The sequence below is a fragment of the Vanessa atalanta genome, chromosome 6, assembly GCF_905147765.1.
Source record: "Vanessa atalanta chromosome 6, ilVanAtal1.2, whole genome shotgun sequence".
Classification (NCBI taxonomy): domain Eukaryota; kingdom Metazoa; phylum Arthropoda; class Insecta; order Lepidoptera; family Nymphalidae; genus Vanessa; species Vanessa atalanta.
Window position 1 is genome coordinate 6,835,843 of NC_061876.1, and position 104,734 is coordinate 6,940,576.

The window sequence follows — 104,734 nt, forward strand, 5'->3', positions numbered from 1 at the left end:
AATTGGTGATGAGAAAAAACGAACAACGCTTATTGAAGCTCACATCAATGTGCCTTTCTGAGGACTAATGGTCACACAGAAGCTAAATAAAATGTTTTATTTTAAATTCATTCAATGACCTGTAATTGTGTAGGTTTTATCTCATTGGGAATCTTATTAATATGTACTAGGATATTCTAAAAATAAGTTAGATAAGTATTCATTATTTGTTCAGGAACCATAAGTGGTTGAATATATAATATTCAAAGCTTAGACTTTGCTTGTGTTTGAAGGCTTTTCATATATAGCATTAAAATCAAAGGATATGCTAATAACATTTTTTGGTTTTAGATGAAAATATTGTCTATATCGATGGTAATTTAGCTGACTCGGTTTTTTCATTTATCATCCTTGCAGTTTTATTATAATGGTTTAGAGTCCAGGCGAGCAAAAGCTCTGTCAGTAAAGAGCGTCGGCAAGTGAAGAAGTATAGAGGGGGAGGGGGTGGAACGACTGCGCGCGCGCCGCAGCCTGCCGCGCCACGATCAGTCTTGCTCCGACCAACAGGTTGGTTGCACGTACGAGTTATCTGCGTCGCTACCACGTATCGTTTTTCGAGTGTCCGTTTGCTCCACCTTTGGAGTGTTGTAGGTGCAGTGTTGTGACAGTGTGTTTTTAGGCATACAATCGGATAGTGTATCTCTATAAAGTAACATTGTCGTTAGTGTGCGGCTTGTTCCACGGAGTTCTTAACGGCTGTTCGCCTAGCGAGGGAAGGTGGATTGCTTGCACCGGGAGGAATGAGCCCCATACATTACTGCTCCCGCACTCACCGATGATCTCAAGGTTGGCATCTAGCACACTCACCCAGCCGTGTCGCAACTTTACCGCCGCGACCCCACGAACGCTTGCATTCTCCTCTACTCTAGTACTCTCCATTCTGCTCTCATTACAATAACATTCGTTCCAAAGTTACACACTAAGGAACATTCACTTCATAAATATTAATAACTTCGTCGGTAAACTACAGCTAACTTAAATTTCTATTCTTATTAGAAAAAAAGTATTGCATTTGCATTTTACATTTAAAGTACCTAATAGCTTTTATTTTAAGGCTATTATAACTGATAAAAAAGGTCACTTACTTTCATTGCGCGTTTAAATTTATCGAAGTAAGTGTTCGAAGTTTGTAAACGTAATAGTATTACAAAACGTCGGTCACTAGATGGCGTTCGAGGACTACTTATGTAAGCTGGACCTGCACCTTCATCTCCATATAAAGTAACGTCGATTTCCTTAGCGGCATCTGTATATCCATACCTAATTAATATGATGTAACGACTTTAACAATAGTCAGATCAAAATCCTACTAATTTAAAAAGCTAGTCTTTGTTCAGTTAATAGAGTTTAATAATTAAAATATGATTACTTTTAAATGTTATAATTAACGCGAACTAGATTTCCAATGCTAGATGTATAAAATAGTTATCTTTCTTACTTTTTACGATCTCCTTCACGAATATTTTATACGTAAAAGTAAAGATAAATAAACGGATATTGGAATGTAAAATGAAAATTATGGCACGTATGAAACTTTTTACGAAATATTATCAATTAAAAAAAATACATCCGTGTAGAGATTAAAATGAATAAAGGCCCTGTATTGAAAAAAAAAATCTTTAAAATATAAATGTATAAATTAAATTAATTAAAAATTAAAATAACTTGTGAACTATTAAATTTCAAGGTAGGCAAGGATCCATTGGAAAAGGTATTTAAACAATATTTAAAATTCTACATCCAATACAAGCGTTGACATTATAAAAGTCAGTGAATATGAGGAATAGTGATTTATACACAACAAGATACAAGTTATACAAGTATACAATTTATCAATACACAATGTCGATAGTTATTAATGAACTCAGAACTGTGAAAGGACTTGTATAACAAAACATTTTGTTTTATTGTATGGAGATAATGCTATATGAGTTAGATAGAGATTCAAATAGAAAACAAATCTTATTAAATTACTTTCAGCCAAATGAATAGCATATTTTGTTTGATGTTTAAATGTTTAATTTAAATTTTGTCATAATATATAATCAAGAACTTGATAATAACATAATATATATTTAAATAACTCTAGTATTGATCACGTGTAAAGTTTTACTACTTAGGCGCTTCTGCATTTCTAGGCTAGGTATATTTTTTCTCTTCTAGAAGGCTCCTTTCACACTTCTGAGCCTTTTCTTATCCTCGCCCACGTTATTTATCATGTTGAACATACACATGTGGTTTGGACTTTGGATTTTATGTCAATATCTTAGTCTGTTTCTCGTTTTACGTATAATGTGTTTTTTAAGTAGTTGTTTTGAAGAAGAAATATTCGTCATATTGATGAGATGTAATGTGGTATATTTCGTGATTGCAATTGACGTCCCCAGTGGTCTGGATTTTCTTCTGTTTGTAGAAGCTATTTTTTTAAAGAAGAAATATATATATGTCGGAGAAGCAGGATGCCGAACAGTTGGGTTCGGGGATTGATCCGACATTTGTAAGACTATGTGGGCGTGCAATGGAGATATTCATAAAATAAAACGTATTTAATATCGTCTGATTACTGTATTAATTGATTCAATAATCGTACACTACAATAATATCAAAGGATTACAATAATTCATCTCGATTAAGAGCAAATGGGTTTGCAAGCAACCATCGCATTCGAGAAGCTTGTCAAAACATAACGACTCGCGTTGCCATGACGCTTACAACTCCATTCGGGGGGACCCGCTCTTATAAGTAAATCAGCCATCAAACATTATTGCCAACTACTCGATTCATTAATTATCCAAATCAACAACCAAAGTAACCACGCTCCGATACGGCCATCCTGCACTATCACACGTCCTCGTGTGTCTCGTTGCTGTAAACCTCCTCGTCTGTAAACAATAAAACAACAAATGTACACATCATAACCCGCTTGGCCATTCTGACCACCACACGATGAATATTATAACCGTCCATGCTATCTCAATAGCATAATATTCTCTAGCAGCATAACTTTACAAGGTAAGCGACCAGCAAGACCACCAAGGTCTATTTACGCCACTAAGTCAATCTCTTGCCACCAAGGCTGTCATTTGCCACCAAGGCTGTCATTTGCCACCAAGGCCAATTTTGCCACCAAGTCAATCACTTGCCACCAAGGCCATCATTTGCCACCAAGGCCAACTTTGTCACCAAGTCAATCTCTAGTAGGGTCACTATGCTACGCTTTCTCTTACCAAGTAATTTGTTAACACCGAAATCAAAACAAAATGAAAACTGCCCACCGTTTTTAATAGAAAATAGACCTAGAGCTGGCTTCATGGTGCAGATATCCACTCGACATTTCATAACCGGCTCGCTTGTTTTGTTTTCCCTTCTTCGCACAACGCGTCGATATGTGGCTTCGCTCGCCGCAGGAAAAACACGTCAGCGGGGATGTTTTCTTCGAGACGTCCATTGTATTTCTTGCTTGCTTGAGCTTTGGCGTTGTTAACTTGCTGAGTGAGCCTGCGTGGTCTGATATGTGTTCTGATCCCACTTCTGATGTCGGAGAAGCAGGATGCCGAACAGTTGGGTTCGGGGATTGATCCGACATTTGTAAGACTATGTGGGCGTGCAATGGAGATATTCATAAAATAAAACGTATTTAATATCGTCTGATTACTGTATTAATTGATTCAATAATCGTACACTACAATAATATCAAAGGATTACAATAATTCATCTCGATTAAGAGCAAATGGGTTTGCAAGCAACCATCGCATTCGAGAAGCTTGTCAAAACATAACGACTCGCGTTGCCATGACGCTTACAACTCCATTCGGGGGGACCCGCTCTTATAAGTAAATCAGCCATCAAACATTATTGCCAACTACTCGATTCATTAATTATCCAAATCAACAACCAAAGTAACCACGCTCCGATATATATATTATTGTAATTGTCATACAATATTTTGAATGTTTTTTTTTTTTTTACAAAATAGGTTCAAGATACAAGTATTTAAGAAATGGCAAATATAAAAACTTTGTAAACTTTGTTTGCTATGATAATTTTTAATAAAGGACTCAAATTATCTTTCTTGAAATTTAAATATAAAACCGTATACATATGTAATCCATTAATATAGCAAGATTAGGCAGTACCAATATTTGTAAGGGTTGATAGGAAAATAAGTTAAAATATAATAGAAAATCATGCTCAAGTTACAAACGGAAGTGTTCAAAATGGATTAACGAAAAACAACGAATATGTCTTAAATAGAACTTTCACATCATAACTTTGGTTTTTTGAGTGATTTGTTACAGTGTTGGAATGTTGGCTAGACATTCGCTTAGCTGCGATATAATAGTTAATTTAACGTTGTGAAATTACAAATTTAGATCCCGGCCTTTTGTGGTGAATGCATGCAAAGTCATTACAAAAACGAGCATTTTTGTATAACACAACTTTTAGATTTGAATGCCATTCCAAAGAAATGAAATAATTCCAGAGGTAAACTATGAGCGACGATTATTCTAAAAATCGTCGACGACCGCTCTAAGAGGACTAAAGCCCAAATTCAACAACCGCAGAGTGGTTCCCTATCGTCATTGCTTCAAAAAAAAATGTTAACGCAACATCGTGTTTTACAGTTCTATTAATAAGTAAATACAAAGCATTGCAAAGCCAAACGTTTAATCGGTTGTGTCTTTTTTAATTGCTCCCGGTTCAAGTAGAAAGAACTTATGCGATTGATATGAAACTTTTATTCTATTTTTGTTTATAGTTTCAGGATAAACGAAAGCTTTATAATATACATATAAAAGGTTAAAGAAAATAAAAATTGCCTCTACCACTTTGTAAATCCAACTTTATTAGACTTTTTTAGAATAGTTCGGGCGAACAGATGAATCGAACTAGCGAAGGATGATATATCATTGGCTAAAAAACAACAAAGGAAAAACCATTATTACTCTACCCGGGTCAAATCGGGATGGGTAGCGTTACTATTTTTTTTTGGATATAAAGTCGGCAAAGGAAAAAATTAAATGACCTTTACAAGGATTCCTCTAATTTATTGAAAATAGGTCTAGTAGTAGTAAGTAGCAATATTTTATATGGTAAATCTTATAAGCAACAGCGAAAAATGCTCGAAATGTTGATTTCCATGAAGTTTAGTTATTACTTTGAAAAGCTCTTCGCCCTTTGATAGTTTTAAAAATGATGTAAATATCGATGACATTATTCATTTCCTATTATTATTTTCTTTCTAGATATCTAAAAATGCAAATTTTGCTAAAAATAGAATAAAAAAAATATGTTATTGATCTTGAATATTATTATTATAATTTTTTAATTAATTCATAGAAATTGATTCAATATAAAATACTGTTATGAGCAATAACTTTTGTCATCAATGAATGTCACTATCTCTTTATACTTATTAGAAGATCTAAATCTAATTGAAAAAACATAAACTATATTGATCTCAAACTTAAAAATATATAGTTTTAACGGTAAACTTAATATTAGACATCAAAATAATCTTTTATAATCCAGTTATGTATGAAAAATGTGACTTAGTACATATAGATACGAACATACAATTAATTATTTTTACTATTCACAATACATTCAATTAAGCGTCTTCAAATACATGTAGAGCTGATTTTGACATAGACATCTCCCAAGCGCCAAAATTCCTGGTTCCGAAAGGCGGTGATTGATTTTATTAAATAGATATATAAAATATTTAATATTAACGATTATTACTGATGTTGTGTAGGTGTATTAACCTCTACTGTTCGTACAAACTAATCGGTAGGTAGCGGTCTATTACATGGAAAGCGTGTTTACCTTCAATTAATGAGTCATACCGGAGCTCAGAGTTTGATGTCACAGAACAGATATTTATAGTTCGAAATACCCAGCGTGTCAAAATGTCAAGAAATATAATAATCATACTTACTTGCAGGTAGACTTTATTTTGTCTGTGACATTATGTATTTATGCAGCTGCGTCTATACAAAAACAAAATTTTCATTTTTTGTGTTGTCGATATACGTCGTTGACAAAAGTTTGGGTAATTATTAAAATCCTGTTAAGATTGTGCTATCTTGAAATAATTTTACTATATCTTTCTCCTGAAAGGGGTGCACTGACCCCTCCCCTGGGATAGTCACTACTCCGTAACACAGTTGCAGTGAAAACTAAAAGTAACAGATTATACTACAACATAGAGTGAGTAACACAAGTTTAAAATGTTTTTTTTTTTTTTAATTGTTTTAGCAACAAAGCAAAAAGAGAATAATTTAAAAAATTATAATCTTGTAATGCTTGTGATAAAAGCACATGTCTTTGTCTCTCCTAAAAAAAATTCGAGCACGACTGTTTAATGCAAACAAATAGTTTTAGTTATTTTGCTCTGAATACAAAATAAATTAAAATAATGGAGAAACAAATAAATTAGATATTATTCCTAACGTAACAGAAACAGACGTCAGTTGACGTCATACCTCGCTTGAATTAAAAATGTATTTAAATTGATATCCTCATAAAAAAATACATCAATAGTTTTTACTTTTAAAGGACCTGCAAACTGTTACAACAAACTTAGAAATTCTCATTTTATTAGAAATGTCCTATCATTATTATATTCTTTACATTTTCGATAGATTATAATTATGGATTTTTATTTTTAAGATTATTATTATTATTATTAGCAAAATTAGATTTATATCTATTAGATTTATATCGATAAAATTAGATAGAAATAAGGTTTTTTGGATTTGATGTAAATTAGTAAATACTTGTGGTTTAGTTTGTAGATAAAACAACTGAGAACAATAAAAATTGACTGCGTAGGTTTAGGCTGTTAAATCACAACACGATACGTTGACGCTACTAGAATAGCCTTGGCTTCAATAGTTTACCATAAATGAATATTTAGATAAAATATTTTACTCTGTTGGCGTTTTCATTGTATTTATCTGTCGTTCAAATGTGACTCACAATAAAATATGCTAAAAAATATAAGTTGAGTTTCATATTTAATATATAATGTATGGTTACTAGATTATTTTATATTAGTTACGCTTACCGACTACCGACCTACCGACTAAAGTAGAGAATGAGTATTTGGCCCCATATTTGTTTAAGTAATAAGATATCAGCAAATATTACCAATACCAAATCGCCGCAGCAAATACAACAAATAACACTGTGAGATGTAAATTATGAGTCGTGGCTAATTTTATATTTACAAAATATAAAATAAGACACCCACGTAGATCCAAAATTAGTAAAAGTATCTATATAATGTGTTCTTATTTTGTCTAACCTATTATTACGAACAACGAATGATTTAATTGTTGTGATGATGTCGTTATTTGGTCATAGTTTACCAAAAATCTTAAATCATTACCTAATAAAGTATTAAGCTGAAGTACCTACATTATATTTGTTCCGTCGAAGCGTGGTGCCGTTAAACAAATGCTTGCTCCAAGGCCCCTTTGTTCTTATTGCAAACTATTCCCACAAACGAGTTAATTGTAATCAACTGCAGATCAAAAAGGTTTTCTTTAGCATTTCGACATGCCTACTATTCTTAAGTCGTTGAGAAAAGATATATTAAGTACTCAGTATCGTAATCAAATCTTTTGTTATTGTAACATGTTTTTTACATCAGTATTTGTTTTCATATGATTTCTCTGATTTTAGATTTATTTTTTTGCATAAGCGCAGTATTATTGTGAATCCACAGAAATATAAGTACCTACTAAACATATAAAAATATATATTAACTTAATTTATTAATTTATGTTACTATTTTAGAAAAGTTACCGTTTCAAATTTTTATCGCATGTATATAAGCAAGAAAGATGCAGGAATAACGAAATAAGCGGCAACTAACGATAGTAGGGATCGGGGAATTATAACACAGATGTCGTAGTGGCTCCGGCGTTGAATGAGTGAGCACCTGTTGCGCCGGTGGCCACTCGACCGACGACAACGCCCCGTTATGTCATTCCATTCCAATGGACGCCCGTCCCATACTCTCACGCTTTGCCATCAATCTCCCATGTCTGTGAGAAATTTTATATAAACGATGCTTTTTCTTGATGAGTGTCCATTTGTATAATAGTAGACCTTTGATTATTTTCTAATATAATTTCCTTATTAATTTTTTTACAAGAATAATTTTGCGTTCTCATGTTCCCTTTAACCACAGGAATGACGTATCACTTTTTTACAGTAAAGAATGTAGTAAATACTTTTCTATATCGAATAGTTTTTACCCTATTATTTATAGTAATCAATACATTTGTTGCCAACAGTTGTATTGGTATTTACTTAGTCCCTATTTTCGTGTATGGCAACAATTGACATATTGATAAGTATTTTGTATCGCGGATAAAAGATCTTTACCCGTTTTTTTTCCGCACCATTAGAGTTACTAAATAAAGAATAGATTCCGATTTTAAACTATTGCGCTAATCATACTTTGATACGCTTAAGACAAGAGTTTATTACTTTACGTATATTTTTTGTCGATTTTTTTATTATTCATTAAAATATGTTTTTTAGAGTAAAACGTAATTAACTTTAGTTAAACCATTTTTAAGTTTTTTTAGGCTCTTATAGATAATTGATTCTTGATTTGGTTGAAATTTCATATAAAGTGCTAATAAAATGTTATAAATATGTATTATATTAAATAATTTATAATATTCTTAGCAATAACATTAGCACAAATGACATTTTTAAAATTAAAGTGTGTAAGACAAATATAAGAATTTTTTAATGTCGTAACTTTACAAAAATCTTATATTTGTCTTGTATGTTAATAAATATATTTGAAAGGTATCATTATAATATTATAAAGAGGTAAGTTTTTTTCGTTCGTAGTGTCTCGTCGTTCGTTAGTGAGTAGATTTATTATGACATTGCTATGTTTAAAATAAATGGGGTAAATTGACGATAACTTCAGTTACGGGCGAATGCTTTTATCTCCTTAGTTAAAGCCTCTAGGTAAAATCTTAATTTACGCGTGTAAAGTCAGGATGGAAAGTTAGTAATATACAAGTATAATATAATCAATAAACTTTTAATGATTCCTGTCGCGAACGTCGATCGACGACGTCGTCGTCCGCCGTCACCGGAACTCAGTTACACATGAACGACTCCTTCTCCTTTAATAGATGCTATCGGCATAGGAACACGCACGATGTGCCGCCAAATGCCAGTACTCGATACAGCAAAACGATTTATTTATGAAATATTATCATTGCGCCTATTTCCGAAGCTATAAAAATAAAACTTGACTGTTTAGGAATAATTGATTAATCGGAAATTAATATGTTACATATATATACCGTCAGTTAATAAATAAATTATTATTTTCGATATCTAGCATACAGCGAGAATAATAAGATCAATTTTTAAAAATTATCTTATTATGAAATTATACAGTGTACACCCCTATCTTTTTTTACCTGTTTCTTTTCTCTACAAATCGCTGTTTTAGCGATAAGTCCGTCTCTTGTGAATCTTTCTTGAATGTGACTATGTATGTGTTTATTTGTGTACATTAAAAAGTATTTTGATTTGGTTTGATTTGTAAATAAAAAATAATAAAAAACTATTATGGAATACCTTTGAAGTAATATTTTCTCTTATTAAATGTCAGATACTAAATTAAATGTCGACCAAGCGGTAGTGGTATTACTCTATAAGTTTAACCCATCTACATAATATGAATCATTGTAGCAAGTCTTAAATAGTGACGCACATCCGTTTTTTTTCTGTACTTTTTTAACCATACAATATTTGAGTAACTACAGTTTAACATTGTGAATTATAAAGACAATCTTCGCTTTTGTTTTCAGTTTATTATTATATTATAATACTTCTGTTTCTGTAGTTTTCCATAATAATAAATTATACTCTTAATTTTTGTCTGCCACTTGTCTTTACCAAGATATTTTAATTGATATTTCATTCATACACGTATTTATATACATACAACAATACATATTACAATTTACATCGTGTACGTTCACTTAAAATACTCCAGAGCTATAATATGATACGTAATCTTAAACACTTACTAAAACCCACGAACTTCTCTCGTTATGACTAAAAGAAAAAGATAATGATATAAAGATCGATCCACTTTAAATTCACTTAAAATGACACACATCATATTTGAATCATCATGTTACAGTTTTGAATTAAATGTAAAGCTACTACCGGGAAGTAGATTATACAGAGAAGTATCGTAAAGAAACTTAATAGTTACTGTTTTTACTTTGCATTCATATGATTGGTGTATTAGGTGTTGTGCAAGCCCCTGTGGGTAGTAACTATATATTATTATATATATTCTACCACCAAGCAGCATTAGGATTTTGTGTTCCAAGTTGATAGATCAATGAGTCAGTGTAACTACAGGCACCAGGGTCATTACATCTGTATTTAAGGAATGGTTAAATTTTATTTACGGTGCCAATGCCAAGTGGTGAACACTTGCGATCAGGTGGTCCTTTTGCCAGTCCGCCTATAGTATGCTATAAAATATAGAGAATTATCTGGGATCCGTTCTATGAAATTTATATAAGTACAAACTGTAACCTTAAGCAATTGTCGCTTACTAAGTAATTTGAAAACGCTTTTTATTATATGGGATATATATATTAAAAAGCGTTTTCAAATTACAATAGAATACAAAAGCGTTTTCAAATTTCAAGTGAATACAATTGTCCATAATTGTGCATTTCCGATCTTCTCTATTAATCAAAGTTCCGCGATCACATACCAAAAAATGTGTTACGGCTACAATAAGCATTTCCCTTTTGTAGACTTTTTTTTACCTTGATCTATGCCTCGTTTACGATTCTGATTTTCATTAAAACATATTTCTGTATGAGCTTATGTAACGAATAATTTAGTTTTTATTTTTATTTTAGTTTTGGCTTTTAATTGTGCCAAGAGGGCACAGATTATTTCGACAATGTGACGTGCGAATAATTTAGTTTTCCTTGCACTTTCACGAATCTACATGCTTATTATTGTCTGCGCCTTTCAAATGTTTTTTTAATACTTTATTGAATTCATAATTTACTTTACTATATTAGTAAAGAATGTTTAAGTACTCAGGTCTTGTATATCTTTAAAAAGTATTGTATGTTTTTTCTACAATAAAATAAAATAAAAAAAATATGTTTACGTTTAGGTTTTCCTGTAAATGTATTTAGGTTTAATTTATCATGTCATTGCTTTGTATATATGTGACAGGTCCTAATTTATATTTCAACCTTTAATTTAACATTATTTGTTTTTACTTTTCAAAACCTTCTCTTTATACTTCCCAGTTAATTGTATTTTGTTTAATAACTATGATGTTTTAAATATAAATATATTGAATGAAAAATACACAAGAGTACATAGGTAGTACAGACAAAGTTACAATTATATATATATATATCGAGCCAAGAAGTTCCGCTATTGCTCTTGAAATAGTTTGTAGTTGTTTGTAGATTTGTCCCGTTAACATTAGGTGAGTACTATATGTACCGTAACTTTATTTAATCGATTAATATCGAAAATATTGAAACATTTTAAAAGTCGGTAATCGTATAAATCTGCGTTCACTCTACAAGGTTTAAATAACCGGATCGATCTTGATTACTTTATTTTGTATGACAGTAATATAAGTTCTTTATATACAAAGTTTGAGGCCATATACATTAATTTTAAATATAACTATCGCATTAAAAATTAAGATATAAGGAGTAATCTCGAATTTTCGGAAAAAAAGGAGTAAAAAGTTTGCATTTAAATACTTGGTTCGCCGTCCTTTGCTGTTGGTTAATAAAAGTTTACGGATAAACACAATCGGCTATGTAGTATCATTTCTCAAGAGAGAAACTGGCGTATAGGCATTGTTAGCAGCCTACTTTCCGTACAAACCAGCGAACGACACGAGACGTGAAAGTGAATGGCGCAAGCAAGTTCATACGAACGCACGGACGCGCTTTACGCCCGATTTGTTCTGCACACGCGAACTTGTATATTTGATCACAATTTCGAGCATGACGTAATTATGATTACTTCACACGAATTTTCTAATGTATTTTAATGTCTACTCGAAATTATAATTTGCAACCCTAACGAAATTGTATTACGGCAAAAGTATATGAAACGGCAAATAGATTTCTACTTATGTATTTAGAAATATTTACTTATATTATCGCTATTCGTTGAACTTACATACTCTTCTTTAGTTAATTAAAAACGTTGTGTTGTATTCTAATTATTTTATAAATATGAGATATTGATATTAAATAACTTATACACTAAGTATGGTTCTAGTTTTGATTGGAAAACTAGGAGAGTCGTCACTTCACGTCTTTCTACACGGCATTGTCTCATTTGAACTTTTAATAAAGTCTATTAATGTAATAAACTTATAATTCTTCAATAACATTAAAAGATTTAAGAGATGTTGATTGGACGCGACTTGGGCAAGCGTGAGAGAGGACGTCCATAGGCTAGGTGGCGTAACGACGTAGGCAAAATGGCTAGTGCCGGTTGAAAAATAAAAGCCGATTATCTGGCTCACCGGCGCGCCCATATTCAGCAGATGACAAACAACGGACTGATGACAATATTGATGAATTTAGTATCAGTTATTTTTGAGGAGGCTCGTCAAAGCAAATTTAGTTACATATGATAGAATCCAAGAAGTAACCAACTAAATGTATATTGTAAATATTTAAATAACAATTATCATATTTTTTCCTTATAAAGTTATTATTATTTAAAGTAATTTAAAAAACAACATTTATTATAAGTTAAGACTCTTTGGCCGAGAGCCGAGATGGCCCAGTGGTTAGAACGCGTGCATCTTTACCGATGATTTCGGGTTCAAACCCAGGCAGGCACCACTGAATTTTCATGTGCTTAATTTGTGTTTATAATTCATCTCGTGCTCGGCGGAGAAGGAAAACATCGTGAGGAAACCTGCATGTGTCTAATTTCAACGAGATTCTGCCACATGTGTATTCCGCCAACCCGCATTGGAGCAGCATGCCACCAATATGCTCCAAACCTTCTCCTCAAAGGGAGAGGAGGCCTTTAGCCCAGCAGTGGAAAAATTTACAGGCTGCTAATTAAAAAAAAAGACTCCTTGGACGACTTGGTTTAATATGGAAATTGAACGAATTAAAATAGTCTTAATTCAAATTTTAAGTGACAAAAACATATATAAATATTTTATAAAGATAAAAAATGCATTTTTTTGCGTTTTATGCATATTTCATGTTAATTATGTTTTTTCACTTAAAATTTAAATTACGACTATCTTAATTCGTTCAATTTCCATATTAAACCAACTCGTCCAAAGAGCTGCGTATTTAGATATATTTTTTCTATTATTTGGAAGCGGACAGTAAAATGGGCCACCTGATGGTAAGTGGTCACCACTGCCTATAGACATTGGCTTTACCTGTTATTAAGCTTATTGTCATGATAATTTTATTCGTCCTTAATATTCTCAAAACGGCTTTTGTAAATTCTTAGAATATTCGGTACATATTAATAACTTTAGTATTGAAAATGTTTGCAACAGAAACAATCATTCCAAAGATTACCATTCTTTTTTTTATTTTTACAGTATTAACAATATTATTTTTTATAATGTTGTTGATTTTTAATCCAGGAAAAACGACGATAAAAAAATGATTTCATAATTTAAGTTTAATTATTATATATATATGTCAAAGTTATATTTAAAAGTTTTTGAACAAAAAAAAACACAAAATCTGTTCTCACTATTTTTGTGAAGATGTCAAGGTTTTACTTATTGTTGGAGACAATGTAAATAGGATTCTGTGTATCCAACTGAGGTGGCCTTTACAGTATTATGTCATACTCAATACTTTACACACAATTAGAGACATCAATTCATAAAACCTTGTGCTTCATAATGTACTAAATACCTACCGTTTTGCACTATGGTAACGATGATTCGATGGGTCCTACGTAGTAAATTTTACAGGAGAACAGAATTAAGTTTGTAAAAAAGCTATCTAAGAAGATTCACGATTGATTTTGGCTGAGTACATATAATTCTTATCGAAATGATGATCTTTACTATGCTCGTGCAATAATGGTGGGTTATAATACATATTTTGAGAAGGATAATACCTTCTCAAAATATGTATTATTTAATTAAATTTGTATTGACATAATACTTTTAAGTATGTTTTGTGATAAAACACTTTCGACTTTATAATTATAAAAAATTAAGCAAAACAAATATGAATAATAAGCTTAGTAAAAGGCGAATGTTTTGTTACACCTTTTTAACTATTTTATATGTAAATATATCAAACAGATATATTTTAATCATTTTCATTGTTTCATTGTATATTGATAACATGTGTCTATTTTCTTATGGTACATAATAACTATTTTCATATATTAGTTAAATACTATAAGGTATTATATATTTCAACCAATTTAGAAATGAATTATGATCCTTATTTAAATACATATTGTCTTTTAAACTAAAACATTCGAATGAATACTTCGGAATGATATACATATGTATTTACTTTATACCGTTTCCATATTATGTATAACAGAACTATCCAAATTTGAGTTTATTTATTTAACACATTTTGATTTATGTTTTACGACAAAATTAGACTTAGACAAATTTATTCATATTTCCCATTTATGATATATTGAATGATGAATGAAGCTATTAATAAATAGACCTTATAAAATGAATACAACTACCTATTTAATATTTTCTTGCTAAGCGCAAATTATTTATCAAAAACTTTTATAGAGCTATTTACTTACGAAGGTTATTCCCTCCACGTTAAATTATTATTAACGGTGCACATTAGTATGGGTGAGTGACACTCGTGCTTACAATATGGCTTAGTGTGCGTGAGAAGACTAAGATTAAAGACGACAAAGAAATACAAATGACATTATATTTTTATTATATTATGCATGCCAATAATTTAACGTGCCTCTCCACGTTAAATAGCACCTTTGTGATTGAATAGATCTGTACAACAGTACGTATACTATAACCGCACCGCGAAAATAAAGAGGACACGTGCGCTCGCGATTCAACCTCTGCCTCATCGATTGGTACGACCGAAAAATATGAATGGTGGAGTGTTTTTTGTCCCAAAATATGGATAAAGTAACAAAATAAATTAAAGAGAAATATTCTATACTCTCAATTGCCCATAAGGTATCGTGTAAAGATGAGAAACCTAATTCACGAATCTAACGGACGTTCGCATGAGACTTTCTTTCGTAAATGATCAATTACTTTACAGGAGAAAACTCCCTTAATTTTATAAGTGTATGTTGTAAGACTATATGCAGTAATTAATTATTAAAGACATGAAGTGAAGTAAATTGCTTTAACCACGAATACTATCTGTGAGCACAAAGCGCGTGACATCATTTCTAACGTGTAAATGTGCAGTTAGAACGTTGACTTTAAGCACAGCTATTTTTTACAAATAGGGATATCACATAACTACGATACTACTTACAAACAAATTTATATTAAACAAAATATGATCGTGAACATGGGAATTCAGGAATAAATATTGTAGTCGTATGTTATACAACAATTCATTACACGACAAAATTTAGCTCACAGTTACTTGACCTCGTACTTGTAACCTTCGCCTTTGTCGCTGGGTAAAATTTAACGGAAATTGCAGCAGTTGCGTGAAAGGCATTTTCAGTTTTAACATTGTTTTTATTATATTGATAGAATTATTAGAAAGATATAAATAAGTTTTCATTGAAATTATATTTACATAGCAATATATTTTTTTAATTTTTAATAAAAAAATGTAAACAGGTAATCGTCTTTAAAATGAATAGTTTGCTCAACTTGCTCTTTTATACGTATAAGTATGTTAGTTATATTATATTTATCATCCAATTTAGTACTTTTGTTTTATACAATATAATAATAATAAACATACATACATTCTTATGTACACACATTTTGTGTGTTAGATAATTAATAGTTAAAGTGACAGCAATTTCTATGTAAATTTACAAAAGGACGCGTCGTTTGGCACTACCGTGAATTTCCATTCGTGTTTAATTTCACTATAATTTTCTGCTCGCTTTTTATAATCATAGAACAAAAATTATATTATATATATATATTATAATTAGAATATATAATAACGAAGGTGCTATCCCTCACTATTAGATTCGTGATTAGTTTATGAGACATCGTGACATACTCGAGATGATACTTTTATGCTTTTAAGCTAATTTATTCTTCTTTCTTAAGTCTTTTTATAATTTATTTATTTTTCAATGAATTCTGTTAAAATAACCGATGCTAATCTAGCCGCTACTGCTATCTACTTTATCCAAGCACACTAAAGATCGTAAAATTATTTTAACTGACTGATAAGGGAAGAGATAGCATCTGAAATAAACATAAGTTAATTTTATTTACAAGGTATTAAGTTCTCTAATGTATTATTTTTTGGTTACAGGGACAATGTATATAGAAACCCTACCGCTCGTGGTTTGGACGCTCCTACTAACAACGACACATGTAAGTACTTTAGATATAAACAACCCATTATATATATTTTTTAATATTTATTGATGATGTGCTGTGCTTTATCTGATGATTAAACCTGGAAACTTTTTATATATTTGCACATTTATGTTAGAGGCCCTTGACCGGTGTCATTGACTTGCAGAAGTGTGAATACATTAAGGTTCATGTGAATTTTTAATAACATCAACTAGTTTTAATTATTTTATTTAACTTATTTTACAGGTAGCGACGCAAAACCAGTATGGAATAGGCTTAGGAATAAAACGAGAAGTATTTTTCTTAAATTTAGAAGACGGCTACTTTGGTTGCCAAGTAAACGAATCGACACAAATATTACAATTATATGAATTATCAAAATTATGCGACGGTGTGCCAGATTGTTATAAGGCATCCGACGAACTTAGAACAGAATTAAAATGCTCAGGTTAGTGCGCTTCTTTCAACTATTTAATAAACCTTGACAGTACATACAAATATTTCGAAGAATAGTTTTTAGACTGACAATAACAGCAAGAGTTCATAACTGCTGGTCAGAGGATTGTATTTATTATCATATTCCACCTAATAACCACAAAAACCATAACCATATCAACAAATTAAGATAATAATAAAGTAATGACAATATTTATTTATAGATGATTGTACCAAAGACGACGGAGCGCGCTGTATAAACGGTGCCTGCCTAAATGGTGTTTGCCACTGTAACGATGGGTTCGGCGGATGTAACTGCCAAGAACTTGGTATAAATTTATAGTTTACTTTTGCTTTAAATATATCAATTATTTAAATTATACTTAATTGTGTCTTCATTTTATAATGTTTTAGACGTAAACGAATGCAAAGACAGGCCGTGTGATGTTTTCGCTCACTGTACAAACACCGTTGGTAGTTTTCAATGTTCCTGCTTCCCGGGTTATATTGGCGATGGTTTCACATGTAAAGGTACAAACTAAATGTATTTTTGAATAATAAACCTTAATAAATAGTTTTTGTTTGTTATGTATGATGTTTTATTAAAAATAAATAATATCATTTTTTTTTATTGTTAGATATTAATGAATGTGAAGATCCCGCAATCTCTGCGCGATGTGTAAAAAATGCTGAATGCTGTAACCTACCTGCTCATTTTATTTGCAAGTGTAATCGAGGTTTTGAAGGGGACGGAGAGGAAGAATGTCGAGGTATAGTTAACTCACCTGTTTTATTAATGATGTAGGTAATGTGTATTATTATCACTCTTATATATTTTATAGATATCGACGAGTGTCAGCGACCCGGAGCTTGCGGTGTTAATGCGATTTGTCAAAACTATCCAGGAAACTATACCTGCGCATGTAAAGCAGGGTATACAGGAAATCCTTTCGATGGAGTAAGTTTTCGGAATCCTACGCTATAATAAATATAATATAAAAACACCGTAAAATTTATCGTATTTTAAAATGAATGAAAGTAAACATAACTTTTCACGAAACGAAAATAATTCTATAATGTATAATAGTGCGTGGACGTGGATGAATGTGGCAACATCGGCGCATGCGGCGATGGTGCAATATGCCGCAATGTGGATGGCGGCTACGAGTGCAGCTGTCCACCTGGTCGTGAGGGTGATCCACGAATTTCCTGTCTCGATCATGATCAATGTGCACGAAATCCTTGCGGTCGAGACGCGCTCTGCGAGAACTTGCCTGGCGCTCATCGCTGCTCCTGCCCACCAGGTTTTGAAGGAAACCCTGACGTACAGTGTACCGGTAAGGTTCTTAGCCGACACGCCAGTAGGTCTGACCGATCTAATTTCTTGACTATATGTACTAATGCTTATTGTACTTCTAATCTATTCTCGGAGCGAACCGAGTACTACCGTAATAGACGCGCGGTAGCCTCACGCTTATACTAATCTAACCGATCACACCATTGATACAACAATATCTATGAAAACTAATAATTTTCAGCTTGACAAAAAGGAGTGTCATTGAGTTCTGGTGGCTTGATAATTTCCCGACGTACGACAGAGGAAATGTGTTACTCGTTTTAGGATTTCATAGTATCGAAAATTTTACATACGGATCTGGATCTTTGATTCTTTTGAGAACTTCCTTCTTTTCTATCGTTACATACTTCCTGTGTGCTTGTATTTTCTCCTTCGAAGTAGCTGATGTACCTACTGCGTGCGTATAAAATCTACAATAATTGTTAGATGGGCTATATAATAAGAAATGAGTTATTTGTTATACCAGACGTAGACGAATGTAAGAGTAGCAAGCCCGTATGCGGCGAACACGCCGTGTGCACCAATACTGTCGGCAGCTTCGTGTGCACATGCAAACACGAGTACACAGGAGATGCACGTGTAGCCGGTGGTTGCCATGACGTTAATGAGTGTGAAACTTTGGAACATCCTTGTGGCTTGCACGCGATATGTGAGAACACCAATCCAGGATATAATTGTCTCTGCCCCCAAGGATTTAGAGCAAAACCGGATCCTCAAATTGCATGCGAACAGGTATATAGAAAAAAATGTTATTGTGTGTTTTTATTTATAATTAAAACCATTTAATTGCTATATCATTTACAGGTGGACGTGAATACCTTGTGTAAATCAAATTTTGACTGCACCAATAATGCAGAATGTATAGAAAATCAATGTTTTTGTAAAGATGGTTTTGATGCCAAAGGATCAGTTTGTGTCGACATCAACGAATGCAATAATAATACTAAATGTGGAGGAAATGCAATATGCATTAATACATTGGGAAGTTATAAATGTGAATGTAATGTTGGTTTCATCGGTTCTCCACCTACAGTCACTTGTCGGGCACCCTGCGATGATGTCCAATGTGGAGAACATTCTTATTGCAAGCCAGATGGTTCTGAAGCCTTTTGTGTATGCGAAGAAGGCTGGACATTTGACCCTAACGATATAGCTGCTGGTTGTATAGATATTAATGAATGCGATACTTCTCTTGGATTGGCAGGACGATGTGGAGTTAATGCCCAATGTTCCAATACCTTAGGAAATTTCATTTGCACCTGCCCAGAAGGTTATACTGGTGATGCATATAAAGAATGTTTAGATGTAAACGAGTGTTTATCAGAAAATATATGTGGTGTAGGAGCAAATTGTATTAATCATGAAGGCTCTTTCTCGTGTGACTGCCCTGAAGGCACCATAGCAGATCCCGAACCCACTGTAAGATGTTCGGAAATTCTCACCTGTATGTCAGATAAAGATTGTCCTGGGAATGCTATTTGTGACTCAAAAAAGAAATGCTTATGTCCAGAACCAAATATCGGAAATGAATGTAGACGTAAGTGATCAATAATGTTTTCTTTTATGCGTTATATTTGTTACTTATTTTCACTAATGTTAACTATTTTTCATAGATCCATGTGAAACTGTCCAGTGCGGAAGTAATTCAGAATGTCTCCTGAGCAATTATGAAGCTCAATGTTCATGTCAGACTGGATTTACAGGAAATCCTTTATCACCTATTGGTTGTCAAGATATTAATGAATGTGAAGTTAGCCCCTGTGCAATAGGAGCAGTGTGCATAAATTTTCCGGGTCATTTTCAATGCGAGTGTCCAGGTAATTTTAGTGGAGACCCTTATTTGAACGGATGTATTGTTAACAAGATACCTAGCAAATGTAGTCATGTAAATCCATGTCCACCCGGCGAACAATGCATTATGCATGAGGGAGAAAACGTTTGCATATGTACTCAAGGATTTTCTCGTAATACAGAAACAGGAGAATGTGAAGATATTAACGAGTGCACGCAACTTGGAAGAACGCCATGTGGCTTAAATGCTATGTGTAAAAATTTGCCAGGTAGCTACGAATGTAAATGTCCTTCTGAATATAGTGGAAATCCATACAAACTTTGTGAAATTTGTGATGACATCAGTTGTCAATGTCAACCCCCTTACCAAATTGTGGATGGAAAATGTGTATTATCTGGTTGTTCAAGTGATAAAAAATGCGGCAAAGGAGCTGAATGTATCATCATTGCTGACGGAGTTAGTTACTGTGCTTGTCCCGCTGGATATTCTCAAAGTGTTGATGGTACATGCGAAGATATTAATGAATGCACTTTTGGCCAACCGGTGTGTGGGTTTGGGGCAGAATGTATTAACACAGTTGGATCTTATTTATGTAAATGCCCACCAGGTTATGGTAAAGATTCAATATCAGGCCACTGCAGTCTAAACCAGAAACGATGTATTAGCGACACAGATTGTTTTGCTAATGAAAAATGTATTCAACCAGGAAACTGTATTTGTCCACCTCCATTTTATTTGGATGTAACAGATGGGCAAAAATGTAAAAGCCCGTGTGAAAGATTCGTTTGTGGGATTAATGCCAAATGTACTCCTAGCGATCCCCCAAAATGCATGTGTATGTCTGGGTTCGAAGGTGATCCCTATACTGGTTGCACGAATAGAAATGAGTGTGACAGTGCCCCTTGTGCATACGGTGCTATTTGTCACGATGAAAAAGGTGGATACAAATGTAGTTGTCCACAAAATATGGCAGGAGATCCGTATAAATTGGGATGTAAGTATTAATTAAATTTTTAATATCTACATATACATAAAATATCAAAGGACATTTGATTCTTACTTATGTCATTTTTTTGTTACGTATATGTGTGCTCTAGGTTAAATGTATATGAAACTATGTATTTCTAATGATCTGAAGTTATGTTAATATTTTTTTGTGGTAGTAATTATTGGCAAATATTTTAGGTAATGAAGAACAAGGTACTTTACCGAGACAATTGTGTAGTAAAAATAGTCAGTGTGCTAACAATCTGGCGTGTTTGAATCGCACTTGTGTATCTCCTTGCAAAACTGTGTCTTGTGGTCCCAATGCTTTTTGCGAAGTTGAAAATCATGCAGCTTGGTGTCGTTGCAATCCTGGATACACAAAGCCCGAAGGTGGTAAATGTATATCCGGTGAGTAATAGAACCGTTTAATTTTAAATCTGTTTTTAATGATCGAATGATTTAGCATGATTAGATATAGCACATGATTTAGAATGTAATTCATGTGTTTTTAAAGGTTGTGATCACTATTCCTGCGCTCCTGCTGCACAATGTATTATATCGAAGTCAGGACCGACTTGCGTTTGTCCTGAAGGCATGGTGGGAAACCCCTTTCCTGGTGGAACTTGTAGAAGAGACATTTGCGGACCGGGAGTTCCTTGCGAAGAACCGTTGACTTGTGTAGCCGGACGATGTAGACAGCGTTGCGAAACCATTGTATGTGGAATAGGTGCATCATGTGACGAGAATAGTGGTCGATGTGTCTGTAACACATTTTTTGTAGGAAATCCAGAATTATTATGTATGCCACGTGAGTAAAATTGAACCTTAAATAATTATAGGTTATGTCTAATTTATGATATATATTTTATTATTAACAATTTTGTATTTTAGCTGTCGCTCCACCTAATTGTGAACCACATTGCGGGGAAAATGCACATTGTGTTTATGGTCAAACAAATATATGTAAATGTGACAAAGGTTACACAGGAAATCCTTATCATAAATGCATTTCACGTAAACATATAACTTGTGCTACTACCTCTTGTGGAACAAATGCAGTTTGTCAGCAAACTAAATCACACGTCGAATGCTTATGTCCTCCTGGTTATGTCGGTAATCCAAATTTACAGTGTATTGATATTGACGAGTGCAGGTCAAGACCTTGCGCTGAAAATGCTATTTGCATTAATACTCCGGGAAGCTATAGCTGCATTTGTAAAAGTAAATATGTTGGTAATCCATATGAATTATGCACGCTGCTTTCAATTTCTAAATGTGTAGATGGGTCTGCTTGTTTGTGTTCTAAAAATACAACATGCCCCGAAGGTTATATTTGTGAAAATTCTAAGTGCATTGATGCATGTCATTCCATAATATGTGGACCTAAGTCAATTTGTGAAGAAGGAAGATGCGTTTGTGTAACAGGTTACATTGGTAATCCAAATGATCTCATGGAAGGATGTAGGCCTGATAACAAATGTATAATTGATAATGATTGTAAAGATTCTGAAATTTGTTTTCAAATGGGAAAGAACATTCGTAAATGCGTAGATTCATGTAGTAAAATTCAATGTGGACCAAATTCTTTATGTGTCAGTGCTAACCATCAAGCTCATTGTATTTGTGCAGAAGGATATATTGGAAAACCGAGTGACATAAAATCAGGTTGTCATTTAGAACAGAGAGAACCTGATGAAGGAGAATGTAATACTAATAGTGATTGTACAAGTCCGCTAATTTGTGTTTCTGTGGATGGAACTACTAACAAATGCGTCGACTTATGTTCTACAATAGCTTGCAGTGCAAATGAAATTTGTAAAATAATAAATTTTACAGCACGGTGTGAATGTAAGGAAGGATTTCTTTGGGATCCTGTTAATTCTATGTGTGAACAACCAACAACACCTAATTGTAAATCAGACTTTGATTGTGATGACAATAAGTCATGCCAAAAAGACGTACTGGGTGTCAATAAATGCATAGATAACTGCTTAGTATTTACTTGCCCACAAAATTCTAAGTGTGTAACAATGAAACATAAAAGTCAATGCCAATGTTTAACAGGTTTTGTAGGCAATCCCAATGATCGTGACGGTTGTTTACCATTTGATAAAAATGAATGCTTAAATGATGCTCAGTGCAAAGAAAACGAAATATGTAAGAGTGTAGGAAATCTAAAGAAATGTATACCTGCTTGCCAACAAAAGTTGTGTGGACCAAATGCTGTATGCATTACCAATAATCATGTTGCAAAATGTCAATGTCCTTTAGGACCATTTACAGGTGATCCTGATAATTTAGACGTGGGATGTCAATCAGTCCCTTGTGTGTACAATATTGATTGTTTAGATCATGAGCTATGTAACCGTATGACGCACCAATGCATAAATGTATGTAACGAAGATAGTTGTGGAGAAAATGCAGTATGTATAGCAAGTGGCCATAAATTAAAATGTCAATGTTTAGCTGGATATCTACCAGATCCCCTACCAGAAATTAGTTGCAGAAAACTGGAATTGTGTAACCCAAATCCTTGTCATCCCTCTGCTCTATGTGAACCACTGTTTTCAACGTATGTTTGCAATTGTCCTGTCGGTTATGAAGGTGATCCAATAAAAGAAGGATGTAGAAAACAGGGTGATTGTCCAAGAGGTGATGATGATTGCTCAAGAGAATCTACTTGCGTTGAAGGGCGATGCATCAATCCATGTGAAGGAGCTTGTGGTATCAATTCTCTTTGTAAAATTGTTGAAAGAAAAGCCATTTGCTTGTGTCCAGATGGTTATGAAAATTCACAAGACGGAAAATCGTGCAAAAAAAAAGTAGTGGCATGTATTAATGAATTGGATTGTGACGGTGATGTTTGCCATAATGGTCAATGCTTTTCAGCTTGTAAAAATTCTAGTCATTGTGATCCAGGAGACATATGTGATAAAAATTATTGTATAACCAAATGCAGTGCACATTCGCAATGTGGAATAGGGCAGGTATGCGCTGATGGTAAATGTTTAATTGGTTGTAGAAATAACAAAGATTGTTCGAATGAAGAGTCGTGTATAAATAATAAGTGTATAAATCCATGTCAAGCTGCACGAGCCTGTGGACCGAATGCTATTTGTACGAGAATAAATCATAGTACAAGATGTGAATGCCCTGTAGGATTTGAAGGATCACCAACGCCTCAACAAGGATGCGTACGTAAACCATCACCATGTGTACGAACGTCACAATGTCCTCCTGATCATATGTGTATAGGTTTCCTCTGTCAGGTTCCCTGTCAGAGTAATTCAAACTGTGCCATTGGAGAAAAATGTCACGATAACAAATGTCATAAAGTATGCCATAGTAGCAGCAACTGCTTACACGGAGAACATTGTAGTGCTGGAATATGCATTCCTGGATGCAAAAGTAATTCGGACTGTCTGGATAAACAAGTTTGTATATCTGAAGAGTGTAAATGTGACAAAGGATTTGAACTTGTAAATGGTGAATGCATAAACGTGGATGAATGTGTTAACAATCCATGTCATCCATCAGCTCAGTGTATAGATTCTGCAGGCTCCTATAAATGCGTTTGTCCTACCGGAGCAATTGGTGATCCCTATAAAACAGGATGCTTGTTACCTAATCAATGTAGACAAGACAGTCAATGTGAGGATTCTCTTGCTTGCATTAAAGGAAAATGTTCAAATCCTTGTCAAGATAACGTATGTGGTTATAAAGCTATTTGTAAAGTCAATAAACATAGAACAACTTGTGCTTGTGAAAAGGGACACCTTGGAAATCCATTCGATAAAAATATTGGATGTTTTAAAGTTGAATGCTTGGAAGATTCAGACTGTTCTCAAGAAAAATACTGCAATTTAAAGAGCAATAAGTGTTCTGGTAAGCTAAAATTTAATTATGTTGTTAAATGTACGTAGTGTAAAATATTGTTAAAAATATATTATTTTCAGATAAATGCGAGGATGCTATGTGCCAGGGCGGGAACTGTAAAATTGAAAACCATAAAGTTAACTGTGTTTGTGGGACAGGATTTGTACTAGTAGGAAATACTTGTGAAGACATAAATGAGTGCCTTAAAAATCCGTGTCCTCTGAATGCAGTTTGTGAAAACACGAAGGGAACGTTTATCTGTAGTTGTGTCAACGGTACTATACTGGAGATAGAAAGTGGCAATTGTAGAATCCCAGGTGAATGTTCTAATGATAACGATTGCTCTTATGAAACAAAATGTTATGACAATAATTGCATCAATCCATGTGATAAGTTAACCTGCGGTGTAAATGCTGTTTGCAATGTATTGAAACATGATCCAGTATGTGAATGTAAACCAGATAGTCAAGGCGACCCCTATAAAGAATGTTTCAAGCCCGAGTGTCTTAAAGATTCCGATTGTTCGTACGAAGAAGCATGTACTAATAATATTTGTCAAAACTCATGTAGCATACCACGTGCTTGCGGTAAAAACACCAATTGCTTGTCAAGAAACCACATAGGTCACTGTTCTTGTATGTCAGGTTATACTGGTGATCCTGTTCTTGGTTGCGTACCTATTCAATATTGTTCGGACGATAGTCGATGCTCTTCGGGCACTAAATGCCTTGACAATTTATGTGTTGGTAAGTTTTTTGGTGAGATTTTAATTTTATATAGTAAAAGAATTACAATTAAAAAATAAAATTTTAATTTGCAGGTGTATGTCAAAACTCAAGGGATTGTTTCGATGATCATACTTGTATTCATGGAGCATGTAGACTGACGTGTATTTCAAATAATTCATGTCCTGATTCTTATTTTTGTGTTAATCGAATCTGCACTAAAGATATTAAATGTAATTCTGATAGTGATTGCTCTGATGACGAACAATGCGAACAATCTAATAATGGCATTCCAAAATGCGTCAAATTATGTGAAAGCCAGCCTTGTGGTAGAAATGCTTTATGTACAGGTATAACTCATAGACCTGTATGTACATGTCAAGAGGGCTTTTTGGGAGATCCAGTAAAAGGATGTGATAAAAAAGAATGTGACAGTGATAAAGACTGCAGTGAAGATAAATATTGTGAAAATAATATGTGTAAAGTAGCATGTTTAGCTTTTAACGATTGCGGTGAAAATTCAATTTGTGCTTCCGAAAATCATAAACATATATGCTATTGTCAATCTGGATTTACTGGTGATCCGGTTAAGGGATGTACTGAAATTAATTGGTGCGAAACAAAACCGTGTGGTAATGGAGCTGAATGTATTAGTACACGAAATAGTGCAAAATGTGTCTGTCCAGAAGGAACTGTTGGAAATCCACACGAAGAAGGCTGCCGTAAAGCTTCAGAATGCCGATTCAATAGAGATTGTCCTGCGGCTGCACGTTGCACCGTTATCGATGGTGTTAGAAAATGCACCGGTTAGTAATTATAAGATGTTTAAAAAATACTTTAATTTCCATAATATTTCCGAATAGTGTTTATTCATGTATTTCGGGGAATATGCTTTCAGTGCTGCAATAAAATTGATATTATATTCAAACAGCATCACTCTTTATTTAGTCGCTTTTCAACTACAGAATGAATAATATATAATTGCAAAATATTTAAAACGCCGAATCGTTCTGATATTATTAGTAAAACTAGGACGATCCTTGTAAATATTAAGACAAATATCGTTTTTTTATCACCGTTTAGTAAGCAATGTTCTATTTAAATAAAAAAAAAAACGCACTGATGGCCGACCTGTCTAATATGTTTATTATTGGTTTTATTAATATTTAGATATATCCATATTAAAGCATATACACATTAGATTTGTAATTGGTTTAACAGTTTTACAAAAGTAAAAACACACATCGTGTCTTTATTTAATTAATATATATTTATAGATGCTTGCGATAATATTAAATGTGGAAACAATGCTGAATGTATTGCCGCTAGACATTCAGGTCAATGCAAATGCAAAGAGGGATACATAGGAAATAGCGCCATTGGAAAAGGCTGTCATCTTCGTGAAATAACGTGTAAAAATAAAACTGACTGCTCTGATGAACAATATTGTCACAAAGGAATATGCCAAGGTAAATCATAAAATATTTAAAAAAAAGTTTAAAGTTTTATCGGGTTGCAGGGAAAAGTAATTTATTTTAATGCTTTTGTTTCAGGTCTATGTATAATTGATGAAGAATGTGATTCAAGTGAAAAATGTTATAACGGCCAATGTTTAAATCCTTGTCAAATGGAAAAGACTTGCGGTATGAATGCTATTTGTCGTACCGAAAATCATGTCGTACAGTGCAATTGCCCTAACAGTTTTACTGGGAACCAAGACGTCGAATGTGTGAGGAGTAAGTATTTTATTTTTATCTTTATAATTTTGTGGTGTTTCATATTTTGGTTATGTAAACATTACCAAATCACTGCCTAAGATTTATTACTTATCAGGCTATAGTTATAGCAAACAAATTGTACTTAGAATTCGTTTAAAACGAATTATTAGTTAAATCAACGCAGTATGTCGCTGTATTTTTTTTTATAATTTTAATATAGTATTATAAAAATATCACTTCAGCCACATAATCTTATCCTCTGATACTATTAAATGTTGTTACCGGTTTTAACGGATATATGCCAAAATCCTTACGAAATGGTTGGTTGGTCTTGAACAATGTTACTACGATAAGATTCAGCCAGATGATTGAAATTATTATCAAGCTTAATTTTTTTAGTTCCAAGGCTATGTGGTCTGGCAGGAGAATGTGAAGACGGCTACGTTTGCAAAGATTCTGCTTGCGTTCCTCGGTGTAATCAAAACGAAGAATGTGCACTTAACGAAAGATGCTCTCAAGGAAATTGTTTGTGTAAGTATAGTATATACTAATATTTTTGTATGTTGTACTTGCATTTAACACATAAACTAAAATAAAATATATATATTGTTTTAGTAACATGTCGTGTCGATAACGATTGCTTTCTCGGCCATATATGTTTATCGAACAGCTGTCGATATGGATGTAGACAGGATGATGACTGTAGGCAAGATGAAGTGTGCAAAAATAATTATTGTAAAAACCCTTGCGCTAATGATATTGATCCTTGTGGCCCGAATGCATATTGTTCAGTCATTGATCGAAAAGCTATATGCTCATGCTCAGAAGGCCTAATACCAAATCCAACGCCCAATATTGGCTGTGTTCGTACTCCATCTCTTTTATGTGAAATACATACTGACTGTGAAGAAGGTTGGAGGTGTGAAGATCATAGATGTCGACCAGCCTGTACATTAGATGGATCAGAATGCTTAGAAGGAGAAAGGTGCAACTCAGGCGTGTGTCGATACGCTTGCACTTCAGATGCACACTGTTCTGATGATGAGATTTGTGATGGACGAGTTTGCGTAACTGGCTGTAGATCTAACTTACACTGTCCCAGTAATCTTGCTTGCATATCAGGACAGTGCTTAGATCCATGCACAGAGCCAGGCAGTTGTGGAGCCAATGCTCTTTGCATAACTAAAGATCATCTCCCCATATGCACTTGTCCGCAATACTTAGACGGTGATCCGAAAATGGTTTGTAAACGAGTAACAACTGCTTGTGATATTAATAAAAACTGCCCTGATGGATTTAATTGTTATGGTGATGCATGTTATCCATCGTGTAGAAGGTACGAATTTTACTATTTTTATCTTTCCTTTATAAAAATATCAGTTTTATTTTTGTACTATTATATATTTCAATATACCCCTAGGACCATAACCCTTGGACTAATGTTGGTCCCATTCTAAAGATTCACTCTTATTTGGAGTTAAAAATAAGAATATTATTATTTCCTTAAAACTATCTGTGATTTTTAAAGTAAAATTAGTGTCTCAAAACTTATATAACATGTAAAAATTACAATTATTTAAGCCATGAAGTACGTTATTTTATCTACAACTCTGTTCATTCTCACCAGACACCAAAACGATATTTTTTATCAATTACAAATTTTTACAGAGACAATATCTGCTTGTCGAATGAAAAATGTATTCGAGGAATATGTCGACTAATTTGCAACAGTGATGATGGGTGCAGCGCAGGACACATTTGTGAAAACAGAATTTGTAAGCAAGGCTGCCGCGATGATAATGCATGTGATAATAACGAAGCATGTCTAAAAGGACAATGTAAAGGTAGAAAAAATATATTATTTTGGAACGATTTCATTGTTTATAGATTAAATTGTGTTGTTACTGATAAAAAATTGTGTATTTTTGTAGATCCTTGCGTTAACAACGCAGCTTGTGGTATTTGTTCAGAGTGTAAAGTAGTAAATCATCGAACAATATGCAGTTGTTCAAATAACTATACAGGTAACCCACTCGTGGAGTGTAAGAGAAAACCAGTGCAATGTGATGGCTTTTGCCCATGTGATGAGAGCGGTTATTGTATATCACTGTGTGAAGATAACTCAGATTGTAGCTGCGGGGAAAAATGTTACAACGGCGGTTGCAGGTCTCTATGCTCAAGCAGAAATAAATGTCCTGAAAGACAAATATGCATGCAAGGACTTTGTGTACCTGGTTGTAATAATAATCGAGATTGTGGTGACGACATGGTCTGTTCTTCAAAACAATGTGTTGCAGTTTGTCAAGACAGTTCATGTGGCAAAAATGCTATTTGCTTGGCTAATAGACACCGAGCTGTTTGTAGTTGCCCTAGTGGCTTTTCCGGCGACCCGGAACAAGCATGTAAAGCTTACGAATGTATGAAGAATGAAGAGTGTGGGTCGGATGAGGAATGTAGTGATGAAGGGAAATGTAAGAACGTTTGTTTAAGTGCTTGTGGATCAAATGCGATATGTCGTTCAGTCCATAGAGTACCTCAATGTTCCTGTCCACCAAATTATGTAGGCAATCCGAGAATAGAATGTTCTAAACCTGCAGCTGGAAGTTGTCTACGTAACCCTTGTGGTATAAATGCCCGTTGCCGTGATCTGGACGATGGAGATTATGAGTGCACGTGTCCTCCAGGATGCGCCGGTAGCCCACAAAAACAATGTTTCTGTGGTGCTATGACGCCTTGCGCGCGTAAATCATGTGGTACAAATGCTCAATGTCGTATAGGAGAACAAGGGGAACCAGTATGTTTCTGTCCTCGTATTTACCCCAATGGAGACCCAAATATTGAGTGTAAGTTTTTTTTAAACAATTTTAAATATCGTATTAAGATTTTAATTACAAAAAAGTTGTTATATTACAATTAAAAATATTATACAAGTAAAGTAAAATAACAGCCAGTAGGTATCCCACCGCTGGACAAAGGCCTCATCTCCCTTTTTAGGACAAGGATTTGTGCTATCAATCATAAATATCATATAATTACTTCTCATTAAAACATATAAATGACAGGTATAGTTGCATACCTTGGTCAATTAATGTCACGAATAAATTTACCATCGAAATTTAGTAAGCTACTTTTCTCAACATTGACTAAAGAATATTCAGTGAAACCCGTTAATATTTTGTATTCATTTATAGGTGCTAAAGAACCTAGCGTTGTCGATTGTCGAACGACGTTTTGTGGAATTAACGGGGAATGCTTAAGAGAAGGCGCTGAATTTGTATGTCGTTGCATTCCCGGCACAGAAGGACAGGCAGATGTCGAATGTCACACCAGTAAGTAAACCACATAGTTCGTACTTCATAAATCTCGACACTTGTATAAATGCACGATAAGGGTATTTCTTCATAACAAATAGGAATTTTTGATACAAGATATCTTTATATGTATCTGAAAAATAATAATGATTAATTTTTTTGTAAATATGAAATAGATTTTAAAAAGATGACTTAGGCTTTTTGTGACATATTTGAAATTGTTACCAATATTTCAAAACTTCTTTAAATATAGTGTTTTTTAAACAATTCAATTAAGTTTTCTTTGTGATAATAGTCCATTGTTGTAAAAGTTAATTTTCAAAAGCACAAGTTTTTTAATTAAATTGTACAGATATGTATTTTATAATTATAATTGTAACTACATATGTGTACAAATAAAAATAGGTCATATTTTATTTTTACATTAGTGGAAGCATTCTCACCGTTCGTGCTTTATTACAGTCAGTAACATTTTGTTCGGCTTCATGTACATATGGCTTGTATTATAATATAACGTTATATACTTCTGATCATAAACCCTCAATTATAAAAAGCATGCACTGTCTCGTGAGAAAGTTTCCTCTTCGTGGCTGAAGGTACAGCTCTTTCGACTCTGCTTTCTTCTTTCACATCTTCCTAGGTATCGAATGCACGAGTGATAAAGATTGTCCAGTAGACAAAGCGTGTTTGAGCTTACGTTGCGTCGACCCTTGCACGATACGCGGTGTTTGTGGAGAGGATGCCCTCTGCGTGTCCGTGATGCATCGTGCCCAGTGTTCGTGCCCACAATGTTACGTGGGCCAGCCACGCCTATCCTGTCGGCTAGATCCTAGTTGCAAACCTACAGCCGACACAAACATTACTTTCACTTGTTCCGATACAAAACCATGTCCGTCAAAGTTGGCATGTGATATGGCGACCAATGAATGTCGAAACCCGTGCATAGACTACCAAAATTGTCGGAGAAATCAAAAATGTGAAGTCAGGAATCACAAACCTGTTTGTGTTTGTCGAAATGGATTCGCTCTTAATGAAAGGGGAGAACTAACTTGCGCACCGGAACACGCTGAATGTACAAGAGATGAACAATGTCCGTCTAATGCTGCATGCCGAGATTCTAAATGTGTGAATCCTTGCTTAGCATCTAAAGAGTCTATTTGTCCGAAAGGAAAACAGTGTGATGTGGTAGAGCATCGGGCAGTATGTATATGTGTTGAAGATTGTCACCCTACAGTGTCCATATGCCTTAGAGATAATGGATGCCCTCAAAATTTAGCGTGCATAAACTTCCAATGTAAAGATCCATGTAAAGATGCTTGTGGTGACGCCCCTTGTTCAGTTGAAGATCATCACCCCGTATGCAAGTTTTGTCCTAGTGGATTCATACACGATGAAAAGCATGGCTGCATTAAAGGTAATTCTGCGTTAACAGAAAGTTAAAGTATTACAGTATTATTAGTATATTATCTTCTCAAAGAATCTTATTAATTTTGTTCTTCACATTCCAGGAAAAACGAAATAGTATACTTTATGACTTCATCCGGCTCTCTCTATTTTCTTTATTTCTTTTTTCTAGCATGACCATTTTTCTTTTTCAACAGTTGAATTCTTCTAGATCAGGTAGATTAAAGCATGTTATTTCTTATCTGTGTACATACTACATATTCATGAGAGTGTAAGTCTCTCTTGAACATATCGGTGATGGTTGCGCTTGGGTAACTATAACGCTTTCAGTGCTTTGGTATAAACTAAAAATGCAAAAAACTGCCACGAGACAGAGTTTGCAAAGTTCAAAATGCCTTTATTTTATACTTTTATAATTAGATTATATTTTTTATTATGTATATGATATATTATATTAAAGGAATGAAATTTATTTATATACATATAAGCAACACAATAATACTATCGATAGAAACTTTGTTGCTTTACCTCTTTTGCCTACTATGCACAAAACGATTATATTTTGTGTAATATAAATTTGTTATCGTATTTTAAAACATACCGCCACTGGATATAATAAAATGTGAACCTAAGCACGTGTATTACACGTATGTTCTAGATTTTAGGAGTTGAGGTATATGTGATTTCTCTTGGTGACACTCAGTTGGATTTCGCAGCGTTAGAGTGCGGTGCGCACGAGCAGTGTGCTGCGGGTCTGGCGTGCATAGGCGGGCGGTGCGCAGACCCTTGCGCGAGTGGCGGTCCGTGCACGCGCGGACAACACTGCGCTGTCGTTGACCATCAACCTGTTTGCTCAAAGGGTATTTTTTTTCGGATAGCAATGACAAGTATTAAAATTAGATTTATTGTGAAAAAAGAGTGCTAATGTATTCTCTTATCTTAATTTGTAGTATAAGTCAAACATGACTTTGTAACTAAATAATGAGAAAATTTAATTTATTTTAACAAAATTTAACGTCATTTAGATTTACAATTTTGTATTACAGTCTGTCAATGTCAAACCACTTCGGACTGCGCCAGGTATCCAAATACAAAGTGTGATGGATGCGTTTGTGTGCGAGGTAAAATTAGCGTTTATAGTTATTTTAATTGCATTAACGTTAAAGCGATTAATAATGTATTATGACTAAGTATTTAGACAAAGATTTAATAATATTTTACTATTATCTTCCTTAAATTCCAATTAATATTGAGTTTAAAATTAATACTGAATATAAAATCATTTATTTTAACAGATCAAAAACCAATCACAAATTGCGCACATTGTCGACCGGGAGTTCCTTGTGACCCTTTTTCCGGAGCGTGCATGGAGAGTGAGTAATAATTTAAAAAATATATAATGCTAATATTTATTTAATATGCTAATGTATGCCTGATATGACATAGCTAACCTTTATTTTTAATTTAATAAAGTCCACGTACAGGATCTTATATAAACCTTTTACTTACATTATATTTCCACGCGATGTGTGTCACAGACTACTACTATAAAGCTGGGAAGTCTGTAAATACATTATACATTGTGAATAGCAAGACTAACTCCAAATAAACTGGTTGTTGCTATGAACAGCGTACCATTTGTCCGATAAAACGCCACAAAATACTGGTTATGTTCTCTCGGCAGACCCGAAAAACAATATTATATTTTCTGTCTTTTATATTTTCAGAGTAGAATTAGTATCACGGAATCTTTGACATGATCTGTTGTAGAGCCAGATGTTCAATAAGAATCATATTATTTTAGGCTTAAGAAGCAGCCTTTTTATAAATACTTTATCTTTTATATATCTATTTAGTTTCATCATCAACATCAAAACGTCTCTTAAGCCTAATTTTTTCTTCCTTTATTAGTCTTTCCTTTACTTTGTCTCACTTTGTGTGCTTGAAATATTTATTTACTTTAAATAATCATAACGTATATATATTAGTTATTTGATGTTATTTTAAAATTAAAAAAATTGAAGTGCTTATTGTATTAGTGTATAAAATACAAAAAATTAACAAGATATTCCTTTCCAATTAACAGATGATCGACCTCTAAATGTCCCACTAACAGAAACAAACTCCAATATAATTACTTCAACTACTATCAAAGACTATACTGACCATGACAGTGTAACGAACATTGATAACTTTATTGATACCACTTCCAGTGCTAATACGATCAATATTGTAGGAGACAACTTTTCAACTGAAAACTCTTTAAAAGATTTTATGATCCCTACCCATTCTACAGAAAACTTAAGTACAACATCTAAATATGTTGATTCCGAGATCTTTATTTCAACTTCTGATTCGACTATTGAAACTTCGTCGTATTATCAAACAGAGAAAACACTATCCGATCAAGGCTTACATTATATTGGTTTCGAAGATCAACAAATCAAAGACATTACTACTCTGGGACCTTCATCTAATTCTGATTCTTATGATTCATATACAACTGATTCTGTAAAAAATGAAAACACTTTTATACATTTAATGTCAAATCAAGATAAAGAATTTAAGACAACGTTAGATTATGAGGAACTCATACAAAGCAGCAGTACAATACACACAGAAAGTACTGTTAAACCTCAATTAAAAAGAACAGAAACAAGTGGTTCACAGAAACAAGTGCATGAAAATAAAAATACTAAGACACCAGAAAATCAAAGAAATTTACATAAAAATTACACAGATAATTTAATAACTGTAGCTAAAAGTAGTACCCCCAAATTACAAACAACAGTAAATATATATAATAATAACACGGAAAAAACTATCATTTTTTCCCAAAATGTATCAAGTCAGACTGAAATAACTACTACTCAAGGTAAGACAGAATCCACAACAGTTGCCAACTTTATAGAAAATACTCAATCAGCGTTAAATAAATTAAATTTGACAAAATCAACCATCTCGATAGATTTATTTAAAGATAGTACAGATTTTGAATTTGCTGAATCAACGACGAAAACATCTGAACCACAAAATACAAATAAACATGTAATTCAAAATGAATCTACTCCTGACATAGTACAAGTATTCCAAACTGAGTTTGATACATCAACACAAAAATTTGAAACAACAACATTTTCTGATACGATTGAAATGAATAAATCAACGGTTACTACATTTGAAAAGAACATATCATTTAATAAGGACCATGAAGAAACAACAGTGACTAATGAAATGTCTGTAATTGGTGATTCTCAAGCAACGAAGTCTGATAGAGTTACTACAGTAACCAAAATGACTAGTATTGGCAGTACCTATGATCTTTATGGCCATACAATTATTGATTCTACTAGAACAACTACACAAAAAATGGAAAACGATTTAACACAAGCCACTGATAGAGCAACAGAATATATAACAAGTAATGATTTGTCAGATCGTAAAACTTTTTTGACAGAAGAATATTCAAAAGGAGGATCAACTCCGAGTTATCTGGATTCTACTATAACCGCTAACCAAGAAATAATCACAGAGGAACAATCAAAATTAAATGATTTAAGGATAACAACTACAGATATATTAAATTCACAGGCAGAATCTACGATTGAACAGAATGAAACTACAGATGTAAATAATGATTACACAAAAATATTCGATCAGAATGAAACAGCAACAAAAGCTTCTTCAAGTTCTAAAATACACACAAATACTGAAAATTATGAATACTCTACGATATTTTTAAAAGAAAACACAGAGAAAAATAAATCAACAAAAATCCCACATTTTGATCATACAAAATATAAAAGCGAGGAAACAGTTACCCAATATGATAATTTAGATTATAAATCGGTAACTGAATTTTATTCTAGTACAACAAATAAAAGTAACAACGAGGATTCTCTTACTCGATCGTATACCACATCTATTATGGATAATAATTTAAGTATAACTGTAAGTACTGTAAGAGACACTAATAAATCTCATTTAGAGGAATTTACAACCGAGGATAAAGATTCGGTTACAGAAAATGTTAACATATTTAACTATACCACAGCTTCGCTGTCATTTGATTTAGGCGCTGATCAAAATACTGTGTCAACGCAGTATTCTTCACACAATTTTGAAACTAGTACAATATCTCCAAAAGATGAATTGACCACAACTTCACAATCTGAATATAGTGAAAATACTTCCATGTATCAAACATTGAATGATCTAAACAGAAACCCTCTGATAACAACTATATCAACCCCTCGAGAAATGACTCAGGTCTCAACTCGAGATAATATCCAAACTCAAACAACAACAAATACTGATGTTAAAATAACAGATAATATATCTTTTGACTATTTCGATTCTAGTAATCCTGTCCAAAAAGAATATTTAGAAAAAAATTATAAAACTTATCCTACAACAGAGACTGTTTCTGACATTTTACATTTTAACCATTATACTATAGCTCAAACTACAGAAAGTCAAACTTCATCTTATCAAGATAAAACACCTTACACAGAATCATCAAATATACCCATTGTGTCTACAAAAAGTCAAAATAATGATTATATTTTAAAAGTTAATTCAAAGACATCGGCATTTCAGCCTACTGAAATTATAACAACGACAAACACATTTGACACTACATATTACGAAGAAAATGAATTCCAAACAACTCAACAGAATAAAAACTCTATGGTATCAACAGAAGAAAGTCTTATAAAAGATTCATCAACGCAAAAAAATTACGATTTGTTTACTTCATCAACTATCGACACATTAATAGAAACTAAAGATTTTTTTAGTAACGAAGATTCAATTCAAGTTAAGCCGGTTATTACAGAAACACCGATGGTAGATATATCAGGAACAACGACTGAACATTATATAGAAGAAATAACTAAAACAACACTAGTAGAAAATGAAAGTACCGAATCCACGTTAGCCAATGAAATCAACGATACTAAAATAATTAACAAACAATATGAAAGTATAGATATGTCGTCAACAATTTTACCATTAGAAGCAGGTAGCACAACAAATAGTAAAGAAGGTACGTTTACGACACTCTCTAAAACTATTGAAATTGATGAAAATTTAGTAAATGAATTCAAAGAAACTGTAACAGAAAAATCTTTAACTACATTATCTTTATCAGAAAAAAATAGACCTCTTAATCTAAATATAGATTCTATAAGTACATATGAAAAAAAATATACTACAGTGGCATATAATGCTGATACTGATATAAAACTAACTACTGATTTTGAAAGCCCCAATTATAATGATTTGACTGTAGCAGCAAGTACAGAAAATGTCATAAACTTGAGTAAAGATAACAAAAATTTAAAAAAAAATACATTTATAACACAAACTAAAGTATATGATTCGACTTCGCCGTCCTCGACCATATTAGAAAACGAGCCATCGAATAATATGAAGAACGATATAGACACTACGTTGACAAATACACTGTTTATTACAGAATCTGTAGAAATAAAAAATTTTGGTGAGTCAAGTGAAAGTAACGTGTTGTTAACATCAACAGCAAAACCTACTTTGAATAAGTGGTTTTGGAGTACGATAAAAACAAACGAGGACAAAGAAGTTGCAGATACATCATCATTACAATCGACTACCAACGATTACGTCGCGACTAGTACGGAAAATACATCCGAGGACGTATTAAGGACACAAACAGAATCTACTAATAATGATCAAAATGGAAAACAGTATCCATCAACAGTGTCCGCTATGTCGAGCACGTCCTTAGACAATTTGTCTTCGCGAAGAAAAGATATAGATATTCCTGCTTGGACTGATTCTACTCCTTACTTTGATTTGACTGTGACTGAGACTGTAACTGACATTCAAATTAACAATCAATGTAAATCAAACATTCACTGTCCCACCGACAAGTTCTGCTTTGTTGGAGTTTGCCAGAACCCATGTGAAGTGCGAAACCCGTGTTCAAAGAGTGCTTCCTGTAAAGTTGTGAACCATGACGCTGTTTGTGCTTGCAATGATGCAGCCGAACACTACTGTGGGAAAGGTATGGTAGAAATGACATCAATAATCTTCATTATAATTTTGTTAGGTATCTGTAAGGGTCATTTTAAGAAATATATTTTTTTAATATGACAACAGTATTACGGTTGTTTTATCGGACAAATGTAAAGTTCTATTTTAATTGACATACCTTGTACATAAACTAATTTATAACAATCGAATATAACATACTAATTTCATATTTAACGTATAATATAATAGAATCACCCGGGACACTCAAAACACCAGAACCTTGTCATTCTGATCGAGACTGTATAGAAACAGAAGCCTGCTTTATGGGACTATGTCAAAATCCTTGCGAATTTGACAATGTTTGTGGTATTGAAGCCAAATGTCATCCGGTTAAACAAAGGCCAATGTGCTCCTGTCCGGCAGGATATGATGGTGATCCAGCTGTTAAATGCTCACCCACCACATGTAAGTGTTAGGGCTAATATAACGTTGTTTTTTTTTGTAATATACTAAACCTACCCAAAACAAAGGTACATGAAATTAATTACCTATTGTATATAACAAATAATAATATGTAAAATATATTAATATTAAATATTGCACGAATTTGTATTATACATTATACTTTTCACTTTTACTCAGCTGGTTGCACTCGAAATGAAGATTGTCATTTGACTGAAGCTTGTATAAATAGTGCATGTCAATATCCATGTTCCATACACAACCCATGTGCACAAAATGCAGTCTGTATAAATACAAACCATGGCTCAGATTGTAGTTGTGCAGAAGGATATCAAGGAAACGGATATATTGGATGCGTACCGGGTAAGTCAATGTATAAATTAAATCTTGATTAAATTATATGGCACTGTGGAATTTCATTATTCATTAAATATTTTGTTCTAGTTGTTGACTCTCATGCAGTATGTCAATATAACGAAGATTGTCCACCAGAATTGCTATGTGATAGGTTAAACAGAGTTTGTATTAATCCGTGTGCCGTAAATAAGTGTGGAGATAATGCTGAATGCTTCCCTGCAAATCATGGAATACAATGTGAATGTTTTGCAGGCTTTACTGGTAATCCATTCCTAGAATGCTATCAAGGTGAGCATAGTTCTTTGAAATACTTTCATATTTTAATCGCACAAACTGAAGTTTTGGTGATCTAAGCAACGGTGAATATTGCTTATATCTACCGGGCCCATTTGCCTATTCTATAAAAAAACTGTAATTTAATAACCATGCAAGTTTTTCATTAATTCGTAGTTTTTGGAGGCGCTATTATTATTACCATTTTACGTTTTACTTCCATTTCAAGTAATTTAAAAAAACTTTGAAATAATAATATACTCATTAATATTTATAATATATTGATATATGAAGTAGTTAATGTGCATATAAATACTAGTTTGATCTTTCAGTTCAAGGTTGTCGATCTGATAATGAATGTTCAAATTCAGAGGCGTGTATTAATGGAAAATGCGAGTCGCCTTGTAGATGTGGAACAAATGCAATTTGTGACGTTCTAAATCATCGTGCTTCTTGTAAATGCTTAGGTGGTTATACTGGAAACCCAATGTTAAGTTGTGAACCTCCGTCGAACCCTTGTTCTCCAAACCCATGTGGTATAAATGCACTTTGCGAAAATGATAATGGCAATCCAATCTGCTTTTGTCCTAAGGGTCTTACCGGCAACCCTTTCAAGAATTGTAGTAAGTATTTTACAAATAATTAGTTACGACCCCTTTAAATATGTTTTTCTTTCTCTTAATTATTGAGGGACTTCATTTCGCTAAATTAAACATAATCATTTTTGACACGTTTTTCTGGGAACCTGTAAATTTTAAGTAATTTATGAATGTAACTTTACTATTACCATTGTTTTGTTTTAGTTCCGGAAGGTAATGAGTGTGAACCTAACCCATGTGGACCATTTACTGGTTGCAGAATTGTAGATAATAAACCAGCATGTTTCTGTCTTCCAAATTATGAAGGAAACCCTCCTCGACAACCTTGTCGTCTACCAAATAATCCTTGTAATCCTTCTCCTTGTGGTCCTAATACACAATGTACAGTTTTATCGAATGGTTTTTCAAAATGCACTTGCTTACAAGGCTACGTAGAGAGTCCAAATACAGTACGTGGCTGTGTCGAGACACGCAATCCTTGTGAACCTAATACCTGTGGCCTTGGAGCGCGTTGTGATCCAAACAGGACACCCGCATGTTACTGTCCAGAAAACACAAGAGGAAATGCCTACAAATCTTGTAATCATGAATCTGGGTTGCCCGTGTCTTTTCTCTGCCAACCTGGAAATTGTGGTGAAAATGCCGATTGTTACGTCAGTAACAACAGAGAAATGTGTTTCTGTAGAGCTGGATTTATTGGAGATCCTTATATTGGCTGCCAACCTCAAAAAACCCCTTGTAGTCCAAACCCTTGTGGACCTCAATCTCTGTGCAATATTCAATATGATGGGCAAGCACTATGTACTTGTATGGAAGGAAGCACTGGTGACCCTTACAGTTTGGAGGGCTGCCATTCCAGGGAATGTGAAATTGATGACGAATGTTCACTGGACAAAGCTTGCATTGGTTACGCATGTCGTGACCCATGTCCAGGAGTATGTGGTCTTAACGCTGAGTGTCATGTGGAATCACATCATCCTGTTTGTGTATGCGAAGACGGATTGATAGGAAATCCTTTAGTTTGTTGCTTAGAACCTGAAGAGCAAAAAAGTAATAGCCCTTGTAGTAAAATACAATGCGGTATCAATGCGATTTGTCAAGATGTTGGCAATAAGGCTTTATGTTCATGTCTTCCGGACTTTTCTGGAGATCCAACCAAGGAATGTAAACCAGAATGCCTTATGAATTCAGACTGCTCACCTAACGAGGCTTGTATTAATCGAAAATGTACAGATCCTTGTCTGCAAAGTAATATCTGTGGAATAAATGCAGTTTGTTTATGTTCAGATCATACAGTTTCGTGCTTGTGTCCTGACGGATATATAGGAGATCCATTAGTTCAATGTTTATACAGGCGTATGTATTTTTTAAATTTTCATCATCAAATCTCTTCAGTAAATAATCTTCTTTTTTTATATTTATTTAAATCATAATATTATACTTTCAGCCATAATTATTGCACAAGACAATACGACAGCTCAACCATGTGCACCAAATCCTTGTGATCCCAATTCTCTTTGTGATACATACGGAGATAAATTTGCTGTATGTAATATGTGCGTTGGTCCTAACGCCATCAATAACCCAGGATGTAGACCCGAGTGTGTCTTAAATTCAGACTGTGCATTTAATAAATTCTGTTTAAAAAACAAATGTGTGGATCCATGTCCTGGCTCATGCGGTGTTAATGCTGAATGTACAATAGTATATAATCATGATCCGATTTGTAAATGCAAAAACGGTTTTGAAGGAAATCCATATGAGCATTGTAAATTTACAACACAGCGTAAGTTGATAGAAAACTAAGCGTATTTGTATTTAATTTCATATTTAATTATTTACTTTATTCACAACTATTCTTCTTTCTTGTTTCAGCCGTGCTGACAGAATCTTGTGACAATATTCGCTGTGGAGCCAATGCTATTTGCCTAAATATGAATGAAGCTCTGACTTGTAAATGTTTACCTGGTTTCTTTGGAAATCCTTATCTTTCGTGTAGACCTGAATGTGTCGTTAATAGTGATTGTACCTCAAAACTAGCTTGTATAAACAATAAGTGTGAAAATCCTTGTGAAAATGTTTGCGGAGTCGGTGCACTTTGTGAAACTGTAAATCATCATGCTGTTTGCTATTGTGCATCAGGTCAGACTGGTGACCCTTATATTCGATGTCAAAATAATCCTTTAACTACACCTACGTTATCTATATGCGACCCATCACCTTGTGGACCATGTAGTCGTTGTCTGGTATCACCATCTGGTTTTGCAGTCTGCTCCTGTTTACCAGGCTTCCGTGGTGTTCCTCCAATGTGTCAACCAGAATGTGTTAGTAATTCTGACTGCCCACAAAAAGAAACTTGTGTTAATCAAAGATGTATCGATCCATGTCATGGAAGTTGTGGCATAGGTGCTCATTGCGTTGTAGTTAACCACAATCCGATATGTAGTTGTGGACCGGGAGAAACAGGAGATCCTTTCACAGTTTGTACAGCATTTAACGAAAACGGACCTAATGAAAAAAATCCGTGCTTACCATCACCATGCGGACCCAATTCAGTTTGTGAAATAAAATCTAATCATCCTGTATGTTCTTGTCAACCAAATTATTCTGGATCACCACCTTATTGTAGGCCAGAATGCATTATAAGCCAGGAGTGCCCACCAAATCGAGCTTGCATAAATGAAAAATGCGCTGATCCATGTATAGGATCCTGTGGTAACAACGCTGTATGCAACGTGGTAAACCACACTCCATTATGTAGCTGCTTAGAAGGATACAAAGGTGACGCCTTTATTGGATGTATAGCAGTATCAAAAGATGATACTGCTTCCCCCTGCAATCCATCGCCTTGTGGTGAAAACACAGTTTGTACTGTAACAAATAATGCCGCCAGATGTTCATGTATACCACCTAATATTGGTAATCCTTATGCTGGCGGTTGTCGACCAGAATGTACTCTTAATTCAGATTGTCCAAATCATCTAGCTTGTTTATCTAACCACTGCCGGGATCCTTGTAAAGATTTATGCGGCGTTAATGCAGAGTGTATTGTTACAAACCATGTTCCTGTTTGCACATGTTTCAAAGGATATGAAGGTGACCCATTCTCTTCCTGTCGTCGAATTTATGCAGTCCGTAAGTGATTCAATAAATATTTTCTTATAAAATCTTACAAAATATACTTCATACAGCCTTTATAGTCATGAGTAACAACGTAATAAACCCTATTAATTTTTGGTACAGTTAAGAAAAAATAAACCTTTCTTTTTTGCTACAGCTACACCTATCAATCCGTGCGAACCTTCACCTTGTGGCCCCAACAGCGATTGTCACGTGGTCAGCAATCGAGCGGCGTGCTCATGTCGCGCCGGTTATCTCGGCGTTCCTCCTGCTTGTCGTCCTGAGTGTGCTGTAAACTCAGACTGCCCTACGACGAAGGCTTGCATAAATCAAAAATGCAGAGATCCTTGCATTCACAGTTGCGGTGTAGATGCTCGTTGCCACGTTGTCAGTCATAATCCGATTTGCATGTGTCCAGAAAATATTCCCGAAGGCGATCCCTTTATACGCTGCTACAAAAAAAGTAAGTAATTTTTTCAAGAATATATTTTTGTCCATTTAAAAAAGAAACCCATTGAGATTTCAGGGTTAAAAGAAATATCTTACTATTTTTTTTACTTATCTTTAAATTAAATGAAAAATAAACAATCATATATTAATATATAATTTTTCTTAGGTATCATGCATCCAGCTCCAGACCCTTGCTTGCCATCGCCATGCGGACCGCATTCAACTTGTCGAAGCGAGACAGGCAGGGCAGTATGTGCGTGTGAGCCAGGTACTCTAGGCGCTCCTCCTGCCTGCCGACCTCAGTGTCTTATAAACCAGGATTGCCCACTTTCTCTTGCTTGCTTGAGTGGCACCTGTGTTAATCCATGCGTCGGTTCCTGTGGATTTAACACCCGTTGTGTGGTACAAAATCATCAGCCAATATGCTCGTGTGACAATGGCTTTTCAGGAGACCCGTTCTCCGGCTGCAGTCTCCTCAAAAGTAAGTTTATTTGATATAACCTGATTTAAAATTATATGCACGTTAGCTTTAATTTTCCTGCATGAGACTGTAGAAAAACATCATCAAATGTATCTGTTAAACGGAATTTCAGCTCCTAAAGAGGTTTCCCGACATCCTTGCAACCCATCACCTTGTGGATCTAATGCTATTTGTAAAGAACGAAATGGTGCTGGTGCGTGTACTTGCATTAATGACTTTTACGGAGATCCTTATCTAGGCTGTAGACCTGAGTGTGTTATGAATTCAGACTGTTCTATTGACAGAACATGTTTTAATAATAAATGTGTAGATCCTTGCCCGGGTACATGTGGACAAAACGCAGAATGTACAGTCACAAATCATGCACCTTCATGTTATTGTTTATCTGGATATAATGGAAATCCTCTTCATGCATGCACTCCTGTTATAAGTAAGACTCTTTCTCTTTCTTGGTTATCTTATACTATATTTTCATTCTATGTACAACCTTTTATATCTTTTCTTATATACAGCTCTTCCGGAACCGATAGATCCATGCCACCCTTCGCCCTGTGGCCCTTACAGTAAATGTCGTACGTTTAATGATCACGCGGTTTGTACGTGTCTTGATATTTGTGTTGGTTCTCCACCGAATTGTCGACCTGAATGTATTGTCAGTTCCGACTGTCGCCCAAGTAAAGCGTGTATAAATAATAAATGTCAAGATCCTTGTCCTGGTACTTGTGGGATTAACGCTGAATGTCAAGTTGTGAACCACAATCCTATATGCAGTTGTGGAAGTGATTATACTGGCGATCCGTTTGTAAGGTGTTTCTTAGAAGACAGTAAGTTTATCAGTTTTTAATTAGAAAAACGTTTTAACACAATAATCCTCATTATATATAAATTAATTAAATTTCAGAAAAAATGACTCCAATCGATAACTGTTTACCTAATCCTTGTGGTCCACATTCGCAATGCCGTGATTTAAATGGAATCCCCGTATGTTCGTGTTTAAATAATTATATAGGACAACCACCAAATTGTCGACCAGAATGCGTAATGAGTGTTGAATGCCCAGGTAACTTGGCATGTATTTCTGGAAAATGCAATGATCCTTGTCCAGGTTCTTGTGGTTTTCATGCAATATGTAATGTTGTAAAACATATACCTATATGTACTTGTGACCGAGGCTATACGGGTGACCCATTCTCTGGATGTTCAATTGCTCCTAGTAAGTTGAAATTTAAATAGTTTGAGTACAGAAAATATAGTCTAAAATTATATTTACAAATAATAATAACTCTGTACTATTTTAGCTATCGAACCACATCTTGAAAGTCCATGCTCTCTATCTCCTTGTGGGGTAAACGCTGTTTGCAAAGAAAGACATGGTATTGGTTCTTGTTCATGTCTACCTGAATATTACGGCGATCCTTATATTGAGTGCCGACCAGAATGTGTTTTAAACTCTGACTGTTCAAAAGATAGAGCTTGTATAAATAATAAATGCAAAGATCCATGTCCTGGAGTTTGTGGTATGAACGCAGAATGTCGTGTGAATAATCACGCTCCGGCTTGTGCATGTCTGTTGGGTTACGAAGGAAACCCATTCACATCCTGTTACATAAGTGAGAATATATTTTTTAATATATTTTATGAAGGTATTTTCTTAATTATATCTGTAAATTAAGATATGATCTCCTTTTTTTTTCTTTTAGGCCCTATTGAAAAACCTACTGATCCATGCTTACCGTCACCTTGTGGACCTTACAGTCATTGTCACGCTAACTCTGTGCACGCTATTTGTTCATGCCAGGAAGAATATTTTGGTTCCCCTCCCAATTGCCGCCCCGAGTGTATGGTCAGTAGTGATTGTATGCCAAACAAAGCATGCATAAATAAAAAGTGCAGTGATCCGTGTATTGGAGTGTGCGGTACAAACGCAAAATGTACAGTCGTCAATCATAATGCTTTATGTAGTTGCCCTCAGAACTATATCGGTGATCCATTTGTCAATTGTGCCTATGAAAAAAGTAAGATAAATTCATTTCCAAGCAATAAAATAATAAACATACATAAATTAAAATTTTTCTTTTTGAGTCCGTTTTTAAACAATCTTCACTATTTTAGGACCAGAATCAAAGCCGTCTGGTAATCCCTGTATACCCACACCATGTGGACCAAATTCGCAATGTCGAGTGGTAGGAGAGACTCCAGCTTGTTCTTGTAAATCAGGTTATATTGGAAGGGCCCCTAACTGTCGCCCAGAATGTATTCATGATGAAGAATGTCCCAGCAATCTTGCTTGCATTAGTGAAAAATGTTTAAGTCCATGCGATGGCTCATGTGGATCCAATGCTAATTGTATTGTAATTGCACATAAAGCAGTTTGTCACTGTCGAGAAAGTTATACTGGAGATCCTTTTAGAGGATGTTATTTTATAGGTAAGTTACGGTTGTCGACCATAAAATCGATTGTAATTTATTATTTAATATTAAATGATATTTAAATATACAGTGACAATACCAAGTGAAGATGAAACAAATCCCTGTAATCCATCTCCGTGTGGACCCAATGCGAAATGTACTGAAAAAAATAATGCCGGTGCTTGTACTTGTTTACCGGGATACTTAGGAGATCCGTATCTTGGATGTCGTCCAGAATGCGTCACAAACAACGATTGTCCGTTAGAACAAGCTTGCTCAAACAATAAATGTGTAAATCCTTGTCAAGGGGCATGTGGAGTAAACGCAATATGCAATGTTGCACATCACAATCCTATTTGCTTGTGCATTGATGGTTACGACGGCAATCCTCTGGTATCCTGTCATCCTCAAAGACAACGTAAGCAACATCAATTAAAACTATGGGTTTTATAAAATAACGATGAATATTGACCTAATATTATATTGTAGCCTCACAGCAAGACCTCAATCCTTGCGTGCCGTCTCCCTGTGGACCCTATAGTAATTGTAAGGAATTTAATGGACACGGAGTTTGTTCTTGTCAAGAGGGCTATGTGGGATCACCGCCAACTTGCCGGCCTGAATGCGTTACTAGTACAGACTGTCCGCAGCACCAAGCATGTATAAAACAAAAGTGCAAAGATCCATGCCCGGGTACCTGTGGAGTTAATGCTCGATGTCAAGCTATAAACCATAATCCGATTTGTACTTGTAAAGCAGGATTTACTGGTGACCCATTCGTAGTTTGTCAATTAGAGCCAAGTAAGAATATTACGATCACCATACTAAAAAACAAAAAAATAAATATAATTGATATAAAAAAAAAAATGTGTTTGATATATAATTGAATATTTTATTTTTAATAACCTCAAGTTTGCATGATTTTATTATTGTACTTTCTATGTTTCTTTTATTTCTGAACTTTTTTCTTTTTCTATATTTTCTTAATTTATTATACTTTCTTTCTTAGAGCCTATCTTTTTGGGACCTAAAGGAAATCCATGTATACCATCACCATGCGGTCCATATTCTCAATGTAAAGTAGTCGGAGAAGCGCCTGCATGTTCTTGCTTACCAAATTTCATTGGTATTGCACCCAACTGTAGACCTGAATGTTCTATCAATGCTGAATGCTCTGGTAATCTTGCATGCCAAAATGAAAAATGTGTAGATCCTTGTCCTGGTTCTTGCGGCTTTAACGCCGAATGTACTGTAGCGAATCATGTAGCATTATGTAATTGTTTGCCGGGACACACAGGTGATCCATTCAGTGGATGTTCATATATTGAATGTAAGTTATAGGAATTGTGTTTTTCATTTTGACCTGTACCTTTCATGCACACATTACAAATTATACTAACTAATTTATATATACCAGATACATCAGAGCCGCCACCGAATCCATGCAATCCATCACCATGTGGTGCTAACGCGCTATGTAAGGAACGAAATGGAGTTGGATCTTGCTCCTGCTTGCCAGAATATTTTGGAGACCCATATACAGGCTGTCGCCCAGAATGTGTTTCTAATTCCGATTGTGATCGCAATAAAGCCTGTTCTAATAATAGATGTAAAGATCCGTGTCCGGGATCTTGTGGAATGAATGCTGAATGTAGAACTGTAAACCACTCACCGACGTGTACCTGTCTTTACGGATATTCAGGAAATCCATTAACAAAGTGTGAATTAGAACGTGAGTATTTTTAGTTATACATATAATAAAAGTATATAATAAGTAGCGTATATATAATTCATCTTTAACCCGAGTACGCTAACTGTTAAAACTATCCCGGTACTAAATCATAGGTAAAGGTACGTCTTAGTAAAAAATATTCTTTGAATATCAGACATCAGACATTGAAGGGATTTCTTTGTATTTATACTAAATAAACCTTTTAATTTTAGCTATCTCAGGTATAGACGAAAAACAGCTAGATCCTTGTCAACCTTCACCATGCGGACCCAACAGTCTATGTCGTGCAGTGAATGGTCATAGCGTCTGCACGTGTGACATTGGTTATATAGGAACTCCGCCCTCATGCAGGCCCGAATGCATAGTCAGCTCTGAGTGTCCACAAGATAAAGCGTGTGTTAATAAGAAATGCATAGATCCTTGTCCAAACACATGTGGGCTAAATGCTCGCTGTCAAGTTGTTACGCATAATCCTATTTGCAGTTGTACATCAGGATTTACGGGAGATCCGTTTACTAAATGTAGCCCCGAAGAAAGTAAGTTATTTTAAATAAACCATTTTAATAATGTCTTAAAAAGACAGCAACATGAATTTTATTCTATGTTATATTATAATGCCGTTGAAATTACAAGGTAAAAATATTTTAGGAACAGTGCCAACAAATCCATGTGTTCCTTCACCTTGTGGACCAAATTCTGAGTGCCGCGTTATTGGAGACCAAGCTGCCTGTTCTTGTCTACCTAACTATATAGGCCGAGTTCCCAACTGCAGACCCGAATGTACAATTGATGCAGAATGTCCAAGTAATGCTGCTTGTCAAAATGAACGTTGTAAAGATCCTTGTCAAGGGACGTGTGGATCAAATACACTTTGTTTAACAGTAAATCATAAACCAATGTGCACATGTCAACAAGGATTCACCGGAGATGCCTTTATATCTTGCACGCAACTAATCATATCATGTATGTATGATTTTAATTATTTTTTTTTGTATTTATTCTTGTAATTTAAAAATAAGCCGATTTAGAAATTATTATCACCCTAAACAAGAGTTTTTTTGTGATACTAGGTTCATTGGGATTATAATAAAACGAATAAAAGTTTACAATAGTAATATAAAAAATAGTGTCTAAATTATAAATCAAAAGAGTGCCGCCATCATGGATAAGACCATACGCAACGAGACAGAGACAGTACCTCAAATCGCGTTTCAATGATTAGATCAGGGTAAAAATCGCTCTCACGATTACATACATCATCAGTTATCAGTGTGGGCTCAAATCCCACTCCGACCTTAAATTTTGTGACATGGTTTCTCGTTTTGAATTTATCGACTTAGTTATTTTTCATTACACATTTATATATATTTTTACTGCATTATAATTTTACTAAAAAATTATTATGCACTAGAAAACTTGTCTTATCATGAATCTGTAAATTATGTTCAAATAAAAAAATGGTTAGTAGATATAAACTTTTAGCTGTTTCGAATAAGTATGCGGATTGTGGAATTCACTAGATACTTTATTTATTTATATATAATAATTAAAATTTAACATAATCGAATGTTCTAGTAACAATTTTGTTTGGTATAGAGTTCTTTCCATTCCGAACAGTCTTATTGAGTGCTCTTTGGGTATTTTGTTTGTCTTTTGATCGAGAGTATTCTGTGAGACATAAGTACATGTATGTTTAATCTTAATCTAAACTTTTTTTTAAACCATGGATGTCTTAGAATTAGTATTTTTTTTTCTTTATTTATTATTTTGGAAAAGATTACGAAGTCACCCTGTAAATATATATTTATAATTTTAGAGTATTTTTTGTTAGAATATATGTTTGTTACAATTATTTTTAGCTACCGAGATGACACCAACGTCCAGTCCCTGTACCCCCTCCCCTTGCGGACCTAACGCAGAATGTCGTGAGTATAACGGTGCAGGTGCCTGTTTTTGCTCTGAAGGTTACGAAGGTGATCCATACGGCTCAAATGGTTGTCGAAGAGAATGTGAAAATAATGATGATTGTGCTTATAACTTAGCCTGCACACGATTTAAATGTATAGACCCATGTCCTAGAACGTGTGGTCAATTAGCTCAATGTACCGTCGAAAATCATGTTCCTATTTGCTCTTGCCCACTTGGATTCACTGGAGATCCATTCTTCCAATGTAGAGAAATAGTCCTAGAACGTAAGTGTTTCCCAATATTTTAATTAATAATGTTTAGCATAGAATCAAAAGAAGAAACTAATAATTTTTCATTTTTAGCTACACCAGTACAGAATCCCTGTGAACCTACACCCTGTGGTCCTAATAGTCAATGTAGACAGGTCAACATGCAAGCTGTTTGTTCTTGTTTACCAAACTATATTGGATCGCCACCAGCATGCCGACCTCAATGTGTTGTAAATAGTGAATGTGACACATCGAAAGCTTGTATCAATCAAAAATGTGACGACCCCTGTCCAAATACTTGTGGCCTCCGAGCTCATTGCCTTGTAAAAAATCATAATCCTATATGCACATGTCCAGCAGGCATGACAGGAGATCCATTTACACAATGTTACAGTAGGTTTTCCTTACTTGTTTAATAATGATTTTATTACGCGGATGATATTTTGAAATTAATAATAAAAACATTTACAGCAATTCCACCGAAACCCGAGCAACAACCATCATGTACACCATCACCTTGTGGTCCACACTCACGTTGTCAACTATTAGCTAGTGGGCCGGCGTGTTCTTGCTTACCAGGATACATAGGGTCCCCACCATCTTGTAGACCAGAATGTGCAATAAATTCTGAGTGTCCTGCATCTTTAGCTTGTGTAAGACAAAAGTGTGAAGACCCTTGTCCTGGTTCATGTGGAGTTGAAGCGAATTGTCACGTTCTAAATCATGTAGCCGTATGTGTTTGTAATGAAGGATATACTGGAGATCCATTCTCTAGGTGTACACAAATAACTGAAGGTTTGGTATATTTTATTAAAATTTGTTTAGTTGGCTTCTGATCATCGATTAATAATAAAAACAATTACAGCTCCTACGACACCAGTTCCATCGGATCCTTGCAACCCTTCTCCTTGTGGGCCAAATGCACAGTGTGATAATGGTTTTTGCACATGTTTACCTAATTATAGTGGAAATCCATATGAATCATGTAGACCAGAATGTACCGGTAGTCAAGAATGTCCAAGAGACAAAGCTTGTTTCAGAAATAAATGCCTAGATCCGTGCCCTGGAGTCTGCGGTCAAAATGCTAAATGTGATGTAATAAACCATATACCGAGTTGTTCTTGCATGACTGATTATACTGGTAATCCATTTATACATTGTCAACCTATGGAAAAAGAAAAAGCTTTGCCGAAAGATCCATGTCACCCATCTCCATGCGGACCAAATAGCATATGTAGAACAAAGGAAAACACGGCAGTTTGTGCTTGCATAGAGGGTTTTACAGGCTCGCCTCCAGCATGTAGACCAGAATGTGTCGTCAGTTCTGAATGTCCTTCAACCAAAGCATGCGTTAATCAAAAGTGCATTAACCCTTGTATCAATGCTTGTGGAATATCAGCACGTTGCGAAGTTATAAATCATAGTCCTATTTGTAGTTGTAATTCAGGTCAAACAGGTGATCCATTCAAAAGTTGTTATGATATTGTTGCTATGCTACCCGACCCAGTAGATGCTTGTAATCCTTCACCATGTGGACCGAATGCTCTATGTATGGAACGAAATGGCAAAGCTAATTGTCGATGCGCAGATGATTATGTTGGGCAACCACCAAATTGTAGACCAGAATGTGTCATTAATCCTGACTGTCCTTCTAATCAAGCGTGTATAAGAAATAAATGTATAGATCCTTGCCCTGGCTCTTGTGGCGTCAATGCAGATTGTATTATTGTAAGCCATACTGTTTCTTGTCTCTGCAAAGACAAATATACTGGAAATCCTTTCTTGCAGTGTGTGCCTTTAGAAGGTAAATATATTAATCAAAAGTAACAATCGTATTAAAAGTAATTACTAGTTCTATAAATAGTAGCATTTTTTTATTTAATTTTACTTTTATTGCAGAAAATATTATCACACCATGTGACCCATCTCCCTGTGGAGCTAATGCAGTATGTAGTCAAAGAGATGGCGCTGGGGCATGCTCTTGTCTGGAAGGATACCAAGGAAATCCATATGAAGGTTGTCGACCTGAATGCGTTCTAAGTTCAGATTGTTCGGCTGATAAAGCCTGCATAAGAAATAAATGCTCAGATCCATGTCCAGGAATATGTGGAACATTTGCAGAATGTACAGTCGTGAATCATGTTCCAACATGTGCTTGTGTGAAGGACTATACAGGAAATCCATTTGTACAATGCGTCAAAAAAGAAATTATACATGACATAAGACCGTGTCAACCTTCACCTTGTGGTCCAAATAGTATATGTAGAGAGAACGGCGAATTAGCATCATGTGAATGCCTTCCGGAATATAGAGGCGCTCCTCCCGACTGTCGACCCGAATGTACTGTTAGTAGTGAATGTCCATCAGATCGAGCTTGTCATAAATTAAAATGTGCCGACCCTTGTAGAGGAACTTGTGGACTAAGTGCACATTGTCAAGTTGTCAATCACAGTCCTTTATGTAGTTGTCCCGCCGGAACAACTGGTGATCCATTTACTATGTGTCGCGAGGTACAATATTCAATAGTTGAAAAAGAAACGCCTATACAACCATGTCAACCAAGTCCTTGCGGACCGTACAGCGAATGCCGATCGTTAAATGGTAATCCATCGTGTTCTTGTGTGATTGGTTATATCGGAGCTCCTCCAAACTGTCGTCCAGAGTGCCTCGTAAATACTGATTGTCCATCACAGCAAGCATGTATTGCAGAAAAATGTAGAAATCCTTGTGAAGGCTCTTGTGGTTTTAAAGCAGATTGCCGAGTTCAAGATCACATACCAATCTGCAGTTGTCCATTGGGTTTCTCTGGTGATCCATTTATTCAGTGCTCAGAAATATTAGGTAAGCTTATTAAAAAATGCTGTTAATTTGTTTATGATACTTTCAAAGGTATACATTCATTTATATATTATCGATTAGGCTTAGATTAAGATAGATTGAAAAATATGATAAAATTTAATGATTTATCTTTTACAGTAACACCTACTCCGGCATCAGATCCATGTAATCCATCACCATGCGGTAGCAATGCTGTATGCGAGGCAGGAGCATGTACGTGTGCCATCGGCTATTTCGGTGATCCTTACACGGGATGTCGACTAGAATGCTCTACGAATGGCGAATGTTCCCCAACTCGTGCTTGTCAAGGTGGAAAATGTGTGGATCCGTGTCCAGGTGCTTGTGGTACTGGAGCAACTTGTTCTGTTTACAACCACATACCATCATGCACCTGCCCACCAAATACATCAGGAGATCCATTCACATTTTGTACAGAAATAGTTAAACACGGTAAGGTTTACTAATAATTCAGGCACTTAAAAAATAGGGATTGAAAAATTTTTTTAGTACGATACTTGTGTGACTATTGGCGCGATACTGATTTCATTACAACATTTTTCGTATTTATTCTTAAACTTTATTTAAACAAACTATCTTTCATTGTACCCATTGTCGTGATCGACAAAGACGCTTGTAAATTATTAATAATACCAAAAGAATTACCAGTTATTCACCTATAGTATTAAGATTAAATCTTAAGACTATAACGACGGAAACATGATAAAAAAGCTTTGATATACCTAATTATAGCTTTATTATTATTTTTTGCTTGCCAAAAAGCGGATTTGGTTATTATCATACATACCAAATTACAAATTAATTATTATTTAATAAATAATTACATTAACTGAAATAAAATCAATCTTAAATTTATTTAACTATTAATAAAAATAAAATTTATACTTAAATTACAGAAAACCCAAAATCACCATGCAGTCCATCACCATGCGGACCTTACAGCGAATGTACAGTGAGTGTGAACGGTGCAGCAGCATGTTCTTGCAGAGCTGGACATATTGGTTCTCCACCATCATGTCGACCCGAATGCTTAGTAAGCTCTGAATGTAAGCTCCAAATGGCCTGCGTGGACCGCCGATGCCGCGATCCGTGTGAAGGTGCATGTGGCCGCGGTGCTCGTTGCCAAGTTATCGCACACAGTCCTATCTGTACATGTAATGATGGATTCACAGGCGATCCATTTACTTATTGCTACCCCTCTCCAGGTAAAGATAACTACAATATATAATAAACGAAAACGAATAAAATAATATTCATAATTATAACTTTTTGTAATGTTTCAGCACCACCATTGGCTCCGATTGACCCTTGTGAGCCTTCTCCTTGTGGACCAAACTCCATATGCATTAAAACTGGAGACATGCCTGCCTGTAGTTGCCAACCAAACTATATTGGGTCTCCACCAAATTGCCGTCCCGAATGCACAATAAGTGCTGAATGTCCTGCTGTCCTTGCGTGCGTTGGTCAGAAGTGCAAAAATCCCTGCGTAGATGCTTGCGGTCCCGGTGCAACATGCACCGTGGTAGATCACCGTGCAACTTGTGCTTGTGAATTGGGTTTCGAAGGTGATCCTTTCCAAGGTTGTTCGCGAACAAAAGGTAAGACTTTGAAAACAAATGTTTTTTTAAATGTTTTGATAACCATAAATTGTTGTAAAAGATGTAAAGCGAAATGAACAGATATAATTATAAGAAATATATTATTTAGAAGGTAATTTGTGTTAAAGTTAAAAATCATTAACATTACGAAACCATGGTAAAGATAAAAATGCTGTTAACCATCCAGCTTTGCAAAGCGTGATTACACGCTATAAATTGTGTGCTTAAAAATATTGTTTTCGGTCACGCCTTACACGGTTTACTAATTTGAAATGGAATTGTATGGATGTTTAGCCTCGGTAGCTGGTTGGCGACCATGCCCGCTGATCAGTTTATGGGCAAAATCATCAATGCAATGCTCATTTATATGCTTGGAAATAAAACATAAACATTCGGAAATGGAGGGTTAGGATATTTTTCTAATCGTTTAGATTTCTTAAGTGCTTTCAGAACATAAGGGACGTAACAAATTATATAATAACTTATTTTGTGAAATTAATGCCTTGCTTATTTGATTGGAGCACGCGGAGATAACAAAGCACTTACAGTAAGCTTAGGCCGTTCACTGAGACGGCCGCTTTTTGATGGGCGGCTAAATAGAAACGCTGTCATCGGATTAGAGAGGTCACTAAATGTCGCCGAGCCCAACAAGCTTCGACTAACGCTTAGGAAGAAGTAAGTGCTTCTACGGTGACTGAATAAATCTGGGTAAGTGTATTCATGTAATTAAATTAATATTTCAGTTCCATCAAAATTTGAATATCTTAATCCATGTGATCCATCGCCTTGCGGTGCAAATGCTGATTGTAAAGTACAAGGAAATGCAGGATCATGCACATGTCTACCGGATTATTTTGGTGACCCATACCAAGGTTGCAGGCCTGAATGCTTAGTCGATTCTGATTGTCCTTTGGCCTTAGCATGTAATAGAAACAAATGTGTTGATCCTTGCCCTGGAGTTTGTGGTTATAATGCCGATTGTTACGTTGCCAATCATAAACCTACCTGTAACTGTAAATATGGTTACACTGGAAATCCCTTATCGATGTGTACTATTTCGCGTGGTAAGTAATCCAAACTATAAATATTGTTAAAATATAACTTATATAACTAACAAAACTGACGTATTACTTAATTCTCTCTTAATAATTTATTATTTTTTTTAGATAACGATGTATCAGTGATTAATGTTTGCAATCCATCGCCTTGTGGACCGAATGCTGTTTGCAAAGTATTAAATAATCAACCAGTTTGTTCATGTTTGAACAACTATATCGGTGTACCACCAAATTGTAAACCTGAATGTATAGTTAATTCTGAATGTAAGTCAAACAGAGCATGCGTCAACAATAGATGTATTAATCCTTGCCCTAAACCATGCGGTAAAAACGCTGACTGTAAAGTTATAAATCACAGCCCCGTGTGTTCATGTCGTCCAGGATACTCCGGAAATCCTTTCACAATGTGTGCACAAATAATGCGTAAGTCATATATTATTAAAGATATGAGATTTGATATATATACAAATGTATATTAAATAATAAAATATTTTTAGAAGTATTTGATACTACCACATCAACGGATCCTTGTATTCCATCGCCCTGTGGTCTATACGCCGAATGTCGAAATAATAATGGATTAGCATCGTGTTCATGTCTGCCGTCTTACATGGGTTCACCACCCTTTTGTAAACCTGAATGTGTCATACACTCTGATTGTCAAAGCAACCAAGCATGCGTAGCAGAAAAATGTCGAAATCCTTGTGAAGGTGCATGTGGAATTTATGCAAATTGCTTTGTTCATAATCATATACCAGTATGTTTATGTTCAGAAGGATTTACTGGTGACCCATTCCATGAATGTAAACAAACACCACTAGAAGGTAATTATTCTATACATATATTGGATATTTGATTTTAAGTTTATATATTATTAAAATACTAATTATTAAAAATCATATTGTTCAGATCTAGCACAAACGAAACCGATTGATCTTTGCAATCCAAGCCCGTGTGGGCCTAATACAAGATGTCAAGATGCTGTCTGTTCCTGCTTAATAGGTTATCATGGCGATCCATACCTTGGTTGTCGCCCAGAATGTGTATATAATTCAGATTGCCCTCAAGAGAAAGGCTGCCAAAATAACAAATGTGTGAATCCATGTATTGGAACTTGCGGGGTAAATGCCATTTGCGATGTGAATAATCATATTCCTATGTGCACTTGCCCAAAGGGTATGAGTGGCAATGCCTTTGTTGAATGTCGACCAGTTTCAGGTATACTACCTATCGTATTACAGTTAAACTAATTTAATGGTATTCAAAAGCAAAAACATTATTGATATATTATTGTTTCATTCTAGTAATTAACGTTAATCCATGTAATCCATCACCATGTGGCCCCAATAGTCAGTGCCATCAGTCACACGGTCAAGCGGCTTGTTCGTGCCTACCTGGATATCGTAGTAGTCCACCAACATGTAGACCCGAATGTGTGGTTAGTCTTGAATGTTCCTTAAAAGAGGCTTGCCAAAATCAAAAATGTGTAGATCCTTGTATTGGAGCTTGTGGGGTTGCAGCGGTGTGTGACGTTATAAACCATAATCCAATCTGCTCATGTCCATCGTCGTTCACGGGTGATCCATTTATAAAGTGCTCAATAATTGGTAAGTAGAGCTACAACTTATAAAAATATAACCGTGTCTTTTAATTTTTAAATTGTATTTTTTATATTTTAGTGCAAGCAATAGTGCAAGTTGACCCTTGTGACCCTTCTCCCTGCGGTTCACATTCAACGTGTAGAATAAGTGGAGCAGGTCCTGTATGTGCTTGTTTAACTGGATATCGGGGAACTCCACCAAATTGTAGACCAGAATGTATCAGTAACAGTGAATGTGACTACAATTTAGCTTGTTTAAATAATAAGTGCGCCGATCCTTGCGTAAATAGTTGTGGAACAAATACGGAATGTAGAGTAGTAAGTCATTCACCAATGTGCATATGTCAAATTGGCTACACTGGTGACCCTTTTTCACAATGTAACCCTATAGCTCTTGTGCCGAATGAAATTTTGAATCCGTGCAGCCCAAGTCCATGTGGCTCGAATGCTGTATGTAAAGAGCAAAGAGGTGTAGGTGCTTGCCAATGCCTAGAGGGATATCTTGGAAATCCATACGAAGGATGCCGACCGGAATGTGTTGTAAACTCTGATTGTCCTCTAAATAAGGCTTGTTCCCGTTTGAAATGTATCGATCCATGCCCTGGTACTTGTGGAACTAATGCTTTTTGTCAAGTCAATAACCATATGCCAAATTGTATATGTCAAACAAGTTATACTGGAAATCCATTTAATCATTGTAACGTAATACAAGAACGTAAGTATAATTTTTCATACCCTTATGAAGTATCCATAATACAATAAGAATCAATATGTAAATATTTTCAAAGCTACGGTATAAATCAATGTAATTTATTTTGCTATATTTATCTTAACGTAATATGAACTTTGTCCAAATTTGGATTAAAATTAGCTTTGTCAAATCTCCTTGCAACACTAATATTAATATTTTTCTGAACAGCATTTCCAAAAAGCAATATGAATGTTTTTTTTTTAACTTTCAGCGCAAATTGTAGAGAGTAACCCGTGCAATCCATCACCATGTGGAGCAAATAGTCAATGTAAAGAAATAAAAAGACAAGCTGTTTGTTCTTGCTTACCTTCTTTTGTTGGTTCACCACCAAATTGTCGCCCAGAATGTATTGTAAGTTCCGAATGTCCACCGAATTTAGCTTGTATAGACCAAAAATGCTCAGATCCTTGCATAGGAAGTTGCGGAGATAATGCGAATTGTAATGTTATTAATCATAGTCCAATTTGTGTATGCAAACCTGGATTGACTGGAAACCCCTTCACTAGATGTTTCCCGATTAAAGGTACGATTCAATATACTTAATGCACATTTGTTATTTAAGGAACTTTTGTAATTTTAAATATATTGCTTAATGTATTTATATATTTTGCAGTGTCACAACCACCAGACTTACCAAATGCAGACCCTTGCTTGCCTTCACCATGTGGTCTTTACGCAGAATGTCGAAATGTAGGGTCAGTTTCGTGCGCGTGTCAAGCTGGCTATATGGGTAATCCTCCTAATTGTCGGCCTGAATGCACAATTAATTCAGAGTGTCCCAGTAATCAAGCCTGTATCAACGAGAAATGTCTGGATCCATGTTCCGGAGCTTGTGGTCTCAATGCTAAATGTTCTGTATTTAATCACATTGCTCAATGTAGTTGTGTTGATCAATATAATGGTGATCCCTTCGTACAGTGTCTTCCAATTCCATTAAACGAAGGTAATATGTTTGAACATCCTAATTAATAATATTACAATATAAAACTACCGTTAGTATATATTTAGTATTAATCATTATTCCATTTAATAAAACTATTAAATGAATAGGTACATTAAAAATTAAAATTTTTGTATAAATTTTGGAACCTTATTAAATTGGTATAATTAATAAAATTAATATTAATCTTAAAATAAAATTTCCAGAAGAAGTTGAATACGATCTTTGTAATCCTTCGCCGTGTGGATCTAACACTAAATGCAATGATGGAGAGTGTACCTGTCTACCTGAATACATGGGTGATCCCTATTTTGGTTGTAGACCAGAATGTCTATTAAACACTGATTGTTCGCAAAATAAAGCTTGCGTCAAGAACAAATGCGTGGATCCTTGCCTTAACACCTGTGGACTAGGAGCAGACTGCAAAATATATAATCATATACCGATGTGTACTTGTCCACTAGGCTTTTCAGGAAATGCCTTTCTTGAGTGCAGGAAAATCAAAAATACTGAAGTAATAAATCCCTGTAATCCATCTCCTTGTGGACCGAATAGTCAGTGTAGAGAGATAAACGGACAAGCCATTTGCACTTGTTTGCCAAATTATAAAGGTGCTCCGCCTACTTGTAGACCTGAATGCGTTACTAGTTCAGAATGTGATCTCGATAGAGCATGTTCTGGACAACGTTGTATTGACCCTTGTAAAGGAAACTGTGGACTTAGAGCCAATTGTCAAGTTATAAATCATAATCCGATTTGCTCTTGTCCGCCTGGGCTTACTGGTGATCCATTTAATAGATGCATACAGAAAGGTTGGTAATGCTTATTTATGTATAGAATTATTCCATAATCTCTAAAAAAAATTGAAACAGTCTTTTTTCCTTCCGTGATAACCGGATAACTCGGTGACATCGCCAACTTTATTTAAACATTATTAGCATTAGCAGCCCGTAAATGTCCCACTGCTGGGATAAAGGCCTCCTCTCCCTTTGAGGAGAAGGTTTGGAGCATATTCCACCACGCTGCTCCAATGCGGGTTGGCGGAATACACATGTGGCAGAATTTCGTTGAAATTAGACACATGCAGGTTTCCTTACGATGTTTTCCTTCACCGCCGAGCCAAAATATTTTATAGTAATGTAATATTAATAGTTACAATTACCATTCACAATTGTAATAGTGATTTAATAAAGCAAGTTACATTTACCTTTCAGATATAGAACAACAGGTTTATGTAAACCCTTGTGAGCCGTCGCCGTGTGGACCAAATTCCATTTGCAAAGAAGTATCAGGTTCACCATCGTGTGCATGTCTTGACTCATATACAGGAAGTCCACCAAGTTGTCGGCCTGAATGTATTGCCAACAGCGAATGTCCAAATGAACAAGCTTGTATTAATCAAAGATGCAAAGATCCTTGCCCGGGATCCTGTGGAATTGGTGCGGAGTGTAGGGTACTAAGTCATGCACCTCAATGCATTTGTCCTGCGGGTTACACTGGAGATGGATTTATCGAATGTAAAGTAATAGAAGTGTCTCTAACTCCTTGTTTCCCCTCTCCCTGTGGTCCGAATGCAATTTGTAAAGAACAAAGAGGAGCGGGAGCTTGTATATGTCAGCCAGAATATATTGGTAATCCATATGAAGGTTGTCGCCCCGAATGTGTTGTTAACTCTGAATGTCCTCTTAACATGGCTTGTATGCAAAATAAATGTATAAACCCTTGTGGAAATATTTGTGGGCGTAATGCCGTATGTAATGTAATTAATCATGCTCCTGCGTGCACCTGTTTGGAAGGACTTATAGGCAACCCTTATCAAGAGTGTGTCCAAAAGTCGTTAGGTATGTAATCATAGAAATATTTTCCTGTACTTTTATAAAATCTTTCTTTATGACAGTGGAAAATTTACAATATGCTACTCATGTACATTTTTAGATGCCCCGAAAAATCTTTGCGAACCTTCGCCATGTGGCCCAAATAGTATGTGCAAGATACTTAATAATCAAGCAATCTGCACTTGTCAACCAGAGTATATAGGATCTCCACCCAACTGCCGCCCCGAATGCCTTGTTAGTTCGGAATGTTCGCAACAACACGCATGCATTAATCAGAAATGTAAAAACGCTTGTGATGGCGTCTGTGGAGTTAACACAGATTGTAAAGTTATCAACCATAGTCCAATCTGTACTTGTAAGCCCTTACATACAGGAGATCCATTTAGTCGATGTTACAGAGGTATTATAATCGCCGTATTACATTTTTAATCATTTAATTAATTTAAAATATTTTATTGTATATTTTATTTAATAAATTATTCTTTTTTCAGTACCCGAGGTCTCTACTGTTATACTAAATCCTTGCCTTCCATCACCCTGTGGACCATTCTCTCAATGTCAAAATGTAAATGATTTACCCGCTTGTTCTTGTTTACCTCAATATAGTGGAAGTCCACCAAATTGTCGTCCAGAGTGTGTAATCAATACTGATTGCTCTAATGACAAAGCGTGTATAAATGAGAAATGCATTGACCCATGTCCGGGTTCATGCGGTGTAAACGCTGAATGTAGAGTTCAGAGTCATGTATCTATTTGTACTTGCATCAAAGGCTACATAGGGGATCCGTTTACAAGTTGTTCCATCAAAAGAGAAATAGGTAAGATGAGATATAATAACATCAACATTCATCATAATTTTAATTTTTAACGTTATCTAAGTTACCTTCTTTTTTAATTTTCAGAACCAGTGTCTATCAATCCATGCAATCCGTCACCCTGTGGACCAAATTCAATTTGCGACAATGGCGTTTGTACCTGTATACCCGAGTATCACGGTGATCCATATTTTGGTTGCCGTCCCGAGTGCACGATTAGTTCTGAATGTCCATTAAACAAAGCTTGCGTAAGACAACGTTGCATAAATCCTTGTGAGAATACCTGTGGTACCAATGCGCTTTGTGAAGTTGTCAATCATATGGCTATGTGTACATGTCCTGCCTTTTCTACGGGTAACGCTTTTGTTCAATGTAACCCAATAAAAGGTACGTTTATTATACTATTATATTTCCTTATTGTTCTTCAATAATTCGATTATTTTATAGATAAATATTGATCCAATTAATAGCGTTCATATCGTAAATATATATATATATATATATATACTTAAGTGTTATTTTGATTACAATTATTGGTTACCAACGTTAATTTATTATTTTTTTGCAGATACTGTTAAACAAAACCCATGCCAGTCTAGCCCATGTGGACCATTCAGTCAGTGTCGAGAATTCAACAATCAAGCAGTATGCTCTTGTATGACAGGCTACCGCGGCGCACCTCCTTCCTGTCGTCCAGAATGCGTTGCAAGCTCCGACTGTCCTTCCGACAAAGCTTGTAGCAACCAAAAATGTATAAATCCATGTGTAGGCGCCTGTGGCGTTGCATCGAAATGTCAAGTAATTAACCACAACCCAATATGTACCTGTTCTGAGGGAATGACAGGAGATCCTTTCACAAGATGCATATTTATACGTTAGTATTTAATTTTTAATGACTCAAGTTCTTTTGTAATAATAATATATTATAATAATTAACCTTTATTCCATTGCAGCTATTTCCGAGCCTTCTGTACCTGTAAATCCATGCCAACCCTCACCTTGTGGTCCAAATTCTATTTGTCAACCTTCAGAATCAGAGATACCATCTTGTCAATGTATGCCCGACTTTCTTGGGTCTCCACCAAATTGTCGCCCCGAATGTATATCAAATAATGAATGCGCTCCTCAATTGGCATGTATAAACAAAAAATGCAAAGACCCTTGTATTCAAGCATGTGGAACAAATGCAGAATGTAGAGTTATTAGTCATACTGCAGCGTGTCATTGCCCCGATGGCTGGAGTGGAGATGCTGCTATACAATGTACGATAAATGCCTTAGTACCTACCGAGTCTTTGTCACCCTGTACACCCTCTCCTTGCGGACCGAATGCTGAATGTAAAGAGAGGTCAGGAGCCGGCGCATGTGTGTGTTTGACGGGTTATTTTGGTAATCCTTATGAAAGTTGCCAACCAGAATGCGTTGTTAACACGGATTGTCCCAGCAACAAAGCCTGTACAAGAAATAAATGCATTGATCCGTGTCCAGGTACTTGCGCTATCAATGCTGATTGCCAAGTAGTAAATCACTCACCTTTGTGTACGTGTCGTAGTCCATATACGGGCGATCCATTTAGGCAATGTATTTTAAAAGGTAAGAGTTAATTTTTTACAATTAATAAACTTTTGATTATAAGCTTAACTGCAACTAAATTGTACCTTTTGCACACCATAAGCAAACATTGAAAAATTGCGACAATATTTATTTTATTTATTTTTTATTTTAGAACGTGATGAAGAATCAACTAATCCATGCTTACCATCTCCTTGTGGACCTAATAGTCAGTGTCGAATTTCAAACGGCATAAGCATATGTTCTTGTTTACCTGAATACCGCGGATCACCTCCCAATTGTAGACCAGAATGTGTGGTTAGCACAGAATGCCCGCCAGACAAATCTTGTAAAAACCAAAAATGTGTATCACCTTGCCCTGGACCATGCGGTCAGAATACAGATTGTCGTGTTATAAACCATAGTCCAATCTGTACGTGCCAAAATAGATACACGGGAGATCCTTTCTCAAACTGTTATAAAATAGCAGGTAAAGTTTCTTAATGTTATATAATATTTATTTTCAGCTTTTCTATCATCCACGTGTAACTTTGAGATTTCCTTTTAACTACTCGTAATATATCTGTTTTCCTCTCTCTACATATCCATCTCAACATGCTGAATGTAATTTACTATCTACTATATTATTTCTGATGAGTGCCGTCAGCCATCGTCCTTTCTGCAACTATCTTACATTTTAACCATAACCATTTTTTCATTCTATAAAAAGTAATTCTTCATATCACCTATATTCTTTACTTCTTTAATTATACCAATAGGAATACAATTATATTGTAGGAATTAATGCGTTACCTCAAAATAGAATTATTCTTGTTTGATGATTATATCATTTTTATGTTTAAATCACAAATATATTTCTAATTTAAAACTGCCGTAAGACAATCGTATTATATCTTAGTTAATAAATGAGTTAATGCTAAGTTAGGTAGTGCTATTTAAAAAAATATAAAACAGTATTAGCGTGAAAAACTGTGACATAAACAGTAATAATAATTAATTGATTCTTGTTAATGTTTTTTTATGTATATTTATTGTTTACATGCATATGTATTACTCCTATTTTTAGTCCCAATTCGAGCACCAATTGAAATTGATCCCTGTCAGCCGTCGCCATGTGGACCAAACTCTCTATGTCAAAACCGAAATGGCATTCCATCCTGCTCTTGTCAAGATAACTTTGAAGGAAGTCCACCAAATTGCCGCCCCGAATGTACTATTAACGAAGATTGTGCTAGCAATCTTGCCTGTATAAATCAAAAGTGTAGAGATCCTTGTCCCGGTTCCTGTGGACTTAATGCCAATTGTCAACTTATGAATCATATTGCAATATGCATTTGTAATGAAGGGTATACAGGAAATGCATTTATTCAATGTAACCCTATCCAGAAAGGTAATATAAGATTTAAATTTCTTCAGATAATTACTATCTACCTATTTGCTACATAATATGTCTTTTTTTGTTTGTAGTTCAAGACGATTTATGTAACCCTTCACCCTGTGGAGCTAACGCAGAATGTCATAATGGCAAGTGCAGTTGCATTCCAGAATTCCAAGGAGATCCGTACGATAATTGTCGACCTGAATGTGTGCAAAGCTCTGACTGCGAACGTGATAAATCTTGTATAAAAAATAAATGCTTAGACCCTTGTCCGGGCACATGCGCAGTTACTGCAATATGTAACGTAATTAATCATATTCCAATGTGTAGCTGTCCAGAACGTTCAACAGGCAACGCTTTCTTAGAGTGTCGTCCATTTACAGGCAAGTTACGTAAGAATTAGGAAAATTAAAAAGCATCGATTAGTACTACAAAACATACTTATTATCCATTTTCTTTCAGAATCTGCTATTGTTAATCCTTGTCAACCTTCTCCTTGTGGCCCGAATAGTCAGTGCAGAGAAGTAAACGGACAGGCCGTCTGTTCGTGCGCACCAAATAATATCGGCACGCCACCTAGTTGCCGACCTGAATGCACGATAAGCGCAGAATGTCGTCTTGATCAGGCTTGCAGCAACCAACGTTGTGTTAATCCTTGTGTTGGTTCATGTGGTGTTAATGCTGAATGCAAAGTTGTAAATCATAATCCGATTTGTACATGCCCATCTAGATTTACTGGTGATCCATTTTCACGCTGTTTCAATTTACGTAAGTATACTCGTATCGACACGATAATTACTTTTCCATAACCATAAATATTTAAGAAATTGTAATATACTAACTTTTTAAATGTTTACAGCTGAAAAATTACCAGAACATATAAACGTATGCACACCTTCGCCTTGTGGTCCTAATTCGATATGTAAAGAAATAAATGAAGTTCCTTCATGTACTTGTCAAGAAGGCTATCACGGTCAACCGCCTTACTGCAAACCAGAATGTACTTCTAATGAAGAATGTCTACCACATTTATCCTGTGTACGCATGAAATGTATAAACCCATGCGAAGGTGTATGTGGCACAAATGCAGAATGTAAAGTAGTTAGTCATTCACCAATATGTCTCTGTGCCATTGGTTACACAGGTGATCCATTCTTTAGTTGCACACGAGAAATTTTACAAATTGAAGCCATTACAAATCCATGCTCACCTTCACCATGCGGAGCAAATGCTGTATGTAAAGAGAATAGAAATGCTGGTTCATGCAGTTGTATAGAAGGCTATATCGGCAATCCATATGACGGTTGTCGACCAGAGTGTGTTATTAATACTGACTGTCCATCTAATAAAGCGTGCATTAAAAATAAATGCGCAGACCCCTGTCCTGGTAGCTGTAGCATGAATGCTGTGTGCCAAGTAGTTAACCACGTTCCTCTGTGTACATGTTTAAGTGGTTATACAGGAGATCCATTTAAATATTGCGTTTATCAAGGTTTGTCAATGTTTTTAACAATCTTTTTTGCCTCTTCCACTTGTCTACTTGACGAGCTATTGTTTATCTCTTAAATATATGCTTATAAGTTTCATACTATTTCAGAGCCTGTTCAAGCGACCACCCCAACGGATCTATGTTATCCTTCACCATGTGGCCCCAACAGTCAATGTAAAGAGAGCAATGGTCAAGTAGTATGCTCTTGTTTGTTAGGATATATGGGATATCCACCGAACTGTCGACCTGAATGTATAGTGAGCTCCGAATGTCCACATGATAAAGCTTGTGTTAACAACAAGTGTATCAATCCCTGCCCAAGGCCTTGTGGTGTTAATTCTAATTGCAAAATGATAAACCATAGCCCAATATGTTCTTGTAAAACTTCTTACACTGGTGATCCTTTCACTTTGTGTACACCAATTGCTTGTAAGTATTACAAAAGAGTTATGGTTTTAAACATTTATTTTTGTTTATAGTGTATATTTTATGTATTGTATATTTATTTATTTATATTTCAGTCGAACCTGTTATTGATACAAGGAACCCATGCATACCGTCGCCATGTGGTCCAAATGCGGAGTGTAGAAATATTGGAAATAATCCTTCTTGTTCTTGTCTTTTGAACTTTATTGGAAGTCCACCAAACTGTCGCCCAGAATGCAGTATACATGCAGATTGCTCTAGTGATCGTGCTTGTATAAACTCCAAGTGTCAGGATCCTTGTCCTGGCTCATGCGGAATGTCAGCTTCGTGCAGTGTCCTTAATCACATACCTATTTGTACTTGTATAGAAGGCTATATCGGAGACCCATTTACTAGCTGTAGGCCTCAACCTTTGGAAGGTAATTGTACTAATCGAAAATTATATTATATTATCGTGTAAATCATTTTATAATAAAAACAATTTTTGTGTTTAGTGGAACTTGTTACTACGGATGCTTGTACGAATATACGATGTGGATCCAACGCTGAATGTATCAATGGGCAGTGCCAATGTTTATCAGAATATCATGGTGATCCATACTTTAATTGTAGACCAGAATGTGTCTTTAGTTCTGACTGTGACGTCCAAAAAGCTTGTTTCCAACAAAAGTGTATTGACCCGTGTATTGGCACTTGCGGAGTTAATGCTTTATGTCAAGTAGTAAACCATATCCCTATGTGTACATGTAGTAATGGATTTACTGGAAATGCCTTTGTTATCTGTAATCCAATTAGAGGTAATTATTTTTTAATATTTTTTAAAGGTAATATTTTGGTTTGATATTGTATTAATGTATGTGACATTTTTAGCTCCAGTGTCCGAACATCCTTGTAGTTCAGCAATTTGCGGACAGAATAGCCAGTGTCGCGAAATAAATAATCAAGCTGTATGTTCTTGTTTACCAACCTACTTGGGTGTGCCACCTGCTTGTCGACCAGAATGTGTAGGAAATGCCGAATGTTCACAAAACAAAGCCTGCATCCAACAAAAGTGTGTTAATCCATGCATTGGTTCTTGTGGTATAAGAGCAACATGTGAAGTTATTAATCACAATCCTGTTTGCGCTTGTCCTAGTGGATTCTCGGGTGATCCTTTCGTAGAATGCTCCTATATATCAAGTAAGACCATTTTAAAACTCTATCTAACTGGTTAAATAAAAACAACATACCGTAACTTAATATATACTATGATGCTTTGAGTTTGAATTACCTTTTTGTTGTCTTCAGATGTAGTACCGGTTACATTAAACCCTTGCTTGCCTTCACCTTGCGGCCCAAATTCAATTTGCCAAGAAGTAAACGAAAACCCCTCATGCAGCTGTATGCCAGAATTTAAGGGCCAACCGCCGTATTGCAAACCTGAATGTGTTAGCAATAGTGAATGCTCACCGCATTTGGCATGTTTAAATCAAAAATGTAAAGACCCCTGCCTAAATGCTTGCGGTACAAACGCTGAATGTCGCGTAGTCAGCCATTCTGCTATGTGCGTTTGTTCACAAGGATTCGAAGGCGATCCATTTACACAGTGCTCTATAAAAACAGCCATTGAAATACTCACGCCATGTTCTCCATCGCCCTGTGGATCTAATGCAATTTGCAAGGAGCAAAATAATGTAGGCTCGTGTATGTGTAACGAAGGCTATTTTGGGAATCCATACGAGAGCTGTCGCCCAGAATGTGTCTCAAACTCCGACTGTCCAGGAAATAGAGCATGTATCAATAACAAATGTCAAGATCCTTGCCCTGGAACTTGTGGAGTGAACGCTGAATGTACGACAGTAAACCATTCACCTACTTGTCTTTGCATTTCTGGTTACACAGGCGATGCTTTCCGAAGGTGTACATTTATACCATGTAAGCTTATTATGTATTTTACTAAATCTCATATGTATTTATATAATAAAAACATAATATTATTTAATATGTATTTATTTCAATTACAGTGCAAGATACAACTCCAGTAAGTGTTTGCTATCCAAGTCCCTGTGGTCCCAATAGCCAATGTAAACTTATTAACAATCAAGCGGTATGCAGTTGCTTACCGAACTTTATCGGTGAACCACCAACTTGCAAACCTGAGTGCCTACTCAATTCCGATTGTGCTTTAGATAAAGCATGTATAAACCAGAAATGTATAAACCCCTGCCCGGGTCCTTGCGGTCTGAAGGCTGATTGTCGAGTGATTCACCATAATCCAATTTGCAGTTGTCTACCTGGATACACAGGAGATCCATTTTCAAGATGCTATATTCAACCGGGTATATTTTTGTTTATTTCTCAATAAAATTGTTAATATATGTTTAATAATTCAGTATTAATTATATTTTATTTATAAATATTACAGTACGGCAACCTCAGTTGGATGACGTAAGAGATCCATGTGTACCTTCGCCCTGTGGCCTTAACGCTATTTGTCGCAATGTAGGAGGGCAAGCAAGTTGCTCTTGCTCGTTAGGTTACTTTGGTAGCCCGCCTAATTGTAAGCCAGAATGTACTACTAACCAAGATTGTGTCAGTTCCTTGGTATGCACTAATGAGAAGTGCATTGACCCCTGTCTTGGTTCATGTGGTAAAAATGCAAGATGTTTCGTAATAAATCATGTAGCAATCTGTACATGCCTTGAGGGCTATAACGGTGACCCATTTTCTGCTTGCGAATTTGAGCCATTCCAAGGTACAGTAAAACTTATATTATAAATGCATTACAATCGTAAAATTTAACATGGCACTAATTATGGTTTTTATTTTTCATAGATGAAAAGATTGATCCCTGTAATCCATCTCCATGTGGATCTAATGCGGAATGTAATAATGGAGAATGTTCATGTCTACCAGAATATCACGGTGACCCTTACATTGGATGTCGACCAGAGTGTACAATCAGTACAGATTGTGCGAAAAATCTAATTTGTAACTCTAAAAAATGTTATAACCCATGTCCAGATATATGCGGTACCAATGCTTTATGTGAAGTAGTAAATCATGTTCCTATGTGCAGCTGCCCTGCTGGATTTACTGGCAATTCTTTTGTTTCTTGCAATGTAGTCCAAGGTAACTACAATATTTTTTGGATAAAAATAATAGCTTACAATTTTCATTCTTTTTATATTATTTAATTTACTTACAGTTACTATGCCTTCAAATCCATGCAATCCCAGTCCATGCGGGCCAAATAGCCAATGTCGTGAAGTAAATAATGTCCCAGTTTGTTCTTGTATACGGGGATATATCGGAAATCCACCAACTTGCAGACCTGAGTGCACAACTAGCTCGGAATGTCCATTAAACAAGGCTTGTACCAATCACAAATGCTTGAACCCATGTAATGGAGCATGTGGAATTAAAGCGCTATGTGAAGTTGTTAATCATAATCCTATTTGTTCGTGTCCTACTGGATTCACCGGAGATCCCTTTAGTAGATGTATAATAAAATGTGAGTTCTTTTTATTTTGTTTTTTATCTAACATAAGAAAAGTAACAGTGTCAATAAACATACTTTTTGTAATGTTTTAGCCGTTGAAGCACCACCGCAAATAAACCCGTGCGTTCCTTCACCTTGTGGGCCTAATTCCGTTTGTCGAACAATAAATGATACACCGTCTTGCTCTTGTATGTCAGAGTTTGTGGGAACTCCACCAAATTGTCGCCCAGAATGCACAAGTAATAGCGAATGCTCCAATCATCTGGCTTGTATTAACAACAAATGTAATGATCCTTGTGCTGGCGCGTGTGGCTCATTAGCGCAATGTAAAGTTGTCAGCCATACTCCAAATTGCTTATGCCCACAAGGATATACAGGAGATCCATTTGTTGTCTGTCAAATACAAAGTATCCAGGTTCTTGAAAAACCGTCTCCGTGTACCCCATCGCCTTGTGGTAGCAATGCTATATGCAAAGAACGCAATAATATCGGCTCTTGTGTTTGTTCTCCCGGTTACTTTGGAAATCCGTATGAAGGATGTCGACCTGAGTGTACTGTCAATACGGATTGTCCGTCTAACAAAGTATGTCAACAAAATAAATGCCAAGATCCTTGCCCAGGAACGTGTGCCGTGAATGCAGATTGTCAAACAGTTAACCATGCACCTTTATGTACTTGTTATCCTGGCTATACCGGAAACCCGTTTCAAAATTGTTTCTTGAGACAAGGTAAACAATATTTGCTTTCATATGAATTTTGTTATTATTTAAGTTATCACTACTTATTATTTACGTTCTTTCAGAAATTGAAATCGATTCTGATCCTTGCAAACCATCTCCATGTGGACCAAACAGCATTTGTAAAATACGTAACCAACAAGCTATATGCAGCTGTATGCCAGAGTACAGAGGCACTCCACCAAATTGCAGACCCGAATGTATAATCAGCAGCGAGTGTCCCTCTGATAAAGCATGTGTAGCTCAAAAGTGTATTAATCCTTGTTCTGGTCAATGTGGGCAAAACGCAAATTGCTTAGTAATTAATCATAGCCCTATTTGTACATGTATGGAACACTTCACAGGCGACCCTTTTAGTCGATGTTATCCTATTAAAGCTTATATTCCTGAAGTGCAACGTAATCCTTGCTTACCTTCACCATGTGGTCCATTTAGCGAATGTAAAGAACACAATGGCATTCCATCTTGTACATGTTTGGAAAATTATTTCGGAGCACCGCCGAACTGTAGGCCAGAATGTGTCATTAACGCGGACTGTTCGAGTAGTTTAGCCTGCATAAATCATAAATGTAAAGATCCTTGTCCAGGATCTTGTGGTATTAATGCTCAATGCTTTGTGAAAAACCACACACCTATTTGTAAATGCCTAGAAAGTTATGTGGGAGATGCATTTACTGAATGTAAGCTACAAGGTAAGAACATGTTTTAAAAAAATATTATATTTTTGTTTCAATTAACTTACATATACCTGTTTTTTAACTTATTTATATTTTAATAGTTGCAGATGTAACAAACGATGTTGATAATGATCCTTGCATACCATCTCCCTGTGGGTCAAATGCAGTATGTAATAACGGCGTTTGTTCCTGTCTGCCTGAGTTTCAAGGAGATCCGTACTTTGAATGCCGTCCTGAATGCATACTTAGTTCAGATTGCACGCAAGACAAAGCTTGCTATAAAAATAAATGTGTAAACCCTTGCAACAGCGGTGTATGTGCAAGTAATGGAATTTGTGAAGTGATAAGTCACGTACCAATGTGTAGATGCCCCGAAAATATGTCTGGCAACGCTTTCACCCACTGTACTATCCTACAAGGTAAGAATGAAATATTTTACCAGCTACGTTTATATTTCTTAAATTAAATTCTACATAAATTGTTAACTTTTAAGTGTCTAGTGTTATAAAAATAGCTTAAAAAATTATACGATAATAATTTTCTAACGTGTCATTGTTTTAGTTGAAATACCGCAGCCATGTCATCCAAGCCCTTGTGGACCAAACAGTCAATGTCGTGATATAAACGGACAAGCAGTTTGTACATGTTTGGTTGGATATATTGGAAGCCCACCATCCTGCAGACCAGAATGTATTGTTAGCACAGACTGTTTGCCAGATGAGGCTTGCTCTAATAGAAAATGTATCAAACCCTGTCAAGGAGCTTGCGGTATTAATGCTAAATGTCAAGTTATAAATCACAATCCTATTTGTTCTTGTCCGTCATCATATACAGGTGATCCGTTCATGAGATGTATTTATCAAGAAGTAATACCTGAAATAATCAACGCTTGTATTCCTTCACCATGTGGACCAAATTCTATTTGTAAAGAAGCTTTAGGCACACCAACTTGCTCGTGTAAGCCAGGATACTTTGGTGCGCCGCCATACTGTAAACCAGAATGTATCAGTAATTCTGAGTGCTCAACACACCGAGCTTGTATTAACGAAAAATGTGTTAACCCATGTGAAAATTCTTGTGGAGCTAACGCAGAATGTCATGTTATAAGTCACTCGCCTTCATGTTCATGCCCAGCTGATTATACCGGTAATCCATTTGTAGAATGTCACAGAACAGAAACTGTACAAGAGATAACATCGCCCTGCCTACCATCTCCTTGTGGAGCTAATGCTTTATGTAAAGAATTTAATGGTGCCGGATCTTGTACTTGTTTACCAGACTTTTTGGGTAATCCGTATGATGGTTGCAGACCCGAATGTTTGATAAATTCCGATTGTCCTACACACAAAGCATGTATAGTGAATAAGTGCCAAGATCCTTGTCCAGGAGCTTGTGCACCAAATGCTATTTGTCAAGTGATAAACCATGTTCCTTCATGTTCTTGTAACACAGGTTTTACAGGAGATCCATTCCGATACTGTGTACAAAAACGTAAGTATATAACGATATTCATACTTTTGACATTTGTTTGATAATAAAAATTTAATATTAAAATGACTTCTTTTCCACCAGAAACTATTGAAGATGCTGTCGACGTATGCCAACCATCTCCATGTGGACCTAATAGTCGTTGCCAAGAAGTAAATAAGCAAGCCGTTTGTTCATGTATGCCAAATTATATAGGATCACCACCTGGCTGTCGTCCCGAGTGTACCATAAGTACAGAGTGTTCCACAGATAAAGCTTGTTTGAACCAAAAATGTAGCGATCCATGTGTTGATGTTTGTGGCATAAATACAGAATGCAGAGTTATTAATCATAGTCCCATCTGTAACTGCAAAGCTCTTTACACTGGCGATCCATTTACAAGATGTAATCCTCTACCGCGTAAGTTATTGGTTGATAAAAGTTAACAGCTTGTAAGTAAACTTTTTAGTGTAATCATATAAAGAATATCCTTGTTGTTGTTTTAGCTCCAATAGCAAATGCCGTTTTGGAACCCTACAAAAACCCTTGTGTTCCTTCACCTTGTGGACCTAATTCGGTTTGCCAAGAAAACAGAAATATACCCTCGTGTACATGTATGCCTAATTTTGTTGGAAGTCCGCCTAATTGCAGACCAGAATGTGTCGTTAATTCAGAATGTTTGCCGTCACAAGCTTGCATTCAACAAAAATGTCAAAATCCTTGTGAAGGTTCTTGTGGAATAGGAGCACTTTGCACAGTTTCAAGACATGTACCAATTTGTACATGCCCTGAAGGTTACACAGGGGATGCTTTCAACGTGTGTACTCCCAGACCTCAGCCAGGTACGTTCATAATTATATAAATATTACATTAACCTCGATGACAGCTAAAGCAAGTGATATTTTCTATTATTATATCTGACCGACACAAATAATTTATTATGTGCAGATTTTGATATAATCGACAAATGTAATCCATCACCCTGTGGAACAAATGCTGTATGTAATGATGGTGACTGTTACTGCATAGAGGAAAATCAGGGAGATCCATACATCGGATGCCGACCAGAATGTGTTCTTAGTAGTGATTGCCCACGAGACAAAGCTTGTGTGAAAAATAAATGTACAGATCCATGCCCTGGGGCATGTTCCGCTTCAGCTGTATGCACTGTCGTGAACCATATTCCCATGTGTAGCTGTTCGCAGGGAATGACAGGCAATGCTTTCTACGGTTGCGAACTAATCAGAGGTTAGTAACTTTAGGTTTTATTACATAATATATATTATCTATTTGCTTTGGTTTTGATTAATTCAACTAAAACTATAATATGTTTTGGCTGGTCATTTTTATTTAACTCTCTATATTTTCCCAAAGGCACAAGAGACATAATATTTTAGCTACCAAAGTTGTTGAGGCGTTGGTGATAGGAAGAATGATGAATGATTATCATTTCTTACAGTCCGAACTTCTCTGGGCAGTGGCGACCACTTATTTTCGGATGGTCCATTTTAAGTTATAAAATTATAAGCAATGTAGAAATTGTTATTAAGACATATAAAAGTCAAGTCATATAAGAAATAAATACATCGTCAATGCGCCACTAATTTTTGGAATTATAATGATATGTCTCATGTTTTTGTAGTTACCACTGACACACTCACTTCAAACCAACACACAAAAATACTAAGTATTTTTTAGGCGGTAGAATATACATTATGATGTGTGGGTGGTACCTATCCAGATTGACATGCACAAAGTCTTATCATAGTTTCTAACTTTTGTGTTCGTATAATTTAACATTCTTGATATTTTGTCTTTATTTGATAATAGTAATTATGTATTCAGTTTTTGTAAAATTATATTTAATTATAAACATGTATACTCTTATTAGATCGTTTTTAAATATTTTAGCTCCAATAACCACCAACCCATGTACGCCAACACCATGCGGACCAAACAGTCAATGTCGTGAAATTAATGGACAAGCTGTTTGCACGTGCATTTCCAGCTACATAGGTAGTCCACCGTTGTGTCGACCAGAATGTGTCGTAAGCTCAGATTGTACACCAAATAGGGCGTGTAGTAATCAGAAATGTATCGATCCATGTAAGGGTTCTTGCGGAGTGGAAGCAAAATGTGTTGTAGTAAAACATAATCCTATCTGTACTTGTCCGCCCAAATATACCGGGGATCCTTTTGTTAGATGTGTACGATTTAGTAAGTACTGTTTATCATATTTCTTATTTGAACTTTTTATTAATTATATTTTCTCATTGTAATTTCTTATTCCTTAACAGATCCTGTAATTGCTGATACATTACCATGTACACCATCGCCGTGTGGTGCTAATTCTATATGCAAAGAAGTATCTGGTGCGCCCTCATGTGCTTGTATGCCAAATTTCTTTGGCTCACCACCATATTGTAGACCCGAGTGTTCTAGTAACAGTGAATGCCCAACTAATCAAGCGTGTATCAATCAGAAATGCAAAGATCCCTGTATCAATACCTGTGGTCAAAATGCTAATTGCAAGGTTGTCAGTCATACACCGATGTGCTTCTGTGATGACGGATATGAAGGAGATCCATTTTCAAATTGCCAACCTCAAAAACACCAAAACCCTGAGAGAACATCTCCTTGTGACCCTTCTCCGTGCGGTGCAAACGCCATTTGTAAGGAACATAACTCAGCAGGTTCTTGTACATGTTTGGCTGATTATATTGGAAACCCCTATGAAGGTTGTCGTCCTGAATGTTCAGTTAATACAGATTGCACGCCAAACAAAAGCTGTATTCGAAATAAATGTCAAGATCCTTGCCCAGGTACATGTGGCCCAATGGCTATCTGTACAACTGTAAATCACTTACCAGTCTGTACTTGTCCCCCTGGTTACACAGGCGAACCATACCAAAGATGCGTTATTATGAAAGGTAATTACAATTACAAAAAATCTACGTATATGTCGATTTTTTTTATATAGTATCTGCTTACTTGTAATTATATATTTTTTTTTCAGAATTAAGTTCAGAACCTCTCACACCATGCCTTCCCAATCCATGTGGACCAAATAGTGTATGTCAATCAATTAATGGTCAAAGTGCATGTTCATGTATGCCTAATTATTTTGGCACCCCACCTGGATGTCGGCCAGAATGCACAGTCAGTTCGGAATGTCCAAGTAATAAAGCTTGTATTAATTTAAAGTGCACAAACCCATGTCCTAGTCATTGTGGAATAAACTCAGACTGCAAAGTCTTTACCCATAGCCCTGTATGCTCATGTAAACCTGGTTATACAGGGGATCCGTTCACTCGATGCTATCAACAACGTAAGTAAATTCAATGAAAAATCATTTAAACGTTTTCCTATTTTTATATTTTTTACTATTGTAATTCAATTTTATTTCAGCTCAAGTATTCTTTGACACACCTAAAGACCCTTGTTTGCCTAATCCGTGCGGAGATAACGCCATCTGCAGAGATATAAATGGCATACCATCATGTTCTTGTATGTCGAACTTCAAAGGACTACCTCCTAATTGCCGCCCCGAATGTGCTATTAATCAAGATTGTCCATCAAACATGGCATGTATGAACATGAAATGTCGCGATCCATGTCCTGGCAGTTGTGGTCAAAATGCAGTATGTACTGTATTTAACCATTTCCCAGCATGCACGTGCGCACAAAGCTTTTCTGGAGATCCTTTCACAAGATGCACTTTAATTCCGCCAGTACAAGGTAAATTTTTTACATTTTTATTTATATAATTGTTACTATTTCTCTTTTGTCTAAAATAATATATTTTTGAAAATGTTTTTAGATATTATTATTCAAGATCCTTGTAACCCATCTCCATGTGGATTTAATGCTGAATGTAACAATGGAATATGCACTTGTTTAATTGATTATTATGGAGACCCTTACATAGGTTGCAAGCCTGAATGTGTAACAAATATGGACTGTTCACCAGACAAAGTATGCTCTAGTAATAAATGTATGAATCCTTGCCCTCAAGCTTGTGCTCCAACTGCAGAATGTAATGTTTACAATCATATTCCGATTTGCACATGTCCACGAGGAATGACTGGTAATGCTTTTAGAGAGTGTTATAAAGTTGAAAGTAAGTAGTATTAAAAACATATACACATAACGACAATTATTCAAGAAAAATTGATCTGTAATGCAATTTCTTGTTACAGTTACTCAAGTGAATCCTTGTAATCCTAGTCCATGCGGACCAAATAGTCAGTGTCGAACAGTTAATAACCAAGCTATTTGCTCATGTTTACCAAACTTCATCGGTAGTCCACCATCTTGTCGACCAGAATGCACAATTAGTGCCGAATGTCCTCGCGATGAAGCCTGCAATAATCAAAAATGTATAAATCCTTGCAAAGGTAGCTGCGGTTATGGAGCAAGATGTGAAGTCATTAATCATAATCCTATTTGCTCATGCCCTGCTCAATATACGGGCGACCCATTCACGAACTGCATCCCGATAGGTATGTATATATTTAATAACAACTTTTTAATAACATTAATTTATAGCAAAAGTTTACTCATTTTGTATTTATAATGGGCTCCAAAAAATAGACTTTATTATATTATTAATATGTACATAATCTTTACAGTATCAGCTCCATTGGGTCCGACAGATCCTTGTACCCCATCTCCTTGTGGACCTTACTCAGTTTGCAAAGTAATCGGAGAGTCTCCATCGTGCTCTTGTCAAGTCAATTATATAGGAGCTCCACCAGCCTGTCGTCCAGAGTGTATAAGTAATTCTGAGTGTCCAACCAATCAGGCTTGCATAAACCAGAAATGTAAAGACCCTTGCCCTGAAACATGCGGATACAATGCTGATTGTAAAGTTGTCAGTCACGCATTAATCTGTTCGTGTCCTTATGGTCAGACTGGTGACCCGCTAAGCTCTTGTTATCCTGTCAAAGGTAAAATAAAAAAAATATTCAAGGTTTTTTTTTTGTAAAATAATGTACAAATCTATGTTGGTTTTGTTTTGTAGATTCTGTTATTGAATATAATTCTCCGTGTGAACCCTCTCCTTGCGGTCTTAATGCGGAATGCTCAGAAAGAAACGGCGCTGGTGCGTGTACATGTCTCGAAGATTTTATTGGTAACCCATATGAAGGTTGTCGACCAGAGTGTGTTATAAACACTGACTGTAGCCCCACATTGGCCTGTATTCAAAATAAATGTAAAGATCCTTGTCCTGGTATCTGTGCACCAAATGGAATATGTCAGGTTGTAAATCATTTGCCGTCATGTCATTGTCCAACGGGTCTAACAGGAGATGCTTATTCATACTGTATAGACAAAGTCGAAGGTAATTAGCACATATTTTAAACTCAATACAACCAATACTGCATATTAATAGGTAATTGATTATATATTGTGTTATTTTACAGATTTTGTCAAAGTTACGCCTTGTATTCCGTCACCCTGCGGTCCCAATAGTAAGTGCCGTGAGGTTAACTCTCAGGCAGTTTGCAGTTGTAGCGACACATATATGGGAATTCCACCAAATTGTCGACCTGAATGCACAATCAACAGCGAATGTAGAAGTGATAAAGCATGTGTTAATCGAAAATGCGTTGATCCCTGTGTAGGCCAATGCGGTCGAAACGCTAATTGCAGAGTTATCGCACATAACCCTATGTGTTCTTGTCAAGAACATTTTACTGGAGATCCTTTCTCATATTGCATGCCTTGTAAGTTTTTTTTGTAATTTATTGTATTGAATTTTTTTACTTGTTGTTGCATATTTGTTAACGGCGGCCATATTTTGTGTTAGATCCTACGTCGAATTTACCACCTCAAGATAATATCAACCCCTGCTTGCCATCGCCGTGTGGTGCAAATGCACTGTGTGAGGATCGTAACGGTATACCTCGCTGCAGCTGCCTTCCGAACTACATGGGCACGCCACCACGTTGCAGACCCGAGTGCACAGTCAATTCAGAGTGCAATGCCAATAAAGCATGCATAAACAATCGCTGTGTCGACCCTTGTCCGGGTGCATGTGGAATGAATGCTCAGTGCATTGTTAACAATCATCTACCCATTTGTTCTTGCTTACCAAGTTACACCGGCAATCCATTTACAAGTTGCAATGTTGAAGTGAATGGTACGTAAACCATATTTTATTATTATTTTAAGGCTTATATTAAGTTGCTAATGTTAAATAATATTTTTTTAACATATAGATTAGAAATTGTACAATGATGTATAAATATTGCTTCGACTTTCGATTATTCGAATTTAAAAGGTTAAAATAATGAGTAAAAGGCTACTTCAAAGCAATCCTAAGCATATACCTTTTTATAATAACTGATGTATATAATTAGTACAATTACCTACAATTTCAGACGTCCAAACGAGTAATCCATGTTCTCCTTCACCTTGCGGAACTAATGCCGTCTGCAATGAAGGTGTTTGCTCTTGTTTGCCGGAGTTCTTTGGAGATCCTTACTTTGGATGTAAACCTGAATGTGTTTTGAATTCTGATTGTCAACGTAACAAAGCTTGCATAAGAAATAAATGTAAAGACCCGTGCATTGGAACATGCGGAAGTGGTGCTTTTTGTGAAGTTATTAATCATATACCGATTTGCTCTTGTCCTTCTGGAACATCAGGCGATCCTTTCAACTACTGTAATGAAATGATAGGTGCGTATTATAAAGATACCATATGTTAAGTATAAATGATAAATAAGTAGCATTATAATTTATTTATTTTCAGAACCTGTGTCTACAAATTTGTGTCAACCATCACCATGTGGACCTTATAGTCAATGTCGAGAAATAAATGGACAAGCCGTATGTGGTTGCGTTCAAGGGTATGTTGGTAGTCCTCCGAACTGTCGTCCAGAATGTACAGTGAGCTCGGACTGTCACTTAAATAAAGCTTGTTCTAACCAAAAATGTATAGACCCTTGTCCTGGAGCATGTGGACGCAACACTCAATGTATCGTTGTCAAACACAACCCAATATGTACTTGCTTGTCTGGATTTTCGGGAGATCCATTTTCAGTTTGTCAAGTTATTCGTAAGTATTGAAATGATTAATATTATAAATAGACAGACGTGATCTTTTATCACAAAAATATACGTTTCTAATAGGTATCAATAATAATAATAATATTTCTAATTTTCAGCTTTACTGCCACCAGTTAAAATTAATCCATGTTTGCCTTCACCTTGTGGACCTAACTCACTTTGTACAGAAACAGAAAGTAGAGCAGATTGTAAATGTTTGCCTGAATTTATCGGTTCCCCACCAAATTGTCGACCTGAATGCACTAGTAATACTGATTGTGATACTAGTAAGGCTTGTATCAATAAAAAATGCCGCGATCCTTGTCCTGGCTCTTGCGGCGTCAATGCAGAGTGCAGAGTTGTAAGCCATACACCAAGCTGCTTATGTGAAAATGGTTACACTGGGGATCCCTTCGTACATTGCACAATGAAAGTCGCGCAAATTAATGAAGAAAGGCCAACACCATGTGTTCCATCTCCTTGTGGCGCTAATGCTGTATGCAAAGAACGGAATGATATTGGATCTTGCACATGCATATCAGGCTATTTTGGCGATCCTTATGTCTCATGTAAACCGGAATGCTTATTAAACTCAGATTGTCCATCTAATCAAGCCTGTCACCTGAATAAATGTCACGACCCTTGTCCCGGATCATGTGGTGTGAATGCATTGTGTAATGTTGTTAATCATATACCTAGTTGTAGCTGTCCAGATCAACACTATGGAGATCCATACAAAATTTGCTTATTTAAACCACAAAGTAAGTAAATATGTAAATTTTATATTAAGATCTTTAAAAATAGTTGAGTATTTTATATTTATATACGGCCTTCTTATTTCTCATCGCTACTTCGTAATATATTTATTTCGAAACATTGAATGCATTTTGCATAATAATAATATACATATAACAAATAATAATTATATATATAATAGCACAAGCATGTTATTTTCATAAATATATTAAATGTGTAATACTTTTTAGTGGAAAAAATTGACCTCTGTAATCCATCGCCATGTGGGCCAAACAGTCTGTGTAAAGATCAGAATGGTGTAGCTATCTGTACGTGTTTAAATGGATACCTTGGATCTCCGCCCGACTGCCGCCCAGAATGCCTTACAAACTCGGAATGTCCTCTTGACAAAGCATGCGAAAACTTGAAGTGTATATCTCCTTGTCCCAAAGGATGTGGCATTAATGTTGACTGCCGGGCAATAAAACATAATCCTATTTGCTCTTGTAAAGAAGGATATACGGGAAATCCATTTTCAATATGCCATAAAATAATTAAAGTTGAAACTACATTGATGGAACCAGTAAATCCTTGTGTGCCTTCCCCGTGTGGACTTAACGCCGAGTGTAGAGATACAGGTGGAATACCTTCTTGTATATGCCTCGAAGGTTACATTGGAAGTCCACCTAATTGTAAACCCGAATGTGTTCTAAACACTGATTGTAGTAACGACAAAGCTTGTATTAATATGAAATGTGTCGACCCATGTCTAGGATCATGTGGTATAACAGCCGTTTGTAACGTTGTGAAACACGTCCCTGTTTGCTCATGTCCCGTTGGCTATGATGGTGATCCATTTGTAGCTTGCAACATTAAAGCACCAGGTATACAATATTACTTACTACTAGTTAGCATAAAGACGACAATTTGCAATGCATAATGTAAATACTAATTTTGAATAAACTTATTTTTAAATATTAAAGTAATTTTATATTAATTTTAATTAAATTAATAAAAAATGGTTATTCAGGTAATTAATAAAAATCAAAATTACAGAACCAGTCCAAAACATCGATCCGTGTAATCCATCACCGTGTGGTCCAAACGCCGTTTGTCGTAACAACGGGGAATGCAGTTGTTTGCCAGAATACCACGGCGACCCATACTTCAGCTGCCGCCCAGAGTGCGTACTCAGCTCAGATTGCCCTCTCACTCAAACGTGTTTACGTAACAAGTGTGTTGATCCTTGTCGCGACATGTGCGGAATCAATGCTGAATGTCATGTGTATAACCACGTGGCTGTATGTAGTTGTCCAAGTGGAATGTCTGGAAACGCTTTTTACGAATGTAATGATATAAAAAGTAAGTATTGCTACATAAACATAACAATACGTCTAATTTCAGTTTTTTTCTTCTGTATTTCACTGATCGTGCTATGAATATCAATACCAGTTACCAAATTATATAATAAAATATTTTAAAAAAGAACCCGAGTTCAAATTAAATTGTATTCGACCTAATAAAAAATGAAGGTGTAATATATATATATTACACCTATATTGGTTTAATACTTTAAACAATAGTTCAATAGTTAAAACAATCCATATACACGATCACAGTGAAAACGGGATGAAACCTTAACTAGTGCATTTAAGAACGAAAGTCTCATCCAAATCAGATCAATCGTTTTTGAGAAAATTGCGGCCATACCAAAGATCTAATTAAGAACCTCATTATTATGAAGTCGGTTAAAAGTAGGCTATAGTTAAATCGACTTCATATTGCAAGTAAAAAATAGTCAATTACGCCAATAATTTATAAGCTTAGTAACTGTTTAACATTTTTAGTACCTGTCACCAAACCATGTGAACCATCTCCATGCGGGCCGAACAGTATATGCAGAGAGACAAACGGTCAAGCAGTTTGTTCTTGTATACAAGGATTCGTGGGTAATCCACCTAGTTGCAGACCTGAGTGTATTCAAAGCACTGATTGTTCTCCATCGTTGGCTTGCATTAATAGAAAATGTCAAGATCCATGTCCAGGGTCGTGTGCTTCCAACGCTATATGCAACGTAAACAATCACAATCCCATATGCTCTTGTCCACCAAGATATACAGGATCTCCTTTCACGCACTGCTACGGTAATTTTATATACATTTCCAATACCTTTTTTTTACATTATAAGTCTGATATGGCTATAAATATATCATATTTTTCAGTACAACCTGTTGAAGAACTACCTAGTAATCCATGTGCCTCTTCGCCTTGTGGACCGAATAGCATATGTAAAGCGTCACTTACTGGTGATTCATATATTTGCTCGTGTCAACCTACATTTGAAGGAAACCCACCAAATTGTAAACGAGAATGCACGAGTAATGAAGATTGCCAAACTGATAAGACTTGCATTAATTACAAGTGCAAAGATCCTTGCCCTGAATCATGTGGAATCAATACTGTATGTAGAGTGAGACTTCATACCGTCATGTGTTCTTGTCAAGATGGTTATTCAGGAGATCCATTTTTATCATGCTATGAAGTACCACAAATATCAATATCACAAGACCCATGCAATCCAACTCCTTGTGGAGTTAATGCTCGCTGTAGAGTTACTAAAAATAATGCTGCCATTTGTGCCTGCGAACCTGGATATTTTGGAAATCCCTATGAGACTTGCAGACCCGAATGTATTACCAACACTGACTGCCCTTTCAATAAGGCTTGTCTTAATAACAAATGTGAAGACCCATGTCCAGGTGTATGTGGAACAACTGCTGTTTGCGAAGTCATAAACCACTTGCCATCATGCAAATGCTCTTCCGGGTATACTGGAAATCCGTATGCATATTGTCATATTATTATCAATGAACCGGGTGTGTTTTTTTCTTTATGATTATTAGATATTTTCATGATCGAATTTTAAATAATTTAATTAATTTTCTTATAGAACATGTGCCACAAAATCCTTGCATACCAAACCCTTGTGGAAGCAACAGCATTTGTAAAGATAATAACGGTGTAGCTTCTTGCACTTGTATACCTAATTATATTGGAGCACCGCCTAGTTGTCGTCCTGAATGTACGGTCAATTCAGAGTGCGAAAAATCAAAGAGCTGTATAAACCAAAAATGTATTGATCCATGCATAGGTGTATGCGGACAAAATGCTCAATGTAAAGTAATTAATCATGCACCAATTTGTTCATGTCGCGAAAACTATGAAGGGGATCCATTCACCAGATGCATTTTAGTAGAAAGTAAGAACACATCATTTTTATTATAACTAGTTACTAACATAAGAAAAATCGCCTTAATAAGATGACATTTTTTTACAGAAACTCCAATTGCCGATCAAAATCCTTGTTCACCATCTCCTTGTGGTTTGAATTCAATCTGCCAGACTATTAATAAGATACCAATGTGCACGTGTATAGACAATTTTATTGGAGTTCCACCAAACTGTAGAGCAGAATGCACTGTTAACTCTGACTGTCCATCAAGCAAAGCTTGCATCAACCGCAGATGTAAAGATCCTTGTGTTGGTTCTTGTGGACTACAAACCGTATGTCAAGTCCATCAGCACTCTGCTATTTGCAGTTGTATAGAAGGATATACAGGAAATCCATTTGAAAGTTGTCACGTTACAGAAATTATAGGTGAGATTATTTATATATATATATATATATATATCTTATTATATATAACATATCCGTTGTCAAAACTATTATAACTTCTATACATATTTGTTTATATCACGTTTAATTGTGGTATATTTTTCAGAACATTCACCTGCTCTATATGACAAATGTAATCCTAGTCCTTGTGGAGCGAACGCGGATTGTAACGACGGACTTTGTACTTGTAGAAAGAACTTCTTTGGCAATCCTTACTTGAGTTGCCGACCCGAGTGTACTCATAATTCAGACTGCGCATCAAATCTAGCATGTTTAAATAATAAATGTATGAATCCATGTACAAACCTATGTGGGAATAATGCTATCTGCGATGTGTATAATCATATTCCTATGTGTAGTTGCCCACCAAATACCATCGGAAATGCATTCTTCTCGTGTATAACAAACAAAGGTAAAGCGCACAATTCAAAGATATCATTTACCTAAGTTGAAACGTTTTTTAATTATTATTAGTTGATTAATAATATTTTATTTCATTTTTAGTTGAGCAACAAAAGAAAAATCCTTGTGTTCCGTCTCCTTGCGGTCCTAACAGTCAGTGTCGAATTATGCAGGAACAAGCAGTTTGCTCATGTATTTTAGGCTATATTGGAATACCTCCATCTTGTCGTCCTGAATGTTTAGTTGATTCAGACTGCTCAAGCGTTTTATCATGCTCTAATCAAAAATGCGTGGACCCTTGTCGCGGATCATGCGGTGTTAATGCGGAATGTAAGATTCATAATCACAATCCTATTTGTTATTGCCCAAGTGGATTTACTGGCAATCCATTTACGCATTGTTTGGAAATAACATGTAAGTATTTTTCTATTTACTTTAAATGAAATTCTGAAGTTGTTTTATAATCCTAATAAAAAAACCGAGTCAGTGATAAACAAATTGATAAATTGTCGCATATAATTATGGAATAAAAAGTTAAGTTTAGTTTACTTTGGGCATATATAAAAGTAGAAATATATTGCACGAATTATATGGTATCGAGTATAAAGCAATGGTATGGTGAGACATTTTTCAAATATATGTGAAATAGACTGTGTATTCCTATATATAGTCTATCCCCCCAATAAACAAGTCTACCCAATCGGGTTGTATATAAGTAGAATATAGTTTTGGTATAAGGTTGGCCGAAAACAAATAATTTGAATTTAATTGCTAATAAAAAACGTGTTTTCCTATAACCAGTTCTAATGGAATACAACAGAGTTTCAAATTAATGTTGAACAGTATTGTTTACTTGGTAGTGGAAGGCTGTGTGCTAAACCCATCTGGGTAGATACCACCCACACGTCATATATGCTACCGCCAAAACCAGTTTTGTTGTATTTCGGTTTGAGGGGAAGAGTGAGCCAATGTAACTACAGATACAAGAAAATAATATCCTCCATATATAACATGTTCCCAAGTTTGGTGGCGCATTGGCATAGAGATGAATAGTGTTTCTTACAGTGCGTGGTTGATCATTTACCATCCTGTGGACTTTGACCACTCTTCCAGTCTATTTTTACAAAAAAGAATGAATCGTAGTATAAATATATACAGTTTGTTTATGTAATCTGTAACTATATAAAATTCATATATTCATGATTACATATATTTTATTTCCTCATTAAATATCTACTAATTTTCATTTTTTAAATTTACTATTATTAATTACAGATGATAATCCCCCAATAAGAACACCATGTACGCCTTCACCATGCGGACCTAACTCACAGTGTCGACAAGTCGGCGAGACACCCTCTTGCACATGCTTAAATGGCTATAATGGAAGTCCTCCATATTGCCGTCCAGAGTGTATCACAAACAGTGAATGTAGTTTTGAAAAATCTTGTATTAATAATAAATGCGTCGATCCGTGCATAGGTGCTTGTGGACAAAATGCAATTTGTCGAGTTGTCAGTCATTCACCTCTGTGCTCCTGTCAATCCGGCTATGAAGGAGACGCATTTGATCTATGCAGTCCGATAAAAGGTACTTATGGTTATGACATAAATTTAAGGAATAAAACTTTGAAGACTTGATATATTTATTACTTAATAATGTATATAATTTCTTTAAACATACATTTTATATTCCAGTATCAATACAAAGGCCACCTGAACAAATTAAGCCATGTTCGCCTAATCCATGCGGCCCGAACGCTTTATGTCAGGAAAGAAATAATGCTGCTAGTTGCATGTGCATAAGTGGCTTCTTTGGTAACCCGTACGAAGGATGCCGACCCGAATGCCTACTGAACTCTGATTGTTCACAAAATTTGGCATGCCTCAATAATAAATGCCAGGACCCATGTTTAGGTTTTTGTGGTATCGATTCTGAATGTCAAACAGTTAACCATATGCCCAAATGTAATTGTATTGTTGGTTATATTGGCAATCCATATGATCGCTGTACTCTAAAAGAAGGTATGTGTATTTGATTCTTTTTAATAACATGACTAAATATCATCTAAACATTTTTTATGAAAATAATAATCAATCATATTATTTTGTAGATAAACCAACAGACCCATGTACTCCTTCTCCATGTGGGCCATACAGTACGTGCAAGACTATCAACGAACAAGCGATTTGTACTTGTTTACCTGAATATCATGGTAATCCACCAAATTGTCGACCTGAATGTGTGACAAGCTCAGAATGCCCTCTTAATAGAGCGTGCATTAAGCTAAAATGTGTTGATCCATGTACTGGCACGTGTGGCGAAAATACTCAATGCCGAGTTCACCGTCACAGTCCATATTGTACTTGCCTCGAAGGTTTTGAAGGAGATCCATTTACAAGATGTACTAAAGAAAAAATAATGACAGCAGTAGCTACAAGTCCTTGTGAACCAAATCCTTGTGGGCCATTTGCTTACTGTCAAGACATCTATGGGTCAGCGTCTTGCAGTTGTAAGCCAGGCTACTTTGGCTCTCCTCCACGCTGTTCTCCAGAATGCACAATTAATGAAGATTGTTCTAGAGATAAGGCTTGCGTACGCGAAAAATGCGTTGATCCTTGCGTTGGATCATGCGGCAGCAATACAGAGTGCCGAGCGGCTAATCATTTGGCAATTTGTACATGTCTACTAGGCTATCGAGGAGACCCATTCGTAGGATGTTACGAAATAGAAAAAGGTATATTTGTGTTATATTTACATATATAGCAATAATGTTGTTAAGAAGTATTTTTTCATAATTTATTACACTTTTGCTTCTGTTTTCTTACACTAATTTTCAATTCTTTATAATTACCTAAAGCAAATGTCGAAAAATTTAACACTTTAGTTTAAGCTTTATTTTATAACCTTAATCTAATATTTGTCATAATATAAATAGATGCAGAGCCAGTACCGAAGCCGGATTCCTGTACTCCATCACCGTGCGGTATCAATGCTTTATGTGATAATGGAACTTGTTCATGCATACCTGGATATTATGGCAATGGTTATATTGAATGTCGACCTGAATGTACAACAGATAGTGAATGTCAAAAACAGTTTGCTTGTATCAATTACAAATGTATAGATCCCTGCAAGAATGCATGCGGTACAGACGCTATCTGCAATGTTTATAATCATTTAGCTATATGTGAATGTCCAGCGCCATTACGCGGAGATCCGTTTATTGCTTGTCGTCGTGTAACAGGTTAGTATTTTTTATTTATTAAAATTTCCCTGAATTCGAACAGTGAAGTGAATCAATATAAAATACAATATTATTAATATTTCAGCGCCAATAGTAACAGATCCATGTTCACCAAATCCATGTGGACCGAATAGCGTTTGTCGGGCAGCAGGCACAGTGGCCCATTGTTCTTGTCGATCAATGATGTACGAAGAACCGCCAAGCTGCCGACCTGAATGTCGAGTTGATTCTGACTGTTCACCGAGTCTTGCCTGTCGTAATAATAAATGCCGTGACCCTTGTCCGGGCTCTTGTGGCACACACGCTATTTGTCATACCAACTCACATTCTCCAGTTTGTAGCTGCCCCAGTCATTATACTGGCGATCCATTTACTCGATGTTTGGAAGGTAATATATACACTAGAGAAAGTAGTATTATATTTATAGTATTGTATTATATCATAATATAATTTTAAAATAATTGCGTTTTCTATTTCAAACAGTTACAGAACTGGAACCTGAAATTAAGTCACCGTGTCCGAACTGTGGACCTAATGCTGATTGCATTAATGGTGTTTGTCAGTGCCGGTCTGGATATCACGGCGCTCCTCCATTCTGTCGTGTTGAATGCCTTAAATCTAATGACTGTGCCTGGAACCTCATGTGTTTAAATAGGCATTGCACTGATCCTTGTCCCGGAGCATGCGGTCTTAATGCTGTTTGTACCGCAGTTGCTCACGAGCCACGCTGCACCTGTCCCCCACCCACTAGCGGAAATCCTCTTATTGAATGTCGACCCACCGTGAATATTCGTAAGATAGATTTAACTGGAAGATTGCTTTTGATTATAATATGTTTAAATATATTGCTAGTGAAAATGAATTTAGGGTTTAAGATTGCGACAAACTTTTGTTTTCGCTTTTAAAACTTAGGCATGGGTTTTACTTGCGAAACTGAGTGAGTCGTAATTTTTTTTATGTGACCTCTATGCAGAATCTAAGCAAAAATGCTTGTTATATGATTTGCTTACTTGCACTTTAAACTTTAATAAAACATAAGAAATACCTACATTTTTCAGCAAAACAACCAGACCTATGTAATCCATCTCCTTGTGGTCCCGGCGCAATATGTCGCGCAAGAGGGAATGGCGCGTCTTGCGAATGTGAGCCAAGCTTGCGCGGTGACCCGTACACCGGATGTAGGCCAGAATGTATTGCTGACTCGGACTGTTCTCCTAATCGCGCTTGTATACGATCACATTGCCGTGACCCTTGTCAAGGTACATGTGGAATAGGTGCGGAGTGCGAAACAATAAACCACATACCACTTTGCTCATGCCCATCAGGAACAAGAGGAAATGCATTTGAAAAATGTGATATCATAACAACAGGTTAATAATTCATAAAATTTAATATATTAATTAAAATATAATTTTTTTATGGAATTATTATACATATTTTTCTATTTATGTAGCTCCTCCTTGCAAACCATCTCCATGCGGTCCTGGCGCACTTTGTAACGCGGTCGGTGACAACGCAGTATGCTCCTGTCCTAGTGGAACGATGGGAGATGCAGGCTCCACGGGTTGTCGACCGGAATGTGTTGTCAGCTCTGAATGTCCTCGTGATCGAGCCTGTATTCGTAATAAATGTATCGACCCATGCGTTGGTGCTTGTGGAAATGGAGCCTTTTGTCGCGTTTTCGATCATGCACCAATATGCTCATGCCCACCTTCTACCACAGGCGATCCATTCCTAGATTGCAGACTCAGGGGTAAATAAATAATTAACATTTTAATAAATAATAAACAATTATAATTATAATTAAAAAAATACTTATTGAACAAACATGTTATTTTTAGAGACACCACCAACGAGTCCAACGGTATTCGATCCTTGCGATCCAAACCCTTGTGGTCCACACGGAACATGCCGTGATGGATTCTGCTCTTACCCTGAGTGTATAGTCAATGATGACTGTCCCGGTGACCGAGCGTGTATTAATAGAAAATGTTCCGATCCTTGCATAAACGCCTGTGGTATCAATGCAATATGCACAGGAGTTCGACATTCTGCCGTTTGTTCGTGTCCTGTTGGCTATACCGGTTATCCATTTGTGCGTTGTGAACAAATCACTACCGTCACCGTAGCGCCACCGGTGCCTGAATGTTTACACGATGAACAGTGTGCCGACAGCGCAGTTTGTGTCGATTCCAGATGTACATCTGTTTGTGTACTTACAAATTGTGGCATAAATGCTCGATGCCTAGCTAAACAACATAGAGCCCGATGTGCCTGCTTACCGGGCTATGAAGGTGACGCGTATATAGGATGCCATTCAGGTATATACAATATTTATTTGTAATTATACAATAAAGTTTTTTTTTACCATCGTTTACATAGTATATTTATACTTGTCCTTTTTTGTGACAGCTCAATGCCATAGCAATAATGACTGCCCTGACGACGAGGGCTGCGAAAGCGGCACCTGTATCAAAATGTGCCTACGCATGCGTTGCGGTTCTGAAGCTCAGTGCTATACGAGAGGTCACGTGGCATCTTGCGAATGTATTCGTGGAACTCGTGGAGATCCATGGGTGGGCTGTCGCAAAGACGAATGCACTATTGATGAAGATTGTCCGAACTGGTTAGCTTGTAAAGGAAAAGTTTGTCAAGATCCTTGTTCCGGAGCTTGTGCGTTTGGCGCTATCTGCAACGTCATACGTCATAACCCGACATGTGAATGTCCACGCGGCACAAAAGGAAATCCTCAGATTGAATGCAAAACAGGTTTGCCTTATTCATTTTGTAATTATTTAAATACAGAGAAATAGTTTGTAAATTATATTAAATTTTCATCTTAATTATTATCAGTGCAAGACCAATTTGAGTGTGGAAACGATGCAGAATGTGGGCCGGGATTGGCCTGCTTACAAGGAAACTGTAAGAATCCGTGTGAAGAAACATCTTGTGGAACTCGAGCCGTGTGTCGCGTTGCAAATACATTACCATTCCGCACCCTAGTATGCGAATGTCCCCAACCCTTGACTGGTGATGCTTCGATCCAATGCAGTCCTCGTAAGTCAAGAAAAAATTTAATGATATTGACTAATAAAGAAATAATATTTTTTTTTACTATTTTAATCAATAGGTTTATAAAAAGATATGCAAGTGGTTTACCAGGCGAGACTATACGCAGGTCATTAAATTTGTACGTACGTGTATAAAAATCTTTTTCGCCTTTTTTACAATGTATAATACACACCATTTCTTGTTTGTAAATACATGTGTTATTCTTTCGGCATCGGATAACTTAAGATTCACATCGCATGGCACCTCGTAAAATATTATTTGAAAATTTTATCACCTGTTCTTTTTAAATGTCATAACGGGTTTAATGCTATAAAATTTCTGCAGTATGCAGGTATTTTCTTATCAAAATATGTACTTTTCAAGGCGGACAATGCACAGAAGACACGGATTGCGGTGACGAAGAAAAATGTTTAGACCGACAGTGTAAAAGCGTATGTGCATCGGGAGCATGTGGTGTTGGAGCAGAATGTCACGCTCGCGCTCATCGCGTCACATGCACGTGTGTTCCGCCACTACAGGGAGATCCAAACGTCGCATGTACACCAAGTAATTAACATATGCAAACCTTCTATATATTTGAATTATAGCCTTAAATAAACTATTTCTAAAAAAACAAATATTATTTCTACAGGTGTATCTGGGCCGATGTGCTTATCTGACGAGGAATGCGGCGCAGCAGAGGCGTGTGTAGGTCAGCGCTGCGTGTCGGCTTGCGCAAACGCTTGTGGTGCAGGCGCATTGTGCGAGGCTCATGCACATCGCGCTCGCTGCCGCTGCCCTCCTGGAACCGCTGGTGACCCGGCTCGCTCTTGTTATATACGTAAGTATATATTACCAGTTTATTAATTATCAAAATGTTGTAACATATTTGACGTCTGCTTAACAATGTATTTACCTAAATACAATAACTAAGTGTAATACTTTATAATGAATAATTAAATAAGCTTTGAAAAAAAAAACATAAAAGATAAAAGTAGCGGTTTACTTCTATCTGTATCTCCGCTTACTTCTAACTACTCCATGGATTTTAACATGATTACCCCTATTACAATGAGAAATAAACGAGGAAGTTTTATACAAATTTTTGTTAATATATTGTACAAAATGGCTAAATTTTAGGATATAAATTATATTATGACACCGTACTAGAAAACTGTAGGTCTTAAAAATGCCTATAAATGATTATATTCTTATATTGTATTGTATATATATAAATATTATTAGTCATTTGCCAGGCCGTATTCTTAAATTAATTATAAATCCTTATGCATATAACTATATTACTTACCTTGAGCATTTAACCATAGATTAAATTAGTGTATTACACTATATCATTCGAATGAATACTCTATAATATATATATCACCGATTAAAAATTACGTGTAACCAGAAAAATTGTTCGCTCCAAAACGGTTGTAACAACAAAATTTTGAGCTTGGCACTTAAAATTACCCAAATTTCAAACCAATTTTTATAACATTCTTATTTCTAATATTGAAATTGCGCCAGAAATATTAAGTAGGTATATTTCAAATATACCTACTTAAGAAATATGAAGTAGGTATATTTCAAATATACCCACTTCATATTTCTGGCGGAATTCTCAATTAAAATTGGAAGAAGTTAGCTAGCCCTTAATAAATGTACATATATAACATTTCTTTAATTTTTCCACAGCGGAATGTACTTCAGACGAAGACTGTCCATTTGATAAGAGCTGTATCAATAACTATTGCCGTGACCCGTGTAGTTTCGGAGGTCCTTGTGGTCGAGATGCTGTCTGTGAAGTTATCGCTCATGTGGCCACTTGTCGCTGTCCACCTGGCACACAGGGTGATCCACGTCGAGCTTGCGTTTCAGGAATATGCCAATATAACGAAGACTGTGATGATACTCAAATATGTAATAGATTAAACCGATTCTGTCAACCAGCATGCTCCGAAAGCAGTTGCGCTCCAGGTGCAGTCTGCACCCCCAATCGTCATCTACCCATATGTGAATGTCTACCAGGACACAGTGGAGATCCATTCCTCCGCGGTTGTGTTGCAATTCAGCTCTCGGATGAATGTACTACTGATGCTGACTGTGCCCGACCGCTTGGTTGTGTGAACTCTCGGTGCGTCGACTTATGTCAAGGAAATCCTTGCGATGCTGGTCTTTTCTGTAAGACTGTGGACATATTACCCTTACGAGCTGTGGCCTGTGTTTGTCCGGATGGAGGCCGTGTGGCACCTGATAGTGGTTGTCGCAATCCACCCGAGGCAGAATGCTCATCTAACTCTGATTGCACTAAAAATCAAATCTGCCAACGAGGAAAATGTATCGACGCTTGTAAAGCATCCCCTTGCGGACATAATGCGCTCTGTGAAACGGATGATCATCTATCACGTTGTACTTGTCCGCCAGGATACACTGGAAATCCAAGAATAGAATGCAACACAGGTACTTATTTGTCTTTACCTACTTTTTATGATTAGGTTTATAGAGGTACGTTTTTACATTTTTTTTCTAATTAATTTACTACTATATCTCTCACAGAACCGAGGCAACCATCTATTTTCGAATGTTACAAAAATGAAGAATGTGGACCTGAACAAGCATGTACTGAACGAACTTGTATCAATCCATGTATGGATGCATGTGGATCTGGCGCTTTGTGTCGTGTAATAAACCATGAACCCCAGTGTTCTTGTCCTATTGGTTACACAGGCAACGCCAAAACACGTTGTACACCTCGTAAGTTCCCTTTCTTTAAATCTTCTTTATAAAAACGAATAGAACAAACAAAATTAATCTTTATACTTTTTACAGCATCACAAGATAAATCTGTTATACCAGTTGGATGTAAAGCGAACTCTGACTGTCCATTATCCAAAGCCTGTATAAACGGTGCATGCGCTAATCCTTGTCTTTGCGGTACAAATGCGGAATGCACTGTAGTGAGACATCATCCGGTATGCTTTTGCGAGCGCAATCATTCTGGAAATCCATACATTGGATGTATTAAAGGTAAAAAAATGTTATATTTTTATGAATCCTCTTGATAAATTACAATATTTTAAATTTTTTTATTAAACTATTGGACAGTTATACTGGTCCAGTTTTTAAATACTAAGCTTACGTAGAATTATGAAATTACTTTTAAATATTATTTTAAAATAATGAAATATATATACGTATATCACTGTTAAGGGGAAAAACAAGTAAAGATAAATTTTATTAAAATTAATTTAATATTTATTTACCATTTTATTTATAGTTGATTGTACGTCTGATTCGGAATGTCAAGATAGTGACATGTGTTACAACGGAGCCTGTGTCAATCCTTGCGTTGTAGAAGCTCCGTGTGCCATAAGTGCTGAGTGTTACGGAGAAGGTCACCGACCTAAATGCCGCTGTCCTGTGGCTACAACTGGAAACCCATACGATAAATGTCAAGCATCCGAATGTGAAATAGATTCCGACTGTAACGATGATAACGTTTGCATCAAAGGTGTTTGCCATAACGCCTGCTCGCCCGAGGGACGTAACCAATGTGCCTACAATGCTATTTGCTTTGCCAGAAACCACGCTGCATCTTGCAAATGTCCACCATCACTACCATTAGGCGACCCGCTAAGCGTATGTGAAAAATCAATAGTACTCGGTGAACCAGAATGTAGAATGGATGGAGACTGTCCAGGTGGGCAAGCTTGTCTTAGAGACGAATGTCGCGATGCTTGTGAAGAACTGAAACCATGCGGCGAGAAAGCGCGTTGTACAGTTTCTGACAGTGTTCCTTTCCGCACTTTAATATGCCGCTGCCCAGATGGTTACATACCAGATGAAAGAGGATCCTGTAAACCAGCTCAACTACCACCGCTTAGCTGTTCTACGGATGAGGATTGTAGTGATCAGGAGTCATGTGTAAATAGAATGTGTAGAAATCCTTGTAACTGCGGAGAAAATGCAGAATGCTATATTCGTAACCATAGGCCCGTTTGTTCCTGCCGTGATGGCTTTGACGGTGATCCTTATCGTCAGTGTCGCATCGTTGGCTGTCGCTCTAACTCAGAATGTGAAACACACGAAGCCTGTGTAAATGGCAATTGTGTCAGTCCATGTTTGTTAAATAGCACATGTGGTTCTAATGCTGAGTGTTTTGTAGAAAGGTCACAACCACTATGTCGCTGCCGTTCTGGATTTGAGGGTGACGCTTATTCTGGTTGTAATGCTATTGAATGCAGATCAAATGGTGACTGTCCGCAAGATAAACAATGTCGTGCTCACAGGTGTATTAATCCATGCCTTACATCAAATCTATGTGGAAACAATGCTGAGTGCTTAGTTCGTAATCATATAAGTGTATGCAAATGTAACCAAGGTTACACTGGCAGTCCTTATATAGAATGCAGACTTCAAAAAACAGCAGAATGTTATGTAGACGCAGACTGTCCATCAAAATTAGCTTGTTTATCTGCCAAATGTGTGAATCCATGCACGGCATTGCAGCCTTGTTCAACACCAGCTCATTGTGAAGTATCTCCCACATTACCCGTTCGCACAATGATCTGTTCCTGTCCTCCAGGTTATGTCAGTAGTGGTAAAGGCATCTGTCGCCCAACCACTCCGATTCTAGAAGTAGCTTGTGAGATAGATAAAGACTGTACGTCTAACCATGCTTGTATAACTTCGGTTTGTAAAAATCCATGCGAATGTGGACCAAACACTGATTGTCAAATTAAAGATCACAAACCAGTATGTGCTTGTAGGCCCGGCTTTATTGGCGATCCACGCTCAGGATGTTATGATATTAAATGTCAAGCTGATAGCCATTGCGCAGACGATGAGACTTGTATAAATAACCGTTGTGTGCCCGCTTGCACAATTGAGCCTGATATCTGTGGAAAATTTGCCGAATGCTATGGCGTTGAACATCGCGCTTCTTGTCGCTGCCAAATTGGCACTATTGGTAATCCAGCCTTGGCATGTTCGCCGATCAGCTGTCGTGCAAACTCTGACTGTCCACCCCAAAAATCATGCATCAACTCAAAATGTGTGGAACCGTGCACTTCAAATAATTGCAATGAACCTGCTGAATGTCGAGTACATCTTCACGAAGTTTATTGTGTCTGTCCACCGGGATACCAGAGTACTACTGAAGGCTGCAACAAAACAGAACCACTCTGTAATAATGACTTAGATTGCCCACCTGGTACCGCGTGCTTAGAAAATAAATGCGAAAATCCTTGCTTGAACATAAATCCCTGTGGCATAAATGCAGAATGTAAACTTATTGATACATTACCAGTAAAAACAATGATATGTGAATGTGAACCTGGTTATAGAGGCAATGCTCTTGTTCAATGTACACCTTATAAACGTAAGTTTAAAAATTAATATTGTTCATTATTACTTACCATTTACTTTATTTATTCATGTAAATTTTGATAACTTTTATTTTAAAAGCAGTTTTATTACGGTCGTCTTTATTTTCTACTACCTTTGTTATTTATTAATCTTTCTAAAAAAAGATGATCATCTTTTAAATTAAGTAATATTTGTCTTAATTCCTTTCAGCTCCCATCACAAAGTGCGTACAAGGCCAAGGAGTGAACGACAACGGAGAATGTGTTCCTTGTCTTCAAAACGAGGGTCGTATTGTAGATGCACGTGGTCGCTGCGTTTGTGACTTAGATCGTGGATTTATGGTGCATGGAGATGCATGCGTACCAGCTGGCTGTCGTGTCGACGATGAGTGTGATGATTCTTCGCGCTGCGTTAACGGAAAGTGTGTGCCAGCATGTGAAGCCGAACCATGTGGGCTACATGCGACTTGCGAAGCCATCAATCACCGTTCACGATGCACTTGTATAACTGGCTATATCGGCAATCCAAGAGTGCACTGCAATGCTACCTCAACACCTAACATCACTAATTATAGAACAGATTTCCCTCTACCAGATATGCAGGTGAGCTTAAAACGATTACCATTAAATAATTCTAATTAGTTAACTTTTTATTTATTTATAATAATTAATATTGTTATTACTTTATTATTTAATTATGTATTTACATATGAACTTCATTTACGTACTCTAACATATATTTTTTTAAGGTACATTGTCTCGCTAATGGAGTGAGTGTAAGCCTCAAGATTAAAGATTTCAATGGAGTATTATACGTAAAAGGCTATAGCAAAGATGAGCGGTGTCGTCTAGTTGTTCATACAACTGTGAATCAAGAAAGACCAGTAGATTTCACTGTATTCTTTGGTGACTGTGGATTAGTTCATGTCAATGTGAGTATTATTTATTTTTTATCAATCTCGTATTTCATAATCAACATGGTTTGTATGAATACCGTAAGATATGAAAACATTCAAAAACTTGCTAAAGATTATAAAAATGTATTAAAGATATAATAGATTTTCCTAATTTTGAGTTTTCATGACGTTTTTCATTTTACTTGCAGGGCCTAGCAAGTTTCGTTTTAGTGATGCAAAAACATCCTAAACTTGTAACATCAAACGCTAAAGCTTTCCACATTAAGTGTATATATCAAACTGGAGAGCAAAATGTGACACTAGCTTTCAATGTATCTATGTTAACAACCGCGGGCACCATTGCAAACACTGGCCCTCCGCCTACTTGTTCTATGAGGATCGTCTCTCGTACTGGTGACGAGGTCAGCTCTGCAGAGATTGGAGAAAATTTAGTGTTGCAAGTCGATGTTCAACCGTCCAGTAAGTTTCAAATAATGTTTAATCTTATACTAAATACATAATGCCCACAATATTGCTTAAAATAATCATTTCGACAATTATTAGGTATATACGGAGGATTCGCTCGCAGTTGTATTGCAAAGACTAGCGAAGTATCAACAAACATAGAAAATGAGTACACGGTTACCGATGAGGATGGTTGTGCTACTGACGCGGCTATCTTTGGGGAATGGGAAAGAAGCGAAGACGGTAGTGCTTTGCGCGCTGCGTTTAACGCCTTTAAGTTCCCTAGCAGCGACAATATTAGATTCCAATGTAATATAAGAGTCTGTTTTGGAAAATGTCAACCGGTAAGTTTAGAACAATATTTTGAATCCCTTCCAATATTTATACTAATTTGTATTAATTTAACTTAAATGCATCTAGGTTAACTGTCGCGGTTCCGACGCGTTTGGAAAGCGCCGTAAACGAGAAACGATCGACACAGATGGCCCGCTATCGGGTCAACTTCGAGAGGAGGTAACAGTCGAGTCAAACGAGATCTTTACGCTGGAGAGACGCGACCCGTCCCGGGCGGCACGGCAACGCGATGGCTCGGGCACGGAGCCAGGTGGTACGACAGGCGGAGGCGAAGTGTGCGTTTCTGCAGCTGGACTGGCCGTAGCGCTGGCGTTAACGGCGCTGTTGGCGCTCGTAGCGGTGGCAGCAGCGGTAGCGTGTTGGTTGGTTGCGTGGCGCCGATCGCGCCCACCACCCGCACCATTACCGCATCCGCCCGATTTCCCAAACCCGCTGTTCCAGCGCTGAGCCGTCGCTCGCAGCTAGTCCATGCCCCGCTCCTCCGCCGGCGCCGGGCGGTGTCGGCTCTTCCTCTTTCACTCACTGGTTAATCTGTGCGTGCCGTCGGAGGACCGCCGGGCTAGGACGCCACGGGCGCTGCGGCACCGTAGCCGCAACCCTCGAGCGCTCGCGGCGTCCTGATTAGGTTATGTTAATTATATTTTACTTTAATAATTATTAACTTAGACTCGTCGCCTCCTCTGAACTATGTGATAAATAATAAATATTCGAAATCACCATATTTTTGTAAAATAATTATTGAATCTAGATCTTAAGCAATTAATAATTAAATAAAAAATAATGAATAAAATATCTTGTACTTTTTACTATCGTTGCGATTTAATAATTTTTTTCGTAGCGATGAGAGATCACCAATATATTACTGAAATAAACGTCCTTAAAATCTAAAGATAATACAGACTTACTAAGGAGACGTTAAAATATTATCCATAATTTGCATTTACAATTGCTACATAAACGTCGACATATATTAAAACAAAAAAAAAACAGTTCTATCATTTTTATTCATACCAGAAAGAAATTAACGCCTTATATGGTTGAAAACAGTAGTAAGACAAATTAGTGAAAGATGGACTAAATTTTTTAAAACATTTAAATTATTTAGATAAAGCTGCTTTGATTGACGCACAGTCTCAATTTTAAATTATACAAAGAGGCAAAAAATTAAGAAAAAAATGCCCATTAAAGAGATGAATTGACCGTAACTTATAGCGCAAAATCTCAGTACCGGACAGCGCGTCTATTACGATACGAGTCAATGTTAAAACTATTTACAGATTACACCTACATAATTCTTGGAAACTGGCAGATAACAACTCCCTAGTAAACGTACGCAAAGTGTCGTAGAATGTGTATGCTGGCAGGCTACTGTCCACACGTAAATCGCTAACAATAAACACATTTTAAAAGTACGAGAAACATGACACGCAAATGACACATACGTTACTTTCTACAAAAGTATTCCTATCTTAATCAACAGCAATTTGTATGTGAATATACACTTGTGCGTATAATGAAGATATTTGCCTATATTGCCGAGTGATTTTCAGCTACTTTCGTATCACCAACATATCGACATGCTATAGAAACTTAAAGCCAAATTTTAAAATTGAGACCACGAACTTTGCTTTGCGTACGGTTCTTTTTTCACTTGAATTGTTTTTGGAATTGTTCTGTGTCATAAAAAATATACTTTTAAGCTTATATATTTGTGGTTTTATGCTCTTTATGCAATTTTGATTTAATTGTAAAGTTAATGTTATAATTTCTTTAATTTTAAATTGAAAACAGCCCTTGTCTTATTATTTGGATTTGATTTATTTTTACATCAAAAGCTTATATTACTATAAATTATGACGTATATTTATTGTGCCAATTACTTTCCTAAAAAATATCGAATTAAAAATAATCTACATACATTGTCCTTTATAATTCTAATTTACGATCTATTATTGAATATGTTTCAACCGTTTGAATTCTCATTACAATTAATATAAATAATATTAAATATTTTGGGAGTGAGGGCACACAATCTTACTAAATACAAAACAATACATTATTAAAGACAAGAAAGAAAATAAATAATATAACGAAATTGGACCATCTTTTTTTTATGTCATAAGGTGGCAAACGAGCAGGAGGCTCGCCTGATGGAAAGTGACTACCACCGCCCATGGACATCTGCAACACCGGGGGGCTTGCAGGTGCGTTGCCGGCCTTTCAGGAAAAAGTACGCTCTTTTCTTGAAGGTTCCCAAGTCGTATCGGTTCGGAAAAACCGCCGGCGAAAGCTGGTTCCACAGAGTGGTTGTGCGAGGTAGAAAATGTCTTAAAAATCGCGCTGTTTTGGATTTTCGGACATCTAGGTGGTGCGGGTGATATTTTCAATTTTGACAAGATGTCCGAAGGTGAAATTCAGCAGCCGGGATTAATCCGAACAATTCCTCGGAACATTCTTCATGATAAATTCTGTAGAAGATGCAGAGCGATCCAACATCTCTACGCAAAGCCAAAGGATCAAGCAGATCGGAAAGGGCTTGATCGTCGATAATTCGAGCCGCTCTACGTTGGATACGGTCAAATGGAAGAAGCTGGTACTGAGGAGCACCCGCCCAGAGGTGAGAGCAGTATTCCATGTGAGGCCGAATTTGCGCCTTGTATAGACTTAGACGATGGGCCGACGTGAAATACTGTCTTGCCTTGCTGAGCACACCGAGCTTTTTTGATGCCAATTTGGCTTTGCCTTCCAATTGACCGCGGAACTGAACAAGGCTCGAAACATCGACGCCAAGTATTCCGATACTAGCTGTGGCGGCTAACGGAATGTTCTCGAATCGTGGAGATACGACAAATGATGTTTTTTTAGCAGTTAACGCGCAAACTTGCGTCTTTTTGGGGTTGAAGTGGACTAGGTTTAGCCGACCCCAGTTCGAGACTTTGTTTAACGAAGACTCGATTTCAGACACAAGTTTGTTCCGGTTTTCTTCGACGTTTTCCCGAGAAATATTAGCACGGCCGTTGTATGAGGTGTCTACGTGCTGTCGTCTGCATAGCAGTGAATGTTACTGATTTGCAACAAGTCATTTATATGCAGAAGAAACAGAGTGGGTGATAGAACGCAGCCTTGTGGAACACCAACATTGACGAATTTTAAGTCGGAGCATGCACCGTCGACAACGACCTTGATGCTCCGATCTGCCAAAAAACTGGTAATCCAATTGTATAATTTCCCGGGAAGCCCATAGGAAGGAAGCTTCGAAAGAAGCGCTTTGTGCCACACGCGATCGAAGGCCTTCGCTATGTCCAGACTGGCTGCTAATGCCTCCCCCTTGCTCTCAACTGCTTTCGCCCATCTATGAGTAAGGTAAACTAGAAGATCACCGGCTGAGCGACCCCGACGGAAACCGTACTGGCGGTCGCTAATCAACTGGTACTCCTCTAGGTACCGCAGGAGCTGGCAGTTTATAATGGACTCCATTACCTTGGAGAACAAGGAGGTGATGGCTATAGGCCTATAATTGGACGGGTCTGAGCGGTTGCCATTTTTAGGGATTGGATGCACCAAAGCAGTCTTCCAGGAGTTCGGGACGACGTCGAATGCATAGGATAGCCGGAAAAGACGCGTTAAGACCGGCGCCAACTCGGGAGCACAAGTCCGTAGCACGATTGGAGGGATGCCATCGGGTCCACTCGACTTATGAATATCCAAGGAAAAAAGTGCTTTACGAACTGCACTTTGCCGGAATTTAACCTCCGGCATCGTGGTATCACACCGCGGGATTGTTGGTGGTGACTTTCCTCGGTCATCCAGAGTCGAGTTCGCTGCGAAGAGAGAGCCTAAAAGATCAGCTTTCTCCTTCGCTGTATGGGCCAATGACTCACCGTCCTTGTGCAGAGATGGTAAGGAAGGCTGACAGAAATTCCGTAAGACAGCCTTGGCGAGAGACCAGAACGCAGGTGTTCCTGAAGGGAGGCGCACCAGTCTCTCGCCAATTCTGCCAATGTACTCCGTCTTCGCCTTAGCAATCACGTTTTTGAAGGACCTAGAGGCAGAGTTATATTCCTTTCTGAATGCGCTGGTATTTACATCACGAGACGCTGATGCGTTAACCCAGTCTTTGAATCTGTTATGTATCTTTGGTGGCTCTCAATGTATTACTCAAAGAAAATATGATCAAAGTAAATAAATTCAAACTTCATATGAATAATAATCATTTTTAATTTACAACGTATAACAGATATTTACGCTATCTACCTACCTACCTCTAAAATAATCAATGAATGACGTTCTTGACATCTACTTTATGGTTTGTCATTAATTAAAATAAAATATCACATCATCATTATCCAAAAAGGTATTTGATAGAAGTTTTAAATACATAGATATAATTATAGAGAACAAACAGTCAGATTTTAAAATTTGCTTCATGCAAGTAACTAAACAAACTAAAAATATTATAATGTTTTAAAAAAATAACAATAATTTACAATGTTATTGTTAATGAAATTAGTTGATTAAAAAAAATTATCGTTATTTGGAGTTAGTTTTTTTTGAGCGTATACATATTTAAAATAGAGGAAAACACTAACTTAATATTAAAAATATAAAAGCAACTATTTACAATATCTACAGTTAGAAAACCAAATATATTATTTTATATCTCTATCAATAAAACTATAAATAATCCTATATATTCCTGTAATCAGATAGTTCCTGTTTTGATAATTATTATTATTTGTATACGTAATTCGCTTTTGATTTTGATGTGTAATGAATATGTCGGATGGGTACAGGAGTAGTCGAAAAGTAATTGAATTCGTTGAGCGTGTGAGTGATAGCGGATGTACATAAGTAAATGTGATTGGCTATACAGAAAGGGGTCGGTTATATGGTATAGGAGATAACTATTTCATTGCGACTGATTTGAACTGTGGGAAGAATTAAAAAAATGCAAGAATATATCGTCATCTACAAGCTGAAAAATGCATGAAATTAGATAGATTGACAAATGGATTACCTCATAGTAAGTGCTCACCACCGCGGACCGCCCATAGACAATGGCGCTTTAAGAAGGTCAAACATTTGCTAATGCCAAAATCTTTCAAATATTTCTTAAGTTTGTTGCGAGAGGTTTTGTATTTAAATCACAGTCATCTTCTTATGCTACAGTCCTATTAAGTTTAATGGCTCATTCACATTAGAGATATTCTCTCTGCCGGTCTATGCTAATATTAAATGATTTCTAGAACGACGACATTTTTCAGCTGAAACCATGACGATCGCGATGTATAATAAAAATAGTTTTTTTTTTGAGATGACAAATCTACAAACGGTTAGCTTTCAGAAACCTTTTAACTAATACTCATTATAAATATATTAAATTTATTCTTTTATATTTGGAAATTTATCAATTATTAGGTTAAAAACGTTTATCTAACATAGCGATAACATTATAACAATAAGTATTTTTAAGCACACGTAGGTTATATTTGCTCATAGCACGCACATAATTAAACCATTTCCTGGTTATTAAGCAATATTATAAATAATTCGCATATAAGAAGAGAAAGCTCTTCAAAGTAGTTCCAACGGAACTCAAAAAGCGTCCATTGTTTGACTGATGTATACGTACATGTATAACTTTGTAAGTGCCTTTACTTATTATATATTTATACATCTTTGTTTCATATTTCCGATGATGCAGATCTAATACGGGCACTTCATGGTTGAATAGAAAAAAATAAAATTTGAATAAAATTTTGCTTTATTTGCACCATTAATCTCTTTAAAATGTTTTACAGGCAAAAATGATAATAATAGTTATTCATCTTCTATTATTCCTGACCTTAACGTCTCAAGGTTTTTCTTGTGATGCTTTCCATATGTACCAATAAGCGACTCTAACTTTACATTTTATAGGAATGGAAATAGGAAAAAAAAATGAGCTGAGCGATTATAAGAATATTTCTCTGAAATAGATCATATATGTTCGTGTAAATTTTAATATGCTTTACTTTTTAATTTCAACTGATATTATTTTATAATGAAAATATTTTTGTTATACATGCATTGAACGATATTAATTAGGAATTTATGTCTATATTCATAAATATATCCATACTACAGTTTAAGTACAAACAAAATATTGTCTAAATCATTTTATTTCAAAACTTTATATTTTTTGATTCCATTGTTATCATGGATTCCATGGTTAATTATTTACTGTGAGAACTTCGGTCCAAGGCCGTCATCACATGTCACGTGAATTTCAGGTTGGTTGTTCGACTAAATTTTTGTCAAGCTCATTTTGGTCTAGATTAGGAATACGAGGTCAAGGATTGAAACTCTGTTTAGCCATAGCTCTTCTATCACCTTGCAGTTAGACAGTAGCTTTTGATACATTAGTATTGCCCGAGTTTCTATGGTATAAAACACAATATTATGTACCACATTTACAGTCAATTCGAGTGACATTGAATACTTTTTGTGATTTATTTTATATTA

At 36.0% G+C, this 104,734-nt stretch overlaps 1 protein-coding gene across 1 annotated transcript; it reads left to right on the forward strand.

Annotated features, from left to right (window-relative positions):
* The first annotated feature begins 538 nt into the window (after positions 1-538).
* LOC125064788 lies at positions 539-98,983 on the forward strand. Its single transcript, XM_047672014.1, has 135 exons — positions 539-825; positions 16,575-16,636; positions 16,868-17,069; positions 17,281-17,385; positions 17,471-17,587; positions 17,695-17,826; positions 17,899-18,014; positions 18,144-18,393; positions 18,880-19,145; positions 19,218-19,950; positions 20,027-21,199; positions 21,391-21,600; positions 21,707-22,000; positions 22,084-25,077; positions 25,149-25,814; positions 25,889-26,599; positions 27,071-27,262; positions 27,347-27,529; positions 27,911-28,042; positions 28,127-28,847; positions 29,180-29,355; positions 29,443-30,354; positions 30,703-30,840; positions 31,463-32,236; positions 32,943-33,086; positions 33,273-33,347; positions 33,522-33,599; positions 38,491-38,706; positions 38,884-39,066; positions 39,148-39,348; positions 39,666-39,956; positions 40,137-41,288; positions 41,380-41,718; positions 41,808-43,067; positions 43,210-43,515; positions 43,669-43,983; positions 44,096-44,413; positions 44,496-44,807; positions 44,885-45,196; positions 45,282-45,593; positions 45,684-45,998; positions 46,096-46,410; positions 46,484-46,810; positions 46,882-47,193; positions 47,402-47,722; positions 47,810-48,124; positions 48,337-48,660; positions 48,773-49,087; positions 49,984-50,316; positions 50,395-50,694; positions 50,773-51,096; positions 51,167-52,105; positions 52,201-53,142; positions 53,278-53,589; positions 54,054-54,362; positions 54,441-54,755; positions 55,499-55,819; positions 55,922-56,236; positions 56,311-56,637; positions 56,723-57,031; positions 57,118-57,420; positions 57,493-58,128; positions 58,376-58,687; positions 58,778-59,107; positions 59,311-59,916; positions 60,319-60,945; positions 61,040-61,339; positions 61,431-61,757; positions 61,842-62,141; positions 62,323-62,628; positions 62,708-63,346; positions 63,480-63,794; positions 64,392-64,715; positions 64,793-65,086; positions 65,166-65,471; positions 65,563-66,195; positions 66,301-66,621; positions 66,714-67,037; positions 67,113-67,415; positions 67,489-67,797; positions 67,906-68,532; positions 68,622-68,936; positions 69,023-69,352; positions 69,433-69,729; positions 69,806-70,111; positions 70,192-70,827; positions 70,902-71,528; positions 71,615-71,932; positions 72,075-73,004; positions 73,086-73,400; positions 73,487-73,822; positions 73,929-74,228; positions 74,892-75,197; positions 75,278-75,910; positions 75,997-76,308; positions 76,389-76,718; positions 76,801-77,100; positions 77,180-77,482; positions 77,612-77,929; positions 78,004-78,324; positions 78,407-78,709; positions 78,793-79,125; positions 79,367-79,666; positions 79,740-80,045; positions 80,155-80,796; positions 81,022-81,654; positions 81,827-82,132; positions 82,618-82,914; positions 82,993-83,646; positions 83,721-84,029; positions 84,108-84,428; positions 84,553-84,858; positions 84,951-85,262; positions 86,124-86,438; positions 86,546-86,872; positions 86,962-87,585; positions 87,787-88,095; positions 88,181-88,483; positions 88,579-88,887; positions 89,154-89,465; positions 89,549-89,848; positions 89,937-90,416; positions 90,508-90,864; positions 90,949-91,152; positions 91,531-91,713; positions 91,799-91,987; positions 92,845-93,609; positions 93,706-93,903; positions 93,979-94,176; positions 94,427-96,529; positions 96,727-97,118; positions 97,265-97,447; positions 97,621-97,891; positions 97,976-98,220; positions 98,297-98,983. Exons 2-135 carry the CDS (start codon positions 16,580-16,582, stop codon positions 98,675-98,677), a joined length of 54,603 nt encoding a protein of 18,200 aa, XP_047527970.1. The 5' UTR covers positions 539-825; positions 16,575-16,579; the 3' UTR covers positions 98,678-98,983.
* Positions 98,984-104,734: the final 5,751 nt, after the last annotated feature.

Coding starts and splice junctions, on each gene's coding strand:
- LOC125064788 (XM_047672014.1), top strand. CDS start 16,580: ATGTATATAGAAACCCTACCGCTCGTGGTTTGGACGCTCCTACTAACA. Junction 88,096..88,180: donor TGCTTGTCGTCGTGTAACAG/GTTAGTATTTTT, acceptor TTAATATTTCAG/CGCCAATAGTAACAGATCCA. Junction 89,849..89,936: donor CCTAGATTGCAGACTCAGGG/GTAAATAAATAA, acceptor TGTTATTTTTAG/AGACACCACCAACGAGTCCA.